This window comes from Camelina sativa, chromosome 19 (genome assembly GCF_030686135.1).
Source record: "Camelina sativa cultivar CO46 ecotype springtype chromosome 19, ASM3068613v1".
Taxonomy (NCBI): Eukaryota; Viridiplantae; Streptophyta; class Magnoliopsida; order Brassicales; family Brassicaceae; genus Camelina; species Camelina sativa.
In genome coordinates, this window is record NC_141898.1 from 22780411 (window position 1) to 22921483 (window position 141073).

The 141073-nt window shown below is 36.2% G+C and overlaps 14 protein-coding genes, 2 long non-coding RNA genes and 2 pseudogenes across 33 annotated transcripts; 11 read left to right on the plus strand and 7 right to left on the minus strand.

The window, feature by feature from the left end:
* The first annotated feature begins 6602 nt into the window (after positions 1-6602).
* LOC104767003 (uncharacterized) lies at positions 6603-31959 on the plus strand (annotated as a pseudogene). The gene is made up of 12 exons (XR_015591522.1): positions 6603-6814; positions 6963-7051; positions 7571-7580; positions 9388-9513; positions 9609-9731; positions 10063-10486; positions 10578-10662; positions 10797-10825; positions 11074-11127; positions 11205-11246; positions 31535-31613; positions 31783-31959. The product of XR_015591522.1 is annotated as an uncharacterized LOC104767003 (transcript).
* On the plus strand, positions 14715-16594 carry LOC147920864 (uncharacterized). The gene is made up of 2 exons (XM_087502886.1): positions 14715-15505; positions 15576-16594. Exons 1-2 carry the CDS (start codon positions 14975-14977, stop codon positions 16398-16400), a joined length of 1356 nt encoding a protein of 451 aa, XP_087359012.1. The 5' UTR covers positions 14715-14974; the 3' UTR covers positions 16401-16594.
* Positions 31960-40252: 8293 nt separating the features above from the next.
* LOC147920865 (uncharacterized) lies at positions 40253-45530 on the plus strand. Of its 6 annotated transcripts, none has more exons than XM_010491011.3 (14): positions 40253-40534; positions 41120-41231; positions 42774-42886; positions 42980-43102; positions 43232-43476; positions 43588-43663; positions 43759-43845; positions 43943-44023; positions 44137-44169; positions 44294-44347; positions 44424-44465; positions 44869-44947; positions 45073-45143; positions 45236-45530. In XM_010491011.3, exons 1-14 carry the CDS (start codon positions 40286-40288, stop codon positions 45320-45322), a joined length of 1452 nt encoding a protein of 483 aa, XP_010489313.1. In that variant the 5' UTR covers positions 40253-40285; the 3' UTR covers positions 45323-45530. The 6 variants fall into 6 exon arrangements, 3 of the variants coding, with proteins under 3 accessions (XP_010489313.1, XP_087356526.1, XP_087356525.1); XR_015590419.1 differs by having other exon boundaries at positions 40256-40534; positions 43920-44023; XR_015590420.1 differs by having other exon boundaries at positions 40256-40534; positions 43920-44023; positions 44141-44169.
* Positions 45531-45756: 226 nt separating this feature from the next.
* Positions 45757-46523, minus strand: LOC147920866 (uncharacterized). The gene is made up of 2 exons (XR_015590421.1): positions 46142-46523; positions 45757-46063 (listed from the first exon to the last, which is right to left on the minus strand). It is a non-coding gene; the product is annotated as an uncharacterized LOC147920866 (long non-coding RNA).
* Positions 46524-52994: 6471 nt separating this feature from the next.
* Positions 52995-53430, plus strand: LOC109130758 (uncharacterized; annotated as a pseudogene).
* A 5291-nt stretch (positions 53431-58721) lies between these two features.
* Positions 58722-65274, plus strand: LOC104767002 (uncharacterized). 4 transcript variants are annotated; one of them, XM_087502048.1, is made up of 14 exons: positions 58722-59033; positions 59451-59571; positions 62720-62832; positions 62939-63070; positions 63207-63442; positions 63527-63602; positions 63714-63800; positions 63943-64023; positions 64139-64171; positions 64255-64311; positions 64585-64626; positions 64722-64800; positions 64887-64957; positions 65041-65223. In XM_087502048.1, the coding sequence occupies exons 1-14, from the start codon at positions 58863-58865 to the stop codon at positions 65131-65133; spliced, it is 1392 nt and encodes a 463-aa protein (XP_087358174.1). In that variant the 5' UTR covers positions 58722-58862; the 3' UTR covers positions 65134-65223. The 4 variants fall into 4 exon arrangements, 3 of the variants coding, with proteins under 3 accessions (XP_087358174.1, XP_087358172.1, XP_087358173.1); XR_015591108.1 differs by lacking the exon at positions 59451-59571 and having other exon boundaries at positions 58726-59033; positions 63932-64023; positions 65041-65274; XM_087502046.1 differs by lacking the exon at positions 59451-59571 and having other exon boundaries at positions 58726-59033; positions 65041-65274.
* Positions 65275-65571: 297 nt separating this feature from the next.
* Positions 65572-69578, minus strand: LOC109131033 (uncharacterized). 2 transcript variants are annotated; one of them, XR_015590505.1, is made up of 14 exons: positions 69350-69578; positions 69081-69256; positions 68668-68956; positions 68472-68591; positions 68277-68330; positions 68011-68168; positions 67856-67917; positions 67486-67743; positions 67053-67173; positions 66931-66948; positions 66720-66805; positions 66406-66504; positions 66012-66192; positions 65572-65788 (listed from the first exon to the last, which is right to left on the minus strand). It is a non-coding gene; the product is annotated as an uncharacterized LOC109131033 (long non-coding RNA). The 2 variants fall into 2 exon arrangements; XR_015590506.1 differs by having other exon boundaries at positions 67639-67743; positions 69350-69564.
* Positions 69579-71197: 1619 nt separating this feature from the next.
* Positions 71198-73202, plus strand: LOC147920867 (uncharacterized). The gene is made up of 5 exons (XM_087501266.1): positions 71198-71444; positions 71505-71986; positions 72090-72227; positions 72409-72625; positions 72877-73202. Exons 1-5 carry the CDS (start codon positions 71198-71200, stop codon positions 73200-73202), a joined length of 1410 nt encoding a protein of 469 aa, XP_087357392.1.
* Positions 73203-78670: 5468 nt separating this feature from the next.
* LOC104768128 (uncharacterized) lies at positions 78671-83690 on the plus strand. Of its 5 annotated transcripts, none has more exons than XM_087502053.1 (16): positions 78690-78913; positions 78993-79117; positions 79356-79552; positions 80124-80235; positions 81102-81214; positions 81307-81452; positions 81590-81825; positions 81910-81985; positions 82079-82165; positions 82272-82352; positions 82456-82488; positions 82572-82628; positions 82886-82927; positions 83021-83099; positions 83191-83261; positions 83354-83690. In XM_087502053.1, the coding sequence occupies exons 3-16, from the start codon at positions 79513-79515 to the stop codon at positions 83444-83446; spliced, it is 1266 nt and encodes a 421-aa protein (XP_087358179.1). In that variant the 5' UTR covers positions 78690-78913; positions 78993-79117; positions 79356-79512; the 3' UTR covers positions 83447-83690. The 5 variants fall into 5 exon arrangements, with proteins under 5 accessions (XP_087358178.1, XP_087358179.1, XP_087358176.1 ...); XM_087502050.1 differs by having other exon boundaries at positions 81321-81452; XM_087502052.1 differs by lacking the exon at positions 78993-79117 and having other exon boundaries at positions 78671-78828; positions 81321-81452.
* On the minus strand, positions 83471-86751 carry LOC104768129 (mechanosensitive ion channel protein 7-like). Its single transcript, XM_010492060.2, has 5 exons — positions 85036-86751; positions 84827-84950; positions 84455-84748; positions 84180-84382; positions 83471-84102 (listed from the first exon to the last, which is right to left on the minus strand). The coding sequence occupies exons 1-5, from the start codon at positions 86655-86657 to the stop codon at positions 83808-83810; spliced, it is 2538 nt and encodes an 845-aa protein (XP_010490362.1). The 5' UTR covers positions 86658-86751; the 3' UTR covers positions 83471-83807.
* Positions 86752-87390: 639 nt separating this feature from the next.
* Positions 87391-90642, minus strand: LOC104767004 (mechanosensitive ion channel protein 8). Of its 2 annotated transcripts, XM_019241160.2 has the most exons (5): positions 88780-90642; positions 88571-88694; positions 88188-88481; positions 87904-88106; positions 87391-87813 (listed from the first exon to the last, which is right to left on the minus strand). In XM_019241160.2, exons 1-5 carry the CDS (start codon positions 90618-90620, stop codon positions 87522-87524), a joined length of 2754 nt encoding a protein of 917 aa, XP_019096705.2. In that variant the 5' UTR covers positions 90621-90642; the 3' UTR covers positions 87391-87521. The 2 variants fall into 2 exon arrangements, with proteins under 2 accessions (XP_019096705.2, XP_019096704.2); XM_019241159.2 differs by lacking the exons at positions 87391-87813; positions 87904-88106 and having other exon boundaries at positions 88266-88467; positions 88780-90632.
* Positions 90643-90876: 234 nt separating this feature from the next.
* Positions 90877-93615, minus strand: LOC104767006 (F-box/LRR-repeat protein 10). Its single transcript, XM_010491013.3, has 4 exons — positions 93222-93615; positions 92834-93039; positions 92643-92736; positions 90877-92533 (listed from the first exon to the last, which is right to left on the minus strand). The coding sequence occupies exons 1-4, from the start codon at positions 93432-93434 to the stop codon at positions 91079-91081; spliced, it is 1968 nt and encodes a 655-aa protein (XP_010489315.1). The 5' UTR covers positions 93435-93615; the 3' UTR covers positions 90877-91078.
* A 3827-nt stretch (positions 93616-97442) lies between these two features.
* LOC104767007 (F-box protein SKIP23) lies at positions 97443-99158 on the plus strand. 2 transcript variants are annotated; one of them, XM_087502950.1, is made up of 2 exons: positions 97443-98679; positions 98778-99158. In XM_087502950.1, exons 1-2 carry the CDS (start codon positions 97498-97500, stop codon positions 98850-98852), a joined length of 1257 nt encoding a protein of 418 aa, XP_087359076.1. In that variant the 5' UTR covers positions 97443-97497; the 3' UTR covers positions 98853-99158. The 2 variants fall into 2 exon arrangements, with proteins under 2 accessions (XP_087359076.1, XP_010489317.2); XM_010491015.3 differs by having other exon boundaries at positions 98870-99158.
* Positions 99159-99172: 14 nt separating this feature from the next.
* LOC104767008 (pentatricopeptide repeat-containing protein At2g17033-like) lies at positions 99173-101403 on the plus strand. Of its 2 annotated transcripts, none has more exons than XM_010491016.3 (2): positions 99173-99448; positions 99710-101403. In XM_010491016.3, exons 1-2 carry the CDS (start codon positions 99418-99420, stop codon positions 101170-101172), a joined length of 1494 nt encoding a protein of 497 aa, XP_010489318.2. In that variant the 5' UTR covers positions 99173-99417; the 3' UTR covers positions 101173-101403. The 2 variants fall into 2 exon arrangements, with proteins under 2 accessions (XP_010489318.2, XP_010489320.2); XM_010491018.3 differs by having other exon boundaries at positions 99333-99445.
* A 3091-nt stretch (positions 101404-104494) lies between these two features.
* LOC104767009 (NAC domain-containing protein 6) lies at positions 104495-106002 on the plus strand. The gene is made up of 3 exons (XM_010491019.3): positions 104495-104945; positions 105028-105299; positions 105385-106002. The coding sequence occupies exons 1-3, from the start codon at positions 104789-104791 to the stop codon at positions 105802-105804; spliced, it is 849 nt and encodes a 282-aa protein (XP_010489321.2). The 5' UTR covers positions 104495-104788; the 3' UTR covers positions 105805-106002.
* Positions 106003-107530: 1528 nt separating this feature from the next.
* On the plus strand, positions 107531-108547 carry LOC104767010 (uncharacterized). Its single transcript, XM_087500911.1, has one exon. It carries the CDS (start codon positions 107967-107969, stop codon positions 108486-108488), a length of 522 nt encoding a protein of 173 aa, XP_087357037.1. The 5' UTR covers positions 107531-107966; the 3' UTR covers positions 108489-108547.
* Positions 108548-109433: 886 nt separating this feature from the next.
* LOC147920868 (uncharacterized) lies at positions 109434-114409 on the minus strand. Its single transcript, XM_087501267.1, has 6 exons — positions 113916-114409; positions 112028-112512; positions 111596-111902; positions 109767-109909; positions 109584-109668; positions 109434-109503 (listed from the first exon to the last, which is right to left on the minus strand). The coding sequence occupies exons 1-6, from the start codon at positions 114407-114409 to the stop codon at positions 109434-109436; spliced, it is 1584 nt and encodes a 527-aa protein (XP_087357393.1).
* A 4111-nt stretch (positions 114410-118520) lies between these two features.
* On the minus strand, positions 118521-121188 carry LOC109130900 (uncharacterized). The gene is made up of 8 exons (XM_087501268.1): positions 121060-121188; positions 120458-120569; positions 120131-120232; positions 119527-119630; positions 119253-119434; positions 119039-119162; positions 118800-118958; positions 118521-118706 (listed from the first exon to the last, which is right to left on the minus strand). Exons 1-8 carry the CDS (start codon positions 121186-121188, stop codon positions 118521-118523), a joined length of 1098 nt encoding a protein of 365 aa, XP_087357394.1.
* Between the last annotated feature and the right edge of the window lie 19885 nt (positions 121189-141073).

Consider the following 141073-nt stretch of genomic DNA (forward strand, 5'->3'; position numbering starts at 1 on the left):
TAGAAAGTGCTTAATCTTCGGTAGAACCGGAAGGCGCCAAATCTTTGTTTTTAGTTCCGTTGAACCATGCGGAGCCGGAGGTCTTTGAAAAAAATTAGAAGGATCATGTGTGAAGAACCAATACCCTGATCGAATTGTATAAACACCGTCTGGTGTATAATGTCATATTAGTTTGTCTTCCAAATTTCTAATCGGCAAATGGATTGAGTATAGGAATTCATGGTCTCGAGGATGAATTAAATCCTAAATTCGGTCGTTGTTCCAATATCTATGAGAGCCATTCCTTGAAATTAGGGTGTTAAGTTTCGTATCAGTAACTACCTCCGAGGTGCTCAGTTCCAAAGGTCGTGGTGGATGGGATCCAATCACATTATCTTTTGTTATGTTTATAGATTCCCCATTTCCTACCAAATATTGTGACCCCTTCTTTAAAACATTGATGCCAACTAGCAGAGATGACCATCCATAAGATTGATTTTTCTTCTGTTTAGCGTCTAATATGTTGTCTTCTTTGAAATAGCGAGCTTTCATAAGTCTAGCAAACAGGGTATTTGGATGTTGTATTAAGCGCCATGCTTGTTTTGCCAAGAGTGCATCGTTAAATTTTTCAAGGTCACGAAAACCAAGTCCCCCTTCTTTTTTTGTGTATTGTAATCTTTTCCATACCACCCAACGAATACCTCGTTTTTTTGGTCCTTTCTCCCACCAAAAATTCATTAATATGGAGTCAATCTCATCAATGACACTCATAGGCAGTTGGAAGCAAGACATTGCATAAACAGGCATAGCCAGAGCCACATATTTCAACATGATCTCCTTGCCTGCAGGTGTTAACCGCTTAGCGCTCCAGTTTGATGTACGAGCCTTTACTCTTTCGATAATGTATTGAAACATTTCGGCTTTTTTTCGCCCAAACTGTTCAGGTAAGCCTAAATATTTGCCTCCTCCTCCATGATTAGGAATCATTAGAATAGTCTTTAGTCTATTCAGTGTCGAACCATAAACTCTCAAACCGAAGGTTATCATTGACTTGGTCATATTGATTTGTTGTCCAGAATAGTATTCATACACATCGAAGACATCCTTGAGAGCTTGACAGTTTCGAACGTTAGCTTGGCAGAAAAACAGAAAATCATCAGTGAACTGAAGATGTGTGATAGCAGGAACCTCATTGCCAATCTTAATACCGCGAATATCTCCATCTATTACTCGAGATCTTATTAGATGACTAAGTATATCCACACATAGGATAAAGAGGTATGGGGATAAAGGGTCACCCTGTCGTATCCCTCGCTGTGGTGTTATTAATCCATGTGGTGAGCCATTTATCAACACCGAGTAATGCACAGACTTTACTGCGCCCATAATCCATTGAACCCATTTGTCACAAAATCCAAAAAGTCTCATTGTTGTTTCAAGAAAGTTCCACTCGACTCGATCATATGCCTTACTAACATCCGTCTTGACTGCCATATAGGATTTAGAAACTCTCTTCTGTACTTTCAAGGAGTGCATGAGTTCATGTGCAATCATCACATTGTCATTGATCTCCCTCCCTGGGCTAAAAGACGCTTGAGAATCCGATACAATACCATCTAGATGACATTTCAATCGATTTACTAATCACTTCGAAATGATCTTGTAAAGGACGTTGCATAATGCAATCAGTCGATAATCTAATAATGTTTCTAGACTTGTCACATTTGGTATCATACATATGTTTGTGTGGTTTAACGAGGGATTCATGCATGTTGTTTCGAAATAGAGCTTGACCTCTTTAACAATATCCGGACCTACTATGTCCCAACAATGCTTGTAGAATCTTGCTTTAAATCCATCTGGTCATGGGGCCTTGTCATCACCTATCTGGCTCTGAGCTTTATATATCTCATCGTCACCAAAGTATCTTGTGAGATCATCATTAATTTCATTAGTCACCGTAGCTTTGTAATCTGCAAAGTCTGAGACAGAGACCACACGGTTGTTACTTGTATAGACCTCCTTAAAAAAAATTTGAGCATGGTTTCCTATCTCTGTATCCCCACTGTAGCTTAGTCCATCTTTATCACTGATTTGAGTTATTCCATTTTTCGCAAATCTAGTTTTGGTACTAGCATGGAAGAAAGAAGTGTTACGGTCCCCTGTAGTCATCCATTGGTTGCGGCTCTTTTGTTTCCAATATGTTTCTTCGTCATTATATGCTTTGGTGAGATCTCTCTGTAGTTGTGGTATGTGACGTCTCTCTATAGAATTCGTACTCGCCATGCCTTTATTGAGAAGAGCTTGGTACAGTTTGATGGCGCAATTCAGAGTTCATAGATGTGGTATGGCGTAATTTAGCAAGGGCTTGTCTACTTGTTGTAACTTGATCCGTGATTGAAATATTCAACAAATGCGAATGGAGGTTCCATCCCTCTCGAACTACCTCTTTAAAATTTTGAATATCTAGGAGCCGTTTATCAAAACGGAATGATTTGCTCCGTGTTGGTGGTGTATTGTCTAGCACCACCAAAAGTGGTTTATGGTCCGAACCTGTGAACTCCATAAATTCTCCCTCAGATTTTGGGAAGGTTGTTGTCCACATTGAGTTTATTAGAGCTCTATCCAAACAGCATGTAACTGTATGTGTATACCGTTTTCCCACCCATGAGAAACGATCCCCTTTCGTCTTGATATCCTTTAAAAGACAATTAGCAAACATGTTTCTGAAGTTTGTGAAAGTCCAAGCATCCCGTGGAGGCCCTCCAATCTTTTCATCGTTTGATAAGATTTCATTGAAATCGCCTATAAGCATCCAAGTCCTTGTACATGTATGAGAGATGGTAGTCAAATGATCCCACAGTTTGTATCTCTCACCCTGTTTTGGGTGACCGTACACACAAGACAAATAATAACTAGTATCCTTATAAGTCATATGTACATCGATAAGGCGTTCGTCCTGAAAAAGAGTGGACAAACTCACATTATCCTTCCACATCAAGGCCAAACCACCGCTTCGGCCTTGTGGGGGCTGCATTATTACGTTTTTAAAACCTAGGTTACAAGCCTTATTTAGAGTTTCTATAAGAAAAAGAACAGAACACTTAGTTATACGGCATAAACGAGAAAGGCGGGATTTGAGTCAGTGGCGCACCAAGGCCCTGACAGTTCCAGGAGACGATCTTCATATTGTATATGGGGGTACCGGACCCCCCGCGCCTCCGTAAAGAGCATTTGTTGCGGAACAGGAACCTTCAGACTCTTGAATCTTGCCCTTATTTCGGAGTTTGCTCAGGACTGCCCACTCCTCCGCTGCTTCTGCTTTGTTAAAATCTGTTTCAAACCTCACCCGCTTTCTCTTTAGGAACATGAACTCCGTTTGTGCATTACCAGACTTTGCTTCCAATATGTTAGTATCACTGAAGACATTCTGCGCCTTTGATATGTCTATATTTTGCATCTCCTTAGCATGCATTTTTCATACATTTAGCTAGGATAACTAGTCGTTTGCATCATTTTAGAACCTTTTTTTATACACTTTGCATGTTTAGGAAGTTTTTGCATCATCCTTGCATACATTGTGCATTTCGGAGTATTTCAGGTGTCTAGGAGACGTCGGAAACGCAGACTCTCAGACACGCAATCGAGCCACTCTTAGCCACTCAATCGAGCCACTCTCAAGTACCCATTCGGGAACACTCAATCGAGCCATTCTCAGGTCACCAGTCAGGAACGCATCACACGAGCCATTCTCAGGTCACCAGTCGGGAGCGCATCATCCAAACCATTCTCAGGTCACCATTCGGGAATGCATCACCCGAGCCATTCTCAGGTCACCAGTCGGGAATGCATCACCCGAGCCACTCCCAGGTCACCAGTCGGGAACGCATCACCCGAGTCATTCTCATGTCACCAGTCGGGAACACATCACTCAAACCATTCTCGAATCACCAATCGAGCCACTGGTTGCACATCGACCAAATCGTGCATGTCAGGAAGGTGCTCCATCTTACACGCTTCAGGAGATTCCCAAACTAACGTTCTATCTTGTCGTTTTAAGTTTTAGGGATTCACACGTTTTTTTAACTATTAATACATTTTGTTAAGTCTTTGTCCCGGGGGACATCTTATCTTTTATCCCGTATTGTTTCTTTTCCTTAAGGTTAACCTAGCCACCGAAAAACGTTCTGAGACTTGTAATCCGAGACCTTTGAGTTTATTCAGTATTTTCATTTGATTTCTTCAACAAGTTGTTCATCTTATTTTTATCTACCTAATAATGCTTGTTTCAATGTTTTCTATGTTTGCATCCTTGATGATGATTTTCGGATCTGAGTAGTGTAGTAGTTCTTGAGGATGGGATAAATTAGGTGGAAGATCTTAGGATGTAGAGTGTTTAAGCTTTGATTTGTATGATTCCTTTCTGGACTAGAGTTAGAAATACTTGTTTCTCTTTGATCAATTGGAACTAGGTTTTAGACATTTCCGCACCCAAAAGGTGTTCGATGAAATGTCTGACCAACTAGTGCCAGAGACTTACGTTCCTAGACTAAGAGATTAGTTGTCTAGGATGTTTGTTGACGTGAATGAACTTGTTTGTCATGCCTGCTCGACCATGTTTCTCTAGCGAGAGCTAGGTATGGAAGTGGTTGAGTCTGAGTAGCTTTTGCCAAGAGATTGGATTAGCTAAGTCGTGATGTTCATTGTCTAGGGATAGTTTGCTTGTGGCATGTTAAACACTCTGTAGACTAGGAGACTTCACCGACATCAATTACTCCCATCCTTAGGACCTCTTTCTTTCTGATTTTTATTACATTTCTGAGACTGTTTCGTTTCTTGCCTTTTTAGTTCATGCTTAGACTCGTTTATGTTTTTATACATTTTTGCTTCTTGTCATGCATTTTCGTTTCTAGTTCTGTGATTCAATTTCCGTTTTGTATCTTTCCCATTCTAGGATTGTTAGAAAAAAAACACTCTTTTTGAATTGGCTTAACTTGTGACTTCTTGATTGCATCTTGAGTGATAGTAAAGATTCTCAACTGGATTGACACCTTAAGTATTACAACTGCATAAGGTTAATTGAACCTGTTAGGATAGACATACAAAAATCCTAGTATCAGCCTTCCCTACATGTTTGGCGTGAAGGTATCTGATTCTTTCTGTTGTGAGTTCAGTGTCTTCAAACACGCTAGGAAGACTTTTATTGGTCGTTGTACCCTGAGGCTGTGTTGGTGGTGTGTTTGATGTTTGTCGCTGGAGTCCTGGTATCAAGGTTGCAGGGTCCACTGATGGGAGAGAGACATCATCATGTTCATGTTAAGATTGTCCCCATCATTTCCTTCATCATCAGAAGAGTCTGGATCTCCATTATCAAAGTTCAAGCCGCGCATTCCTTTGCATCATGCTTCAATGAACCACAATTGGTACAAAAATTGCGGAGTCGCTCATAGCGGAATTTAACAATAGAGTTCTCTCCAGCCACAAACTGATATGCTCGTTGAAACCTTAAAGGATTATCTAAATTCTAGTTGATCCGTACCCTAACAGCCCCAACTTGATTAACATTCTCATCGTAATCAACTTCAACCACATGTCCTAAACGGTTACCTACACCCCGAACCATAGCATTAGTCAAATAAAGTATGGGGATACCTTGAATTTGGACCCAAAAAGGGATGAATTTCATTTCAGCCTCACTGATATTTGGGTACCATCGGTGAGTTGAAATCATCCAGTCATTAAAAGACCAGGGGCCTCGTCGGAGGACCAAGTTCATCGATTCTTCATTCTGGAAACGAAATTGGGCTTTACCTCCTTCTAATATTCGCCCCACACACGAATCTGCCATTCCCCAGACTCATGGCATTTGACGAATTAAAGCCCTTAAATTCTGCTTTCTAGGATTTGCAGTAGTCACCACAATGGATAAGCGATTAATCGACGCTGCCTGGGAACAGAACTCCGGTGGTATCATTACTGGAACATCATCGATTCCAAGATCGAGGTCTTGCACAGATTTGCGAAGGAAATCACTCATCGTAACTTCTTCTTATGAGGCTGTAGGGAGGGTGGTGTAGAAGTAGAGAAGATGAGTACCAAAATCAGATTTATATATCCCTAGCCATGGCGGTTTTGCAAGATGGTTAACTCCCGAAAGACAGGGAAACAAATAACTGTCAATTAAAATTGACAGACAAAAACCGTCAACAGTCCATGGGGGAAAAAAATCCATGTCTACCGATCGGAAACACATTCCAAAATGGAGAAATTAACGGAGAAATTGGCCGGAAAAACGAAACTGTGTGAAAGACCAAAATCGCCATCATCGTCGCTCAACGAGAGAGCCATACCAACTTCTCTATTTATACCGATGGAGATGGTCTTAAAGCGCATAACTTTCTTTGTCTCTCCTTGCTTAAAAGAATCCGTCTTTTGGTTATTAATTAATTTAGGCGTTTATAATATGAAAAAGACATGCATCTACCAACTTGTACCGACGGCCTAATTATAAATCTAATCATATCAAGGATTATTATATGATCCTTTTTTTGTTAAAGATTATTATATGAAATATTGCCACGAGGATATTTGTATAATATATACATTTCTGGAATACATTGTATAGTTAAGAATTTGAAGTGAGGGTTAATAGAAGAGAGATATGGAAGAATATAGACTTGGAGAGCTGAGACACATCCTGACGACGGTTTTCCTGTCGGGATTCGCCGAGTTCTTGCTAAGGCCTGTGATAACTGACTTTACGGTCGCCGCGGTTTGCTCCGGCCAAAAGGATTCATGTTCTCTCGCCGTCTACCTCACCGGAGTACAACAAGTGGTATCCACCTCTACTTATATCTACTGATCTACACATACATATCTCTGGTTTTTTTGTTGTTATGAGTCTTATGACGAAACACTTCCAAAAACACTTCAATATTTTTAAATTTGCAATCCGAGAATGACATGTGAAAATGGTGAAAAAGGCGGTAGGACTCGGGACAATGGTCATGATGCCAGTGATTGGGAATTTTGCTGACAGATATGGAATCAAAATAATACTCACTCTTCCCATGTTCCTTTTTTTTTTCTTAACAATTTTTTTTTTCACTTTTTTCTTAACAATTTTTTTGTTTTCAGTTCTAATAAAATAAAATAATTTCATGCAAAAACCAATCATTAGTTGTATATACCAATAATTAAAAATAATATTTGCATTCTAACACACTTTTCTATTAAAAAAATTGTATTCTAACACACTTTTGAACCACTACACACATTTCTTCTAGTGTTTTACTTTCTTACCCTCTAACTCTCTCTCTCCAAACACATTACTTCTCAACACACATCTTTTTTTTATTTTTTATATTTTTACTCTATTTTCTTTCATTTATCTTTCTTTCTCACCCTCTCTAACTCTTTCTCTATTTCCAAATAATTTTTATTTTATTTGTTTATCTTACCCCCTTTCTTTGATATATGTGTTTGAATAATCTTGAATAGTGGATAACAATATATATATTCCTTAGCCACATTTATATCTTTTTAAAATTTTGTATTTTGATATATTTATCATCTACAAAATCAAATTCAGATGCTTATATGTTTATGATTATTTAGTTTCATGTTCAATATATATAATATCATCCATCAAATCTTTTCCATATGTTATTGATCATCATTTTTATGTTTTCTAGTAAAAAATCGTCAGATTTGGCTACATTTGTTACAATTACTATGAAATTAAATTTATGATTATGGTTTATGATCTAAAATTTAGGATTTAGGGTTTAGGGTTTAGAGTTTTAGGGTTTAGGGCTTAGAGATTTAGGGTTTAGAGTTTAGTATAGGATATAATGAACGGTTTCATGCTTAGGTTTTTAGGGGATATGATGAAGTTAAAATTGTTTGCTAGTTAACGATGACTAATTCACCAAAAAACAAGTAGTTTTTAGTGGACGTGTATAATTTAACGTCCATGTGGACTTGATTTTATGGACACGAAAGATTAAAATCGTTTGATAGTTTTCCATGACTACTTTACTAAACCACAAGTTGTTTAACTAGTTAGGTATTCATATGTTTTTTTTCTCTGGTCATCCAGAATAAGTATCCATCTATGCATGTTAACCATCCAAATAATAGCGAACAACATCAATGAATTTGGAAATTTATAAAGAATGTAATGCAAGAAGTCAAAAATTTGGCCTAATTTAAGGTTCAGGGTTTACAGGTTGGGATAGGTCAATTTCATGTTTTAAAGTAAAAGATCTTCATATTTGACTACATTTGTTACAATTTCTATGAAATTAAATTTAGGATTATGGTTTATGATCTAAGATTAAGGTGTTAGGGTTTAGGCTTTAGGGTTTAGGGTTTAGAGGTATAGGGTTTAGGGTTTAGGGTTTAGAGATATAGGGTTTAGGGTTTAGGATATGATATAATGAATGGTCACATGTTTAGTTTTTTATACAATAGCACACTTTATCTAAAGTTTAGGGTTTTACATTTGTTAAAATTGCTATGAAATTAAATTTATGATTATGGTTATGATCTAAAGTTTATGATATAGAGAATAATAAAAAAAAACATGCAATGAAAAAGAGAGAAGAAAAATAAGAAAAAAAAAAGAAATGAAGAGAGAGAAGAATGAGAAAGGAGACAAAAATATTTGTATTTTTTGTTATTTTTAGTAAGAATATAATAATTATAAATTTAATGAATACTAAAAAATATGATGCAAAAAATATTCTAATAGCAAAAAATGTGTCAAGTAAAAGAAGTTTTAGATAAAGTGTACTATCGTGTAAATCTCCCTAATTAAAAAAGCTAAACATCTTAAAAAAATAGCTTACTAATCACGTGTGCCAAACTACTACAACAAAAGATATTTTGATTTATTTATTTATTTATTTTATCTGATTGTGGACACCTCACGATTCCATTACATGGTTCCCCTTTAATGTTTTGACGGTTTCTCATTTATTTTTCTCCTTTTTTTAACGACTTCTTTAATGTTATTGGTGTTGGCTGTTGGGCAATAAACTCAATTAAATAAAAAAATAATATATATAATTAAAGAAAGCTTCGAGACACTTTAAAACAAGGATAACCGAATAAACTAAAAATTACAATAACTAGTCACAAAGATCAAATGTTGTGATGGTTCAGTGTTGATGGTTCAATTGAAATGTTGCAACAATAGATTTATTTAAGTATATTTTAGTATTTAAAAAAAGAAAAGATAAAGAGTTAAACTGAGAAATGCTACCGTAAAAAATATTTAGAGTATAGTATTCCCAGAATTATTGTGTATAAGTTATTTTGATCAATATAACAATTTTTACAGCAATAAATAATAGTATAGTATTCCCAGAATTGAAATGTGTGTTCAATTATGCTAAAATGTAGTAAATGTTCGCAGCGATATTAGGGTATAGAAGGGATACCAGTTTCTTCTATGCATATTATATAATCAAGATTCTATTCGATATGGTCTGCGAAGGCACCGTTGACTGTCTTGCCCATGCTTATGTGGTAAAGTTTGTTCTCATTTTACCATATGATCATATTATATGATGTTTTGGTCTTCTGAAACACTCTCATAGTTTACATTTCTTCGATTATATTAGGCCAAAAATGTTCATGGCAGAGAAAGAATATCAATGTTTGTAGTTTTAGCCGGTGTCAGATCGATTTCCGGAGTTTGTGCAACATTCTCAGCTCGTTTCTTACCCATTGCTTCGACTTTTCGGGTATCTGATTATCATCATATATATAATACACACTTCCCAAAAATGACGAGATTAAGAGATAATCTCAAAAGAAGATTCAATCACACAATCAGTTTCTTAAGTTTACCACAAAAAAAAAAAAAAAATCTTAAGATTTGTTTCTACAAGTTTTTATATTGGTTATTTAACAAAATATACAGTAGGAATTTCAATTGAAAATTCACCAAACGTTTGAGAAAAAATAGTATGCCCTTAAGATTCGTCCTTTTTCTAACTTAGATTAAATTTTTATTTAGCATATATCCTTATCTCGCCTATATGAGAGAGTACAACAAAATTTGCAATATATTAGGTTTCAGCTATGTCACTATTCGTTGGCCTAGTGTACATGAGAATTTTCCTAAAAGAGAGATTACACAATAATGATGACTATAACTATGAGGAAGAGGATAGTCATGGTGGTGGTAGAAATGATCAAGAGGTTCATGATGGTGGTGATCTAAAGATGTTGGCGGAGCCGATTCTAAGAGACGCACCAACTAAGACACATGTCTTCAACACTAATTATTCCTCTCTCAAAGATATGGTCAGCTTGATAAAGAATAGGTACGTTTCATATATGGTGTCCTCTAAGTAAATATATGTGACTTATATATAACCAAATGATGGATATGGGCTTAATAATACAGTATTTTCTGAAAGCCCGTTTTGGGTTCAACAAAAATGACTTTGCTGAGCTCTTGCTGTTGGTTAACATAATTGGCTCCATCTCCCAGGTAAAATATTGTAAAATGCATGTAATAGTTATCGGTTACAATTACAGAAATATTGTTCATTAATACCTGCTACTAAATTTATTGTTTTCAGCTGTTTATATTGCCGATATTGGTTTCTGCCATTGGGGAACGTAAGGTGTTATCAACAGGGCTTCTTATGGAATTTTTCAACGTAAACATTCGAAACTATTTATTTTTTTCTTCATTTTTCCCCACCTATTCTGTGACATCCTAAATATATAAATTGATGTCCTTAATCATGATATATATAGACCAACTAAATTTGGTTATGTGTTTGTGATGCACGCAGCTTGTCTTAGTGTTGCGTGGTCAGCATGGGTGAGTTCACTGACTCTTAACAAAAAAAAAATATATATATTTTTAAAAATCATTTTTATTATATTATACAATTAAGATCCATAATTTGAAAGTTAAACATGACCCATAATATTTTCAAGTATAGTTGAGCTTGCCATGGTTGTTCCTTCTATATACCGAGATCTTTGGTCCAAGAGAGTTCAAGCTGATTAAACCAGCAAAATATTACAAATTAAACAGGATTGTTTGTTTTACTCGATCGCATATAGGTTCCTTATGCCACGACCCTACTTGTACCCGGAGCCATGTTCGTGATGCCATCTGTAAGATTTGATGGCTTCATGGTCCATATAATAGTTGAAATTTTTACTTAGTGTGCTTAAACACATCTTGGTTGTAGGTTTGTGGTATTGCCTCAAGACAAGTTGGATCCAGTGAACAGGTACAACAGTAAAATTTATTTGCTTCTCCCAACTTTTCAATTTTTTTAACGTCTTCCAAAGAGGATATAAGAAGGTATCATGTCCACTCTAGCAACTCTATTAAGTTGCTCAAATATAAACTAACCATATAATTAATACTAAACTAATTAAAACAATCCACTTAGAACTTAAACCAAATTATCCTTCCACTAAAGGATTCTAAAAAAGGTTGCTCAATCATTTAAATATTAAATTTTGAACAATTATTTATTAATTATCAAAATTTTAATAATTAATCAAAAATGACAAAACAATAAAAATTAAATTATTTATATTACATGAAATAGAAAACAATAAAATTGTACAAAATTCAGAATATTAAACAGAATATTCCTAAAAAAACAATATGTATGGTTAAACTATATACTACACACAAACCTCTTTCTTGTTGTGTCATCCATTAAAGAGACATATGGTTTTTTGTATCCAGCAATCTTGCATATCAGTGAATACTCTAAAATGAAGCAAAGTTAGAGTTGTTACCACATAAACAAGAAACATACATCATGGAGGGTAATCAAGTATGGTGTAAATCCGACAAAAGCCTTGTTCTCTAAAGAGTGTTACCACATAGTTTAACTTTATCAAACTAATAGACTAAAATAGCACAAACATACCTCTATCAATATCATATCTGACAATTGATTCTTGGTTGTAATCTGCTTCACATCACCACCTGCAGATAAACTAAGACCATGGTTACAAACATTCTATCCAGTTTGAATTTAGCTAAAGGGAACACCTTTGAAAGCAAACTACAGCACACAAAAAAACCAAGACTCAATCACTTAGCTTTTGTTTTCTATAAGATGCATTTATACTTGCCACACATTTTAGCCTACAATCTTAGAAACCAGAATCCACATATCAACACAACAACAAAAGAAGTTTATTTTTTTACCAGCACAAAAGGCCAGATTCCCACTCATCAAGCAAGCTCTTGTACTTTAAATCCATTTCTGCAAAAATTTCGTTTCTTTAATGACTGAACTTACTCATTTCATAAAAAAAGCTTAATTCTTTCTTAAAAACGGACCTAGATTCATGGCGTTGAAAGCTTTAGGTCGATCAAGAGTGATTAAAGCAACGCCATCAGAACACAACGAAGACTCCAAAATCAAACCGCATCATCTTGATCAATCCACCAAGGAGAACCTACACTCTATTATAAAAGCCCTATTTTTGGCAGAGAGCGAGGAATTACCATCACTTGAGAGAAGAATCAAGCACTTAGTGAGCAAGGATCCATCTAATGACTCCCGGAATTCACAACTTCCCATAGTTGGAAGTGTTAATTTCAACCTGCAAAGAGAGAGAAAGCTCTGTTAGATAACATGCATTCACTCAAGATAACAGAGCTATGAATCCCCCAAAACGAAAAACAGAGAAGTCTACGGTCAAAAGCTGCCTTATTTTTTGAATTTAAGAGATCAAATCTACTAACAAAATCCAGCTAAATCAAAGCAGCAGAAGTTTGCATTTTTAATGAGTATACAAACACTTACAGCCTATGATTAATTACACTCACCCTCAATACATTGTTCAACCAGTCAAAAAAACTCAAAGCTCAATAAAGATAGCAAACTCCCAAGACTCAAAAGACCAAAACCTTTCAAGTTCTTCAACATTTCAAGCTTAAGACCAGATACTTAACCCAACCAACACATTTTCTTCCATTCAAACTAGCTCAACCTAACCCCAACACTCAAAAAGATCAAAAGCTTCAAACTTCTCCAAGATAATCTTCACAACCAAACCCACAAAATTGTTGATGTCCAAATAGGTAACAATTAAGATATTTAGTTCGGTAAAAGAGGGTCGAAGTTCTCTTATTAAACTTGGTGCCGGGGCACAAAAAGAGGTCAGACTACAAAGTATTTGTCGAGCTAACAAGCGACCAGTTCAAAATGACGAGCTACGAGCTCGTCAAAGTTTTACAAGTTATGAATGAGATCGTCTCGTCTTCCCTTTTTTCTCTTCTATACGGACACTGTACGTCTGTATTTATAGGTAACTGTGTCGGTTCGTCTCCAGAAAGACCGTAATACCTCCCTTGAGGTTGTTATTCTTAGGCCTTCTCCCAGATTGGGCCTGTTGTGGGGGTCCAGATCCACCCCAACAGTATTCCCCCCCCCCCCCCGCTTCCAGTTCGTAGTTTGCGCGAAGAACTGAAAGTCGTTAGATTGGTTCGTCGGTTGTCAGGCGAGCCTCGCCTTATTATATATCTTGATCTGATTTAGGTTGACGAGCCAGATTGGGAACAGACAAATGACGGAAATACGAAAGGTCTTTGGCGGACAAAGTTCTGGGAAGTGGAGGGTCGCGCGTGAGTTGTTCCATCCTTCGAGGAAAGCTGTCAAATCACGTCGCATCAGACCCACGGCGCGTGAGATCTGGAATTTGAAGAGTCGCGAATCATCTAAATAGCAATGTTAGTGCTTCGAAAACCCCCTTCATTTCCTATAAATACCCACTGCTCTCTCCATATTTTTCACTTTCATCCGGAGCCTGCTGTTTTCTTTCCTGTCTATCCGCTCAGGTATTCTTCTCTCTCCCTTTCTCTTCTCGCCCGCACACTTTATTTTTCCTTTAGATCTCCATTATGGTTCTTCTGATTCTGTCAAGCGACCTCTTCTGATTCTGGTGTCTCGGCTAAGTTGGCTCGTCGCAGGGTCAAACCAACGGTGCCGAGCCCGGTTTCATCCGATCCGTCTTCTAGTCCTGATTCGTCTGACCTAGCTGAACATCAACTTCGCGTATCCTCTAGTGCGGCCACCCCCAGTTCGTCTGGTCTCCCTTGCTCGGTTCCTTCCCTCATTGACGAGGATCTTGGGGATCCGGATGTCCCGGAGGATCGTGTCGTCAGACGTGGATCTCTGCCGGTAATTGTCGACCTGACAGTGGGTATAGGGCACGTTCTCTCCTATGTTCCCAAATCCTCTTGTAAACTTGACTCGGCGCTGAAGGCAGTTCGGCTCGGCGAATTATCTGCCCAGCCTGCCATCATTATCCCAGAATGGAACCATTGCCCTTTGGACGTTCCGGACGGTTTTATCTGCCTTTCGGAGAAGATCTTCACCGAGTGTGGAATCACGTTTCCCCTTTCTTCGTTCATTATGCTATATTTTGCCAATCGTAAGGCTTCGATATCTCAGTTTGCTCTGGCGACATTTCGGAACGCCGTTGGGCTCTCAATTTTAGCGGAGAAAGCGGGCGTTCAGCTTTGAGTCGACCATTTTGAGGAGCTCACTCGTTTAACCGCGTTTGACAGAAAGAAGAAGCCCGATACCCATTACGTTATCTCGCGAAAACCTCTTCTCGTCGAGGGGGCAAAGGGAAACACCCATAATTGGGAAGGGTCTTATTTTTCCTTGAAATAGGTTTCGGGGGTTGTAGAGGATCCTACGATCCCTTTATATTCTGGGTGGAACCTTTCATCTTGTAGTTCTCCTTACTTAACGACTCGTCTTTATATGTTGAGCGTCGTCATTGACTTTATTTCGTGTTTTTCGCAGCTGCCACTCCAAGGTGCCTTCTCCCATATCCTCCTGCCTTTCAAGCCGAAGTTGACGCAATCCGAGCCGTGAGTCCTTACGTTTGGCCAGGGACAAAGCTGAGGAAAGGCAAAGCTTCTGTAGGTAACAAGACGAATCCTCGTTCGACGAGCAAGAACCCTGTGCGCAAAGAAATGGGAAGGCTAAATTTGGAAATTCCTGACGTATCCGCTCGCTACCGCCAGTCGTCTGGCACCCCACCTACTCCGCAATTGGGTCAATCTCACACTCGCTCTGAATCGAGCGCTTGTCCTTCGGGGATGGATTTGTCCAAAAAAGCTCCACCACCTCCCCCTGACGCCCGGCTCGTGGATGCTCGCGCCGGTAAGAAAGTTGTGTTGCCCTCCTCCTCGCCTTCCAGCCGACCAACCGGGTCAGCGGGGGCACCTTCGCAAGGAAAGAGTAGTTCTTCGTTAGTCGCTCACACTACTGCGAAAAGGAAGGATGGTGGGAGTTCGTCATGCCCCGTCCCGACGAAAAAGCAGAAGACGGTGGATTACCGTTGGGACTTTAGCCACACGTCCGCGGCTCGGGCTTTACCGACCGACACCCTTGCCTGTGGTGAAATGTTCCGTAAGATTTATTACGGCAAATATCGACTCCCTACGGTCGAGCACCTGAAGGAAAAGGAGGCGATGTCTGATATTGCGAGGGCTTCTTATGAGGTTCGTCTTTTCCTTCTCTTCTCTTGATTATAACTGGCCAAGGCTGATCCTTGTTTTCGTGTTTGACTAGCTTGTGGCGCTAATAAACCGAGCATCCTCCCGCTATGAGTATCGCATATGGGAGCTGGAGGCTTCTCAGCCGACTTCCTCTGCTCCTAATCCCTCTTCTGATCGTGTCACGCAACTCGAGGAGCAGCTAGAAGAGGCTCGTCGTGCGAACAAGAAACTTGCTGATGAGGCCACCGAGTTTAAACGCGATCACAACGAACTCCTCTCTGAGAGGGACACCCTTCAATCTAAATTGGAGTCGGTCGAGTCTTCATGCGCCGAGCTGAAGCTTACGCTTGAATCCGAGACGAGGAGGCTGAGGGCGCGACGCGACGAATACGGGTATTTCTGCAAAATCAAGGCGTATCGCATGCTCTCAACTCGTGCGCAGAAGATTCTGAGGAGACATCGGGAGTATACCAAGGCGTACGAGGCATCACGTCCGAAATACTTGGCGTACAACCAAGCCGTGGGGAATGTTCGTATGCTCGAGACACTGGCTGCTGATGGTCAGATCGCATACTTGGTTGATGGTGTTGTTGATAATGTTATGCGTGTGGTCAGCCAACTCAGGGACTTCAGCATCGCCACGTGCTTCAATGAGCCTTATCCGGTAGTAGAATGGGTTGAGTCTCCAGGTGGAGAGACAGTCGAGAAGTTTGGGGAAGACCCTGATGAAGAGGAAGACGACGAGCAGGAAGATACCACGATGGTTGACCGGGTCGCCGAGACGGAGGATAAGGTCGAAGAGCAGGGAGAGACCGCAGCAAGCAAGAAGCAGGTTATGCAGGTTGAAGCCGAGGCTACTGAACTGAGCTCTCCGGTTGCTGGTCTCGTCCAGGAATGATTTGCTGGTCGTTGTATGAATCGGTGTGTGTTTTATGTGACGTATTGGCGTCGGCTCCCTTTACTTGTCTTGTGCCGTATTGGGTTCGGCTCCCTTTACTTGTCTTGTGCCGTATTGGGGTCGGCTTCCATAAGACTTTTGCCGTATTGAGGTCGGCTCCCATTTTAATCCGCGAAGCCTTTTGCCTTTCTCGATGCTCATTATTGACAGACGGTTATGAGTGTGACTCCCCTCTATAAATTATTCTTTAGAACTTCATATTTTCTGTTCTTTTCCTTTGTTTGCTCTCTAGAGATAGCTAGTTGTAAAGTAGGTGAAACTGCTCTAATGCCTGTGACAATGAGGTCAGCTTGGCTGAGGAGGGCGAGGGAAAGGCTTGCCGTAAATCCTGACGACGTGATCCGTTCTGAAACCGAGTACTACCATGCCTGGATTCAAAGGCTAAGGAATTACATCTTAGATACGCGTCGCATGTTTGATCACCATTTCCAGTTTTGTCGTGTGGATGGGACCGTGGAACACCTCAAACTGCTGATCAGCGATGGTCTGCTTGTTCCGAAGTGGAGATGGGATCGGCTGCTTGAGGAGCGCTCCCGCTGTGAGGCGTTATTGGCCGAGGCAACGGTTCCTGAACCTTAGGAAGGCGACCTGGAGCCCATCGGTAGGAGACCCTTTGAGGATCATGCTGAGCTGGATGCTTGCCGAACTCGGGTCGACGTACTCCGCCGGTACATTAATTAGTTGGAGAGCACAGATCATTACTTCTGCGAGAGCAGTCGCGTCGTAGGAGCCAGCTCTTATCTCGAGAAGATGGTCTCCAGGGATGCGGCCGTTGTGATGGATAGGCTGAAAGAGCTGCAGGACTCGTACCGTTTTTGGTAGACGACCATCGCCGGGTTGGAGTTTCATGAGCCCTTTGATGCCGATCTGGGAATTTAGAGGGCGACCTCTTCATGTGTAGAGTTCGATCGTCGAACCTTTATTATTTTCTTTTGATGGGAATGTGCCGTTATGGGGTCGGCTCCCATTGTTGAACTATTTTGGTTGGGTGTTGGCACCCTTTTTTATTAATTATTATTCTCTTTTTTATTACGCTCAGGTATTCTATTTGAGACGTCGGGTCATTAACGACCAGACAAGTTGCTCGTTTAAATCAGGTGCGACTCGTGATGATCAGCTTATTCCTGACTTGCGAGTTGCAACTCGGCTTTGGTAAAATCTCGGGAGGACGAGTCATTAATGACTCGGTAAGTTCCCTCTTTAAAGTCAGGTTCGACTCGTGAAGATCGGCTTACCTCTGACTTGCGAGTTGCGACTCGGGTTTGGTAAAATGTCGGGACGACGAGTCATTAAGTTCCCTCTTTAAAGTCAGTTGCGACTCGTGAAGATCGGCTTACCCCTGATTTGCGAGTTGCGACTCGACTTTGGTAAAATGTCGGGACGACAAGTCATTAACGACTCGGTAAATTTTCTCTTTAAAGTCAGGTGCAACTCGTGAAGATCAGCTTACCCCTCACTTGCGAGTTGTGACTTGGCTTTGGTAAAATGTCGGGACGACGATTCATTAACGACTCAGTAAGTTCTCTCTTTAAAGTTAGGTGCGACTCGTGAAGATCGGATTACCCCTTACTTGCGAGTTGCGACTCTGCTTTGGTAAGAAGTCGGGACAACGAGTCGCTATCGGGGCAGGATAACAATATGTATATCTCGCAAATACTCCGAAAGTTTTGATAACCAAAATAAAATTTATATTACTGGCAGCTGCATCCCGTGAACGGGACTGCCTACGTACTCTCCGATCAGGAAGGATCAAGCCGCTCGTAGTTCACATTCCATAGATAACAAAAACCTATAAGGCGGGCTATGCATAGCCGGACTGCCCTTTTTTTTTCTTTTTTTTTTTTTTAATAATAGTAGCGGTTTAAGTGCATTTGGCTCGGCTTGATATGATATGAACCCTCCCAATTAGCCCCCATTTTCCCGGCATTTGGCTCGGCAGTATTTTCGAAGACTTTTCGCAGGATGAGATCTCCTTCGTCGAAGTGTCGATTGTGTACCTTCTTGTTGTAGTATTTTGCTGCGGCGAGCTGATAGTTTTGAATTCGCAAGAGTGCTTTATCACGTTCTTCTTCGAGTTCGTCGAGCCGATCCATTAGCATGTGGTTATTGAGGTTGGTGTCGTGGACGAGCATCATTCTTCAGAGGCTGGAACTGCTGACTTCGGCAGGGGCCATTGCTTCCATCCCGTAAGCTATAGAGAATGGGGTTTGTCCTATTGCTTGTCGTGGGGTCGTCCGGTAGGACCATAGCACCCCGTCAAGCTCGTCGGCCCAGGCACCCTTCTTGGCATCCATTCGTTTTTTGAGGCCATCAAGTGTAGTTTTTTTTTGTTGCTTTGGCCTGACCATTGTCTTGGGGGTACCTCGGGGTTGATGTTCGTAGCTTGATCCGCCACTTAGCACAGAAATCCTCGAATTGGAGGAAGAGAACTGCGAGCAGTTATCGGTGACTATCTCTTACGGTAGCCCATGTCGGCAGATGATGAACTTTCATACAAACAACTGGACGTCCTTAGCTTTAATGTTGGCGTATGACTCGGCTTCCACCCACTTTGTGAAGTAGTAGGTCAGGACGAGGATGTAACGTTTCTGTCTTGACATGGGCAAAGGGCCGATTATGTCCATCGCCCATCGCATGAATGGGTATGGGGCTACACCGGTTTGGAGAAGCTCGGTTGGTTGATGGATAATGGGTGCATGGTGTTGGCACTTCTCACATTTGGCGACGAACTTCTCGCAATCAGAGATCATGGTCGGCCAATAATGACCGTGTTTCTTAATATGCAGTGCCAAGGCTCGGCCGTCTGAATGGTTTCCTCCAGCTCCCTCGTGTGTGTCCATCATGACTCGCTCGATATATTTGCAGGGTAGACAAATGAGTAAGGATCCTGATGCGGTCCACCGGAGTAGATGTTCCTTCATTAGAGTATAGTGGACAGCCTTTGTTTTCAATCATCGTTTTGCCCATTTATCCGTTGGCACATCGCCGTCCGCCAGATAAGCACGAATTTCGACTCGCCAGTCCGTCTTGTCGTTCTCGGATGGAGGCTTGAAGTCCCGTCTTGATGTTGCGGCCTTCCATGTGGTTCTGATTTCGTTCGGCTGATGAAGTGCGAGGCAGGTCGCCGATTGAGCGTTTTTAATACTTGGCGAGTCAATACTTTCGACTAGGATGACACGTCGGAGATCGGGGTCAGAGGTCGAGGCGAGTGCTGCCAGGGCATCGGCTGGGGCATTATCTCTCCTTAGAATTTTGATTAGCTCAATCTCGCTGAAGAGGTTGGAGAGAATTTGAAAGACGTCAAGGTACGCCACCAGTCGCTTTTGGCATCGTACTCGCCGTTGAACTGGTTGGAGACGAGCTGAGAGTCGCAGAAAGCACGAATTCGCTTGATTCCCATTCTGTCGGCAAGCTTTAGGCCGGCAATTAATGCTTCGTATTTGGCGACATTGTTTGTTGCCTGGAATCGAAGTCGGAATGACTGTTCCAGGATTTATCCTGTTGGGGACGTTAGATGGATCCCGACCCCTGAACCGAGATGCGAAGAGGCTCCATCGACGTGTAAAGTCCATCTCTCCGTCGAAGGGTCGGTGTGGTACAGCTCATCATTACCGATAGAAAGTTCGATCAAGAAGTCTGCTAAGACCTGGGACTTGGCGGCTAGGCGGGTGCGTTATTCGATATCATATTCGCTGAGCTCTATTGCCACTTGGTCAGTCGTCCGGATTGGTTCGGGCTATGCAGGACCGTTCGTAGGGGCTGTTTGATCAGTACAGCAATGGTGTGCGACTGGAAATACGGGCAAAGTTTTCTTGCGGAGGTGACGACCGCCAAGGCGATTTTTTCGATGGTTGGTTATCGTGTCTCGGCATCGTCACGCGACTTGCTGATATAGAAAATAGGTCGTTCTTCTCCTCGATCGTCTTTGACTAGGACGCCTCTGACAGCAGATACCGATACGGCGATATAAAGAAATAAGGTCTCGCCATTCTCTGGTTTGGCTAGAACTGGTGAGGTTGACAGATACTCTTTCAGTTTGGCAAAAGCCGCGTGGCAAGCCTCATTCCACTCGAATTTCCCTTTAGTCTTGAGGATCTGGTAGAATGGGAGACATTTGTCGATCGACCTGGATATAAAATGATTCAAGGCGGCTATCCGAGCGGTTAGTCGCTGTACCTCCTTTGCGTTTCATGGTGCGTGTAAGTCGATTATTGCTTTAATCTGTTTTGGGTTTACCTCGATAGCTCGTCGAGTCACCAGGTAGCCAAGAAATTGGCCGGACTTAACTGCGAAGGTGCACTTCGCCGGGTTCAACTTCATGCCGTACTTGTGCAGAGTGTCAAAACATTGTCGGAGATGAGTGATGTGCTCGCTGGCTTTCCTTGATTTTACAAGCATGTCGTCGATGTACACTTCCATGGTTCTGCCAAGCTGTTTGGCAAACATCTTGTGGACTAGTCTTTGGTAGGTCGCTCCAGCGTTCTTCAAACCGAAGGGCATCACTTTGTAACAATAGATTCCCCGATCCGTAATAAATGAAGTTTTTTCTCGATCTTCCTTATGCATGAAGATCCGGTTGTACCCCGAGAATGCGTCCATAAAGGCCAAGAGTTCGTTGCCGGCGGTGGCTTCGACGAGCTGATCGATTCTTGGTAGTGGAAAACTGTCCTTCAGACAAGGTTTGTTCAGATCGGTGAAGTTGACGCAAATCCACCACTTGCCATTTTTCTTTTTTTTGACCACTTGATTAGCCAGCCATTCCGGGTATTTTACCTCGATAATCGAACCGGCTCCGAGTAACTTTTTCACTTCGTCATTGACCGCCTGCGATCGCTCTGGTCCTAACTTTCATGTCCTCCATTGACCACGCGAACGTTGCCGTGTTAGTTCGTAGAAAGAGGATAAGCTCATTGCGCATCTCCGAAGTCAACTCTGTTACGATGATCACGCGCCTCTTCGCGTCGGATTCGTCGATGATCACTTCCTCTGTTGCGGTAACGCCTTGTTGTATCGGGATCGGCTTTCCATCTGTTGGCGACGAGCTGTCATCGCCGATCCGTTGCTTTGATTGCTATAATTTTTTTGCCGTACACATTTTGTGTTCAATCAAGAAGCACGCCCTCGCACTCTGTTGGTTACCATGTAATGTGTATACGCCCTTCGGGGTTGGGAATTTGACGCATTGATGATATGTTGATGGAACTGCGCGCATCTTGTGGAGCCACGAGGTTCCCAGGATGACGTTGTAGATAGTAGGCTTGTCAAGGACAGCGAACCGAAAATACCCAGCTGTTCCCCCAACGAAGTTTGGCAGATCTATGTTGCCGACTGACATAAGGGAATCCCCATCAAATCCTGTTAGCGAATGGCACTCCGGCATGATGTCGCTTTCGCTTATTTCCATTTGAGCTAGGACATTTCTGAAGATCACATTCACTGAACTTCCGGTATCGATCAATATTTTTGTGACTTGGCTTTCACTTATGAGAAGCTCGACAACCAATGGGTCGTTGTGTGGTAGGTCTAACCCTTCTAGGTCGCTATTGTCGAAGGATATCAGCGTGTCTGGGGAATCGATTCTCGATGGCCAGGACTTCTTCATCTTGGCTTTCTTGGTGTAGTCCCTAATTGACCTAACCGAGTCGTTGCACCCTGTCAATCCTCCCATAATCGTATTTATCCTTCGGTTGGGTTGTGGTGGGTTTTGGTCAAGCCGACGATCTGCACGAGGTTGCTTCTCGTGGGCGACGTCGTCCGTCATCTCCAGTTCATCCCCACTTTGGTCGTCGAGAATCTTGGAATCTTTGCTTTCGAACTTTCGGGCAATAGTTTCTCCTCGGTTAGAATTGCTTCTCCCGGGTCGAGACGTCTTGCTCTGGTCAGACTCGACTACTATTGCGCCCTTTTTGTATCGTTCCATCAAGATCTTTTGGAGATAGCGGCACTCTTCGGTTGCATGAGTGCAGTTTTGTTGCTAATCGCAATACTGAGTCGTGCTGCTTTCTCCTCCTTCTCTTCGGATGTAGACGTTCCATGGTTGTTTCTGTTGTGCCTCGTCGCCGATCGCGAAGGTCCGGCGGGTCCGATCTTGTTTCCTAGTGAAATGCTGTCGAGGCTCAGCGTGCTCGTCTTTTTGAGGTATGACCGTTGGCTCTTTGGTCGTGGTGCTTTTTGTCGCTGCATGCTTCTTAGCATTGACGACCTTTTCCTCTTCGAGCTCAATATGCTTTGCTGCTCGGAGCAATGCGTCGTCTAAAGTTTCCACGTGTGTCAAGGATAGTTCTTCCTTGAAGTGAGACTCATACCACAAGGCATTCTTGAGTGCGACCATCGCCGCAGCATCTGGGATTGAAACGTTGACGACGATTTCCTTGAACCGTCCTATGAATGACCAAAGCGACTCCTGACGATCTTGCGTCAGGGCATAGAGGTCGGCATGAGAATTTTTGTTCTCCATTAAAACCGAGAATTGCTTCAGGAATTCATCATTAGTCATCGATGGGCTCATTAGGTTTGTAGCTATGATGAATTCACCGGGACTGTTCGTAGGTTCTTGGAGCGTCTGGCATAGGGAGTGCTGTATTCCCTGCTTGGTCCGTTGATGGGGTGATCGTTCCTCCTGACGATCCTTCTCCTTGACGTTCGTTTCTGGTGTTTCCTGTCATCTCGTCTATTCTCTGTAGGTCCGTCTTCTAAGTTCTTAAAGAAAGTTTCGACTTGGCTCCCCCTACCTGGCGCGCCAAATTGTGTTAGAATTTGGAGAGAGTGAGCTGCAAGATACACTCTACTCCAATATTAACTCAGAAGAACACTTAAAGGGGAATTTGTGTGTTCATGTGTAAAGCCTTTAAGATACAACTCAATGAGAGTGTTCTTAAGGTAAAGAAGGAGTTATACACGCCAATATAAGCTGTGTATACTCAAGAATAAGTATGAGAGGCAATAGAACTCTCACACCAAAGATAACCCAAATAACCCTTTAGAATAGTTTAGAGAATAGTGAAGAGTATAAAATGAAAGAAAGATAGAGACCAAGCATTGCCAAAGCTTGGTCCTTCCATGAGATTATAGAGACTAGAATCTACCCATTTGAATGTATAAGAAACGATTTTTGGTAAGGGGAAAACCCCCCATTGGAGAGCTTAATTTATTAGTGATATATGTTACATATTTATACAAGGAGAGAATGGGTTATGTGTCTCCCTTCTAACCCTAATTACAACGGCCACATATACATACACATATACACATTTGGGTGTGTAGAAAGTGACATGAAGAGAGAGGAGAGCTGGTCCCAAGCATGTAGATAGTGACAGCTCCAAAGTGACCTCTTAAGCCAATATGTGACTCTCCCACTTGCTCCTTCTTTCTCTAATAGCAACTTGTGATATTTGAATGTTGTTGGACGCCCAAGAGAGATAGGGACACCTTATAAACGGATCTTTAGGTCACATGTGACTCCTTGCAACTTGCATTGACTCCAAACTCACATGGGACCACGTTTTGCCGCCCAAACTCTATTTGAATCCTAGGGCCTTCTTCACTCCATTCATTAGCCCTAGGTTTGTACATATTTATCAACATATCTTGACCCTACATTTGCACAACTTCATCTTCAATACTGATCCGAGGTTTGCACATTCTTCTTTGGTAGTTTAACCTCAGTTTAGCACATGTTGGTCTTGGTAACTTATGACCCGGATTATACACACGCTGTGGTCTTGATAACTCAACACGGACTTTGCACATTTGTTTCTTGATGGAGAGTGGCGAGTGAACTCCTGGGTGTGTGACTTCTTCATCCGGTTCAATAAATTGTTGATGTCCAAATAGGTAACAAATATTTAGTTTGGTAAAAGAGGGTCGAAGTTCTCTTATTAAACTTGGTGTCGGGGCACAAAAAGGGGTCGGACTACAAAGGATTAGTCGAGCTAACAAGCGACCAGTTCAAAATGATGAGCTACGAGCTCGTCAAAGTTTTACAAGTTATGAATGAGATCGTCTCGTCTTCCCTTTTTTCTCTTCTATACGGACACTGTACATCCGTATTTATAGGTAACTATGTCGGTTCGTCTCCGGAAAGACTGTAATACCCTCCCTTGAGATTGTTATTCTTGGGCCTTCTCCCGGATTGGGCCTTTTGTGGGGGTGCAGATCCACCCCCAACAAAAATTCTTAGTCGTATATATTCACAACAAAACAATCCCTTCTCTACCACAAGACATCATGCATTCACTCAAGATCTGTGTTCTATACAACAATCAACTCATCTGCCTTAGAAATCCCAAAACAAAAAGCTTACTCGACTTGTCTACATGCAACAATCATCTGTTCTCTACCATTACTGAAGTCTCTGCTGAAGGAACACCAAATCCCTAAGTTCATAAGTAACAGAGATCTAAGAAAAGTAACAAAACCCCCCCTAGAAATCTTCCAAATCAACGAACATGGAGATTGTGAAGCTTAACATACTCCCAAACCTTTTTCACGGCGGTACCACGAGTGAGTTGGCTTTCTCCGTGAAGCTAGCCAACGGCTGAGAGACTGTAAACACCTTGAACACCCCTTTTCTTTCTTTACCATCAGCTCCAGCGACAATAACGGCCTCAACAGTCACCACCTTCGCCATAATTGTCTTGAACCCTCCAAAAACCCTAGAAATTGCCGCCATTTTTTTCTGAGCTTCGGTGTCCTCATTTTCGTTAGCTCCTGCATCTACCTCGTCTCTATACTCGTGCCCGAAAAAAGCATTCGATTGAAATCAATTAAAACTGAAGAGAATCTGGATTCACCGTCAAGAGAGGAAAGAGATAGATATTCGGGAAAAGAAAAAAGAAAATGTGGAAAAAATTGTGTTTTATATTTAATCAACATCCAATCAAATATTGCCACGTACCGTTTCTTTAGAATTGTTTCCGGTTCTCCTCAAAGCAACAATTTTCAATTCAATAGGTGTTGTGAAAGTAGAGATACTCGAAGGATGTATCCTCTTGTATTATTAATGATTCAATCGAATAGTACATTATATAGTAAATGATAAAGCCCTAAGTACAATAGGATTCCTAAACCGACTTAGAATAAGAGAAGAGGGCCAATGGGCCTTGTTGACTTGGACATGTGAATGGGCTGGTTATGGAGATCCACTCCAAGTGATTTACAACACTCCCCCTTGGATGACATAACCGTGCAAATGCTAAGAGATCACCGTAATACGCTTGGGGACGCTGCCTCATTAAAACCTTACAAGGAAAACCTAGTGGGACAAAACCATGGTGAAGGAAAAAGAGTACAACACGCATTACTCCCCCTGTTCCAAGCATCACTAAAAGTAAGTTTCCGCATTCCAATCTGGTGCGTGAGCTTCTTGAATGTCGATGTGGGTAATGATTTGGTGAAGAGATCGGCTGAATTATCGCATGATGGAACTTGTACCACTTGAACTGCTCTGGCCTTTTGTAGTTCATGTGTGAAGAAGAACTTAGGTAATATGTGCTTCGTCCGATCTCCCTTAATGTACCCTTCCTTGAGCTGTGCGATGCAAGCGGTATTGTCTTCATATATGATAGTCGCTTCCTTGTCATCGGCCATGCCACAATCCGACCTGATATGTTGAGTCATTGATCTCAACCACACACACTCACGGCTGGCTTCATGCATAGCCAAAATTTCTGCATAATTAGATGATGTGGCCGCTATGGTTTGCTTCATCGAACGCCACGAAATTGATGTACCACCGTGCGTAAACACATAGCCGGTTTGAGACCTTGCATTATGTGGATCGGATAGATAACCTGCATCAGCAAAACCAACTAAACCTTCTTTGTTATAGTTAGTATAAAATAAACTCAAATCCAACATTCCTTGTAGGTAACACAATATATGTTTGATACCGTTCCAGTGCCTTTGGGTCGGACAAGAACTAAATCTTGCTAGGAGGTTCACGGCAAAACAAATATCTGGTCTAGTGTGGCTAGCCAAAAACATTAATGCTCCTATAACACTGAGGTATGACACTTCTGGACCGAGAATCTCTTCATCGTCCTTCTTTGGACTGAATGGATCACTGTCCAAATTTAGGCTTATCACAACCATGGGCTAGGAAATGGGTGAGCTTGGTCCATATTAAACCTCTTGAGTACCTTTTCAGTATATGCCATTTGATGCACAAGGATTCCATCATTTATGTACTCAAGTTGCAATCCCAAACAGAATTTAGTTTTACCTAGGTCTTTCATTTCAAACTCTTTCTTGAGATATTCAACTGTTTGGGCGGTTTCCCTAGAGGTTCCTAGGATATTCAAATCATCCACATATACTGCTATGATTACAAAACCTTTGTTTGCAAGCTTCTTTATAAAAATACATGGACTGATGGGATCATTCTTATAGCCCTCTTTGGCTAGGTACTCACTCAATCTATTGTACCACATACGTCCACTTTGTTTCAGTCCATAAAGGGATTTGTTTAGCCATATGCAGTATTGTTCTCGAGAACCATTCTTATCTTTGAGCTCAATACCCTCTGTTAATCTCATATAAATTTCATTATCCAATAGACCATATAAATATGCGGTCACTACATTCATTAGCCGCAAATCAAGTTTTTCTCTTATAGCCAGACTTATTAAAAATCTAATAGTCGTTGCATCCATCACATAGGAGTATGTCTCCTCATAATCTATTTCTGGTCTTTGAGAGAATCCTTGTGCTATAAGCCGTGCCTTATATCTCACAATTTCATTATTCTCATTTCTCTTTCTTACAAAGACCCATTTGTGTCCAACTGGCTTTATATCGAATGGTGTCCTTAAGATCAGACCAAACATGTTCCTTTTCTTTAATGAATTTAACTCCACGTCAATGGCTTCTTTCCATTTTAACCATTCTGAACTTTGAGTGCACTCTAATATGGACATGGGTTCATGATCCTCATTTATTTCAAGTGCTACCTTGTATGCAAATATTTCATCAATGTCGACATCTTTTCGGTTCCATTTAATTTCAGACATGATATAATTTATTGAGATCCCATTATTATAATTACCTTCAGGACCTTGAGGTTCAACGTCCCAAACCTCATTCGGTACCTTAGGATTTGCCGCGGCCATGTCTATATTTTCCTTAACCTCGGTTTGATTTGCACCTTTCTCAGATTTCCGAGGGTTCTTATCTTTGGAACCTATTGGTCTACCACGTTTCAAACGTGCCTTAGACTCTATAGCAACTTGATTGTGGTCCTTTTGAACATCAATATGTACCGGTGCATTACAAGCTGGTATGTACGATTTCATAACTCTCTTTGGGTCAGCAAAGGAATCTGGCAATTGATTAGCTAGCTTTTGTAAATGTATAATCTTTTGGACCTCTGCCTTACATGCTAGAGTCCGAGGATCTTGCCAATTTAAGGATGTTGGATTCCATGATATTTCTTTGACCAGCTTGTTCGTCTCTCCACCCAAAATAGGAAATTCAGATTCAGCAAACTGACAATCCGCGTATCTAGCCTTAAATAAATCACCCGTAGTTGGCTCTAGATACTTAATAATGGTGGGAGAATCATATCCAACATATATTCCCATCCTCTTTTGAGTAACCATCTTTGTTCTCTGTGATGGAGCAATCGGTACATAAACGGCACACCCGAATATTTTTAGATGGGATATGTCTGGCTCATGACCCGTTAATAATTGGGATGGCGAATATTTATGTTCACTAGATGGCCTGATGCGTATAAGCTCTGCTGCATGTAATACTGTGTGTCCCCAAGCCGACACAGGAAGCTTCGACCTCATGAGTAATGGTCGAACAATTAATTGAATACGTTTAATAAAGGATTCAACTAATCCATTATGTGTATGTACATGTGTCATAGGATGTTCCACACTTACCCCCATGGACATATAATAATCATTAAACGCTTGGGATGTAAATTGACCATTATTTTCTAGACGTATAGTCTTAAGTGGAAAATCTAGAAAGTGGGCTCGCAGACGTATGAACTGGGCCAGCAATCTAGCAAACGCAAGGTTTCTAGTTGATGATAGACAAACATGCGACCATCTGGTCGATGCATCAATAAGGACCATAAAATATCTAAATGTCCCACAAGGTGGGTGTATTGGTCCACATATATCTCCTTGTATCCTTTCCAAAAAATTTAAAGTCTTTTCAGTGACTTTCACTGGTGATGGCCTTATAATGAGTTTCCCTTGTGCACATGCTACACACGTGAGATTTTTAGGGATAACTCGTCTCTCTTTAAGAGTGTGCCCATTGAATTCATAATTAGCTTACGCATCATGTTAAAACCCAGATGGTCAAGCCGGTCATGCCATAAAGTGAATTGTTCATTGAACATCTTGTTCATTGCCATATTAGCCTCAATCATATTAATCTTAGCATGGTAAAGACCAGTGGATAATGTGGGTATAGTCTCTAGGATTTTTTTAGATCCTTGGGTGATTTCAGTAATATGTAGGAACTCTTCGTTTCCTTCACCCTTAGTTTCAACATGGAAACCATTCAAACGAATATCTTTGAAACTCAATAAGCTCCTCTTTGAGCTGGGTGAATATAAAACATCACTTATTTCAATATGTGTGTCATTAGACTTGCTATACCTGCTATTAAGCTAATATTGGCATTTTTCAAATTGAGATTTTGCAAAATATCTCTTATCATTTAAAATTGTGTGGTTTAATCCACTATCCACCACAATTATATTCTTGTCCTCAGTCATTTCTCAATATGGACAAGAATTATGTTTTAGACATAAAAGAATAAAACAAACAAAAATATATTGAAGGAAATAAAATAATTGAATTTAAACCAAAATCATAATCCAATAAAATTCAAAGCATAAAACATGGAAATTAAATCAAGACAATATTTTAAATTTAATTATCCTCTCCTAGACAATCCGAAGTCTCATAATCCAATTGGTCATCATTCTCATGGTCGAAATCTTCTTCACCATCGAGATGAACCAGATTAGCTTCTGGATTCTTTTTTCAAATTCTCTTGATAGAGATCAACAAGATGATTAGGTGTTCTGTATGTCTTTACCCAATGATTCTCCATACCACATCTATGGCAAATGGATTTGGTCTTATGTTGCGGTTTGAAAATTCCGCGGCCTCTACCTCGACCACGACCAAAGTCTAATCGATTCCCACGGCCATGACCATCATAATTATTTCCATGGTAATTTCCACAACCACCACGTCCTCTTTCACCACGGCCACGGTCGTGATACTTGCTTCTATAGACGTAGTTAGTCTCTTTAGGCTCTTTCTTGGTCATATCAACCTTGTGGGCTTCTGGTAATGGGGCAGAACCAGGAGGTCTCATTGCACTGTTCATTACTAATAACTCATTGTTATGCTCAGCAAGTAGCAAACAAGAGATTAGACTTGCATATGTCTTAAAGCCCTTTTCACGTTATTGTTGCTGAAGCAGTATTTTATTGGTGTGAAAGGTTGAGAATGTTTTCTCTAGCAAGTCTTCCTCAATAACCTTCTTACCACATAACTTCAAGATCGAGACTATCTTAAATAGCTCTGAATTATACCCATCCACGGATTTAAAATCCTGGATCCTTAGGTTTTTCCAATCGAATTGAGCCTTTGGTAGGAGCACCGTCTTTTGGTGTCCATATCTGTTTTTCAACTCTGTCCAAAGGTCAAGAGGATTCTCAATGGTAAGGTACTGGTTCTTGAGACTCTCAGCAAGATGATGGCGTATTAGCAAAATTGTCGTGTACCTACTCTTTTCAGTACAATCATTGGACATCTACTCAATGCACTCACATAGGTCCTTTGATTTCAGGGTAATTTTAGTGTCCAATGCCCATTGTAAATAATTGTCTCCAGAGACATTAAGTGCAGCATATAGGAGATTGTCGATCTTGGACATCTATAAAATACAAAACATGCACCCGATTATTTTCATGCGGTATTTAAGACCGAAACATGCAATCGCTTTAGTCTAGGCCATGCGGTATTTAAGACCGAACCATGCCAATTGTTTTGGATTATGCCATGCGGTATTTAAGACCGAACCATGGAATTAATTTTGTCTAGGCCATGCGGTATTTAAGACCGAACCATGCCAATTTTAGTAAATAATTTCTTGTCTTTTAATATATAGTTTTTGTCTTTTAAAATATAGTTAATATATGCATGAAACAATCCTAGACAAAAATATAATCTAGTATGGACAAGGAAATATGCAAATAATTTTAAGTTTTAAATTTTTCCTTTTCTCTAGATAATATTATTTCCTTTTTAGTTAGTAAATTTTCCTATTCTGAATAGAATTAGGACAAGAGGTTTTAAGAAAAACTTTTCTCTAGGGTTTCGATTTTAAGTTCTTAGTTTTAGGGTTTCATGCAAGACAAAATTCCGATTTTAAGTTTCAATTTATGCAAGACATAGAATCAATCAAAAACAATAACAATCAATCTTATCCTAAGCAATTCTAAACCTCAAGCAATCCGAATTTTAAAGTTTTAGGGTTTAGGGTTTCAAAACTTAGGGTTTTGATTTGTTGATTGTGTGATTGTATATTTTAGGGTTCCAATATAATTAAGAGATCAGGTTCGATATATTTGAAGGCTTACCGTACTTAACAAGTATTAGAGTTTGAACACACGTTAACACAACTGAACCGAATTTGATTCTACCCTAGTACGGTTTGAGAAACCCATAACTGGACTGGCTGATCAGACCCTAAATCCTTCCCATAATGAGGTTTTGTTAAGATATATAGTTAGAAGAACGTTAGAATTCTCACATTTGAAGTAAGAGATCTTGAGTAATATACAAGAATATGACCAATCCACTCTCGGCTTGGCTTCAAGTTCCACAAAGTTTAACGATTAAATGGTACGGCTTTTAAGATATGTAACGATCATATCCACAAATCAACAGTCTATTTTGGTTAAAAATTAACATACAAAAGAAGACTAACAAGATTAATTACCATAATTCATATTTTTAAATTTATTACCATCACAGTTATAGTTTCAATAACATAATGATGTCTTTCTTTTCGTTTTTTCCATCTCGTTCTAGGGCAAGGTCCAAGGATGCATATCCGGAGTAAAAGCTTTTGCTGGAGTTGTGGCTCCATTTGTATTTAGTCCATTGACAGGTACATATGTAAACACATAAAATTGAACAATGAACACAGTTCATTAGTCATTATCCATTGAAAAACACACCATTCATTTCTTACTTTAGAGAGTTAATTAATTAGTCATCATCGAGAAAAAAATTTCTATTGTGTTTAACAAAAAATTAAATTTGGTGTGATATTATAGCGTTGTTTCTCTCCGAAAATGCACCGTTCTATTTTCCTGGATTCAGCCTTCTATGCGTTGCCTTCGCTTTGGTATTCTTTACATCGACCTGCGACCATATGACAACTATGTTGATTAATTATAAATATATTTCTAATATTGACTGACATAATGACATTGCTTCACATGCACAGATGATCGGATTCCTTCAGAGTCTTCTGATAAAAGAGCATCCACCTTTGCTATTAATCAACATAACAATCAACAACCCTTCAGAAGTAGAAGCTTGACAAGAGATATATCATGAAGCATATGTATCTTGAATGTAGTACAAATTTGCTTCAAAAGTTCATTTGCAACAAATACAGAGCTAGTTGTTAACAATAACTTCGTTTTCTTACAAAAATCATTATGACAGATGTTTATTGTTCTTCGGTACGACTTAGATGGACATATAACTGGTGTCATGATGTTAAAAAAACTAAAGTCTAGTGATGTTAATTAAATGAGACATGTTGTTTGTTTAATTTTTCTTATAGATGGACATATAACTGGTGTTAGATTGCAATTGTTATAGTAGGAAATAAAAGGTCCAGATCTGTTAAAATGATATTCAAAAGTGACTGCTGGATTGGGAAGATTAGAAAGGTGTCGTGTTGCTGTGATGAGACGCCGATATTATAGAGAGAATATGTTTATAGTATGGTGCAGAAATTTTCTACTTATTAATAGGGTTTTGTGAAGTAAAGGGGTGAAACAATAGGTTAAAAGTTGTAAAACAACATATTTGTGGATAGGTATGAAGATGCAGTCACTGGAACAGGATTCCGCGTCAGACCACAGACGTATGAGATTCGACAAGGAAGCAAAGCTGACGTGTCATAGTTGGACTGGCTAAGATGATGTGTCATTAGAGTGCTATGATTTGGACAAAGATAAAGCCGAATCGGGAGTGAAGATATGGAGAATATCCATCTCGACGTTTAAGGAATGACAAGGCTTGGAGTACAAGCGATTACCATAAGGAGAATACTCGAAGATATTTTTGTTGGGATTTAGTGAGGCTTAGTATAAAAAGCTTAGGACGAGCCGCAAAATAGGGTTAACACTTCTAGAATTATTGTGTGAGATTGTGAAACTTCAATGCTAGCAAAAAAAACTAAGAAGGTGAGTGTTGGGTTTCTTCTCTTATATCTACACTAGTTTGTGTTTAGAAATAGGAGAAAAGAGTGCTTAGATTCAGTCTTGTATTCAATAACCTTGTTTAATAAGATTGAGTAAAAAAGTGTTTGTTTGGCGTGTTTCCAAACAGAACTCTGAGTTGTAACCTCTATACCCCTTTCAAGGTAGAATTTCTAAACGAAGATGAATGGGAAATGTCGAAGGAGGTTGGTTAATATATCCTGATTGAATTCGTGGTTGTTTTGTATTTATTTACTGCATAAATTAGATGAATGGGAAATGTCGAAAGAGGTTGGTTAATATATCTTGATCGAATTCGTGGTTGTTTTGTATTTATTTCCTGCATAAATTATATAATTTTAACTAGGTATCCATGAAAAATAAGTGTATGGTGATTTTCGGGGAATAGCATTGCCCGACCAACAAAGAGTAGGAGTTTGAGACAAATAAACAAAAAAATTTAACGATCGTTCTAGTCCACCTAGGGATTAATTTTAGCAACAGTTAAGGACATTGTTATGCTAGAATTCAGAATTAAGCCACATAAAGAGTCATATGTTATGTGGGAGAAAACTCACACCTCTAAGTTAAACAGGAAAGATAGGATGGACGAGAAACAAAAAGCAGATTTCTTTTATTGCAAGAACAACTATAACGTCTATAAACCAGTTTATGGTTGAGGATGTCAATCGACAACATTAAACTGGTTAGTTGCAGTTTAATTTCTAATTATTCGGTTTAGTACGATTTAGTTGGAAAGCCTAAAATTCATTTTTAAAGCGAAATCTAGATGCTTTAGTGTTTAGTTAACCTTTTTTGTTTCCGGAGAAAGAGATAAAGAAAAAAACGAAGTTTATGTGAATTTCTTATTTTTGCTTTTTTCACCTATCACATACATTTTGCATCATCAATGTTGAACCATCACACATATTTTCTCTAGTTAAACTATCACACACATTTTGGACCATCAATTTTCGGACCATCTCTCAATTCAATTGCGAACTCTACGATGGAAATACCTTGAAACTATAAGGGCATCTCCATAGGTGGATGAAGATGAGGGTCTATTAAATAAAAAAATAGAAAACAAATAAAAAGTTGAAGAAAGAGAAAGAGCTAGAGACGTGTCTGTCCTGAGTTATTATTATTTTTTTTTTGACAACAAATGAGAAAATTAGCTGAAGCGAGCCAATTGGGAACGAAATCATTTACATAAGTGATAGCCTGCTGTTGGGTACGAACACTTTGTGCCAAACGATCCGCAAGCACATTATTCTTTCTTGGAATCAAGTTCAAAGAGAACGTTGAAAAGTTTGTCATGTCCGTCTTGATGTCGTCGAGGTATGCTGAGAAGGCTGGCCAGTTGGAGGGAGAAGACACCATCTTCATCGATTCTGAACAGTCTGTAAGGAAAGTCACATCATTGAAATCGTGACCTATCATGCAGCGCATAACCCAAACAAAAGCTTCGACCTCAGCATGCAGTGGGGATAAACTACGACGGTAACTTGAGGCACCCATAAGCGGAGGGATCCCCTGAGACGACCCATAAACCCATCCTGCACCAGCAAACTTATCCGAATCCTTCCACGAGCCATCAACAAAACACCGGAAACCTGTGAAGACAAAGGAGAGCGGTGCCCCTCCCACCCCCGGCCGAGGAAGACGTCGTGGAGCAATTGGGAGACACTCCTCCTCCTCACTTTGAGGCTCATCCCAAGCCTTTACCACACTTGCCGCTAGCCTCACCACTTTATTCCGTCGCTCTACCACATTCTCAAAAACTCTTGCATTTTGAGCTTTTCAAATATACCATAAAATCCAAGGAAAGGCTGGGACCTGAGAACCTGGATTTTTCCCCCGTAAAAAATGTTCCATATTTGCATACACCGAAGGTGTGGGAAATGCCAGGGTACCTGTGGGAACAATATATAGGGCCCACGTCTGTCGTGCTGGCGGACACTCAAATAAAGCATGATTTATAGTCTCCCCTTCAGCCCCACACCGAGAACATACCAAGTCACAAGAAATACCTCGTTGTTTTAAATTAACTGTCACCGAAAGACACCCAGAGAGAACTTGCCACATAAAATATTGTAATTTTATTGGACAACGGATCTGCCAAACACAAGCCTTAAGAGGCGTAATATCGAGACCATAGACAACCACTTGGGTATCCTGGGAGACAACCATACGTGCCGTATGATAGCCTGACTTAACCGTATACTTTCCTGATTTTGAGAAATGCCAACCTAGAGAGTATGGTTGCTGAGTAATACTCAAAGGGATAGCTCCAATCAAATCAACATCAGCCGGAGTAAAATGGTCAGCTAGCCGATCCATACGCCATGTTTTATTTGCACGATCAATAAGATCATTAATTTGAAGCAAAGGATCCTTGAACGAATCCTTGCTATGTACTGGTCTCATGCATTGAGCTGGAACCCAGGGATCTGTCCTTATCGAAATAGAATCCCTAGAGCCAACCCTTCTAATCAGCCCTTTGCTTACCAGAGATCGAGCAGAAAAAATACTACACCAACCATAAGATGGAGAATAAGATTTCAGAGGTACCATTGGATTAGAATGCCGGTAGTACCTACTTTTAAAAACCCGTGCAAACAGTGAATATGGTGCCTAAATTAAGCGCCATAATTGCTTTTTCAACAAAGTTGTGTTAAAATCATCCACATTCCGAAAATACAAGCTCCCCAATTGCTTACTAGAACAAAGCTTCTCCCAAGGGATCCAATGCATTCCCCCGGGCTGACCATTGCTATTCCACCAAAAGTTTGCCACTGCACTGGTAAGTTTTGACGTAATTGTTTTCGGAATATGAAAGCAAAACATCACAAAAGTCGGGACAGCAATGGCCACAGACTTTATCATAACCTCTTCCCCCCCCCCCCCCGTTTTGGAAAGCAGTTTCGCCGTCCAGCCTGTAGTACGGCTCTGAAGGCGATCCTGAACAAAAGAGAAAACCTTAGTTTTTGAACCCCCCAAACTCTCCGGTAACCCCAAATACGACCCCATACCACCAAGGTTTGTAATACCAAGAGTCGACTGTAATTCCAATCTTAGTGGCTCAGGCACCTTATGACCAAAGTAAAGGGATGATTTTGAAAAATTTATTTGTTGCCCCGAGACAGCTCTTCAGAACATCTAAGATGGCCCCACATTCCTTCTGAGAGGCCTTACAAAAAAAACAGACTATGATCAGCAAACAAAATATGAGTTATCTGCGGACATTTGTTGGCCACCTTAATGCCTATAATCCGCTTATCCCTTTCCGCTTTCTGAATATTCGCGATAAGCACTTCCATACACAGAATAAACAGGTACGACGATAACGGATCCGCCTGCCTTAACCCCCGCTCTGGTTTAATAAGCCCATTTGGTTGCCCATTTAATAAAAACTTATACTCCACCGAGGAAACAAAAAAAATTATTTGGGTAATCCATTTTTCTGAAAACCCATTATACGTCAGACCGTTCAATAAAAAGCCACTCCACCCTATCATACGTCTTGCTCATGTCTGTCTAAATAGCCATGTACTTCGTTTTACACGAGTTATTCGTGCGGAGTCCATGGAACATCTCCTGAGCGATCAAAATATTATCCGAGATCAAACGGCCTGGTACAAACGCCGATTGGGTTTCCAAAATAAGGCTCGGAAGCACCTGTTTTAACCGTTGACATAAAATTTTAGAAATACTTTTATACCCCTCATTACACAAACTAATGGGATGTAATTCCGCCTTCCGAGTAGGCTTTGCCACCTTTGGGATTAAACAAATATGCGTTGAATTCAAATCCTTATCAAAGAAACCTTGGTGGAAAAAAGAGTTCACCATAGAAAGCAAATCCTGTTTAACCACACTCCATGCCTTCTGGAAAAACAATGCTTTCATCCCATCCGGTCCCAGAGCCTTATCCGGATGGATCATGAACAACGCTGTTCTAATCTCCCGCTCTGTTGTGGGTCCTGTCAGACGGTCATTTATCTCATCCGTAATCATACTATGAACTTCCCCAAAACCTCCTCAAAATAATCCGGATTAATCAAAGTAAATAACTCCTCAAATTACGACACTGCAGTATTACAAATAGCAGAATCATCGGTGGACCAGACATTATTCTTATCAAAAAGTCCATCTATCTTATTCCGAGCCCTCCGTTGTTTTGTTAGGGCATGAAAATATTTAGAATTCTGATCCCCACCCGCATCCAGCGGTTCCGACTTTTCTGGTACGAATATATCTCCTCATCCCAATAAGCTACCCATAGCTTTGCACTCAACTCCGAGACTTCTTCCCGAGTCGTCACGTCATTTGCCTGAGCCATAGAAAATTGACGTTTAAGCTCTTCAATTAAATCTCGACCAACCGGTATATGTGCTTTCCACCACCTGGAAATCGAACGCCTGCAATTAGCTATCTTACCAACAAATATCCCATGTCTATAGCTGTGATCCCCATTCCAGCCCGTGGATATAGCCTCCATCAAACCCTCCTTCCCCAAGCCACCGCTTATCAAACTTGAAATTTCGCGTCCTCGTGCATATTTTGCGCCAACGACAGACAGTAAAAGTTTATGGTCAGACCAAACCATGGGTAGATATTCCGTCACTGTATCCGGGAAAATTTATTGCCAATTCTCATTCCCTAAGGCCCTATCCAAACGACACCGTATCGTTTTTTTGTCCCTCCAACCGCGCCAAGACAAAAAATCCCCAATGTATGGAAAGTCCAAAAAACCAGAATCATGAATCATACCATTAAAAGAACGGAAAGACGACGCGGGACAGAGCTTTCCTCCTCTCTTCTCATGATTACCTGTTAACTCATTAAAATCACCTATAATAAACCAAGGTGTAATACGCTGTACCCCAATCCGGGTTAGACATTCCCTAACCAAATCCTGTTTCTTGGGGACCGGATCCCCATAAACAAATGTTAAATGAAAAGTGTTGCCTTTATAGACCACCTCAATATAATCAAAAGATCAAACTCAAATCCAATAGAAACATTAAAATCATCTTCATCATCAAAGAGAGCCAATCCCCCACTACATCCAATAGGATCAACTGTTAATAAATTTAGAAAAGCCAAAATGGCCTACAAACTGTTGTAGAAAATTAAAATACTGTTTTGATTCGGATAAAAACAAGAAGTTGGGACGATGCTGAAACCAAAGATCTCTTAAATATCCAATTGTTGCCTTGTTACCAAGACCTTGGCAATTCCAGCTTAGAATCTTCATTAATCAAGCAGTTGGTTTTGGTGGTTTACCACCCATCGCACCCTTCTCCGTTTCTTGGTTCTTCGGGTTAGGACCATCCCCTATCTGGTCAGACCGAGGTGCAGGCCTCTTCTTAGGAGTCGCACGGAGATACACATTAAGCTTCCGAGAACCACTCCCCTTCAGCAGACCAGCACCCTTTGGCTTGAGTACCTTCTCCACCTTCAGAATACCCCCCTCCTTTGGCACTCCTTGAACATCCTCCAACATCGAATCTGTACCATCCATACCATCCCCTTCTACACCCGTATCAACTCCATTGGTGACTCAGTAGGCAGCGATAAAGTAGTGACATTCCCTTGGTTCCCAATCTCCTCCTTTGCCTCTCCACCTGTGGGTTGGTCCTGTACACTCGATTCATCAGTAAGAACACCCCCTACAGCCGCAGTAACATCACCATGTGTAGCCTCGGACACCATAACACCTACCACTATCCCGTTACCAGCTTCCGACAAAACCGGATCCTGATCTCCTTTATTAGTAGCAAGACGCCCTCCCTCAGCAGAAATCTCCTAAGAACCCAAAACAACCTCCTGCAGACCGGAAGCAGCTCCCTCCATAGGCAAACACACCTTTTCCACGACCTGCTCTCCTCCCAAATCTTGAACCCCGATACCCACATGAGTAGGAAGCACGAACGTTTCCGAATCCTTCCCATTCTCATCATCAACCTCCTCGAACAGCGTCTTATGTACCTGTTTCTGCCTCTGGACTACAGCGTGACTCCCCAATGAACCACCCCCTACACCCTGTACCACCTGTTCCACATCCCTTGGAATGACTTGTTGAGCTCCACAAGGGACAAAAGCAGGAGTAAGACCCCAAAAACAAGAAGCATTGTCCCGCTGTTCCCGACGTGGACGGAACCGAGTACCACCCTGCACTTGACCACCAACATGTCGCTGAGACCCACTCCGCGAGTCCTCACCAGGACCCCTTGTACGTCCAGTCACACCAGAAGAACACCCTTGTCCACCCTGCCGTCTCCGATCATATCCCAGAGCTCCCCTATAGCTTTGACCCCCATGCCTCCTTTCCCCATTCTCCTCCTCTACCCGAGCAGTAGAGCTAAACGTCAGAGCAGCTGCACCCACCCCACATAATGACTCCTCATGACACAAACTAAAACACTTAGCACATAACCCATACAACCTCTCGTATCCCAGAGCAACATTGATCTGCTCCCCATTACCAAACTCTATTTCGGTTTCGAAGCACAAGGGCTTAAAACCATCAATCAAAACTTGAACACGTCCCCCATCAATATCCACCGCTTTCACTGTCCCAAGATCAGCACCAATACTCCTGAAGGTAGGATCAGCCCAGAATTGAAGTGGAACACCCAACGCCCTGATCTAGAAAGTAATAGACGACGGATAGGACGGGTCAACCGTCGGTGTCCACCGCACCAGAGCTACCATCCAGTGGTCGAAATGGAACGGCTCCATTGTAAGTACCTCAGCAATATCCTTTTCCGGATCAAAATCAAACTGGAACTTGCCTAAACCCAAGTCCGCACCCACAACCTTCCCTTCAAGCTGCCATATACAGGGAAGCATAAGGAGAAGGGACTTCATATCTTGCACCCTAGGGTTAAAGCAACGCCCTATGATAGTCTTCGCATACCCCTCAATCAAAGCAGACTATGACTCTTTTAGAACCTTTCAGACCCTCTCATATCTACTTATCATAATTTGATAGGTTTATTTTTTAAAAATAAAATAAAATTTAATTAGATTATATGTTTATATTAAAATACTAATAAATAAAATCTGAGAACTCAACTGAATATTACCGATGCAAATGCTCTAATAGTGATAAAATATAAAAAGCATCAGTTACCCTATTTTATTTATTAAAGTTTTATTTTGCAGAGACAATGCCCACGGGCCTAGACAGGCATCCCACTATGTAGTATAATTATATGATTTAACAAAAACTAATATTATATATGAATTTTGTCGCGTGTATAATCTAATATTTAGTAATTTACATAACATATGCATTATTGCATTATATAAACTAATATTTACATAACATATGCATTATTGCATTATTGCTGCAAGAGAATTAAAGGTGATCTTGGGTGAAGAGAGAGGAGGAAGGGGCGGAGAGATGGCGGAATATAGACTTGGAGAGCTTAGACACATGCTGATGACGGTGTTCCTGTCGGGATTCGCTGGTTACTTGGTGAGGCCGGTGATGACTGACGTCACTGTCGCCGCCGTTTGCTCCGGCATAAACGATTCATGTTCTCTCGCCGTTTATCTCACCGGAGTACAACAAGTGGTAATAAACTCTACTTATATAGTATTATAGTATATAACAATTGGGGTCTTTTTGGTTTGGTTAATGACTGTTTAGTCTTTTGGTAAGTACAAATTCTTCCAGAAATTTTCTGTGTCTTCAAAATTTATAGTTTAGCCTTCAAAATTCAGGAATGGACATGTTATCGCATTTGCTGTCTATTATTAAACTGGAGTTAATTTGAGATTTTACTACAATACATTTAGTTGTAATTACTAATTTGAGGTTGACATCATTTGATTATTTTTGGGACATGATATATATTGTACCCAAAAAATGAAACAAAAGCTTAGAAATGTTCTTGCGATGAAATATGATAAATATTTGCATAATTTGTAGTAGTCCATATATATTGAATTTCAAGTAGTTTTTTCTCATTTTAATATAAACTGATAAACTCACTGAATTTTCTAATAAAATAATTATTTGTGAACTTATTTAACTTTTTTTCCCAAATATATTTTCAAGTTGTTTTTGCTTCTTAATTGTGAGTATCTTAAATTAGTTAAACTAGTTATGTAAACTCTTTTTTCCTGTCGATGATTATGGTAACAACAACCAAAAAAGACTGTAGGAATAGGGACAATGGTCATGATGCCAGTGATCGGAAATCTATCCGACAGATATGGAATCAAAGCATTGCTCACTCTTCCCATGTGCCTCTCTATTCTTCCTCCAGGTTCCTCTCTTTTTTGTTCCTTTCTCACAAAATCAAAACGGATTATAAATTTGTGTCCAAACTATACGATAGAACCAAAAACCAAATGATATACCCAAAAATCCGAAATAGAACTATATATCCAAAAATAATAGTTATATTTAATAATAATTATCTGACAAAAAAAATACCAAAAACAATTAAAATATCAAAATAACCAAAACCATTAGTTATATTTATCAATATTATACATTTTTTTTGCAAAATTTAACCAAAAATTATTAAAATTGAACAATCTTTTAGTTTCTTTAATTTCTGAAAACTGTTCCGAACACCTACTCAAACCGATAATTATAAAATCCAAACGGATAATAAAAATTCCCACCCCCAACTTATTTGAATTTGAAAATATCCAAACTGAATTTGATCCCAAATCTAAATTCACATGGTTAATTTTCTTTGACAATTTTATTGTAAATTTTATAAGTTGTAATATTCTATTTTTTTCTTGGATATTAAAAACCTAAAATAAAATATTTCTTGTGAAGCCAAACATAAGTTCTATATATATATGTACTCATATTATAAAGCTAAAGTTTCCAAAACTAGTCATGTAAAACCACTTATAAGGCCTCGGGATAAAAAACCCAAAACCCGAATAATCAGGTTCCAAAACCGAACCAAATAGTTATAAAACCCGAACGGATAAAGAATTTACCTACCCAAATTACCCAAACTAATAAACCCCAATCTAATCGAAAATCAAAGAACATATCCGGAAAACCCAAAATAAAATTATATATCAGAAAACATTATTTATATTTAATTAATTTTGTACCCAAAAATACCAAATACCAGAAAAAAAACTGAAATAACCTAAAATATCAGAAATTTATATATTTACTTATATCTGCTCAAAATATACAATTTTTTGAAAGTTTTATTAAAATTGAACAAAAATAAAATTCTTCTCAAAATAGATTTGAAACTGATCTAAACAGTAAACCCAAAACCTATTCGAATCCGAATGAATAAAAAAAATTTTACACAAATTATCCAAATCCGAAAAATCCTAATCCAGTCAGTAATTCGAATGTCCCATGTCTATGTCTTAGACCAATGATAGAAAAAGATGCCTAAAATTGTTCATTTGTTTATTTGATCGCGATATCTCACAAAGTCCACAAAGAATAGTGCCAACGTAGAAAATGATTAGTCGCTTCCCACGGATATCTCGTTTTATTTGTCTATCTTTTTCTTAAATTAATCTTGAAAATTCCGGATCTTTTATCTATAATATCAGTATCCGAAATTATTTAGATACTTCTATCTTATTCCTAAAAAGATTGAATCTGGAACACAAAAGCACCATCCTATTATTATACTACCAGTCTACTACTAAGCCACGATCTTTTTAGTTATTATTATTATTGATTATACTGATTCAGTGATTCTTATCGTTATTATTGACGTTCAAAGTTACTGCACATAATGAGCGAAACAAAACTAGTGGCAATTTGTCTCTATTATTAGCTACTGAATGTACGTAGTAACCTTTTGCAGCGATATTAGGGTATAGAAGGGATAGAAACTTTTTCTACGCATTTTATATTACCAAGACTCTATTTGATATGGTCTGCCGAGGCACTGTTGACTGTCTCGCTCAAGCCTATGTGGTACTCTTTCTCACCATGATCTAGTTATATGATATTTTGGTCTTATAATAATAAATTTACAACATTTTACGAGGTCATTTGTTTATTTATCAGGCCAAAAATGTTCATGGAAAAAGGAGAATATCAATGTTTGGAGTTTTTGCTGGTGTCAAAACAATATCCGGGGTTTTTGCAACATTCTCAGCTCGTTTTTTACCTATAGCTTCGACTTTTCAGGTGTCGTATCATCATACATGAATCATTATACATACCAACAAACAAAAAGAAGATATTGCGAGACGAACTCAAAGATGTGCATATAAAAAAACCTCAAAAGATGATCAAAACATATTTATAATTGATTAGGTTTCAGCTATATCATTATTCGTTGGTTTGGTGTACATGAGAGTTTTCCTCAAAGAGAGGTTACACGACGAAGATAACGAGAATTCTGATGATGGTGGTGGTAGTAATAATCAACAAAAAGTTCATGATGATGGTGATCTAAGGATGTTAGCAGAGCCGATTCTAAAAGACGCACCAAGTAAAACACATGTATTCAACGTTAAGTATTCTTCTTTGAAAGATATGGCCAGCTTTATAAAAAAAAGGTATGTTCCATATATACTCAATTTACAAAGTATCCATAGTTTAATCTGCGTATATATATGTAACTAGTTATATATAACCGTAAATGGTTGATATGGGTTTTTATAAAACAGCCCCATACTCGTTCAAACATTGGTGGTTACATTCTTTGCTACCTTATCACAAAGTGGAATGCAGTCTGCTTTCATGGTTTCTCTCATCTCCACAGTTTTACATTCGTATATTTGTTTCTGAAAGAAGCTATTGATTAACATAAAAATGTATTGACTGATTTTAAATAACAGTATTTTATGAAAGCTCGTTTTGGGTTCAACAAAAATGACTTTGCTGAGCTCTTTCTACTGGATAACATCATTGGCTCCACCTCCCAGGTATATTTATAAAATATATGTAGTTATCGTTTATAATTATTAGTTAAATAAATCTTTTTCAATGATATGTGCAGTGCTGCTAACTTTATTTTCTTAGCTGTTTATATTGCCGATATTGGTTTCTGCCATTGGAGAACGTTGGGTATTATCAACGGGGCTTCTTATGGATTTTTTAAACGTAAACATTTGAGAAATTAATTAATTCATTTCACTCCAACTAATCTCTGGCATCAATGGATGTCCGTTTGATATATGAATACTAAGAAATTTGGTTATGTGCTTGTCATTCAGGCAGCTATTCTCAGTGTTGCGTGGTCAGCATGGGTGAGTTCGTTGAGAATTCATAACAAAGAAATCTATATTAAATATAGCCCTTATAATTAAAATATGTTAAACCTGTAAACGACTACGAATTTAATAAGATTGCTTTTTTCTTCGAACGATATAGATTCCTTATGCCACGACCCTGCTTGTACCCGGAGCCATGTTCGTGATGCCATCGGTATGACTTTATCGCGTCATGGTCTTGGAGCTTTTTTACGTACTATTGCTTAAACATATTTTGAATTTGGTTATAGGTTTATGGTATTGCCTCAAGACAAGTTGGATCCGGTGAACAGGTAAAACTATAAAACTGTAAAACTGTTTAAAAGAAGTGTTAGAAAATAAATGGGGGTTTAGAGTATGAGTCCATGTATGGTATTGAATTCCAAACATATGCTGAATCCAAGTATCCAACCCCAAATTATTATGGTTAACCCGACCGAGAACTATAGTGTGGCCAATCAAATCCCAAACGAGATATTGGCGAGATAAACTGTTAGAACAAACCATTATCACTGGAAGGAACGTTAGAAATCTCATATATGTACCCTTTTTCTTTTAACGATTAACATACTCAATAGAAACAAGATTAATTACTATAGATTCATCATTTTTTCTTTTTTTTTAGTATGTACTGATCAAATTTTCAATTAAAGAGGGATGATTTTGTTTTGGTATTTGACTGACATCTCAATGCAGGGGAAGGTCCAAGGATGCATAGCCGGGGTAAAGTCCCTGGCTGGAGTTTTAGCTCCATGTGTATTTAGTCCATTAACAGGTAGGTGCATTACCCATTAAAATGAACTATGAACTTCATTCATTACTATCTTTATAATGTTAATTATTATTGAGATTGTAAAAAAACCTATAGCTTAGCAGATAATTAATTTTGGTTCGATGTAGCATTGTTTCTCTCCGAAAATGCACCGTTCTATTTCCCTGGATTCAGCCTTCTATGTATCGCCTTCTCATTGGTATTTTCTTTACATCTACGACTATAACAATTATAACAACTACAATATGTTGATTGTTCGTAATAATGATTAACATTGCTTTACTTTCACAGATGATTGGATTCTTTCAGAGTCTTCTGTTAAAAGATCTTCCTTCTCCATTAGTGAATAAACCAATCAGCAAGGTAGCAACAAATTAAAAGGGAAAGATTCACAAGAGATAACTCAAGATGAAAATGCAACTTGAATCTTGAACAAATTTACTTCAAAATTTCACTTGTAACGAACTCGGAGCTAGACATTGTTAAAAACCACTTGGTTTTCTTAAACTGGTGGTTCAAAATTTACTAGAGTCAAACAAACAATGTTTGATCGATGTCGATAATTGGAGCGCCTCATTTTTGTCAATGCAAATGTGGGCAAATGGAACTAGTTTGCCACTTGCATGCGGCTAGAAGTAACAAAACTGAGGCTCCATACCTATTTCATCACGCTTGCTACTAATTTCTAGGAAAATAGAGGACATATTTTACAGGATTTCTCATTCATATACACCAAAACATATCTTGATGATAGGGTCGTAGAAATAATGACCTAGGGGTCATTTACCGTTGGACAGGAGGTGGAGCTAGAGTTAAGCCAGATTAAAATTTAACTTTGATACGTCTGAACTTAAGGCAATTTTAGGTGTTATCTTTATCCATTCGCAGAATTAAGTTGGTAATAAAATGCTCTCATCTCTCATTGTTGGTTGTTCCTAGTCCTCTAGAGTGGTTTAGTTGTTGGTCATTTTGAACCTTAGGAGGAATGGCTTGCGTGCTCCCGTTCTTCTTTTGGATGAAGAGTTCCTTCTCGTCTTTTTCCTTAGTTTTAAGGCCTATGTTCTGAGCTTGGCCTTCGGCTGTGTCGGCGTTCTCCAGGAACCCTGATTCTCTCCATAACTACTAGTGAAACATATTCAAAACCTGGATCACAAAAGTAAAGAACAACAACAAATTTAAAAAGCAAATTCGACTTACAGATCTGTTGAGTAGTACAAGACCGACCATCATCTTGCTCTCTCGTCACCATTAGAACGCTCGCGGGTGGGGAGATGGGTTCAATCAGAGGATTCTACTCCAATTAGGGTATCGGGAGGTAACATTAGGTTTGGGTTTGGGTGAGATGGGTTTAGGGTCTGGGAATAGATCTGAGATAGAGACAGAGGGAGAGAAGGGGTGGAGATAGACCACACTTCAGCCATAGCGGTGGGGACGGTGGAGGAAAATAGATCCGAGACAGCAAGGTTTGTGAGATGAGATGAGGCCATGAGGGTCTCGAGGGATATGTTTGGGAGATCTTTTTTAGGGTGAATTTTCGTACTAGCCAAAATGGCAAATACAATGAAGAATATAGCCATATAATGGGTGAAATTAGGTGAGTAACCAAATGATATTGTGAGATTACCATATTACATCCAAGTAACCAAATAAAATTGCTTGTTTGTGTTTCAAAAAAGAAACCTTTGCTCTCTATTTCGTGAGTGTGTCCCAATTCTTGAGTGTTCTAAGAAGTATCAATAGACTTTCACATCTATTGTGGTTCTTGTCAATCCACCATTCATCTCCACCTTATTCGGGTTAGTTAGAGAGGTCCTTAGACCAACTAACAACTCATTCTTGTTTTGATTCAAGATCATTTTGTAGCCAAAGCTCATATCATTTTGGTATCAGAGCTAAAAGCTCATATCTCTTATTGTTTCATTTTAGCTTTATTTGAAAAAAAAATATATATTTACTTCGTTTAAGAAAAATTATACAAAAAAAAATTCATTTTGATTTGCTGCATTTCTGTTTAAATTGAAAAAAAAAAGAAAAAAAATCATTTTTGTTTTATTTAAATCGTTTAAAAAATAGTACAAAAAAAAATCTTTTTATTTGCTGAATTTCAGTTTTATTTGAAAAAAAAAAACAAAAATTTTTCTTTGTTTTAATTTCATTCTACTTTTTCAATATAAAAAAAAAAATGCAAACTTTGGTTTTAGTTTTGAGGACAAAACCTTTTCAAGAAGGAGAGAGTGATGCAATCCTAGAAATATCAACTCATCAAGAATTGGTTCAAGGAAAATCAAGATCAAATTATAAAGAAGTTTCTAGAAGACAATCAATTCATGGCTACATCAAGAAAGTGTCTAGATACAAAGAACCAATCTTCATCAATGATGATTGATAAAATCTCTCAAATTTATTCTTGATTTATTTATGTAACTAATTTGATTTATTTTGTATTTATGTTATTGATTTGTAAATTGAGCCTATATAAGCTCATGTTTCCCTTCATTGTAAATATAGAATATTTTTGGAAAAATAAAAGAGAGAGTTTTCTCACTTTGAAGCTTAGGCTGTTGTTTTACTTGTCTTTTCTATTGTGTGTGATTCCTTTAGAAAAAAAGTTGTATCTTTATCTTTGTGTGTGATTCACTACGATATTGATTTGTGTTCTTATCACAAAGTCATTCTGCAACTTTGTGTGACGAACTTCGATCCATCATTCATCTCCATCCTATCCGTATTAGTTAGAGAGGTCCTTTAGACCAGCTATCGACTCACCCCTATTTTGGCTCACATCAGGTGATGGTGGTGATGATGGCCGGAATTGTGGCCAGCGAAGGTGGTTGTCGGAGTCGTCGCCGGAATAGTGGCCGGCGGAAGTGATCGCCGGATGATGGTCGGAGGTGGTCGCCGGAGTGATGGCCGGAGTAGTGTCCGGCGAAGATGGTCATCGAAATGTGGGAGTGGTGGCCGGAGGTGATCACCGGAATGTGATTGTCGGAATGTGGTCGGAGGTGATCGCCGGAATGTGGTCAGAGGTGGTCGAAGGTGGTCGCCGATGGTCGGAAGTGGTGGTGGACTGGAGGTGGTTATGGTGGTAGGAAAGGGTGTAAAAGGTTAATTATGTAATTAATATATATAATATATCGTATATAAAGTTTTGATACTTAGTATAGTTAGTAGGTGAATTATAATTTTTTTTTGTGTTATACACTGCAATTTGCCTTTTTTTTTAAAGTTATGTTTTATGTTTAGGTTAATTTGTGTGATAACCAAAAATACAAACAAAATTAAGAGTATAGCACTATATTCAAAAGAATTAGGAGAATGGGAGGAGGGTAGTGTATAATTACTATTTTAGTGTTTTGGTGGCAATGGAGAGCTGGTGGCCGGAGATAATCAGCGGTGGTGGTTAGCGGAGGTGGCCGGAGGTTTCCGGCGACTTTCGGCGAATTTTCCGGCGGATGTTTCCGACGGAGATTTCCGGCAGAGTTTCCTGGTGGATTTGGCCGGCGGAGGTTTCCGGCGATGGTGTCTGGCGGAAGTGGCTGGCAGTGGTGGGCGGAGGTGGTTGGAGGTGGTGGTAAAGGGGTAGATAGGGGTGGTGGAAGGGTAAAATTGTATATATTGTAGTTTATATGAACTATATCATAGTTATATGGTTAGAGTAGTTAGGAATTTAAATTTAGTTTTTTTCTTAGTTAGTTTTGCCAATTCCCCTTTATGTTTTGTAGTACAGAAAATAAGGTTTTTGGCACTTTAAAATTTTTGGGTCTGAAACATGGTGCTTAAATCTATTTTTTCTCTAATATTTGGTAGAATATGTGATTTTAGCTTTTCTTTGAGTAATTTTCTATTTTAGTATTATTTTAGTGCTATTGTATAGTAACTAACATAAAAATTTATCAACAGTTACAGAAAATAAGCTATTTTTTGTGCTATGAATGTGGATATTTCTTGTAGTGAGCTTGTCTACAACACTTCACAGTCAGTAATTTTGATGAAAATGCTATATCATATACCTTATATTTGTTATTGTAATTGCTTCTTTTATTTTATTGTAATTGCTTCTCTCACATAGACTTGGTCGCCACAAATGCGGTGAAAGTGCAAAAAATACGACAAAAGTCACTATTTCAGATATGAAAACACACAAGATAAAACGAAATTTTGGTTGTGTGTATAATACCTTTGAATCAGTTTACAAGCTTTTACAAATTTACTAGTACCTATTACAGTTAGTGGCAGATCCAGGGAGAAAAATAATATGGGGCACAAAAATATATTTATCTAAAAGTTTTTTTTTAGCAATGAAAAAGCATTAAAAAGTATAAAAAAATTAAGCTTTTAAAGCATCCTAATGGATTCGAACCCTTTACCACTTGGGTAGTATGGGGCACTCTAACTAAATGGCCTAAGAAACTAACATTGTTAGCTCATTACTAAAACAGTTTTATTAAGGTGTATGGGGCACGTGCTCCACCTATTATACATGTAGATCCGCCCCTGATTACAGTAGTAACAAAACAACGTTCTAAAAGTTATACTTTTATAATAATGTTCTTATAATATTTACATGATAATGTTCGATCTTGTGTATATATAACAAAGAACAAAATCACATAGTGTATAAATTGTCTCTAGAGAAACCTTCCCTCATAAATATCTTGTTTTCACAAAGATCTTTGTGATTTGTTCGGCTTCGAACGAATTTTAATTTTAAATCTTGATTTCTTTCGTAAATTTTCAGTTATCTACATATATTTTTTTACAACTAAATCATATAATAGATCTAAACATATTTCCAGTACTTTAGAGGAAGACTACAATAGATCTATATATATATATATATATATATATATATTAATTTTTTAATAAAGCTGAACTAATGAAAATTGTTTAGGGCCTACAAACAGTAGAAAAAACGTTTTTACGACAAAAATTGTTTACGGCCTACAAAGTAGGAAAAACGTTTCTACGACAAGCAATTTCAGAAGCGATTCTCTTTCTAGTAGGCCAACTTTTGAACTTTGTGATTAAAATTTGGCTCACAAAAAATATAAGCAACCCAATAAGTACTTCCACTGGAGTTGATCTTATATTCCTTGCTTTTCAGATGCATCTATGATGTCTTTGAAGTCTCCTGTTAAGAACCATGGTTGTAAGCTATCCCCAGATAGTTTTCACTACAAGAAAAATCCACATTGATAACAGTAAAAAATAGATCATTTTACTGAAATGTTATAAAAGATGAATGTTTTATTTTGATTTCTATATGATAGCACTAAAACAATGCTATGACAAAAATTCAGTAAGTGGGAAAACAAAATCCCTTATTCCGCTAAAATTTGGGGAAAATTTTCAGATCTTACATAAAAAAAACTCTAAGTGACAAAGCAAAAAAAAAAACCTTTCAACGGAGAAATAAAATCTTTGACTCGTCTCCTGTATAGCCTCTCGTCTTTATTGATTTGTTATCCGTCTCTTCAAAAAAAAAAATATCCAACCGACACTGACTGTGAAACTTTCTCTCACCATCATCGAATCGAATTCAGAGCACACATTCAGAGCTTTCAAGCTCATGCATCTTCCAAACACACAACCGCAACTCACAGTGATTTAAGCAGAGATTTGATTATTTTGGCTTCACCACACCGCGGATCTGAAAGCACTTCGCTTTCCTCTTAGCCAACTCCGGAGAACACTTCTCTTCTTCCTCCTCTTGATCGGAAAATCTCTTGGTTTCCTCTCAAAGATCACTCAAAAATTTGAGAGAATTTGGGAGTGATTTATTTGGTGTTAGGTCGCAAATGAAGCCCCCAAAGGTGTATTTATAGGCGAATGGCTTCTCTTGGGGTGAGGGACACGTGGTGGCATTCTCCAACATTTGGCATTTAGAGTGGCGCATGCAGCAACACGTGTTGGTTGGGAAGCTAATCACGCGCGCGTGTTTCCCACTCTCGCGAGTGTAATCCACGCTCGCGCCCAATACCTTTGGCATTTCCTCTCTTATAAATTTATTCTGGCTAATCAGATTTAAGAAAAAAGCAACGCGTGATTTATTTCCCAACTCCTGCCTGTGTGATGTACTTGGCTCGGTTCCTGGTACGTCCCTCTTGCACCGTAGAGTACTTACGACGATCCCCTGGTACATGGCTCTAGTACCGCGAGTTCCCTTTGATGGTCCCTCGGTCCATTGCTCTCGTACAACTAGTTCCCTTATCAGACTAGTTTCCTTCTTTACTTCTCCCTTATGACAAGACGTACATGATACGTACCATGGATCCCTCATGTCGGTCCCTTGGTACGCTGGCTGGTCAGCTGGTATGCGGTCGTTCGTTCTTCGTCTTTTCTTGCTTCTACCTCGGTTGTTCCTCCTTTTAGTGATTTTTAAGACTTCCCGTCTATGATTCCCCTTAGACCATCGATCATTCTCTTCGCTGGTCTGATAGTACTCCTCCGATCGTTTACCATTGGCCGTTTCACGTCTTAGAGATTTTCCTCCGAAATTTTCCTGGTCGTTCTCCATTATCTTTCCTTCTCCTTCTTTCCAAGTTCTTTCCGGTCTTTTCAGCGAAATTTTTATTCGGGTTCGTATCCTTTAATGCGGGTCACTACAAAACCTCTACCTTTGTGTAATCATAACTATGATTGAGTAGTCTTATAGAGTCTTTGGGTTTTGGTAGATTAGGATGATTTAGGAGTTGGGTTATGGATTTTATGGTTATATTGCTTTAGATCCTTGCTTATTGGTTGCTAATAAAGCTAGATCAGCCTTGATCATGTTGATTCTAGACTTTAGGAATTTCATGCCCAGAAGGTGTTTGATGAATTTCTTGAAGCAAAAATTTTAAGTGCTTTACATTCCTTACCTTTGGAAATTATTGAATAGGGTAATTAGTGGCTAGATAGACTTGATTGTAATGCTTATTGATCATTTAATTGCCTTTGGAAGAAGTTGATAATTGATTGATTAGTAAAGGGATTGATTAATGTCATGGAAATGTGTTAGTCTTGCTTAGTGTTCTATGGCCTAAGGATCTTGCTTAGTTAAAGTTGTTTGATACTCCATAATCCATCTTTTATCTCACTCCTAATCAATTACCTTAACACTGAGATTCTCCTTTAGTTATTATTGACTTGATTTTGTATTTCTTACTTGGTTTATTTGTTGAGCTTTTACAATTTGTTTGTCTTGCTTAGTTAAGTTTGTTACATAAATCAAATTTTTGTTTAAGATTAGATTAAGCTTTATTGTGTATTCTTTGTGTGTGAATCTTTGCAAATTTGTGGATTGATATTAATTGATTAGAGAATCATACTACATCAATACTCACAGATACAATTACATTTGATCCAATAGAGTTCCAGGTTAAGTTTTCAGATCCAGTTTTTTGGCTCAGTCCTAAATCTGAGTATCACATCACCTGCATAATTTTAATCGGATGTTGATCAAACTCCAACTGATCATAAAGTTCAAAAATACAAACTCGGTATCTTAAGAAGTCTCTTAACTGGAATGTTAGAAATTCTAATTGATATTGCTATTTTCTTTTTTTTTTGGTTAAATGATTTTATTATTTTTACAAAAATAGTGTATCTAATGGAAATGACCATAGTTTATAGGAAAATGATAATTCTACCCATTACACTAGAAATCAAGTCTGGCTTCCTACAAATACAGAGATTTGGCTGATGGGTTGGTATGTTATGTTGTAATAAAAAAATGGGAAAAATCCAAAAAATATCCCATCTATTTTTTATTTGGAAGTTTAATACCTAATATTTTTTGTTGGAACTTTATTATCTGGTTTAATATTTGTTTTCATAAAAAGCTTCGTTTATTTTTGTGTTAGTTGATTAGCACATTGCAGTTAACAGTCGTTAATGGTTCTGACGAAATCACTAACTCGGGTTAATATTTAACCCCACATGGTTAATTAAACCAAACGAAAGACATTGTTGCCCTTCACTTTTAGTTTTCCCCAAGTTGCAGAACCCCTAAATCGAGAACCCTAACTCGTTTTGTTCTTCCTCTTCTCTTCCTGGGTTAATCGTGAGAATGATGAGCCAAAGTTCATGGTCTAACGCAAATTCAAATCGGATTTCGGGTCCTCTTTACAAATGTGGTAGAGCTACGACGCATGCAAAATCATGGACAAATGAGAATCCGGGTAGAAGATTCTTTAAGTATGTTGTTCATGGTTTTTTTTAGGTGGGCAGATGAAGACAAGCCATACGGTTGGCAGAAGGTGAGTTTACTGGAGGCTAGAGATGAAGTTAAGGTACTTAAATAATTTCTTAAGGCAATGAATGTGAGTGGTTCCAACACTACCTCCCATGATTTAGTGAACAAACACGAGGAAGAGAAGGAGAAGCTTGAAAATGAAGTGATGACAGCTAATGAGAAGGAAAAAATGCTTAGCCAATTTATCTTACTGTCTTGGGAAGGTTACATTGTTGTCATTGTTATGATCCTTGTAATGGGAAAGAAGTAAGTTATATTTGGGGTGGTTTCATTGTTGTTTAGATTTTGTTTTTAATTGTGTTGTGTTGTGAAATGAACTTCTATGTTGTAAGTGGCAACTGTATGTTTGAAATCAAATTATCCTAATCTCATTTATCCGAAAGAGTCATGTAGACATAAAGATCCAACATCCCCAAAAGCAAAAAAGGATCCGACCATAACAAAGGGGCCAAAACAAATCAACATCCTACATTGATCCTAGATAGCAAACAAAAGACATACAAATCTTCTTCTACTTCTTCTTAGGTTGCCAAACATCAAACACCTTATCATTCCAAGGAGACATAGGCGGTTTAGGAGGTTCATCGGACCTTTTACCATGTCCCTTGCCACAACTCTTGCTTGTTCCATATAGCAAACAAAAGACATACAAATCTTCTTCTACTTCTTCTTAGGTTGCCAAACATCAAACACCTTATCATTCCAAGGAGACATAGGCGGTTTAGGAGGTTCATCGGACCCTTCACCACGTCCCTTGCCACAACTCTTGCTTGTTCCATTTTTACGGTCAGGAGGACGTTCACGAGCACGTCCTTTTGCAGTTACGTTGTGTTACGTGGACCACTTGTGTTAGCTGGAGCACTTGAATGTTGTGGAACTTGTGGTTGTTGTGTTGATTGGCTTTGAGGAACATATGGTGTTGATTGGATTTGAGAAACATGTGGTGTTGATTGGCTTTGAGCTCTCTTCCACCTCTTTGGTGCATTGTGGATGCTCCATGGATCATCATTTACCTATAACAACTCTGATGTTATAACCTTAGTTTTTCAAATCATATTAAAAACACAAGGCTAGATTACTTACCAAACTTTTCCTTGGTCTCCCTCTCTTGCGTGGAGGAGCTAACTGTGCAGCTTGATTTTTGCATGTGCCCTTATTGTGACCCATTTGATTACAATTGCTACAAGTCATAGATTTACCTTCACGAGTAAGCTTTGTTAGATTAGTCGATGATTCACCTGGCTCCTTTATCCTATTAAACTTCTTTGGACGCCCTCGTTTCTTCCTCTTATCAGGGATATTCAATTAGCCCTTTACATGTTCTCCTCCATAACCTTTCTCCATTACAGGATCTATGTTGTCTTTGTACGTATTTTGCCACGGAGAAATCTCACCCTGCCAACAGCTGCCAGAATCTCACCCTTCAATTCCCATTTCAAAAAAGCCCCATCCAATCCAATAATAGGTCGAGAACAATTCCTCCATGTTCTCCTTAACTTCTCAAAACAGATGTAGAACTTATCAAATTTTTGCTTACCATTAGCTTTAGAAATGGTAACAATCTCAGTGTGGGTCTCCGCATTAGACCTTTGCAGCTCACCCTCATAATCCCATAAATTTGCAAATTGTTGTCTTTGTGTTTCTATCACCAGATTAAATGCAATTCTTCTTGCTTTTTGACATATCAACTAAGACACAGAAATCGTGTACCTCATCATAATGTCATCCTTAATGTCTGTCTATCTCAAAGACGGCCTTCTTTTTGCTTCATCTCTGAATAATATTTCAATCATACCCTGCTTCAACATCTTAGCTTTCCCACTAACAACATGATTATGAGTGTCAAAATATGTTTTGACTACCCATTTGTGTATCTGCTTCTCCACAGAACAATGTATCTTCTAACGACAGTTCTCATGACTGCATATATCCGCCAGTTGTGTAGTACCCAACTTACACAACTTCACATCATAGTTCATCTTCAAGACATATCTTAATAGCTAATCCCTGAAATTGTCACCATTATGAAATGTTTTTATTATCCACAAGTAAGGTGGTTTGTCCTTGGAGTAGTTAGCTCTCGATATTTCTCTTTCAAAGCGTCCAAAGGTATCCCATTCTTCGTATGTATCCTTTGCAGAATCAGGACGCTCAGAATCCATGCATTGCCTCTCAAATTCTTCATCCTCTTCAGCTTCATGGAAAATGTTCTCTATAGCTTCACGTTCAGCTTGGCGTGTAGCTTCTTCACCCGTTTGGTTAGTATTTTGACCCTCACCTTCAGATTCTCTATTAATATCCTCATAAAAAGCACGAAAAGAGGATCAGCAGGAACAACTTCCTCTATCGGATCCTCTCCTTGATTTTCTACTCTCTTTTCTTCTACAGCCTCGACAGTTGTATCCCTTTCAATATCTTCATCAGATTCCTCCGCATCCTCAACGTCACACTGCTCAATATATTTAGACAGAGGGCATGGTGCAGATTCAGACTTAGCTTGCTGGATGTATATATCGACTTCCCCACCAATCATAGCTTCACTACACAACTGTCTGATCCCACAATATTTGTCTTCTTCAATAACTCTAGTTGAAGCTATGTTTTTTTGTGGAAGCTTGTTCCATACTTGTTCCATTTCATCCGATACTCCATTCTCTGCGTATAACTCCTCGAAGATTGACCATGTCATCAGATTAAGAACAATCAACATATCTTTCGCTTGATTCCTCCAATGTAGGCGAACAATCCATCCTTCAACATGACTTCTCCTCTGAAATGGATATTGAGTTTCAATTCCTAGAAACCACTGCACAATGACATATTAAAGAGATTAGCCATAAGACTATTCTAAAACATGTTCGATATTGACATAAGTCCAACCTAGAAAAACTCGCGAACCCTAAAATTAAATCTACGAGAACATACCTCATCTCTCCGGTTACAATCTAGCTACAAAACCACCAATCCACAAGTAATCAAACGCCTAGAACCATCAACTCGTTAGATTTCAAATATATATAGTGAAGAAGATGAAGAGAAGAAGAAGAAAAATCGACTTAGGGTTCAACTTGGGCGAAATGGGATTTAGGGTTCTTCTTTCCCAAATCGATTTGGAAAACAATAGTGAGGAAGATGAAGAGAAGAAGAAGAATAATCGACTTAGGGTTTGATTTGAGAGAAATGAGATTTAGGGTTTTTCTTTCCCAAATTGATTTGGGGGAAATGTGATTTAGGGTTCTTCTCCCCTTTCAAAATCGATTTGGAAAACTAAGAGTGAAGGACAATAGTGTCTTTCGTTTGGTTTAATTAACCACGTGGGGTTAAATTTTAACCCACATTAGAGATTATGTTAGAGCGATTAATGGTTGTTAACTGCGAGGTGCTAATAAACCAACAAAAAATAAACAAAGCTTTTTTATGACAACAAAGATTAAACATGTATTAAAGTTCCAACCAAAAAAGACTAGGTATTAAACTTCCAAATATAAAATAGATGTGGTGATTTTCGGCTTTTTCCCATAAAAAAATAAGTGTACCTAACATGTGACTGATATCAAGATAGTACTTTATTCTTTGAAGTGCCAAGAAATGGTGATATCATGTACTTTTGTGTGTTTTTAGAGCCTGGTTTTCTCCTGTTTTATGCATATTCATTGACATTTAGGTTGTTTAGGTTGCATTTTGCATCAAGTTGTTGTTCTCAGGCACTGGAATGGAGATGTGCAAGAAAGTGAAGGATTTAGAGAGCTTTGGAGCAAAAAGAGGATGAAGAAGGTGAATCAAGCTTTGGAGTCACAAAATAATCAAGAAAAATGGTGAAGGAGTAAAAAGAGAAGGAAGAGAAGACACATCGACCATTTGCATCGACGTTGGCTCCCCGATGTGGATTTTCCTGAAGACACCAATTTATCTGCAAATACATCGGGCATTTGCATCGACGTTGCTAACTTGATGTGGATTGTCCTAAAGACACCAATATATCCGTAAATATATCATGCATTTGCATTGACGTTGTTATCCTGATGTGAGATGCTTTCCTCCAAGATCCATGTTTCTTGACCGGATCCGACCGGTTCCTTTTTAACTCTCTCTATAAGTACATTAAACCTATTCTAGAGATCTTATCTTTGTTTATGCAATTTTTAGGGTTCTTAAGTTTGTTGGATCCTTTGTTTATTTTGAAGTTCTGAATAGTGATTTCTTTTTATTTTCTCTAATCTACAGTCTCTAACTATGATTTCACAAAGATCAAACCTCTACCTTTGTGTGATCATAACCATGAGTGAGTAGATCTCTTAGAGCTTTGGGCTTGGTAGATTAGGGAGATAGATGATTGATCTTTGATGTTTAAGGCTTTATTTGCATGATTCCTTTCTTGTTCAGTGATTATAATGCTAGATAGCCATGATCAAGGTTGAATCTAGATATTAGGATTTCCATGTCCAGAAGGTCTTTGATGAAATTCCTGAACCAAACTTTTCAAGAGCTTTACATTCCTAACCAATGGAAATTGATGATTAGGGTGTTTAGTGGTAATTAGACTTGATTATAATGCATGCTCATCTAATGATAGCCTTTGAAAATTGTTGATTATTACTTGGTTTGAATAGAGACTTTATCATGGAAATGAATTAATTTACTTAAGTGTTCTAAGCCTAATGATTGTTATTGATTGTTTGCTTGAACATCGATGATTGATTAGCTATCTCTCAAGTCCATAACTTTTCTCAAGGTTTGCTTGTTAGTATTGAATTTAAACCATTAAAGTTTGTGTTTCTTTGCTTTGAGTTTGTTTTTCTTTTGTTTTGATTTAAGTTTCATGATTAGGTAAGTTTGTTACTAAAAATCAATCTCCTCTTTAAGTTTAGATTAAGCTTATTTGTGTATTCTTAGTGTGTTATTTCATTGCAAGCTTGTGGTTTGATAAAGTAATTGAAAAAAAAGATACTACATCAAAAGGCAAAAGCATGTTAAGATGGACTTTAATTTGTACAACTGAAAAGGAAAAAAATAAAATAAAATAAGGTGGTGTCTCTAAATAATTGGCTTTCATTTTTTCTTTCTAGCAACAAGGACAGCAAGAGCAAGCTTTCCCATGGACCAGCTGGCTAGAGAGAAAGAGGAAGGTACCAAGAAAGATCCGAACACTGGTCCCAAGTTTTATGTTATATCTAAGCGTTAGACTCGAACCACTTGGACTAGATCAGACTTGGTCATTGGCTTTCATTTAGGGTGATTTTTGATTTCGGATATGCAGAACCCTTTTTCACATTTGCTTTAATTTTTTGTAGATAATATGCAGCAATCGAATTAGATACTACTTTATATGTTCCATTTAATTCTATAAGAAAATAAGTTGACAAATCTATAGACAGCTTTTGTGTTGAGAATCACATATTACCGCGTTGTCAGATTGCGACGATACGAATTTAATCATAGATGGTTTCGTAGTGGACAAACCTTTCGAAGGTTTTGTAGTTTTACAAAAAAAAATTGTAACGCGGACAAATTTCAATATATAAGTGACAGTGACTAGTAATTATGTGTGATAAGCATTTTTCTTTTTTTCTTTAGTGTGGTAGAAAATCAAAATCCAAACAAAATTCTAAACACTTTGTGTTGTTGTGTTTTTTTGTTCTCTCTCTCTCACTCGAGAAGTCGGCAAACATAAGGTATTAGGTGATGGAGAATGAAATTGGAGGGCTGAGGCACATATTGATGACGGTCTTCCTTTCTGGCTTCGCCGAGTTCATGGCAATACCTGTGGTTACCGACGTTGCCGTCGCTGCCGTGTGCTCCGGTCCAGGCGACTCATGTTCTCTGGCCGTTTACCTCACTGGTTTCCAACAAGTGGTACCAAGCTTTACATCATACACATTTATACTTCCATTAGTCTCTCTCCTTTGATCTTCATTTTCTCGATTGTTAAATTGAAATTGAGAACGTATAATATAATTCAGATGCATCGGCTTTGAGTGTTTTTTCATCCTAAATATTTTTAAAGAGTATATTCTCTTTCATATTTCAAACTAAATCTTAGTTACTTGTAATAAAGTAGTTTTTTTTTTTCTAAATTGACTTTTACTCAGCATTCTTCCATGTTTTCACATATCATAATTAAAATTTTGAAAAAGAGTAAATATAATGATTTTTGTGGTAATAACGATTCTTCTATCTTTAACTAAGTTGTTTATACAAAAAGTAACACCATGTTATTCAAATTAAGAATCATTGTATGTAATTAATATGATTTTTTTTTCTAAACTGAAGACAATAGGGATTGGAACAATGATAATGATGCCGGTAATTGGGAATCTATCAGACAGATATGGGATTAAAACAATCCTCACAGTTCCTATGTGTCTCTCCATTATTCCTCCTGATCCGTTTTGTTTTCTTTTGTCTCTATTTTCTTTTTGTTTTTGTTACATATCATTTGTGCGGAGTGACTAACTGACTGACGCAAAGAAAATAACGCACTAAATATATTAACTCATTAAAACCAACACCAAAAGAATAAGATACGTGTACGTCAATGTATTATATATTCTTTAACTATATGGACAATATTATGTGGACGTAAAGAAGCTTTACCCCACTTCAATACATGTACATGCCCATGTATCGTCGTTTTCCCTACCACTACTAATGTTCACCTCACAAATACAACTAGTTTAAATGGCAACACACAAAAAAACAAATCGATCTCAGAAATTTTATCTAGAGAGAATTGCATTTACACCTACTATTGGTGTAAATGTTTGCAAGTAGACCTACATTGAGTGCAAGGTATACTTTTTTGATATTTTTTGTACGGAGAAACTCATTTTCGGACAGTTTTGCTCCTGACATAGGTGATAAGTGTGTAACTGTAGAGATAAAATATATTGTTGCTTGACCATTGGATTTAAGCTCAGTAATTATAATCCTATGGGTTACAGCTGAGAAAGATTGTGTGATAAACACAATTCTTTTTGTCCTTTTCATCTTTTGTTTTTTTTTTTTTGGTTTTTTTTTTGTTTTACTCTACTTTATTTTTTGGTTTTCTATATCTCTTTTTGTTTTTTTCTTTGTTATAACACTTTAGCTAGTTATTATCAAAAAATTATATGTTCATTTTTATACAATCTATTATGATTATATTTTTCTACATCTAAGATGTATATTGCTATATTTTTTTCATTTAGTATATTATACACTATCCATTTTTAGTTGAACATTTGTTCACTAATAAGTGGATGACCATTTATAGTAAGTTGTGTTTAATTTAATTGGTCATCTACTTATTAGTGAACAAATGTTTAATTTTTTAGTTGAACTGTTATATTTTTAGTTGAACTTTTTTTGATGAAATAATGACAAGAAATACTTAAACAATATCACTCAATGAATTTTACTATTATTTGCATTAAAACATTTTTTTAATATATATTTTTATGAACATACAAACATATCCACCAACTTATGACCACATGGATATATATGATCGAGGTGTTCAAGTTAAAAGGAAATTATTGGGCTATGGACTCGGAGATGCAACACATTGATCATATATATATCTATGTGGTCATAGTTTGGTTGATATGTTAGGATGTTCATAAAAAAAATGTTTTGATGCAAACAATAATAAAATTTATTAAGTGGTATTGTTCAGATATTTCTACATTTTGTAGTGGACAAAACTTATTTCATCGAAAAAAAATTCAACTAAAAATATGACAATTCAACTAAAAATGTGACAATTCAACTAAAAAGTTGAACATTTGTTCACTAATAAGTAGATGACCAGTTGCATTAAACATAATTTAGTGTAACAAATGTTCCACTAAAAATGGATAGTGTATAATATACTAATTCAAAAAAATATAGCAATATACATTTTAAAATATATATAAAATATAATTATAATATATTGTATAAAAATGAACATCTAATTTTTTGATAATAACTAATTAAAGTGTTACAACAAAAAAAATAAAGTAGAGGAAAACAAAATATAACAAAAGAGAGAGAGAAAGCTGAGATGTGTTTGGTTTGGTAAGAGAGTAATATGTAATTTTGAAGGGGAAAAATATAGGAGTAGCACAAAGTATGTGTATTTGTCATTAAAGTGGAAGAAAATAGGTATAGATGCAAATATCTCTTTTATGATCTATCGATATTAACTAAATTTTTTTTTTTTCAGTCTTAGAACTGAAAATAAATTAACTACCAAAAGGTTTTGAATCGCAGTTACAAACAAGGCTTAATCATTTTACACGAAAACAGTTTCGTGGATTTTTTTCGTACGTTCATTCTTCAGAGCATATGCATTGGTGAGAGATCAATTGAGCTTTTCATTATAAAATATTGATTTTTTTAATGCATAAAATTTTGAGAACTCTTTATAAATATTGTGTGTGCATTGGTGAGAAACTTGAGTTTCTCATCAAAATAATATTTTATTATAACTTAATATTTTTATATAATTTTTTTAATATTTATTTTGTTAACTTATTTTTCATTTTATCATAAATTATAAAAAATTATTAATAATTTTTAAATATATTAAATTATTTATTAAATATATTTAATTTTATTAATTAATTATATTTTATACTATTTATCATATTACCAATAATCAAATTATAAATACTAATATAGTTAGTAAAAGTTTCACAATACTACTTTTTTTTCAACTCTCATAATTTATTTAATCATACAAATATTTTTATTGTATCAACTTATATTAATTTTAAACAATATAAATATATAATATAAAATTATGCATAATGGAACTTGTTAGAAAACTAATTTTATTTTATGATTTATAAAAAATATAAAACTAAAAAATAACAAAAAAATAAACTATTAATTTAAGCTTTTAAGTTTTGCAGATTTAGTTTATTAGAATAAAATATAGAAATTAAGATAATGACTTGTGTCACCATACGAGAGGATATCATTGATTTCTCAAGGTTTGTCATATCGATTCTCCCATTTTTCAATAAAATAATATTATTATTTTCTTTTTTTATTTATTTTAATTACGAAAAATTATATGAAAAACTACCAATGGTCATGGTCTTACACACTCACAAGTCACATAAGCTGAATTCCTGGACATGCTTTTTGTTCCAATGGTCGCATAATTATCAATTAAACTTTAAAATTAAAAAATTGAAAATAAATAAAGGGCAACAAGTGATGCGATTTAGTAAGTACATTTATTTTTTCTAAAACTTATTATCTGCCTACATAACACCAAACAATTTTAAAATTGTATTTTACCTTGTATCTTCCTCTGTCATGTATACAAAAAACTTGTAGTATTATCTTGCCTGCAATCTTTCGCAGCTGAGCCATAAATTAAAGATAAGAGAATTATAATTATCTTGCCAAATAAATTAACTATGCCAAATATTAACCAAAAAGAAATTAACTATTCCAAATAGTTGACAAAAAAAAAATTAACTATTCCATTGTTTGATTCTTACTTTATAGAATAATAATGTCTCATATTATCAAAAGAAAATAATTTTATTATTTGATTTTGGCAGTAATTTTAGGGTACAGAAGGGATACAAATTTCTTCTATGTGTATTATATAAGCAAGATTGTAACCTCTATGGTATGCCAAGGCACCGTCGCCGTCCTCGCTTATGCTTATGTGGTACATTTTAATAAATTATCGTAGTTTTATAATAAAATACTGTTATCTAATTTTTTTATCAGGTTACTTCAAATAAAATTCATTTTGAGGAAATTTTTTTGTTCAGGCAGAAAATATTAACGGCAGTATAGGCAGTGCAAGAACATCAGCATTTGGTATTTTAACTGGTATCCAAACAATCGCAGGACTTTTCGGAGAACTAGTTGCTCGTTTTCTACCCATCTCTTTGAATTTTCAGGTACTTTTATCATCACTATACTTTTTTTGTTTTGATTTTTTTGTTGGTTTATATCACTATACATTAATTCATTAGAAAGTTAAATTTTCATGTGATCCAAAGTCTAACGTGTTTTCTTTTTTTTGGAAGTAATAAGGTTTCTGCTATAACATTTCTCGTTAGTCTGGTGTACATGAGACTTTTCCTAAAGGAAAGGCTAAACGATAATGAAAATGATGATCATCATGATGGTGCATATCATGATGATGATCATGATAGTAACAATGTCGGAATGTTAGGAGAGCCGATTCTGAACGACACACCCATTAAAACACGTGTCTTTCACAGGAAGTATTCTTCATTGAAAGATATGATCAGCTTAATGAAGACTAGGTATATTTTATACATATTTATGTACTTCATGCATGTATATTATTATTGTAAATGATTGGATATGGTTTTTATTAATGCATGCAGCACCATATTTGTACAAGCATTGGTTATTACATTCTTCAGCAGTTTCTCAGAGAGTGGACTGGAGTCTGCTTATTTGGTTTATCTCATATATATATATTATATATTTACTCCTTATTTTACATATTTAGTTTTTTTTTTTTAATGAACTAATATGTATGATTTTTTTTTTTTTTAACTATATATGCAGTACTTTTTGAAAGCACGTTTTGGATTTGACAAGAAACAGTTTGCTGAACTCGTATTGTTGCTTAACATCGTTGGATCTTTCACTCAAGTAAATAGATTAAGATTGATTATATCATGAACATAGTATATATAATTATTATTCAAAAAAAAAGAACATAGTATTTATAACTATAATTAAATATATTGTAATAACTTCTAAGTTAATTTGATATGTATTAGTGTTTTCTCAGCTGTTTGTACTACCAAGATTTGCATCTGCCATTGGAGAACGCAAGCTTTTATCAACAGGACTTTTTATGCAATTCTTGAACGTAAGCATATTTATTTCTTAGTTCTTACTTACGTTTCTATTGATACCTTAAATAATTAATTGATCTTGTCACATAGAAGTATTGAAATGGGTCATATTGGGGGTTTGTGATGCAGATGGCCATTGTCAGCATTTCTTGGGCACCATGGGTGAGTCAATCAAAACTAGGGATATGATTCAAAGTTCCATCTCAATTTGATTTTGCTTTTTTTTTTTTTTTTCGATTTCGCAGGTTCCTTATTTCACCACGATCTTTGTACTTCCTGGAGCCTTGTTTGTGATTCCGTCGGTGAGACATTTTTATTTTTAATCAGTCATTTATAATACTCTAAATCTTGCCTGATACTTAACAAAATTTGTGAGTAATCTTGCATCGGAAATGAAATAAGACCTAGAGTAATATATAATGAATAATATCTCACATAGAGAATTAGGCAGAATTCTTAAGTTATATTGGCAATCAGAGTGGCCTATCTATAAACATGGACCAATACATTCATCGTCAAAATGGTTTTAAATTCGGATTCTATAAAATTTAAAGTTTGAACATTTTGGGATGCAGGTTTGTGGTATTGCCTCAAGACAGGTCGGAACTGGTGAACAGGTAAGAGCTAGTAAAGATTGAATACTGGGTTTCTGTGGTATCAGTATTTCAAACAAAAACAAAAGAGCACAAGAATATTGTTTGAATTTCTGTAGGGAAAGGTGCAAGGATGCATATCTGGAGTGAGATCCTTTGGCGCAGTCGTGGGACCATTTGCATTGAGTCCATTGACAGGTTTGTAAGGCCGTAAGAACACAAAAGACTACTAAATTCTATTCATGTCTTTTGACACATTTAAACTTTTGGTTTCATGTATATAGCATTGTTTCTTTCTGATAATGCACCGTTCTATTTCCCTGGATTCTGCCTTCTTTGCGTCTCCTTGTCCTCGGTACGTGTGGCTATCTCATCCATCTACAATATTTTTTATTTGATTAAAATATTATGATGGACCAAGATGCTTTGCATGCGCAGTTGATTGGGTTTTTTCAAAGTCTATTTATTAAAGATGTTCCTACTCCACCATTGAACAAAGCAAGTAACAAGACCTCAAGGGACGAAGTGTGATTACAAGTACTCACCAAGTATATTAGAGAAGAATGTATATAGCTTTGTAGTATGTGATAATTTATATATATGGTAACTTTGTGTGACACCTTTCTCACCCCCCCCCCACCTTTTTCTTATAATAAAGTTGTTCAAATCCAACTAATCGGATAAAACAAATTAGTAGAAAAATAATGGAACATATAGGGAAACTATAAAATTTAGAGTTTAGTTATAAAATTAAAATATATTAAAAACAATGATAAAATCTTAGTACGAGTGTCTTACCAAATGCTTTAAATTAGAACTGTTGGAATCAAGTCTTTGATTAATCCACAAAATTGTTGAAACAGAATCAAGAGCGTAAAGAGAAGAAAATGGAGAAGAATTCATTGGTTATAAGTTAGAACGAAGAAGAATGTGAAGAAGCGTTGGAGACTGAAAAAGAAGACAAGTAAATGAGTATTGGGCCTTTGTGTTATGTAAGCCCATAAACTTGTTTAGTGGGTATTGTTTAGCTTTCACAAAACTATAGTAAAATCTAAGTAAGTCCATATATAAGTGTAAGGATGTATAATGAAATGGATAAGAGAGTTTAAAGCAAAAAGAGGCTAAACCTAAAGTTGAACATGGTATCAGAGCTTCCAGTTCTTGGTGATCTTCAAGCTTGAAATTCCTGGGCAAAAGAAACATGGACACAAGTATGAATCAGGTGATTAAAGAGAGAGAGTATTGTAGTATATGAAAGAAGCATAACCACAATGAAGAAAAATGTTATCTCAAATGTCGATACGAAACCCAATTTTCATTCAAGCAATTCAGGCCGAGAAGAAAACACGGGCATTTTGAAAAAAGACTGTCGAAGCAAAAAGCATCAAGATAGAAAAACACAGAATTACCGGGAAGAAGAAACAAGGCTGTTTAGTGCACCATATGTTGTAGAGCAAACACGCAGTGATGAAGTGTGGCTGATTGACAGTGGAGCAACTAATCACATGACTCGTGAAGAAAAGCTCGTCACCACCATAGACAGGTCAGTTCAAGTTCCCATTAGAATTGGAAATGGTGCTACATTAATGACTGCAGGAAAAGGAAACATTGAAGTAGTAACTAAGAAGAGAACAAGAGTTATTAAGGATGTGTTTTTGGTTCCAGAGATAGACAAAAAAATTTTTGAGTGTGCCTTAGATGACTAGAAATGGTTATCAAGTGTTGTTTGTTGGGAACAAATGCATTATTCACAACCAAAATGGGGATAAGATTGTTGAAGTGGAAATGGCAAGGAATGCTTACTTATTGAGAATGGAAATTGCAGAGGAGAGTGTGCAAATGGCCAAAGAAGAGAGTATGTCTGAGCTGTGGCACAAAAGATTGGGTCATTCAGGACTAAACCTGCAAAATCTCCAAACAAATGAAATGGTTAAAGGATTGCCATTTTTCAAAGTGATCAAGAATGTATGTGAGGCATGTGTAAAAGGGAAATAGTGCAGAGAATAATTTCCTAAGATAGCAGAGACCAAGAGTGAAAGAATTCTAGAACTAATCCATACAGATGTATGCGGACCAATGCAGACACCATCATGTAATGGAAGTGTATACATACTTACTTTTACGGATGATTACTCATACATGCTATGGGTGTACTTCCTGAAGTCAGTCAAAGACATTTGCCGCTTTCAAGAAGTTCAAGAATCTGGTTGAAACACAAACAAACAAACAAGAAGATAAAGAAAATCAGGTCAGATAGAGGAGGAGAGTTCAAGTCAGAAATTTTGTAAGAAAATGGAATTGAAAGGCAATTTACAGTAGCTTACTCACCTCAACAAAATGGGGTTGCTGAACGTAGAAACAGAACGTTGATGGACATGGCAAGAAGCATGTTAAAAGACAAGGAAATGCCAAATGAATTTTGGGCTGAAACAACATTTATAACAGCTTACCTTCAAAACAGACTTCCCACTAAGGCTTTGAATCAGAAAACTCCACTTGAAGCTTGGAGTGGCCATAGACCTTATGTTTACCACCTTAGAGTATTTGGATGTATTTGTCATGTGTGGATCCCTGCAGTAAAGAGAAAAAATTTAGATGATAGAACGGAGAAAGTTGTGTTCATGGGATACAGTAGTGTAAGTAAAGGGTATAGAGTGTATGTCATGAGTACAAGGAGGATAGAAATATCAAGGGATGTTGTTTTTGAAGAAAATAAAAGCTGGAACTGGAAAACTCAAGAGGAAGTTAAGGAACAACCTGAGGTGTCTCCTAGTGCTGAAAAAAACACCTCTTAAGACAAATGCCGGTGTACAAAGGAAAATGATACAAGTCTAGCAAACAAATCAACTACAAGTGATGTGAGACAGGAAATCAGTCCCATACCTTTTCAACTGAGTGGAGGAGTGTCAGAAATTGGTAGCTCATCGAGACAGGTTCATAAAGTCAAAAAGCTAAGTGATATTTATCATGAAGAAGAACAACAAGACAATGAAGCTGACCAAGTTGAGGAGGCATGCTACTTATCCTGGCAGGAGCCTACCTTTTTCGAAGAAGCTGTCAATGATGTAAACTAGAGAGGTGCAACGGGTGAGGAAATTTGCAACATCAATAAAAATGATACTTGGGATTTGGTGGAGAGACCTACAGATAAGAAAATAATCTCTATCGAATGGATATACAAGATAAAGACAGATGAGGTTGGTAAAATCCAAAAGTTGAAAGCAAGACTAGTGGCTAGGGGATTTACTCAAACCTATGGAGAAACGTTTGCCCCTGTATCTAGACATGATACAATTAAAGCCCTAATAGCACTTGCTGCACAAAGAAAGTGGAATTTACATCAGATGGATGTTAAATCAGCTTTCTTAAATGGAGAAATCACCAAAGAAGTGTATGTAGAGCAACCACCTGGCTTTGAGATAGAGGGAGCAGAGAATATGGTTTACAAATTGAAGAAGGCTTTGTATGGTCTAAAGCAGGCTCCAAGGGCTTGGTACAACAAGATTGACTCATACTTCATGTCACAAGGATGCAAGAGAAGCGACTGTGATGCATCAATGTACACACTAGAATGTGAAGGTGAAATCATGATTATAAGTCTACGTAGATGATCTTATTATCACAGGTAGCAATGAGGATATGATTAATCAATTTAAGGAGAAGTTGAAAAATACCTTTGAGATGACTGATTTGGGAAAGCTTAAATACTTCCTTGGATTTGAGATCACCTACACAGATGGAGGAATATTTCTAAGTCAAAAGAAATACGCATAACAACTGTTGGAAAAATTTGACATGAAACATTGCAAGAGTGTAGGGACACCACTGGTACCAAATCAAAAGGATCAAGGAGAAGGAGCAGAACTCACCAACCCAAATCTCTATCGAAGCATGATAGGAGGATTGTTGTATCTTGCTGCAACTAGACCAGACCTTGCATTTATTGCCTCTTATCTGTCCAGGAGCCTATCACAACCAAGAGAGAAAAACTTGCAAGAGGCAAAGAGATTGTTAAGGTAGATACAAGGAACAATTGACTACGGGTTAAACTTTCAGGAGACAAACCAAATAGAGTTAGTTGGCTTCTCAGATTAAGATAGGGCTGGTTGCAAAGAAGATATGCGAAGCACCACAGGAATGTGTTTCACACTTGGGAGTGCAATGTTCACATGGCAAACTCAAAAACAAGATACAATTGCCCAATCCACAGCAGAGGCGGAGTATATGGTGCTGAGTGCAGCCACAAACCATGCAGTGTGGTTGAAACGTTTAATGGGGGAATTAAAAGTCAATACTACAGAGAGTGTCCAAATCTATTGCGACAATACATCGGCAATAGCAATTGGAAAAAATCCTGTCCAACACAAGAGAAAAATAAACATTCAAATTTGTTATCATGTTGTTCGAGAAGCAGAAAGAGATGGAGTAATTAGTCTACGGTATTGCAATGGGGAAGAACAAACTGCAGACATTCTTACCAAACCACTTGGGACAAAGCGATTTGAAGATCTCCGACTCAGACTTGGAGTAATGAAAAACCCAATTGGAAGAAGAACGATTCAAAGAGGTATCACACAAGATCCCCCAGTGGAAGCAAACATGCATAAACGAGAGAAGATCCAGGTAAATGAAACCAAAGAGAAACAAGAGAAACCTGAGATCAAAGAAAATCAGGAGAAGGTGATGAAATCAATGACAACGGGAAATCAATTGAGGAATAAGGTGATGAGGGAGAAAGAAAACGTACCAGTAAGTTATGCAAACATCGTGAAGAGATGTTGTCCAATGGAAGAAGGAATCAAACTGAAAACTCAAGGGAATGTGGAGGTCAAAACCCTAACATCAAATTTGGGGATTAATCAAAAGAATTGAGAGGGAGTGTTGGAATAAAGTCTTTGATTAGTCCACAAAATTGTTGAAACAGAATCAAGAGCTTGAAGAGAAGAAAATGGAGAAGAGTTCATCGGTTAGAAGTTAGAATGAAGAAGAAGGTGAAGAAGCGTTGGAGACTGAAGAAGAAGACAATTAAATGAGTATTGGGCCTTTGTGTTATGTAAGCCCATAAACTTGTTTAGTGGGTATTGTTTAGCTTTCACAAAACTATATAGTAAAACCTCAGTAAGTCCATATATAAGTGTAAGGATGTATAATGAAATGGATAAGAGAGTTTAAGGCAAGAAGAGGTTAAACCTAAAGTTGAACATGGTATCAGAGCTTCCAGTTCTTGGTGATTTTCAAGCTTGAAATTCCTGCGCAAAAGAAACATAGACACAATTATGAATCAGGTGATTAAAGAGGGAGAGTATTGTAGTATACGCAAGAAGCATAACCATAGTGAAGAAAAATGTTATCTCAAATTTCGTTGTTGAAGCTTGATTATGACGGTGTTGTAGAAGCTTGGTTAATCTCGCCGTTAAAATTCGATAATAGGTTGCGCCTTCTTACACGTACGGTCTGTGTTCCAGTGTTCATGCCATCCAGATCCTGTCAGAGGAGATACGAATGGCCTGTGTTCCTTCACACATGCCATTCTCGACCCGAATCAGGCCTCTGACGCTTGTTGTTGTAGTGATTTGGAGGACTGTTAGGGTTTTTGGATATGATCTGTGAACTGTCATGTCTGATAGCCCCAACATTTCCCAAAGTCAAACAAATCTCTGATAAATTTATTACCTTCCAACAAAAATTAAACTCACTATCTCCCCTAAATAGGAAAAAAAATGTCAATTTCGATCTTAGCATTACACACTATAAATTGTCAACTGTGATTTGGAATATTATTTTACATGCAGTCGATTTATGATGGTGTATATATACCCGGCCTTACAAATTTTTTTTTAAGTTTAATAAACTTTAAAATGTAGTGGAAATCAAAAACTTCATTAGTACAGCTATTAATCTTGAATCAATTACATGATAAGCTTTTTGTTTGGGTTTAGTAGGTCCAATTTTGGTTTAGGGTATATCTTTTGTTATTAAGTATGTATTTTATGAGAAAAAAAATCCAAATCTTTAGTTTTTTTAAACGACAAAAATGACAAATTTCAAATATTTTAGTAAAAATGGCAAATTTGAGAAATGGTTAGCCAAAAATGGCATTTTGAACAAGAATCCCGTTAATCTTTGGGAAATTTTCAAAATACTTATTTTAATTTTTTTAGCAAAATGTCTCTAAAAATTTGTAATCTACTCAAATACGTGTGTAACTTTATAAAAGCATACACAAACTATTTTCTATGTGTATAAAATATTATAAATATCATATAAATAGCTTACAAATACCTAATAAAACCTTTAAAAATATCTTGTATAATCTAATAAATACTTTGTTAAACCTTATAACAAATACTTGGATCGAATCTCCGAGTAGTAGTTACCATCCAGAAATACCATATATACTTTATAAAGTTTATATCTTAAAAACATTGTATTAGAGCCTCTTCAAACTCGTAATGAAGAGGAGGAAGAGCAGGTCTTAGAAGAAATGGCGACTGCGAAAGTGGGAGATCAGGATGCGACGATGGCAGATGTAGGTGAGAAGGTCAGGCCGCCTGGGGATCCACCTGATTCATCGAGGGTATGAGTGGAGAAACCGATGGGTAGTTCAAGTGGTGGTATTCCAAAGCCGGAGAGTGTTGTGGATGATGTGTTTGTGGAGGAAAGACTGAGGTTGGAGTTCCCAACTGGTGAGGATGGGGAGTCAGTGCTTAAGATTGGGAATGAGGCTTTGGAGGCTATGAATGGGTTCTGGAAGAGATGTATGATAGTTAAACTGCTAGGAAGGCAGATCCCAATAATTGTCCTTACTCAGAAGCTTTGGGAGTTGTGGAAGCCGCGATGTGGTATGTTTATTATGGATCTACCTAAATAATTCTTTATGGTTTGTTTTGATTTGGAGGAAGAGTATTTGGCGGCACTCACGGGAGAGCCGTGGATGGTGTTTGGCAATTACCTTATGGTACAGGATTGGTCGCTGAAGTTTGATCCACTACGTGATGATATAGTCACGACTCTAGTGTGGGTACGTGTATCGAACAGTCCGATCAACTACTACCATCAGGCAATTCTTATGGGGTTAGCATGTGGTTTAGGGGAGCCTTTAAGGGTGGATATGACAACATTAAACTTTGAGAGATCACGTTTGGCTCAAGTTTGTGTGGCGGTCAATCTGTCTAAGCCATTGAAGGGGACTGTGATGATCAATGGAGAAAGGTTCTTTGTGACGTATGAAGGCTTAGCTAATATTTTCTCTTTGTGTGGGATCTATGGACATCTAGTGCATGTGTGTCCCAAAAAAGTTGTAGAGAGGAGTGTTGTGTTCGCTGAACCGGGTCTAGCGACAGAGGTGTCGGGGCCGGTGCACCAGGAGGATGGATTCACGGAGGTTAGAGACCTAGGAGGTGGCCAATTCTAATGGTGCAGGCGCTGTGTTTGCTGCGGGTTCATCGGCAGATAAATCGGGTGTTAGATCATAAAGGAATATTCAGGGGATCCCGAGAAGTACGGTTTTGGAACATCAAAGGTTGGAAGATATTGTGGTATCCCAGGAAAGTACGAAAGTTGCTAGTACGGTAGAAATGAATAAGGAAAACGTATCTCCTAAAGATCAAGGCAGATTGTGCAGAGTAAGCCGCAAGGAAAGGAAGTGAGTATGGCTTGGAATTTGAATAATGGAAATGGGGGAGTTATGCTGGGCCGAAGGGTAAGAAGACTGGAAAGAATAAAACTGCAGAGCTCATTGGGCCGCATCAAAAGCAACGCTTTTTAAAAAATTCATCCCGGGGCCTAGTTTTTGGACCCATTAAGGGGGAAGACTTGTTGCTCGTGAATGGTAAGAGACTGTGTGTAGAGCCGGTGAATTTGGGGAGAACCGGCGGAGGGTTCATGAATAATGGCGGAGACCGGATGACGGAGCGGCATCCAATTTCAGTATCCATGAGTATCGAGGATGGATCTCAACCACAGGAGGAGGAGATGCCAGGGGATGTCGGGAACTTGCAGACAGCTTGTCCTACCGGCAGAAGTGAGTTGGGGTTGCACTAATGGTACGCCCCAGTTGTTTGGAATATTTTCATTTGTATATCAATGAATTGCATATTAATGAACTGTCGGGGGCGAATAAACCCAATTTCAGAAGAGCTATTCGATACCTATTGAAGAAATTCAAGACAGACATCTGCATTATTTGAAACACACGCCGGAGGAGTTAAAGCAGACCGAATCTGTCACAGCTTAGGCTTCGATAATTCGTTTCGGGTGGATGTTGTTGGGCAGACTGGTGGTATGGGATTGGCGAGATCGCTATTGTGGAATCGTCTGATCAGTTTATTGTGGCTAAGGTAGAAACAGACACAGAGGTGTTGAATCTTGTTGTTGTCTACGCTGCCCCCTCAGTGAGTAGACGAACTGGGCTTTGGGATAAGCTGAGTGGTGTTATCCTTGCATTGGAGGGACCTATGCTGGTTGGTGGACACTTTAATACAATTGTGAGGACTGACGAACAATCCGGTGGAAATAGGAGGCTGTCACCAGATTCTTCTGGCCTTTGGGGATTGGATAAATGGTCTATCCTTGATAGACTTGGGATTCAGGGAAAATGAGTTCTTATGGCGCCGAGGTAGAGTTGAGCAGACATGTGTAGCTAAAAGGTTGGATAGAGTATTGTGTTGCGCCCATGCGAGACTTAAGTGATAGGATGCGAGTGTTACTCACCTTCCTTTTTTGGCTTCTGACCACGCACTGCTGTATGTACAACTATCCCAAGAGGTTACACGATGTCCTGGTAAAAGGCTTTTTAGGTTTGAAGCGGCATGGTTGTGTCATCCCAGTTTCAAAGAAGTGTTAACAACGTCGTGGAATGGACAGTTAACTACACCTGATGCATTAAACGAGTTAAGGCTAAAGCTTAATAAGTGGAATAGGGATGTGTTTAGGGATGTTCAAAAATGAAAAGAGGAGCTGATGGGGAGAATAAAAGATGTTCAAGATGCACTGGACATAACGCAACTTGATACATTGCTAAAGGAGGAAGAGGACCTGTTGAAGGAATTTGAAGTGGTTCTGGAGCAAGAGAAAATTCTGTGGTTCCAGAAATCAAGAGATAAATGAATAGTGCATGGTGATCGGAATACTAAATACTTCCACATGTCCACCATCATACGTCGAAGGAGGAACCGTGTGGAGATGTTGAATAATGATGAGAATATTTGGGTACAGGATGCTCAAGAGCTGGAACACATAGTTGTGGATTACTATTGACTTTTGTACTCTATGGAGGACATAGCAGAAGTTGTGGAGGTTTTACCAAGTGTTGGGTTTGTCAATCGCTCAAGGGATGAGAAATCTGCACTAAATAAACCCTTTGTTAAGGCGGAGGTGAAGGCAGCTGTATGTAGTACGGGGGGATTCAAAGCTCCTGGACCAAATGGCTATCAGCCTATCTTCTATTAACAAACTTAGGAGATTGTTGGAGCATCGGTGATCAAGTTTGTGATGGATTTTTTCAGTTCGGGTTTTTTACAACCGGTTATAAATGATGTTTTCCTAGTTTTGAACGCAAAAGTAGCCAAACCGGAGAGGATGAACCAGTTTAGGCCTATAATCTAGTGTAACGTGTTGTTTAAAATCATTACAAAGATCATGGTGCTACGACTTAAGAACGTGATTGGGAAACTGATTGGTCCAGCACAGTCTAGCTTCATCCCGGGGAGATTGAGCACAGATAACATCGTGAATTCGTGATAGTGCAAGAGGCAATTCATTCGATGCGTAAGAAAACAGGGCGTAAGGGTTGGATGTTCCTCAAATTGGATTTGGAGAAAGCTTATGATCGAATCAGGTGAAATTTTTTGGAAGACACTTTACATGTTACTGGTTTGGAGGAGGGGTTGGTGAGTAGGATCCTCCAGTGTGTAAAACAACCTTCAATGTCCATACTCTGGAATGGTGAGCAAACATAGCCCTTCACACCGTCTTGGGGGCTTCGACAAGGAGATCCTTTATCCCTGTATTTATTTGTTTCGTGCTTGGAGTGTCTCTGTCACTTAATAGAGAACGCAATCATCAAAGCTGACTGGAAGCCAATTAGCTTGTCGCGTGGTGGCCCCAAGTTATCTCATATCTGCTTTACGAATGACTTAATACTCTTTGTAGAAGCTTCAGTGTCTCAAATAAGAGTGATCAGACATGTGTTGGAGAGGTTTTGTGTCGCATCGGATCAGAAGGTGAGTTTGGAGAAGTCGAAGATATTCTTCTCAGGAAATGTGTCGTGGGAGTTGGGGAAGTTAAGTACTGATGAAAGCGGGATTAAGTCAACCATGGATCTGGGGAAGTATCTAGGTATGCATGTACTGCAAAAGAGAATTAACAAAGACACATTTGGTGAGGTGCTTCAAAGAGTTACATCGCATCTAGCAGGTTGGAAAGGGAAGTGTCTAAGCATGGCAGGAAGATTAACTTTAACAAAATCCGTCTTATTGTCGATACCAGTTCATACAATGAGCACTATCCTGTTACCAAAAACAATTTTGGAGGCCCTGGATAAAGTAGCATGGGATTTCCTATGGGGTAGCTCTCCGGAAAAGAGGAAGCACCATTTGATTGTGTGGGATAGGATCAACTTGCCTAAAACAGAAGGGGGTTTGTGAATTAGGAATTCACAAGACATGAATAAAGCCCTTCTGGCTAAAGTTGGCTGGCGTTTGCTGGGAGATCAGAGTAGTTTGTGGGCACGGATACTGCGTAATAAGTATAAGGTAAAGGGTATTTGAGAGCATGCTTGAGTGGGAGCAAGAAAATTGAGATCATCAACTTGGCGGAGTGTGAAAGTTGGGTTATGTGATGTGATCGTCTGTGGTCAGCGATGGATTGTGGGAAATGGTCGGGATATTCTTTTTTGGGAGGATAAATGGTTATCAGACAGAGATCTGCTGGAGAGTGTGAGTAGTGATTTACCGAGTGAGCTTAAGGAGCTCCATGTTAAAGACTTTTGGAATGATGAGTCCGGTTGGTCGATGGCAAGACTGTTGCCATTTTTACCCCAACATATTCAACTGGAGTTGGCAGCAATAGTGGTTGATAATGTCTCTGGTGAGCAAGATAGATTGACCTGGGGGGGACGGCTGATGGGAAGTTCATAGTGACGTCGGCATATTCTTTATTAGTGGAGAATCGTTGTCCTAAACTGAATATGTCTGTTTTCTATGATCGTTTCTGGAAAGTTATTGATTTTGAGAGAGTCAAAAATTTTCTTTGGTTGGTGTCCCATCAAGCTATTATGACGAATGCAGAGACGCATCGCCGACATTTAAGTGACACTAATATTTGTCAAGTATGTAAGGGAGGAGTGGAAACAATTATACATGTGCTAGGGATTGCCCGTCTATTGCTGGTCGATGGAGGCGTGTTGTACCAATACATTTGCGACAGAGACTTTTTAATAGTTCGTTGTTGGAATGGCTATCAGATAATTTGCGGATGGGTGAGGTAGTAGCGGGCTGTGTTTGGTCGACCTTCTTTGCTATGGGGTTGTGGTGGAGCTGTAAATGGCGATGTGGAAGTGTCTTTGGTGAGTATAGTCGGTGCCGGGATAAGATTTACTTTGTTAAGGGTTTGGCGCAGGCGGTGAGTAATGCTTACTCACTTACTAGCGAGGGACAAGGAAGAGTGGTGTGGATGGAGAGGTTGTTAGCTTGGAAACGTCTGGGACATGATTGGGTGAAGCTCAATACAGATGGGGCTTCCAATGGCAATCTGGGATTGGTCACAGCTGGCGGGTACTGCGTGATGATGTCGGAGCGTGGTGCGGAGGCTTTGCTTTAAAGATTGGGATATGTTCAGCTCCCTTTGCAGAGCTTTGGGGTGTTTACCATGGTCTCTATTTAGCATGGGGGAAGAATATTCGGAGACTGGAGCTGGAGATCGACTCCGAGTTAGTAGTCGGTTTTTTATTGACAGGGATTAGTGACTCACACCCTTTGTCCTTCTTGGTGTGTATGTGACATGGTTTTTTATCAAGAGACTGGATATTCCGGATTTCGCATGTGTATAGGGAAGTCAGTCATCTAGCCGATGGTTTGGTCAACTATGCTTTTACTTTACCGTTTGGTTTGCATTTATTAGACTCTGTTCCGCTAGATAGAGTTTCGATTGTAGAGGATGATGTTTGAGGAACCGCATTTCCAAGACACACCCGTTTGTAGTTTGCTTTTTTCCTTTTAATAATACTTGTCTCCCCCTCCCTTACCAAAAAAAAAAAAACTCTATTTTCTATATTTAGTTTTTCATTTAAAGAGTAATTAATTTTACTCTTCAAACTCCATTGTTTTGCTATTTATTTATTTTCTATTAAAAGGAAAATTAACAAATTTTTAAGTAAAATTATATGATAATGTGTCAATTTTTAGAGAAAGCCCTTCGTTTTCTATATCTAGAATTATTTTAATTTATTAATGAAAGAAATGAAAGTATGTAATGTATTAATAATGAGCATACATATAATAGAAATTTTAATAGGATTTTTATATGTGTAACACATTTTTAAATTAACGATATTTTTATTAAAATGGAGAGAGTATTTCAGAAGGATCTAACTCAGGGCAAGATTCGGGTAGACCAGACCGTGTTCAGGTAGACCAGACCGTGTTCGGGTAGACCCGACCGTGTTTGGGTAGACCCGACCTTGTTCGGGTAGATCCGACCAGGTTCGGATAGACCCGACCGGGTTTGGGTTTAAGGGATTTATGAATTTATCAAACATTCGATTTGGTTTTGGTCACGTCAGGTTTGGTAGGTTCGAACGACAAAATTAATAATCCTACTAAGTTTTCACCCGCGGTACACCACATGACTAAATTATAAATTAATGTATTTTAAATAATAATTTTTAATTTATTTAGTTTTCAAATTTCCAATTAATTAAATTTTATGTAATTAATTTATAATTTTGTTTAAAATGTTTTTTCTTCTTCTTACGTTTTATATAGTTTATAACCTAATTACATTAAATTTGTTATTAGATAGAATATAAAATTTTAAAACACTTAGTTTTGTTTTCTATAATTAAATAAAGGTTGATGCCTATATGGTATGTTAGTGTATATTTTTATGTGTATACAATTTTATTTTATTTTTTGGAATATTAAGAATGTGTTGTAGTATGTGTAATATTTTGTAGTTCATATACTATAAATAATTTATAAATTAATTTTCTAAACTATGACTACAAATCTATAGTATATGAAATAAACTAATAGTTTTAGTGTTGGTTTTATAGTCCAACCCCGCCATGCTAGGCGGATCACACAACATGTTCAAAGATTTTTAATATCCAAAAACTCATTATACAAAACCCGTGAAAGTAAAATATATAGTATTTGAGGCTAAAAGTCACTTTTTATCAAATCAGTTTTTCAAAATTTTAAAGAATAATACCTCTTCACTCACCTTCTTATAAAATAAGGAAATAAAATCTGTATATATTTATAATTATGTTTGTTACCTTTTAAAACAATTAGTTTCTATAAAAAAATCAAATATTAGTAGAATTAATTTGTTTATTAAATTAATTATTCCAATGGCATATCTGTAAATAAGTACCAACTTCAGGATTTATTTTATAAATGTCTCCAAAAATGTATATATAGATAAATACCTGAAATAACGAAAACCCAAAAAAAAATAAACCCTTAAAATTGGTTAAATTTAAATAAAATTGGTTAAATTTAAATAAAATTGGTTTTATTTGAATAAACTTGGCTAAATCGAACAAAACAAAAAATATATATTGCCTATTTTTGGTATTTCGGTATAAAATTAATTGATTTTCAGATTTATAATTATAATTTTGGTCAATTGGATATCAAAATTATATATCATTAATGTTTTGGATATCTAATTATATAGTCAGGTATTTAGGTAATTGTTTGGGTATCAGGTCGGTTTTGGTTACGATCTAATGTTAGAGAAAAAAAATAATGGATCGCTCTGTTACGAGCTAATGTTAGAGAAAAAAAAATAGGTGTACCTAATATGTGACCGATATCAAGATAGTACTTTATTGTTTTGAAGTGCCAGGAAATGGCAAAAGCATGTCAAGATTGACAATAGAAAAAAAAAAAAAAAAAAAAAAAAAAAAGATCTCTAAATAATTGACTTTTATTGTTTTTTCTCTCTAGCAACAAGAACAGAGAGAGCAAGCTTTTCCATGGTCACTTCCATTAGAGGAAGGTACCAAGAAAGATCCGAACCCTGGTCCCAAGTTTATGTTGTATCTAAGCGTTAGACTCGAACCACTTGGACTAGATCAGACTTGGTAATTAGCTTTCATTTAGGGTGACTTTTTATTTCGGATATGCAGAACCCTTTTTAACATTTGCTTTAATTTTGTGTAGGTAGCTAATAATATGCAGCAATCGAATTACATACTACTTTATATGTTCCATATTTAACAAGTTGACAAATCTATAGACAGGTTTTGTGTTGAGAATCACATATTACTGCGTTGTCAGATTGCGACGTACGGTACAAGAATTTAATCATAGACTTTCGAGGTTTTGTAGTTTTACAAAAAAATCGTAACGCGGACAAATTTCAATTATATAAGTGACAGTGACTAGTATTTAAGTGTGATGGATACTCAATTCATATAAGCATTTTTCTTTTTTTCTTTAGTGTGGTAGAAAATCAAAATCCAAACAAAATTCTAAACACTTTGTGTTGTTGTGTTTTTTTTTCTCTCTCTCTCAATCGATAAGTCGGCAAACATAAGGTATATTAGGTGATGGAGAATGAAATTGGAGGGCTGAGGCACATGTTGATGACGGTCTTCCTTACTAGCTTCGCCGAGTTCATGGTAATACCTGTGATTACCGACGTCACCGTCGCTGCCGTGTGCTCCGGTCCAGGCGACTCATGTTCTCTGGCCGTTTACCTCACTGGTTTCCAACAAGTGGTACCAACCTTTACATACACATTTATACTTCCTTTAATCTCTCCCTTTTGATCTTCATTTCTTGATTGTTAAACTGTAATTGAGAACCGACAATATAATTCAGAGTTTTTTCCATCCTAAATATTTTTAAAGAATATATTCTCTTTCATATTATAAACTAAAGCTTATAACAAAGTCATTTTTCTTTCTCAATTGAGTTTAACTCTGCGTTCTTCCAAGTTTCACATATCATAATATATAAATAAAATGGAAAAAGAGTAAAAATAATGATTTTTGTGGTGATAAAGAACTATGAAGGGAAAAAAATTTCCTCTATTTTTTTTTAAACGATTTTTATTTTATTTTGACTCTTCTATCTTTAATTAATTTGTTTATATCAAAAACAACACACGTTATTCAAATTAATAAATATATCATTATATGTATTTAATATGATTTTTAATAATAAAAAACTATTTCATAAAGAAATTAATCTTTTTTTTTAACTAATTATATGATTTTTTTTTAACTAAATTATATGTTATATAACCTTCATGACCTTGCTAATGATGAGAACTACTATTAAATGAAGGCAATAGGGATTGGGACGATGATAATGATGCCGGTAATTGGGAATCTATCAGACAGATATGGGATCAAAACAATCCTCACACTTCCTATGTGTCTCTCCATTGTTCCCCCTGGTTCGTTTTTTCTTTTCTTTTGTCTCTTTTATTTTCGTTTTTGTAACTTTTCATTCGTGTGGGAGTCAGTAACTGACTGACGCAAAGAAAAGATCTCACCAACACCAACTATATTCTCTCGATAAAACCAACGCCAAAAGAATAATATAGGTGTACGTCAATGTATTATTCTTTATTTGGATGTAAAGAAGCTTTCAACCACTTCAATACACGCACACCCCCATCTATCGTCGTTTTCCCCACCACTACTAGTGTCCACCTCACAAACTCCACTATTTTAAATGGCAACACAACTAAGCAAATCATTCTTTAGAAATGTAATCTATCGATTTTTAACTGAATTCGAAATGTGTTTTTCAATCTTACAACTTAAAGTAAACTACCAGAACTTAATAGGTTTTAAATCGCAGTTACAAGCAAGGCTTAATCATTTTACACGAAAACAGTTTAGTGGATTTGCGTCTTTCCCACGTTCAATTCTCACACACTTACTAGTCACATAATTTGAATTCTTGAACATGCTTTTTGTTTCAATGGTCACACAATTATCAACTAAAGCTTATAATCAAAAAAATTAAAAATAAATAAAGGGCAACAAGTGATGAGACTTAGGAAGTTCATTATTTTTTTTTTCTAAAACTTATTACCTTGCCTACATAACAAATTTTATTTTCTCTTTCATATAAAAAAAAACTTATAGTATTATCTTGCCTGCAATCTTTCACAGCTCAGCCATAAATTAAATACAAGAAACTTGTAATTATCTTGCCTATAAACTAACTATTCCTTTGTTTGATTCTTACTTTCTAGAATATTGATGTCTCATAATGTCCAAAGAAAATAATTCTATTGTTTGATTTTGGCAGTAATTTTAGGGTACAGAAGGGATACAAATTTCTTCTATGCGTATTATATAAGCAAGATTCTAACCTCTATCGTATGCCATGGCACCGTCGCCCTCCTCGCTTATGCTTATGTGGTACAATTTAATAGATTATCGTCGTTTTATAATAAAATACTGTATCTAATTTTTTTGATTAGGTTACTTCAGATTAATTCATTTAGAGGTAGTTTTTTTTGTTCAGGCAGAAAATATTAACGGCAGTAATGGCAGTGCAAGAACATCAGCATTTGGTATTTTAACTGGGATCCAAGCAATCGCAGGACTTTTCGGAGCACTAGTTGCTCGTTTTCTACCTATAGCTTTGAATTTTCAGGTACTTCTTTTATCATCACTATACTTTTTTTTGTTTTTTTTTTCGGTATATATCACTATACATTAATTCATTCATTAGAATATTAAATTCTCATGTGATCCAAAGTCTAAGATGTTTTTTTTTTTTGGAATAATTAGGTTTCTGCTATAACATTTCTCGCTGGTCTGGTGTACATGAGAGTTTTCCTAAAGGAAAGGCTAAACGATAATGAAGATGATGGTTATCATCATGGTACGTATCAACACGATGATCATGATAGTAACAATGTCGGAATGTTAGGAGAGCCGATCCTGAACGACGCACCCATTAAAACACCTGTCTTTCACAAGAAGTATTCTTCATCGAAAGATATGGTCAGCTTGATGAAGACTAGGTATAATTTATACATATTTATGTACTTCATGCATGTACTATTATTATTGTCAGTGATGGTTATGGGTTTTATTAATGCATGCAGCACCATATTCGTACAAGCATTGGTTGTTACATTCTTCAGCAGTTTCTCAGAGAGTGGACTGGAGTCTGCTTTCTTGGTTTAGCTCATTATTTACTCCTTATTTTACATATTGAGTTTTTCTGTATATTAATGAACTAATACGTATGATTATTATTTTTAAACTGTGCAGTACTTTTTGAAAGCACGTTTTGGATTTGACAAGAAACAGTTTGCTGATCTCGTATTGTTGCTTAACATCGTTGGATCTATCATTCAAGTAAATAGATTACGAGTGATTATATATATCATGAACATAGTATTTATTACTAAATATATTGTAATACTTTCTCTAAGTTAATTGATATGTATTAATGTTTTCTCAGTTGTTTGTACTACCAAGATTTGCATCTGCCATGGGAGAACGCAAGCTTTTATCAACAGGGCTTTTTATGCAATTCTTGAACGTAAGCATATTTATTTTTTATTTATGTTTCTATTGATAACTTAAATAATTTATTGATCTTGTAACATAGAAGTATTGAAATGGTTCGGGGGTTTGTGATGCAGATGGCCATTGTCAGCATTTCTTGGGCACCATGGGTGAGTCAATCGAAACTAGGGATCTGATTCAAAGTTCCATCCCAATTTGATTTTGCTTTTGTTTTTGGTTTTTGATTTCGCAGGTTCCTTATTTCACCACTATCTTTCTACTTCCTGGAGCCTTGTTTGTGATTCCGTCGGTAAGAAATTTTTATTTCATTAGTCATTTAACGATCTAGATTTTGCCTGATACTTAATAACATTTGTGAGTATAATCTTACATCGGAATGAAATAAGACCAAGAGTAATATCTCACAATAGAAATTAGGCAGAACTCTTAAGTTATATTGGCAATCAGAGTGGCCTATGTAATAAACATGGACCTATACATTCATCACCAAAATGGTTTTTAATTCGGGTTCTATTGTATTTAAATTTTGAACATTTTGGGATGCAGGTTTGTGGTATTGCCTCAAGACAGGTCGGAACTGGTGAACAGGTAAAGCTAGTAAAGATTGAACACTGGGTTTATGTGGTATCAGTATTCCAAACAAAAACAAAAGAGCACAAACTATTGTTTGAATTGATGTAGGGAAAGGTGCAAGGATGCTTATCTGGAATGAGGTCCTTTGGCAGAGTCGTGGGACCATTTGCATTGAGTCCATTGACAGGTTTGTAAGGCCGTAAGAACATAAAATACTACTATTTGAGTTCCATCGATGTCTTTTTGACACATTTAAAATATTGGTTTCATGTGTATAGCTTTGTTTCTTTCTGATAATGCACCGTTCTATTTCCCTGGATTTTGCCTTCTTTGCGTATCCTTGTCCTCGGTACGTATGGCTATCTCATCCATCAAAAATAACTTTAATTTCGATTAAATGTATATGAATATTATGATGGACCATATGTTTTGCATGCGCAGTTGATCGGGTTCTTTCAAAGTCTATTTATTAAAGATGTATCTACTCCACCATTGAACAAAGCAATCAACAAGACCTCAAGGGACGAAGTGTGATTACAAGACCACACCAAGTATATAAGAGAAGACTGGATATAACATTGTAGTATGTGATAAAAATGTATGATACATAAAGTAATGATATTATGATCAATATCATTCAAAAAAAAAAAAAAAAAAGACGCAAGTGATTGATAGTCAGAGAGTCATTTCTCTCCTCTGCCACGAAAATCACTCTCACTACTAAAATATATAATTAGTTTCTATTTCATAAAGTTTCTATAAGACAAGTTTATGATCCCTTCTTTGCTTTCACCATAATATATACAACACATTCATTACTAAAAACACAATTTGCTGTCTCACATGCACCTTTAAATTGTTTTATCCACTAAAACAAAAAGCAGGCACGTCTCTATTAACCTGAATCAGGGATTTGAGACAAGCCAGGTGGAACTCTGCTCGAACCAACAGTGGGCATTGTTTTGACATTGATGTCAAGTGGATGAAACCGGTATTGAATGTCGAGTTCGAGGAGGATTTTGATTACTTCCTCGACCAATAAGGCTCTTCTTGTGAATCTCTCTTCCATGTTTTGGTGGTTAATTTTATGACACGGCCATATTGCTAACCTCACAATGTTCAAATCTTCCACATCTTTTACAATGATGTCAGCTTTTGGGTACCAATACTCTGGCTTGCTGTCGATGTAACTGCGGTTTTAGCGGAAAAAATATCATCATCGTCGCCCCTTCATAATATATAAACTTAAGACATTAGGACAAGTTACCTAGATATTCTTTGTTTCATTGCAATAATCTTTTCAGGAGGAGTAGTAATGTGGACACAGCATGTGACTTCATCTCCCATGTCCGGACTACGGTGGTAATTGTGGATTGCTTTCTGCCATAGAAGAATATTCGGATACACAATCTTCAGATTGTCAGCTTTCAAGAACACTGTTGTGAGAATATTCATTTCCTCCACCACCATCTGCAATTTTGATCTTATTATCATTCACTATTATAGACTCACACACACACATATATTTTAGCTTTTCAGTACCTCTACAGTGTCGATGACAACCCGATCACCAACATCGTATGGGTGAATGATAAAGAGGAAGATGATTGACTCGAAGACGGTCTTAAGAGAGTTCCCAAACATGAAGGCCAAGAGTACAACTTGTGAAGTTAAAAATAAAAGGTACTTGGACGTGGCGATTTCAAGAAGGATCAGCCATATAACTACAATGACAATGGCAGTGAGGAAACTAATCATGTGATGGAGTTTGTTCACTGCTGTCTTGGTGTCATTGAGTGTTAAAGCAAGTGCTCTTCGCTCTCTAAAAGCATTCACCTAATTAAGCAGAATCAACAACACAATTAGTGACATATGTACAAAATCACAAGAACAAAAACTCTTTATCAATTTTACCAGCCAGTTCTTCAAGGCTGATTTTGTAATCTTTTTGGTCACTAATGCTCCTTCAAAGAGGCTCATTGTCTTCATCGCCTCATCTACTGGCAAAAATCTCATCAAATCCTCCAGGTAGATGTGCCTTTTTTGTCATTCATGTTAATTAGGTTGTAAGAAAGATAGTTTTGTTTAAGAAAGAAGAGAAATTGTAGAGTGATAAGACTCACTTTGTGCCAGGTTGAGCTACGTTCTTGAAAATCTTCCTTGCGGCTGCCTTAGCTTCTTTCTCACTCCTTATCTGTCTGGTGGATTCATCGTCAGATGTGTTTTGTAGCGCTTGCTCGTCCAACGTAGTCAGCGAAACATTTCTCACAATCTTCATCAGTCTCTTCATGTTCCAAGCTGAAACGTTCTTCTGATTCATCTTGTGCAAATCATCCATTGTGATTCCGTTATCAATTCCTGTCTTTGGGATGATTGGAGATGGAGATAACTTCGTGTTCACTGTACTCCCGCTTTTTTCCTGAGGAAACGCAGCGGAACAAAGCTCGGGTGATAAACCAGCTCCTCCTTTTTGCATCTTGAAGATCTCTTCTTGCGTTCGCTCTTCCTCTTCCTCAATCCTGCTCAGCTCAAGCATTGGAGGTCCAGATAACGTCTCGATCAAGTAATGATGAAACAGAGCTTCTTGAATCCGATCAAAGTATGTACTAACGTGGAACGAAGAGGCCAGAACTTTAACCACTAGTGTCTTGATCAGCCACAAGACGGTGCTTAACAAGAAACACACCAAGATTTTGGACACGAGAAGAAGAACAACATCGCTTTGTGTTTCCCTTTCTACTTTCTTGTCGAACAAGAAATGCCAAGCGAGTAGGACTAAGCCAAGCCAGAGACAGTTCTGGACAGCCGTCTTCACACCGTACACAAAATAGAGGACCCGTTTCCTCAATAAGAAGTTTCTTTCGATAAAAAAGACGATGATTCGGATTCCGCATCCCGAAACTAGCCTCCCACAGATGAGAACAAGCAAGACCACTTCCCATTTCCACAAATGAAGGCTCCAAAGAGTTGCTTTTCTCCACGTATGAAACGTTAGACTTAACACTAACGCAACTACGAGTGTTATCAAGCTCAGCCACTGAAGCAACGTTATTGCATCCATTTTCAACCTTCGATATTCCTCAGGAACATCTTCCTCAGCCAATGAGTCGTCTTCTTCCTCAGTATCATCTGACTGTCTACCAAGTAAACCGGATCTTAACTGTTCCGATGCCCCCATCCAACTCGAGTACTGTTGTTCCTCTTCTTGCGGCGGATCTATAAGCCTTGATCTCGCCTTCGCTCTCGAAACAAGTTCTGATTTCCTCATCGATGAACATCTTACAACTACCTCTCCTTCATCCTCTTGCTGCTCTAAATTCATCCTCATCGTAGCCGAAGAAAAAGAAGTCGAAGACGTACAAGAACGTACCGAACCGCACATGTCTTTGGTTCCTGAACTGTTCATTTTGAAAGAGACTCTCATTTCTTTCGAACCGAACATATTGTTGCTGTTGCTGATCCTACTATCCTCTGTTTCGTCGTTCACATCGAGTGCGATCTCCTCACGGCATTGCGAAAAATCAAAACTCCCACTCTTAACGTGATCATCTGTTACAATGTCTTGCCATAACTTGTAGCTGGAACCACGTTCCACCGCTGCTTTGTGGACGCTGAAGCTAGAACCAGAATCATCGTCGAGAACTTCTTGGTGTTTCTTCTTCTTCTTCGTCTTCTCGGTTTGATCTCCGGTGCTTATAATCTGTTTATACGAGCTATGAGATTTAAAGGGTTTTCGGAAATCCATCGCAAAATCAAAAACAAAAACGTAAGAAAGAAAAAAAAATACACAAAACTTTAGAATCTTTAGAAAAGGAAACAGAAACTGTGAAGATGATGATGATGATGCATTAGCAAACAAATGTTACGTTATATTTTAGGATAAAAGCGTTACGAGTTTAGGTGTATGTAATATTTTGTTTTGTTCTCTCTGTTACTTAACTTACTAACAATTGTAATTGGTTTAGGAGTTTTTTAGATCACCATGAGTTGGATAAAGACTTAATATAGCAATTAATTCGTCATTTGATAAAACGATCACTAAATTTAATGAATGTGGTTTTAATACATCTCACGTTCTAAGTTTGGTCTTTGATAATTTTCGTTAAAGGGTAGGCATTTATTAACATTAACAACACCCAACACAACTAATTATCTTAGTCATTTCGTCGAGCACCTTGCGTGCTTGCCTTATTGTTCTTGTTTCTCTGGTCCCTATCATCATCATTAACAAGGTTAGTTAAGATCATTAATTTCTGATCTTAAGTCTCTGTTTAATAGGCAAGAACTAACTTGGTTATTGAATAATGATTCAGTGGGTAGATGAGATTAGGCTTAAGTTTGAATAAGGTATGATTAGTTTAGAGGTAATTATAGTTCTCCTTAATCCTAATTAAGCACATGTAATGTAAGAGTAGAGTTCATAGATGCTTGTTTGGTATAGAACTCTTGAATGATAAACAATTGATGAATCTTTAATCTTTAAAAGGTCAAAATTGTGGTTATAGGGACTAATTAATTAGATTAATGTTTGTTTGGTTACAAAATTGTGTGACTCGTTTGAGACAAGAAAGAAATAAACATCAACCTTGTTTGGCTGTTGTTAAAATATTCAGGCAGGTGGGTTTTGTGACCAGCCAGGTGGAGTTCTGCTAGAGACAATGGTAGGCATTGTCCGGACATTGATATCGAGTGGGTAAAACCGGTGTTGAATGTCGAGTTCGAGGAGGATCTTAATCACTTCTTCGACTAAGACAGCTCTTCTTGTCCATCTTTCAGCCATGTCTTGGTGATTTATCCTGTGACATGGCCATATTGCTAGCCTTACTATGTGCAAATCTTCCACATCTTTTACTATGATTTTGGCTTGTGGGTACCAATACTCTGGCTTGTTGTCTATGTAACTACATTGTGATTCAATAGTTAGAGAGAATAAAAGATCAGCAAAACACGGTATGAGAAGGCGCATAAAGCATTAAAGGGTTTAGTCTTACTTTGATATTCTCTGCTTGATCACGGTGATCTTTTCGAGTGGAGTAGTAATGTGGACACAGAACTCGATTGCATCTCCCATGTCCGGACTTCGGTAGTAATTGTTGATTGATTTCTGCCACAAAAGACTATTCGGATACATAATCTTGAGATTATCATATCTCAAGAACACGGTAGTGAGTATGTTCATCTCCTCCACCACCAACTGGATTTAATATAATTAACCTTTTATTAGCCAATTAAGAAGATTATTGAAGGTTACATTGCAAAAGGCGTAGGCACATACCTGTACATTGTCAATCTCACAGCGATCACCAACATCGTAAGGGTGCACGATGAACAAGAAGATGATGGACTCGAAGACGGTCTTGACAGTGTTCCCAAAGATGAAGGCCAAGAGTACAACTTGTGAACTTACAAAGAGAAGGACCTTGGAGGATGCAATTTCAAGAAGGACAAGCCATATAACTACAATGACAATGGCAGTGACTATATTAATCATGTGATGGAGCTTGTTCACTGCTGTCTTGGTGTCGTTGAGTGTCAGGGCAAGAGCTCTTCGCTCTCTGAAAGCATTGACCTAATCAAAGTCAACAACGGAGTGATATATATACACAGCAGCAATTAATCTTTTTTCTAATAAGGTCTATGCAGAATATTAACAATTACCAGCCAGTTCTTCAAGGCTGATTTGCTAATCCTTTTGTTCTCTGGTGCACCTTCGAAGAGTCCCATGGTCTTCATCGCCTCGTCTTCCCGCAAAAATCTCATCAAATCCTCCAGGTATATGTACCTATTTGTTTGTGATTCAGATATGAGCTTATTAGCGGAAACAGTATTGGTGCTAATAAAGGAGGAAATTACAAATGTTGGCTCACTTTGAGCCACGTTGAGATATGTTCTTGAAAATCTTCCTTGCAGCTGCTTTAGCTTCTTTTTCACTCCTTATCTGTCGAGTGGATTCGTCTTCGTATGTGCTTTCAAGCATTTGTTCGTCTAATGTGGTGAGAGAAACATTTCTCACAATCTTCATTAGCCTCTTCATGTTCCAAGCTGAGATGTTCTTGTGATTCATCCTGTGAAGGTGTTCCATGCTGATTCCATTATCAGTTGTTGTTTTCGGGATGATTGGTGAGAGCTTCGGATTCATCACTCTCCCACTCTTTCCCGGTGGAAACGCAGCCGCGCATAGATCAGGTGGTAAATTAGCACCAGCGTTCTGCATCTTGAAGATCTCATCTTGCGCCCGCTCTTCCTCTTCCTCAATCCTACTCATCTCAATCATAGGAGGACCGGACAAGGTCTCGATCACGTACTGATTAAACAAGGCTTCTTGAATCCGATCAAAGTAAGTACTGACGTGGAACGAAGAGGCGAGAACTTTAACCACTAGTGTCTTGATCAACCACAAGATAGTGCTCAACAAGAAACACACCAAGATCTTCGTTACGTAAGGAAGAAACCTACTCTTTGTCTCTCGCTGTACTTTCTTGTCGAACAAGAAATGCCAAGCGAGAAGGACTAAGCCAAGCCAGAGACAGTTCTGAACAGCTCTACGCACACCATACACAAAGTAAAGAACCCGCTTTCGCAAAAGGAAATTTCTTTCGATAAAAAAAACAACGAACCGGATTCCCCAACCCGAAACCAACCTCCCACATATAAGAACCAGTAAAAACACTTCCCATTTCCAAAGATGAAGGTTCCGAACTCTCACTTTCTTCCAAGACTTAATCGACAAACTACACGCCAATGCAGCTATAATAGCGACTAAACTAAGCCACTCTAGCAACGTTATGGCGTCAAGCTTCCCTCTTTTATACTCATCTGGTACGTCTTCGTCAGCCAACGGATCATCGTCTTCATCAATATCACCAAGTAACCCTGATTTCAACTGACCCGATCTCCAACCTGAGTAAGGCGTATCCTCCTCTCGTGGCGGATCTTGTAGCCTAGATCTTGTCTTCACTCTAGATATAAGCTCTGATTTCCTCTGAAACGACATGTTCGATGTAGATCTCACAACCTCATCCTCCTGCTGCTGAGGCTGATCTTGATTCGTCCGCATTGTCGCCGACGAAGAAGTAGTACTCGAATGAGAAGACGAAGAAGGAACCGAGCCAGCGATATAGGTACCACCGGCTCTACGAACGTTAAAAGAGACTCTCAATTCTCTGGACGCGTCAATCGAGTTCCGAGCCGTTGATGCAGGCGTAGGCATTGTTTGGTTACTTACATCATCGTTATCTTGATCCACATCAAGTGTGATCTCTTCATTTCTCACTCTCCATTGTCGATTCACAGGCTCTCCTCCTCCGGCCACCATCTTCGTTGGAGACTCTTCTATTACTGGCTTCCCTCCTCCGCATTGCGTGAAATCAAAACTACCGCTTAATCTATTGCTTTTTCTATTAAGAGCGATCGGATCTTTAACACTGGTTCGAGGTGCCGTATGATCCGAGGAAGTTGATGCTGTGTTGTCTTGCCAGAACTTGTAGCTTGCGTCACGTTCCACCGGTGCGTCACGCCCGTCGTCGTCGAGGCTAGAACGAGTGCTCTCTGGTTTGGGGTTGTCTACCATGCCGGAATGATCGTGATGGTGATAGTGATCGTGATCGTGGAGGATCGGAAGATTTTCAGGGCTTGCCTCGCTTTGATCTCCGGGGCTTTTAATTTGCTTGTATGAGCTATGGGATTTGAAGGAGTTTCTAAAATCCATTTCAACATAACACTAATTATGAATTCTACAAGAAAAATTTTGCGTAACAAATTACGAATTTTTAGAAAAAAAAAAAAAAAGCAAAACAAAAACTTCGCCGAGTGTTGTGTTGCATGGCACAACAGCTAATTACGTTAATTAGTAATAAGCGTTTACGTGTAATCGCATGGGATCATAAGCAAAACTATTACATTATTTACGAGTAATATATTCTTTTTTTTTTCTTTTGTTTACTATGATTAATATTGGTATGAGAGATTCAAATTTTTATTGTATATCAATTAAAATTGGGAAAAGTTGCAAATTTCACTAGATACATCATACATATATCTTTATTCAAATAATTAAGACAAAAAGTTCAAAAAGCATGAGATGATTAGAACAACAACAAACAACAATTCAGAAGAAAAAATAATATTGGTGTTACACTTACATATATACCTTCAGTATTTATTTAATCAGTCTTCTTCACTTGCGTCTTCTTCACTCTCTTCTTCTGCATCTTCCATTTCAACATCACCTTCTCCTAGGATCCATTGTTCAAGCTCGTCTTCTTGTGCTTCTATGTGTTGGTGTATGTCAGCAGAGTCCCAGTCGTCTTCCCCATCATTTCCAAGCTCTTCTCCGCGGCAAGAGACCTGCAATTGTGGTCGTCTCCTTGCCAAAGCATCTACGATATCTCTGTTCACACTTCCTGTAATTCCTAACCATTTAAGCCTCGGGAAAAACGGTTTCTTTAGCCATTTGAATGAGAGTTGCGTGATGCTGCCACAGTCATAAAGATCCAACAGGGACAAGCTACTTCCAGGACATTCGTCTTCGTGAACACGTGTGGATGCAAGAGCCATAACCGAGGGATCACCTATAAGTCTGCACTCTCTTAGTTGCAGTTTTGTGATTGGGGCTCCAGATTTCGCTAGTGCAAAAATGGCACCATCCGTTAGATTAGGAAGATTAGACAAGTCGAGTTCACGCAACGCCATTTTTGAAGATCCATCAAATAAGGTAGACATGAATTTATCTGTTAGGTTTCTGCAACCTCTAACAGATAAAGAAACTAGGGACGCCAAAACTCCTCCTTTCAGATACGAAAGCCCTGTGTCGCTTATATCAGTGCCATCAAGAAGTAAAACCTTCAGTTTTGGCAGATGAGATACGGCTTTTAAGGTTTCATCCCTCAGGTTTCTGCACCCTCTTAGGTCAAGATTCTCCAGCTTGAGACTTGACGCTAGCTTTTGAATAGCGTGGTCCGTAAGAAGATGACACCTTCTTAAGCTAACATGACTAAGTGATAGAGTAGTTGCTAAGATGTCATGGAAGACAAGATCCGTCAGTTTAGGTCCATGATATATGCTAAACTTAGAGAGGCTAGCACAAGAGTGCAGAATAGTCTTGAAACCAGCATCAGTCACCCGACAAAAGCCACCAAGGCAAATGCTTTCCATGCCCAAGCATTTGTCCGCAAGAAAAAGCATTCCTTGATCACTAACTCGCCGGAAATAAGTAGGGTGAAACTCCTGGCTACGGATAAGAGAGAGGTGCTTCAGCTTACCGTTTTGATTAATCTCATGAAGCCCAAAATCCGTAAGGTCTGACAATTGCCTTGGATCTTCAAGGGGCGCATCTCTTATGTCCAAATCTATCAAAGACGTAAGAGATTTCGATATTGCCTTAACTACAGCATCAGTAATACAATCCACTGAGAGACGCAACTGCTGGACATTTTGTAGCACAGTAGATGTAACTCGGTTGCTGTCTTGCCCCGACATTTCAGTTGGAGTGAGTAGTTGAGTCATCATCCTTGATGAGATTTGTCCTAGCTCCAGATGGGTGAGTTTATCAGAAACCAACCCAAAAATGCGACCATCACCAGGACGCAGATACAATGAGAGGTCAAACATGAGTGCTAAAACCTACCAAAACAACATATATGACATGGATCCGTTACGCAGACAAACCAAAGCACGAAATGATACATTTATACCATCAAAAGAAGCAAAAGGTTGAGTAAGGAGGTCAAACCTCTAAATGGGAGCAGCCATTAAGTAAATCTTCCAAAGCACAACGGCTAATACTTCTACCAACTTTCTCTGCTACTGAGCCCAAACAGAGAAGCCTGAAGTTTCAAGAACGATGAAAAATCCGTCAAACACAACAGTGGCAAGATTCAGATTCATCAAACAAAACTTCAAACAAACTTCACACATAAATACCTTAGATCCTTGCATTTCCTACCGATTTCAGAGATGAGATCGCCGCTAAAATCCCTACAGTTGTGAAGAGAAATCTCTCGTAGAGAAGGACGTGCCAATATGTCAATAGCTGAGTTACCAAGTCTTCCACAATCAAGCTTGAGGCTTGAAAGTTGTTGATTCGGATACAACAATGGTCTAACAGTTTCCATTGACAATGAAACATTCTGAAACCCTCAGCAACAGAGATCAAAAAGACAAAACTTTTAATACAATCCAAAAACCAAAGCAACAGAGATTAACAAAAAACAAAACTTTATATACAAGTTCAGTCAAAAATTCAAATCCAAATCAAACCCTTAAAGCAATTCACTAACTTTAACTATGTTTACTCATGTGAGAGACTTACGAAGACGTGGAAGTTGGGAGTGAAGGTGAGGACACGAGTGACACAGCTCTGAAGTGTTTTGCAAGTAGAAGCCAACGAGCAGAGAGATGCAACATCGAGTTTCGTCATGATAGTCTCCAAGAGAGCCGCCGGTAACAGATCCAGGGTTCGTCTCTCGACATCGGAACCTTCAACATCGCCGCACACGACGATGGTGGTGGTGGTGGTAGCCATAAACGGAGGCTCTCTTCTCCTCTGATCTATATCAATTGCGGAAATTGTGGCGATCTCGTTGTGTCTCTCATTATTATTTATCTGAAATTTTTAAAGATTCCAAATGCTTTCCTCTATGATGGCTCGATCCATTTTTCAAGGACGACAATAAAAATATTGATATATTGATACAAAACTCAACGTTTTATATTGGTATGCACATTCAATTTATTTTTGTCGGTTTAATGTTCGGTTTGTTTTCAGGTTGTGAGAAAGAAGTTCCAAATTAAAACCGAACCTTAATTTCGGTTTATTGAGTTTGGTTTGGTTTATTTTATTTGATTTAAATTTGGTTCCGGTTTCGACTCGGTTTCGTTAAAAATTTGTAGTAGAAAACAAAGAAAATAAAAATAAATTAACTCTAGGTTTGTTAAACAAATATACCAAATAATACTTGTTATCATGTCTATACATGTATTCCTAACTTTCTACTAGATTTTAATTCACGGTACACCGCGTGCATATAATTTTTATTATTATTTATATTTTATATTGTAATTGTTTGTTAATTATTGAATGTTTTCAAAATAGAGAAATAACTAAATTTCTTAGCTGTTTGTGCAGCTAAATGTTTATATTAATTTTTTAACCAGCAATATACTTCATGACTATTTGTTTATTATATTTAGTTTGTTTTATTTAGTGTTTGAGATTCTATTTTGATTTTTAATTATTATAACAAAATATAAGGGATCTAAAGACATAGTAAGTCATTTATACGCTATGATTAAGTCATATTTTTCCTAATGATTTAATTATTTTACACAATCTTAGTTATATTTCAAATATTCTAATATTAATAGTATGACTATTGACAAATAATAAAATGAGGATTTAACCCGTGTTAACACAAATTTAATGATATTTTCTTAATTTCAACATGTTTTCTTTATTACCCATTACTATATAACCATATTATATAGTATTGTCAATTTTTTTAATTTTACATATTTGTAATATTTTAAAATTTTATTAAGTTTATATATATTATTATAATATTTAAATAAATGTGAATCAAAGTTCTTCTTACATTAAGAATCAAAGCTCACAGGTACTGGTTTTGGAAAACAAAATATGAATCAAATTGTTGTTTTCTTTGTTTGCAAAAGATTCAAAGATAGAATATCTTCAATACACAATAGACAGTATAGTTAAATATATCATAGTTTCTGTTTCCATATTGATTTTGCTGTATTTTTTTTAGTTGGAATGGTATGTAAAATATTTAAGAAACAAAATATGAAGTAATGCTATTTTTGAAAAAAAATTTAGAGATTAAATTTATAAATAAGTTTTTAAATAAGTACAAATAAAAGGGTAGAACCCAAAATATACTTCAAAAATGTATATATAGATTACAAGAACTAATATGTAACAACTACTAATTTTCGTAATAAAGAAGTCGTTAAAAAATAATAATAATATTAATTCTAGGTTTGTTTAATATATTATCTTAACTTTATAGATGATGATACCAAATACTAGAGAAAATACATAGGCGTATTACAAATTTACAATAATGATAAGCAAATACATCTATACACACAAGCAAAGAAATAACTAGTTATAATTAAAAAATGATAAAAATTAAATATATGTCTAGTAAAAAGTCTTAACTTATGTGTTTGCTCTTTTTTTTATTTATATAATAGTTAGTGATTTTTATGGTATGTTGGACAATTTGTGGTGTAATATGTCCCACAGTCATTTGGAGTTAGTTTAGGATCTGATGGTAATAATTTAAATAAGTTAATTTTTAGGATTAAAGATTTATCTTGTTATTGGTAAACTTTTTTTTTTCCTTTCTGTTAAGATTTTACGTTGAATTTATATGAACAAATGTTATTGATTCCCTGAACTAAATTATTTTCACTTGATTGAATGATGAAACTAATCATTGGTAAAATCTCAGATTTATGAACACATGCATGTTTAGATCCGATTGTTTAACTAACATCTATTACACCATGTTTGTATATCCATTCTAATTACTTTTGTTTTAGGACATCCGAGGAGTAGATAATATTTCTGAATATAAATTTCTGTATGTATATGAGTCAATAAGATTAATGTATAATTTGTAGGGATCCAAGTGGTTTAACATAGTAATTTTTCTTTTAAAATATTTTTTTAGATATTTGTCATCCTAGTGATTTTATCTAAGATACTAGATGTTATGGTGCTTTTTTGCTTTTGTTATGGTTTACTTTATAATAATATAAATATTTCTTTTATTTATGAACTTCCAATATGGATGATGAATGATTATGAGAATTGCAAAAATTAAATCTACACTGTTTGCTAGAAATCGTATGAGTGAGCAAAAGATGTGCATTATCATCATCAACATTAGTCATCAATACCATCTTTTTGTCATTATCATCACTATCATCACTAGTAGTATGAGGGCTTGTTTGTTCATGGTTTTTTTTAGTATGAATTGATTTATATAAAATATGGGAAAATTCCTAAAAGAAATCTCAACTTATTTTTATTTGGACGTTTAATACCCAACAATTTTTGGTTGGAATAAAAATACCCGATATATTAAATTATTATCAAATAAAACTTTATTTTTAAAATGTTAGTAGATTTCAACCTGAGACTTAGGGTGGAGGATCTTGAACCCAGGTTCGGTTTGTTACAAAACACACACATTACCACTAGGCCATAATGACATATTTTGTAAACCGATTGAATATATACGTTTAAAAACGACTGACTGAATTTTAACGCCAATTAACAATTCTGTAACGGTAATTTAACGCTGTTAAGTCCCGAGTTGAAATCTACTAATGAATTAAAGAGAAGATTTTATTTGACAATAATTTAATACATCAAGTACTTTTATTCCAACCAAAAACTATTGGGTATTAAACGTCCAAATAAAAATAAGTTAAGGTTTTTTTTTAGGAATTTTCCCTATAAAATATTAAATTAAAAGAGATTAAACTTAGGATTACACATTATTATTTTAGAAATATTAATCTTTTTATTCTCCAGTGAACAATTTATTTTTCCTTATCAAATCTAAGATATATTGCTATTTCCCAAATCTTTTACATATAAATTTCTTTTGTTAATTATTTAGAAGATACGAAAATAATAATTATAAACAAAACAATTCGTAAATATATATTTTCTGTTGGATTCCATAAACCTGCATGCTGTTTTCTTTATTTTTTTTTAATCTCTCACTTTTTATTGGTTTAATTAAAATAATATTTGTATTCAAATTTTTTTTTTAAATCTAAGACTTCATTTCCATACTACTCACACACTTTGTAACAACTTGAATAAAAAATAATCTTTGTAATTATTTAAAGGTGAAAGTGTTTCTCTATATCAGCAAAAACAAACAAAGATATTGGGAGTGATCAAAATGACAATTTTTGCAGAAGATACCATAGCTCAGTTATAAATTTATGATCTAAGTTCGTATCATTTTTTTTAATATAAGTTCATAATGAATCTATAATAAACAAGGTGTATTTATTTATTTTTTATTTTTGTAAATAACGATTTTAATAAAAGATATTTGATTTTTTTTTAAATACATATCTAAACAATATCTGCATATTAAAATAATTTTAAAAATATTTAAAATAAAATAAAAAATCTATTAGAGGATTTTCAAAAATACCTTTTTCTATATCACTTTTGTATTATTAAAAAAAATATATATTCTATTAGTATTGTCATTTATGAATGATACTAAAATTTGAAATTATTTACAAAAACTGACACGACTAATTAAAATCAATTATTATAACCGATTTAAATATTAGCTATCGGTTTAAAATAAACCACTGACAAGAAAGAGGATCTTTGGTATGTTTTGATTATTTAAATTACCAGTGGTAATTTTGCCAACCTCATGTGGACCCGACGGGTTAGTCAACCTGTTGTAACATATTCGGGTCGGGTCAAAATCTCAACGTGGATAAACTGGTGTCTGATATCATCTAAGTTCCAATTTTTTTTTTCTTTTCTTTCTTTCTCAGAGGCATTTCTAAGCTTATCAATGGTGGATTGGTCTACACTCCCCAAGGATCTCTTAGACCTAATCTCAAAATCTCTAGAATCTTCCTTTGATCTCATCCACTTCCGTTCCGTATGTTCTTCATGGCGATCCGCCGCCGAGCCGAAACGTCCCCTCCCTACACATCACCTCCCGATCCTCCCCGATAACGGTGGCAGCCTCTTCCCCGATTCCGCCGTAGGTTTCCGTCTCTCCCACCGGAGCATCTTACTCATCAAGCCTCATGAACCGCACATGGAGTCTGATTCCTTTGGTTGGCTGATCAAAGTCGAGGAAGACCATAGCACTCCTCGAAAGGTGACTCTTTTAGATCCGTTGAGTGATGTTAGAAACTCAATTCCTGAGCATTTCCCTCGTGTGCTCGATATGTCCAAGTTTAAGGTTCGAGAATTGGGTTCTGAATGCAAGCTTCATTATTTCAATACCGTTGGTGATATTGTAGACAGTTTATTCTTGGAGAAAGCTGTTGTCAAGTACTTAGATTGTGATGTGGAGTATAAGTTTGTTTTGCTTACGATTCATGTCTCTGGGAAGTTAGCTGTGTATAGGTCTTGGGATCGGGCTTGGACTGTGATTGATGACATGCCTTCTCCTTATGATGATGTGTTTTTCTTCGATGGGCGTTTCTTTGCTGTTGATAACAATGGGAGAGCTGTGGTTGTGGATTACACTTCTTTGAAACTCACCTTTGTTGCAAGTCCTGTGTTTGGTGGTGATAAGAAGTATTTGATTGAATCTTGTGGTGAAATGTTGCTTGTCGATATGTATTTGAGTTTAGAGGCAGTTGATGGGGATCCTGGCTTCGCAGAGGAGATCTTGGAGCATCCTGCGTTTTACATGAATGAGAGAACGGTTAAGTTTAAAGTCTTTAAGTTTGTGGAAAGAGAGAAGAGTTGGGCTGATGTTTACGATCTTGAAGATAAGATGTTGTTCCTTGGTGATGATTCCACCTTTTCTGCTTCAACGTCTGATATTTTGCCTCTCTGTGGGGGAAGCTCTGTGTTCTTCAATGGTAATGTGTACAATGGGGAAGACTTGGGAGCGATGCAAGATCGAGATTTGGGAGTGTTTGATTTCAGTAGTGGGAAAATTGAGCTGGCGCAAAAGATACCTGAATATGCCATGCTGTTTTGGCCTCCACCTCCTTGGGTTACTTCTCATGAGGTCAGTCAGTAGTTTTGAATCTCTTAACACCTGAAGTGCCCTTTGTCTAGGGTCGTTTGCTTATTGTGTATACACTATCCGACATTTTCACCTTGTAGCCATGGAAACACTGTGACATTATCCTTGTATCACTCCACATCTTGTTCAAATATTTGTTCATTGCGAACATGTAAAACGTTGAATGTCTCAGCGTGTTGAATATCATACTGGGGAGACATCATCCAGGTCTTGAATTACAAAATCCGGAGTTTAGGACCTTGGAGATGCTATGGTTACACAGAGGTTAATCTTTCTGAATACTTGTCAGACTGAGAGAACCCATAGAGACAACAACTAAAATTGTTTTATGTTTTCCCAAGCTTTTCACTAGCTTGGCGTACATAAAGAACCTTTTTTGTAATCTTTCATATTTTTCTCCAAAACAATTTGTTACAGGACAGACTTACTTGGTAAATTCACATATCCTGTTTCTAAGTAAATTATCTAATCATTTATGTGAAAGTCAGTAACACCCGAATTCTAAAACTTGAATTGGATGATGATGATGTAACGACAGAGCTAAACCAAAAAAATGGGAATTAACCGGTACCAATTTTCTAAACCGAAATCCGGTATTTGGCGATGTGGTGTGTTCAGTGTTCACTGTTCACGCTACAAAAAAACGTATGGGGACAGTGAGTGATGTTGGAAAAGGATTTACGGCAAAACAGAGGCAGCAACCTCGTTACCAGTTGAAAAATGGCGGCTTTGATCCAGACCGTACATGGTGGTAAGCCCAACTCTTGTAAACTCTCATTGATTCTTTCGATTTTCATAGCTAGGGTTTGAAAGTTTTTCCCTTTTCTGATTACCAGTTGTGTATTAACGAGTTCCTCTGTTGTAGCATTAGTTTCTGTAACTAATTGGTACTGAATTGGGCATAGTAGCTTTACATGTATGTAATTTGGGAATTGAATCTCAGTTTCTGATTCAAATCATCTATATATGGTTGATTTCTTGGTTACTCATTTATGAGTACAATACTATGCAGGTCTGGTTGTTACCAGAACCTTTATGTCCAGACATATACCTCAGAACCAGGTGATAAGCAGCAAGAACAGACTGTTCCTTTTCACTTCGCCTCAGAGGCTAAGCCAAGGGATATGTTACTCGGGAGAAGAGCTTAGCAATATGTCATGGACTTACAGAACGAAAATGATAGTTCGTTGCAAGGCTGGAGCAGTGCCTTTGATGAAGCAAGGCCACAGGTTTCTCTCATCCCTGTCATCCCCATCTTTAGCTGGAGACCCGTCAGCGACAAACCGACACATCAAGAAGTTTGTAGCTGCTTTTCCTAAATCAGTGGCTCTCAATGTCCTCTCTCATCTCCTCTCGGATCACACTTCCCATCCCCATCTCTCCTTCTTTGCTCCTCAGTTGTATTCTGAAATCACTGAAGCGTCGTGGTTTGATTGGAACCCTAAACTCATAGCTGATCTTGTCGCTCTTCTCAATAAACAAGAAAGATTTCAAGAATCGGAAACACTACTTTCTACTGCGGTTTCAAGGCTGGAGTCGAGTGAACGAGACTTTGCTCTCTTTTTATGCAATTTGGTTGAATCAAATTCTAAACAAGGGTCTATACAAGGATTCAACGAAGCCTGCTTTCGTTTGAGAGAGATCATTCAAAGATCTTCATCAGTTTATGTTAAAACTCAAGCTTACAAGTCTATGGTTTCTGGATTATGCAACATGGACCAATATCATGTTGCAGAAAGAGTTATCGAAGAGATGAGAATGGATAAGATAAACCCGGGGTTGTTTGAATATGAGTCTGTTCTATACAGCTATGGAAGATTGGGATTGTTTGATGACATGAACAGGATAGTACAGAGAATGGAAACAGAAGGTCACAGAATCGACACAGTTTGTTCAAATATGGTTCTTTCTTCATATGGTGCTCATGATGCTCTTCCCCAAATGGGTTCTTGGTTACAGAAATTGAAGGGTTGTAATGTTCCTTTGTCAATAAGGACGTATAACACGGTCTTGAATTCTTGTCCTACAGTCATGTCACTGTTGAAAGACTTGGATAACTGTCCGGTTTCTCTTTCCGAGCTGCTTACTATTCTGAATGAGGACGAAGCGCTTCTGGTCCGCGAATTGACTCAGTCATTAGTTCTAGATGAAGCAATTCAGTGGAATGCGGCGGTAGAGTGTAAGTTGGATTTGCATGGTATGCACTTGAGCGCGTCGTACTTGATAATGCTACAATGGATGGATGAGATTAGACTTAGGTTTAGTGAAGAGAAGTGTGTGGTTCCTGCTGAGATTGTAGTTGTGTCTGGATCCGGAAAGCACAGCAACGTAAGAGGAGAGTCACCGGTTAAAGCACTGGTTAAAAAGATTATGGTCCGGACTAGTAGCCCGATGAGAATTGACCGGAAGAACGTTGGTAGTTTTATTGCCAAGGGAAAAACTGTAAAAGAATGGCTATGCAAAATGAAGTTATGACTGTTAATTTAACCGTAGGATTCACAAGTTGTGTTTGTCCAAAAAAAAAGGATTCACAAGTTGTTAGTTCTGCTTGATTGAATACCAATTACCACATTCATGAATCGCAAAAGAACACAAGAATGTGATAGTGCATATGATGTTTTAACAGTTTTAATAACTCAGTAGGTTAAACAATTTTGTATGGGAAAACCGAAAACCAGTGAAATAAAGTTTTTACATTATTTTGTATTTGGTCATTTCCTTTTGAATATTAGTCAAATCACTTTAATGGTTAAAAAAAAAAAAAAAAAAATCCTGATTACAGTTTTACTAGTTTGGTTTATAAAGTGTAATAATAGATGCTTCTAAATTGGGAAGTTTCGTTGATATTTTGTTATGTTCTGTTTATTGAATAATGTTGGGCATTTGAAGACAAAAACTCTATAGTAAAAGTTGCTATCCTGCAGTTTCCGAGAAACTTTCATTTGTTTGTCATATAGTATATGTTTATGTATATTTCCAAGACCCACTAGTCGAACTCACTATAGTGTTGTTTGGTCTGTTGGTAACAAGGAAAACGATTTAGGCTTTGAATGGGGAGTGGGAAAATGAGTGAGCCCAAGTGGTATTTCCACTTATGTGTTCCCATTCAGCAACTGCAAAAAAAAAAAAAAAAAAAAAAAGTAAAGGGAACACATGTAGATAAGAAACTCTTATGTTTTAGTAAAAAAAGTGAATGATCTACTTTTATGTAGATATAAAGATGTTTTAAGTGAATGAACCACTTTTAATATTGATGTAGTTAGTTTTATTTTAGTAAATGAAAAGTTTCATACCTTTATGCTTTTGACTAAATTAGTTATAATTTTAATTAATCATAATGTTGGGATGTTTTTAGTTGTTAATTAATAAGGAAATCAATAGAATTAAAAACTTTTATACATGGCTCATAACCTGTAGTTTATATATATTTTAAAAGTATCTCTATATATGTAAACGTAAATTTAAATTTTTATAATAATCTATAGTAATGCTGTTGTAGCTAATTTTTTTTACTTATGTGAAAGAAATGCTAGTAAATTTTTTTATTATATATATCATGTTTTCTAATTATGTTTTTATTTTATAACATAGAGATTTAACAGGTTTGTAATTATGTTTTTCTTTTATAAAATAGAGATCTAAGTATGTTAATAAGACAATATTATGAATAAAAATTTAATAGCAAATAAGGTTTGTAAACTTTTAGTGAGGAAAAGTTATAATTGTATATGTATAATATTTTTATGTTTTTGACTATGGTTTATAATTGTATATGTATAATATTATAATGTTTATACCATCGACATATATTATATATATACACAATTATATAAGATTTATGATTCATGTCTACACACTAATGTAATACAAAATTATAAAAAAACTCAAATTTAGTATGTAAAAATAATTAATATTCATATAATACAATATTAATTAGAATCTACTTATAAAAAATTAAATACTAATTTAAAATTGAAATATATTATTTTAAATTTGTACAGTACTTTGAACCACTTTTACCATTCAAACATAAATTTTAAACCGCTTAATCCACTATAGATCCACACTTGTTTCACTAGATCCGCTAGATCCACTTTTTTCCGCTAGATCCGCTAGATCTGCTACGCCTGATACACTATCTCCATTCGGAGCCTTAATTTTTTTATAAATTTGATATCTACAAAGATCTACTGATGTAGGTTTATTGGACATACCAGAAATATTCGAGATTTTTTTAATTATCTTTGACATTTCTACCATGGAATTGATGTTTGAGTCGTGTTGAGTCTTTATAAATGCAGCCACAGGTGCTTAATAGGCTATCAAAAAGATAGTAAAAAACATATTCTAAAGAGTTTATTAATTATTTAAACGTTAAGATTATTTTTATGGTTGAAAACCATGTGATATGCTGTTAAGATTTTATGACTTAACTATGATCCAAGATAAATAAAGATTATAACAATTCATAATGTTACGAGGAATTAAAATTGGTTCATACTTCCTAATATGCATTCTCCATCGTATTATTAGACGGATTTAAAAAACAAGATTTTGTAAATTGATTTAGAATATAAATGGAATTGCATAATGTAGTTTCAATGACTTAATTAAGATTACAACACTAACAACACCATATAAGAAGTTGGTGTTTGTACCGAAGATTGCACAACACTAAGTAAATAAAGATTTTTGGGGAAAGAGTGAAGCTGGTTCTTTTATTAACGATAAAAACATGAGGTTGTCACTAACACGAGTCAAGATTGAGCTCGTCAGTTCACAGGAGAACTAATAAGCTAATAATGACGAGCTCGGAAGCTAAAATGAATTATACAAAAGACAATAACAATTTTCGATGCAAAATATTGCTCTCTAGGTATTGTCCGGGGGTGAGGATGGTGATCCCAATAAATGTTGTTGCCTTTTATAGCGGACTGTTGACCTAGGGTTTCTTAGGGTTCCCAGTGTGAATTGTCGAGATTGCCCTCTACGGAAAGTGAATGACTTTCTCCCAGTTTTATCGGCATGAAATCACAACTAATGAGTCTTGTTGGGCCGAGTGGCATATTGGATGCATCACATATCTAACAGTTGGCAAAATATCTAAACACCAAACTATTGGTACTATGCCTAAAATTTTCTATCAAAAAAAATATGCCTAAGATAAATTACACATAATTTGCTTAGAAGATTAATCAATGGCTTCTTATTAAGAAAAGCTAAAATGATATGTTTATATGATTTTAAAGCCTGAATAATTTTGTCCAATCACATTTTTGATGAAATAAGAAATAATGTTGTTACAATTTATTTAATTACCACATCAGTCTTTTTTTATTTCTTAGTTTTGATTAAAATTTAATTATTTTTATCCGAAATTTTGTTAATAGTTTTATGTAAGAAAAGTTCAATAATATTTTATAACTTTTGTTTAAAATTAATTAATTATGGCTAGTAAGAAAACAAAATTAAAAAAGAGCAAATAGTTTCGAGGCTATGTCTGTCCCACAAAGACAAAAGTCTTCAAGTCTTTGGAGGAGACTTCCCAAGTCAATCCGAAGATTAAACAAAATGGTGGAAGTCCCACGATCAAAAAGTTTTTATTCTTGTTCACAATAATTGAAAAAAAAAAAAAAAAAAAGATATGAAAACAGTGCAAAAAGAAACAGAAGAACCAAAGTCCATATGACCATTTCTCAATTCTCATATAAAAGCGCGTGGGCTCCATCCACTTTGATCAAGACCCTTCTTCTCCTTCTTCTTCCAAGTAAAACATCACAAACCTCTAAAATAGAGTATGGTAGAATATATATAATCAAATTAGAAAAAAAAAACTTTTTCAAATTCAATATGTTAAATCATTCTTCATCCACCTATTTTTTTCCTCTCTTGACTTAGTCTACTCCATCAAAGTGATGCCCCATCACACAAAGAAAATCTCTCACATAACACATTGGGTCCTAGTTGTATATAAATGTTCATTGCATCACCTAAGTGTTTAACCACCAACAACATTTTACACTTAACACACAGATTTTAAAAGAACCAAACTCACACAACAAGTGTTCTTTTTAGGGACAGTGAGAGAGATATGGGAAAAGAAACTGAGCTCCCGGGTTTTAGGTTCCATCCAACCGAGGAAGAGCTTCTTGATTTCTACCTCAAGAACATGGTTTACGGGAAAAGATCGAATGTAGAAGTCATTGGTTTCCTCAACATCTATCGTCATGATCCATGGGACTTACCTGGTAAGTGTACATGGCTTCTCCAGTACCCTAAAACACTTTTTGTCTCTAGGTTTTGTATTAAAAGTCTTATTTATTATCACAGGGTTATCGAGAATCCTCGGAGAGAGAGAATGGTACTTCTTTGTGCCAAGGGAAAGAAAGCATGGGAACGGAGGGAGGCCAAGCAGGACAACTGAGAAAGGATATTGGAAGGCAACTGGATCCGATCGTAAAATCATAAGCTTGTCTGAGCCAAAACGTGTGATTGGGCTCAAAAAGACGCTTGTGTTCTATGAAGGAAGAGCACCAGGAGGAAGCAAGACTGATTGGGTCATGAACGAGTTTCGGATGCCTGATAATTGCACCTTACCAAAAGTACCTTAAGAAAGTCTTAAAACAATTATATGAACCAGGGAAAAAAAAGACTTTGTTGCTCATCTTGTGATCAATTTGTGCGCAGGACGTTGTGCTGTGTAAGATATATAGAAAAGCCACTTCATTGAAAGTATTGGAGCAAAGAGCAGAGATGGAAGCTAAAATGAATCAAACATGTCCTAACTCTCCTCTCCCGTCTTCTGAGACGATCTCATTCGTTGGAAAAGAAGAAAGCTCGATGATGATGACTTCGTTCCGTGTTCCTCATGAATCAGCCATGGAGGAAGCAAACAAGATCCTAACGCTTCAAGAAAACGCGAAAAACGAAGAGAAGCAAAGAGAAGCAGAGAACAGAGAAACTTCTTCATCACTGAAGCTGCCTTTTGGAAGCTTACCAGAGCTACAATTACCTAAACAAGGAGTAGAATGGGGACCAGACCAGTTGCTGAGTATAAGCCCGTGGCTACAGAATCTTACACCAATAGTTAACTTATTAAATTGGTAATATATGTCAAAAAAATAAACGTATTAACTATTCTTCAATGTTACTTTGTAAAAGAAACAGAGCTTGTAGCAAATAGTACTATTTACTCAACTTTAATGTATCTTTTGTAAGTTTGTAACATAAGAAAATTCCATGTAACACTATTGAGTCTTTTTTTGACTACACCATTAAAAAAAAAATCCCTAAACTTTGAATCAAGTGAATCAAATGCATGTTATTATCTATGGAGTTTCCAAGAAGAAAGAAAACTACTAAACTAAAATAAAATCATTACATGTGGAATCAATGGACGTAATTAAGCATGAAAACGGTGTCGTATTACGGTCCACATAGTCACATAGATAAGGAAACTGTGAAGGAGAAAAGGTAAAGATGGGTTTCGCCGATTAGAATGTAATTTTTTTTTAATTGTATCTCTCTACTCTCTAGTTAGATTTGCAAATGGTGTAGCAACTAGCAAGAAACCTATTTTGGAATTTTATGTGTTGTCTTCATTTCAAGATTCTCGATGGTTTGAGATTGATGCTGGAAAAATGTTCTCAACTAGCTTATATATTTTGTCTTCGTGTAGTTGTTTATATTATCCACTTGAGGACAGACAAATAATCTAGTACAAGTTTCGGTCCCAAATTTGTCTGAGTCGTTAGAGCAATCTCTTGTTGGAGGTTATGAATTCATTATTCTATTAGAAGGATCTTAGGCCAGAAAAAAGTATACATGTATACTTCCAATACCATAGGTCTTAGATAGACTCAATTGAACAGAGACCTTGCAGACTAGTCTCCTAGTTATGACTTCTGCATACATGGCTTACAAAGGAACTTACTTTGGCAGGACTTGATAAGAAAATTTAAAGAAATGTAGCCAATTGTCAGCTGCATTAATTAAAGCTAATGAACAAGACGAAAGTTACATGTGAAGACAAGGGATATATTACCCCGAATTCCAATCCGAGAAGACCGTGAAGATGGAGGATGTTCTGATCCTAGAGTCACGCACTAGAAGATTTTGAAGGTGGACTTAAATTACTTCCAAAGTCATTGATCAAATATTGTCTCAGTTCTTAACATCTTAGGCCCTTAAGTCAACACATTTTGTGGATAAAAGTAATATACTTGTAAGAAGGAACATTGAAATAAATGACTGCAAGATTGTTATTAATTTCTTCTTTCAAGAATGATCATCAAAAAACCAAAACAGTTTCTAGATTTCCAGAAACTTGATACAATTATTTTAATCTTTGGCAGTGAGAACATTTTCTTTTATGAGATAGACATATCATGTGGAGGTTCAGTTTCTAGATTTCCAGAAACTTGATACAATTATTTTAATCTTTGGCAGTGAGAACATTTTCTTTTATGAGATAGACATATCATGTGGCATCTCTGAACCTCCACACGGTTATATGAATTAAAAAAGGATATCCTTAGAATACGTGTTAACCGTTAATTAATCCTTTGTGGTTTTGTTAAGTGTTAACATGCCATGATCTACGGATTCGGATCTTGCCGCTACTTCATCCAAACCACCATTATAACATTTGTCTTAATAGGCTTTCTTTTTTATATATATCTAATCATAATTCAAACGTGTAAGGTGTAAGCTACTGTAAGGTGTAATCATAATGCAAACGTGTAAGGTGTAATCTGAAACTTCACAGAGAAAAATATTATACAATTCCTTAAAGATAGGCATGAGATTTACACGATTGTGGCATTGCCTTCAATAAGAGACAAACCATCTTTGAAGATATCTCATTGCAATATTCTTTAACTACCAAGAGATTCTTTCTGCCTATCTTGCATGTGGTGTATATAAGTATTAGGCGTTGAGAAGGCAGAACAAACATCTTAAGCTCTCTCAACATCTTTTCTTTCACCAAGAAACAAAGAGCTTAAGATACACAATAATGGCAGTCTCTTTTCACGTTCGCTCTAACAGTTTCCCTTCTAGACTTCACCCACAAGCTGATCATGTCGATGAGCAGTTGGCCCGATTAAGATCTTCCGAGGAAGCCTCAACATCTTCCATCTCATCTATCTGCCAAAAACTTGACAACATTCAGGATCTACATGAGTCTCTTGACAAACTTATTCGTCTACCTGCCACACAACATGCATTAGCTCAAGAGCAGAACAAGAAAGCCGTCGACCAGCTTCTTGATGGATTTGTGCAACATTTCCAAGGACGCTTTGTCACAGATGAAAGAGGGCCTCATGGAGGTCCAATCAATTCTTCGAAGAAAGCGCGGAGATCTATCTGGAGAGGTCAAGAAATACATAGCCTCAAGAAGATCCCTAAAGAATTCATTCCAAAAGGTCCTCAAGAGTTTGAAGGTTAAACAAGATCAGGAGTGCAACGACATATCCTTGGCAGTGTTTGGAGAAGCAGAAGCTGTCACAATTTCTCTGTTTGATTCTCTGTTTTGCTTCATGTCTGGATCAAAGACTTGTAGCAAATGGTCAGTCGTCTCAAAGCTTATGAACAAGAAGAAAGTTACATGTGAAGCACAAGAAAACGAATTCACAAGGGTTGACTCCGAATTCCAATCTACAAAGACTTTGAAGATGGAAGATGTTCAGATACTAGAGTCATGCATTCAAGATCTTGAAGATGGACTTGAGTCTCTCTCTAAGTCTTTGATCAAATACAGCGTCTCAATACTTAACATCTTAGGCCACTAACGCCTACAAAATTTTGTACAAAAAGGAACTATTAATAGAAATATACTCAATTCTAAGCATCGATCTTATTTCTCTTATCTGTGAATGTTTAATCATCAAAGAATAAGTTCATCCTAGAAACAAGAAAGCAGAAAATTCTCAATATATATATATATATATATATATATATATATATATATATATAACTCTTCATTAAACATTTTAAAATTCATGGGAAAAAACAAATTTACGGTAATAGATTCATATCCACATAATTTGAATTGTCACACGTACTCTACCATAGTTACTCTATTTATGCTTTGTAGGGTGAAGAAAAATTGAAATGATTCAATAAAATATGCTGTTTTCTTTAAAATCACACATTTTTTACAGTAGATACATATATATATATATATATTAGAAGAGTTATCCGCACACTTGTGCGGATAGGAATTTAATAAAAAATAAATTCAATTTTATTTTCTAAATTACTAAATCAGGTTTTTTTTTTAATGTTTAATTTTTTTCAATTCCATTTTTTAAAAATGGAAACAAATAAGAGTACTTAATAAGATGTTTACTATAGTATTCTACATATGTAATATCTTTATTAAGATTTTAAAGCCCATTTTAAAATTTTCAAGTATTTAATAAGCCCAATACATTCGTTATGATTAATTTTAATTAGAATAAGATAGGAAAGGAGATCACTCTAATCTCTGAAATCAATGAACTAATGTACTTTTGTCTATTTTTTGGTCTATAACTATATGAACTAATGATATTTGGTTAATTCTTTCGTCTATAAATATATGAACTAATGTTCTAATTGACTTCCTTCGTTTAGACCATTGAGATAATATAGAAAGCAACTCATATAAGGGTTTCTAGTAATTGGTCATACAAACATTCAAAATATTATCAAGTTTGCATTACAAAAAATTTTAAAACTAATGTGCCTTCAGCTTACGTCCCTGTAGTTTCTCCTTCATGCTCTATTACATGATTTATGTAATAACGTCCAGCAAATTCCAAGCTGAAGATATAGAAAATACATTCATAAGTTAAACCCTAGCATGATACACTACTTGATATTAATGAACATTCAAAACTTACATAGCCTTGTGATGCTCAAGTCCTTCAAACTCCGGTTTTATAAATATCTTGGAGGAGGCCAATGTGTTTACAATACACGGTGTACCTAAGGATGTTTTAAGTGTTATATAAGTTTGGTAAATGATTATACCACATAGTGTTTAGCATTTGTTCAATCAAGCGAGTGTTATTAATAGTACATACCTTCGTACTCTCCAACCCTCCAGAAACGCAGTACACTAAATACCGGTTCAGTCTGATATGTGAGATGGCATCGAGGTGACTCCCATGTAGACATAAAACGGGTAGCATAGTCGCTTACTGCACGACACTTGATAGTTTCATTCCTACAAATGTAGATAGTCAAAACATTTTATGAAAGAGTCAAACTTATAAATCTTAGTAACATGATAGGTGGAATAAATGTATTTTACCTGCCATTTAATAGCGTGAAGACAACTTCATTATAATGATCTCTCTCTGTTGTCCTTCACAGCTACTACACATCCGCAAACATCTATTGTGGCAAAAATCATTTTTTTCCCCAATGAGATGAATGAATATTCCCAAAATCTATCATCTACATATAACTATTTTGGTAAAAAGTTATTTTTGTACTTTTCTATGGGAGGGACCAATACACAAAGTTCCAAAATTCCTAAAAAGTCTCAAGATTTTTCAACACAAAGATAGCAATTATCTATATTCACAGGGTTTAACTAAAAGTATTTAAAACTATTTTAAATAAACGTACCGAAAGAGATGGGATGAAGGATTCTTGAACGATAAATATCGTCCAAATCTTCGAATCGGAAGTAATTTTCCGAATTTATTGATTCGAGCAGAGTCATGGTTGAATCATCCGTAAACTTGATCTGGAACGGATGATGAGTATTCCTCTCCCTGAGGGTTGGATTGATGACTTTGAAACTCCTAATATCATACCATTCACCCTCATAAATATACTTCCGGAGCTTTTTAAGTGTAGTTGGCACAAAGGCCACCTCAATTGTGTCACCCTTCAAAGTTTGTTAATCATTGTGTGAGTAATCTAATATATAAGAGCTGTTAAAAAATGAATATAAGTAAAATTCTCGTTCTTTTAACTACTCTAACCTTTTCGTCCACAAGAAGAAGAACCCGTTTTGTGAAAAATTCGGTGACATACCAAGAATTCAAGACCTTGGCGTAGATACACCATCTCGTCCTTCCGGGATGAAGTTGAGAAATATAATCGTTTCTCATAATTTCCTCAATTTAAGATTTTCCTGCTTCTTCTCTGCTATCGAAAACGAAAGAGGATTTCGATTTGTAAGAATACAAACAGTCACTATTAAACGTTGTGTCTTAAACGTTTTAGTGTCTCAGTTTTTTTTGACTATTATATATTATTATTATAAATATAATAACAGATCAAAGACAAAGTTTGTAGTTAATAGATATGATGCAAAAATAGAATTTAAATGTGTTTGAGAATTTATAGTTAATATATAGACTTTATGATACAACTAACAATTATATATTTTCAAACAACATTGTTAATACTAATAACAAAAATGGTTTACTTCAATATAAAATCTATATCCTAATTACATAGCAATCTTATCATTTGAGATATGTTACAGCAAATTATAACGAGACTTATGGCAAAATATTGAATTATAAATATCTTAAAAACTTCTTTATTTAAAGATAGAAAATAAAGTTCAGGTCTAAAGATCCAAAACAATCATCCAACTACAAACGATAATTAAACAGTCTCAAATACCTCTTTGAAAACAACATTAAGTGTTTTATTCTGACATTTCCCATCTTTATCTGTAATTAACACCTTCAATCCTTTTCTGGTTGTGACTCGAGAGAAGGCAACATAAAGCTGTCCATGTGTGAAAACCGGTTTCGGTAGAAACAATCCAACATGTTCTACCGTCTGACATTGACTCTTGTTTATAGTAATTGCAAACGCCATGGTAACAGGAAACTGTCGTCGCTTCATACGAAAGGGAAACTTTGCATCAGGTGGACTAACATACATCCTATGGATAAGTACCCTATCACCAACCTTTTTTCCTGTCACAATTCTTGCTTCGATTACATGATTGGCTATCTGAGTGATAATTAGTCTCGTACCGTTACACAAACCTCCTTTTGGATCTATATTCCTTAACAACATGACATGTGCTCCTAATTTCAACGTCAAAACATGGCTTGGCAATCCTGAAACTTGTATACTGTTTAAGAATTCCTGAGTGTAGATCATATCATCATGTACGCTTGTGTCAGACGTTTCAATACTATCAGAGGTAAGATATCGTCTCTCTTCACTTGTGATCAACAAAACTAAAGAATTTTAGGTATGTTTTAATAGACATTTTTAAATAAAAACTTTTTCTTCAAAATCCATATTTTTAGATAAAAACTTTTTCTCCAATATCCATATTCCATATTCTATTTAATTTGCATACCTGGGAGCTTAGTAAGCATAAACTGATTTATCTTATCAACATCGTCGTTCCTTGGACTTAGAATAGCTCTTTCACTAAAGAATTTTGGATCAGTCCTCGTTGCAAAACGTTCTCCGTAAATCTCTTCAACTATTGCTTCAATAGGATTCCCACTTGTATTAATTAATAAATCATCAGGAATTTCAATCTCCACATCCCCACTATTTGACTCGTTGATTTTCCCATCCCCGATATCAAGAAGCCACTTTGAGAAAATAGCGAGAGCACCCGCGTCCATACTATTACTTGCCTTGCGAAGTCTCAAATTTTCGGTAAGCTTAAGAACTTTACAACTATTCCAAAGAACAGATGAGTTTATAGATGCTAAAACTGTCGCCACTTTTCCTCCTTCGGTAATAACAGGTAGTATTTGTCTAAAATCACGTCCTAACACTACTACTTTACCTCCAAATATCTGGTCACACTTCATGATATCTCGCAAACTCCTATCCAAAGTTTCATAACAAAGCTTGTTCATCATTGGAGCCTCGTCCCATACTATGAGCTTTGCTTCTCTAATTAAATCAGCAAGATCAGATTCGACATCGATCGAACACACAGAATATTCATTAAGATTGTTTGGAATACCAAATCTTGAATGAGCAGTTCTACCACCTTCCAAAAGCAATGCAGCTATACCACTTGAAGCAATATTTAGAACAATATTACCTTTAGCTCTTATATCAGCATCATGAATAGTCCACATGAAATTTTTTCCAGTACCACCAAAACCATGGACAAAAAACATTCCACCTTTGTCGTGATTCACAAAGTGAATGATATCTTCATAAACACGTCTTTGCTCATCATTTAGCATTGGTAACAACTTATCGTAGAACTCCTTTTGTTTATGAGGCTTATATATTTTTTCATCTGCGATAAGCATATTTACTCATGTGTTCATGATAATATCATCTGGTTTAGGCATTTTCTCGAAGGCTGTAAGAGACGTCCCATTCGATCGCAACATAAGTTCTATTTCAGTTAAACATATATTTTCTGTCTGAGCCCGTGTCAACATTAGACCTACCACAATAAGTTAAACACTTATTTATAATCTTGTCTTGCGGAAAAAAATAAATATTTTCGATTAAAATAAAATCATTTTTATATACCTGAATCATTTCTGCGTCTCCTTTCTTTAAACAAAATATCCTCACACAAGATGTCCTTTGTTTTATTCCAAACTTCAAGAGGAACAGTTAAACTCTTTGTATGCAGTAGGATCACAAATAATTTTCTTAAAAATTCCCCAAAACACCATTCACCTGCTTCATTTATAGCCGCAATGTATTCCTTATCGTCGTCTAGTAATCCCAATGCATAACAAGCTTCCTGAAAATCCTTATAAAGAACACCGTTGACTGTTTTTAAATAGTCAAAGCTTGTTGGTCCTGGAATCTTATTAAGCAAAACTCTCAAGTAATAGGCTTGTCCTACAGATGGCGGTACGTATGTAATCCTGCCTATTGCAAAAAATTTCTGCTTCTCCGACCCTGGCTTCCAAAATTTTTCTTTCTTATTCCACACAAATTTAGATGGTAATTCAGCATACGTGAGTTCTCTAGCTTGGTGATATATTTTGTTGCATTCCATCCAGCCCAAAAATTTAGAAGTTCTGTTCGTTGTACGGTGCAAGACATCTTCTATTGGATCATCCTCGTTGTAAATAGCCAATTCTTGTGCTGGAAGATGAAACAGGAGCTTTTCTACAGGTGTAGTACGATAACAAATTGGGAAAGCAAATATTCGCCAAGAGGCCTCACATGCAGATACGTATCTAAAAAGGCTTGAATTAGTTGGATAAAAAATATGCGAATCTTTGACAATTTGTATAAACAGTTATTACCTGCAATTGAAATACTTTTTTATTTCATTTTCTTGATCTTCTCCTCCTACGTTGGCTCTAACATAATCCGGACCTTTAGTGATATACTTGAACAAATACTTGACTAAACGTGTCTGATTGCACCACTCAACATTTATATGAGCACGAAAACGGAGAGACAAATCACGATTATAGGGAATAACATAACTATTATCGTATTGAAAACCCCTTTTTTCCACAACCCTCCCATCGTTTCGTCGTCTATATATTGGATAACCAGCATCGTCGACAATAGTATTATCCATGTATGGCTTTGGGAAGAATTTAGTGCATTTTACATTATTCATGCAAACACTATTTCTATTCATAGAACCACAAGGACCATGAATCATCACATCAGAAACAATTTCGTATAAGTACTTATCCACTTCTTTATCAGGAATTTCAGCGCTTATGAATTTATCAATGTCGTCTGTTGTACGCATCTTATTGTCTGGATGTAAAAACAGAATCATGTGCGCATGAGGCAGACCCCTTTTCTGAAATTCTATTGTATACATGGCTGGACAATATTAAATAAAAAAACAATAATATATTTACACTTTTCGGAAGACTATTTGAAATTATAATAAATATTATGAAACATACCAGAATTTACGATACCAAACGTTTTTTCCTTTGTCACTTGGTCCAATAATCTATCAAGTTTCATCTTGAAAACTCGGCTGCATATATCAGGTTTATCTTCTTTACTAAGACGATGCCTTTATAGATAACGATCTATTTCAGGCCATCTTGGGTTGCACGTAAAGGTTATGAAAAGGTCAGGAAATCCATAATACTTGCAAGTAGCCATCGCGTCCAGATAATGTTGCATCATATATCTCTTTCCACCTGTAAACGATGACGGAATACAAATTGTCTTTCCATGTTGTGCAAGATCTCCATGTCCTTTTTCAGCAGCTTCAATTATCTTATCAACTCTTTCAGTTCGGAGTTTGCTTTGGTTCATCCAAATGTAGTTCAACCTGTTTGATTCTATAGTAGTGAATGCATCGACTAAAAACTGCTGGAATAATTTGCCTGCCATAACAATAATCGAAGATTCTTAATATATTTCAAATACTCTATATGCATAAAATTCTCTCATGGTGACCGTTTTCCTTTTACGTCCACGGGTATCCACAAACCCTATATCGATGCCTAATTTGTAACCATCTTCACCATAGTGGAACAACAATGGGTATTGTAAAGGCAAGTACGTGGGATGAAGTTCACTTATCCGTTGTAAATTTCCCGAACGACTTTTTATAACAATGTCACGTTTATTTACACCAGCCGTAAAGTCTCCGGGAATTAGAGCAACAACCTCTTTGCTGGTAGGAAGATTATGAGTCCTTGCATCAGTGGTCCTTTCCGAAGGTAATATCAATCGCAAACCTTCGCTACCGTCCTCCATATTTAATCTTTCACGTGCCGATCTAAACGCCTTAACATGCGGGTTATGACTATCAAGCATCTTTTTTAAAAGCTCAACAATCTCACGTCTTAAATCTCCCGCAGATCCAGATGTCCTATATTAATGCCAATTTAAAAAAATATAATAATTATGATTAGTATAATATAACAAATACTAAAGATATTTTACATACTTATAAAATATGACAAATATTTATATACATATTTAACATTATTAATAATTACCTAAATGCAGAAATTCTATTAGATACTTCGTTATATACATCATGTATATATAATTGTAAAAACATTGGTTCCTTGCCAGGTTCTGGTAAAATATCACCAATACGATGATAGTTTTCCCCGCACATCTGAAATAGATAAGGACCTCTACCATTATTTATGGAATGGTTAATTTTACCACATAAAGATGTGAACGAAAACATCATGTTGTATGCTCGTATGTTATCACAGAAGTTTTTACTCCGGTCGTCGTGATTATAAAACAACGATAGTAACGTTTTAGGTGCAGTCTTCAACGTAGGAAGTATTACTTTGCCACGATGGCAACACAATGAAAAATCCGGCTTTGCCTTTTTAGTCTGTTTATTCACCTGTTCTCCATACCACATATATGCTCCACAATTTTCACATAAAAAATAAGGATCTCCATCATCATAATAACCTATAAAAAACATTTGTTAATATTTTAAATATATATTAGTTAAATAAATACATAATTACAAACTATCATATAACTATTCACATATGCATCGAGATATACCATTTTTTAGTAACTCAGCTTTTATTGGTGGAAACCCAAGAAACATGTCAGATGCCATATTGTTTTCATTTATCTCACATGAATTCTCATCAGTAGAGCTTTCAGAATCGCTTTCATCGTTCGTATCCGAGTCAGTTGCGACGTAACATGCGAAATCTTCGTGTAGTCCTGGAAGAAGTAAATTTTCTGCAGAAATAACGATTAAATTAGTTACTTAGCATTTATTTATTTACATAAATACTAATTAATTCCATTCCGGACATATGACCTCTTTTCTTTCTTTTCGCCCTTTTAGACTTCAATATTTGCATTCTTTTCAACCTTGCCATCTTATGTTGATCAGGATACTGAATATTCAATGCATTCGTAAAAGCAGGAAGATTCATCGTAGAACTAACACCTGAATTTCATTGTCATTGCGTATGATATCTTAGATTTGAATATAACATATCTCTTAATGTTAAAAATTGAAAATGTCGTTACGTTTTCTAGATACAGCATGTGTCGATACATTCTTCCTTCGGTATGGAATCTTCGAAGGTCTCATTATGTGACGCCAAGAATTGCGATCTGCAAAAAATAAACGAAACTACGATCAAGAATTCATATAATCGACTAATTATGATCCTTCTTGTTTATACCTTAATTTTCTTAGTCATTTAGTGAATATCGCTGTTAGGTCTGTTTATATAAGAAGATGGTACGTATATATTTTCTAGACTAAAAATGTACTAATTATTGATATATACGAATATTAACTTATGTTTCTATATATCCTCTTAACTTTTTTTTTTGGAAAAATCATTTGTTATTTATCTTTCTAATTACGTATACGGATCTTTGATACATTTTTTTAAGTTTTACTTTCTTGAAGTTTATCAATATTTTATTTAATTATATTTCCATATTCATACATATCAATATCAGATCTAAATTTAAGCATTATTTTATTTATATACTATTGGTCTGATTAATATAACATATATATAGTTACAAATAAATTATAAACCTATTAAATTTAATTATTTATTAGCAACATTTTATTATTAATATAGGTTTGGTTGTATTAACTTATAGTAATCATTATTAAAAAGCTATTTCAATGTGTTATCGAAACAAAATATTGAGAAACTAATGAAAACGATAAAATCTCTTATAAAAATTCAATAACGGATTATAGTAACATCATGATCATACCTACTAAATTAAATAAAGTAGGTATTATTAAAAAATTAAAATATTTAATTATAAAATGATCTTTGAAAGTTAATCCTTTGTCGTGTTAGATCTTTGCATCCATAACTTATTCTTCTCACACCATTTATATCCAGAGGCACCATTATCATATGCGTTAATTGTCTCGTTGATAGACATCATATTGTTTTCCATCCAGGTATCAAATTTTGATTTCTCATTCTTTGATTTCAATATAATATCTTCACCGTCAACAAAGGAACTTTGACGTTAAGATGCGCCAATGAGTGATCTTCGGAAGATCTTGATTCTTTCATGGTTTTTCTACTTTTTTTTTCTCTGGTTCTGGAATGCTATCCTCACAAAAGAAAAACAATTGTTCTGGTTGAATTTGCGTACGAAGCGCATATTCATCAGCTCTTGAACTTTTCTTGGTATATCGTCGAACTCGGGTTGAACGTTTCATTATGATTCTTCAAATATGCATTTAAAACTTGTGAGAATGAAATTACAACGATTCAAAATATTGTAATAAGCTTTAATTTTGCGTTACCTCTTACGTCAAGCAGCTATAACTCTAGAGAAGGATTTTTTTTTGTTCCGAGTTGTCATGGTCCAATATATAACATGTAGAAGATAAGTTTCTAAATCCGAGAATATTGTGTTTCCTCAAACTTTGTATTGAATTTTGTCAATATTCAAGTTTAACATTAAGTTATTAATTTAAAAATACTTATTAAGATAAATGCGAATGATTATTTTCCTCAATTTAGTAATGAATATTCAGGCTTCATAATGAATATTCAGGCTAATAAATTTTCCATTTATTTTAACGTATTAACGTTCTTTTGAACCCTTTAAAAAAAAAAGTTATACTTTTGGGTCATTCTTGTCTTTAATTATATTAATAGTTACTTAATTATACTAACTATCAATATTTCCAAAACTATTATATACCATGATTATTTTATTTATGTCAAATTATATATATAAATCTTTGTTTATTTATAACATTATACTAGTAGATGACTAAATAATTTCAAATCAGTATTAGAATGATAACATGTTTTAAAGTGACTGAAATGGTTTGAAATTTTTTAAATTCCTCTAAAAACATAATCCCATTGAAAGTATAAATAAATAAAAAGAAATAACAGAACGGCAAAATATTCTGAAGTGATGGAAATTGTTCAGTCTTTAGATTCAGTTTTGATCTTTTTCCTTGTCTTAATGCTATGACCCCCGGCCGACAAAACATCGGTTTCTGTATGATCTCTCTTAGATGAAGCCAACCTCGATTCAGCTGGGACGATTTGCAACTTATGATCATTCGTATCCGAATTAGTATTTGAAAGTTCATTCCTTCCATAGAGTTCCTACAATTAAATTTTATACATTGAGATTAAAAAACATTTATATGATATAATATTCATAATGGTATTATGGGTTTTTGTTTTTTTCTTTAGTACCTTGCGGAATTGAACAACCATCTCATCTTTTTCCCAAAACTTTTCAACAACATAAGCAGACTTGTCGCTCTTTAAATTATCGATTGTAATCGAAATTTTAAACAACATAGTCTTTCCTACTAAGACCGAAAGAGATTCGGGAATAGCTGCAATATCCTCCTGACCATAGGTAGACACTTGATTTAATATTTGTTTATATATTTTTAAAACTAAAGAGAGGTCAAATGTTATATACTTACTTTTGAATTTTCCAAAGCCAGTTCTTCGGCTTTTTTTCTAATAAATAGTTGAGCAAGACCGTCAAAGAAAAGCAGTTTAATCTTTTGTGAACTTCCATAACCGACATGAAGTATGAGTTTATACCTTTCAAGCAGTTTAGCATAACTTAAAATGTATAAATAGTTCCAAATAACAAATCTTAAGAAACATTTTAACAATTCATGAGACACTTACTTGTAATCAACATCCGTAACATCAGCATCACAAACCCCACAACTATAAAGTAGTTCTTTTCCAGATTGAGATTCTAGTGGGTACGGCTGCACCTTCTTATTGCAAACTTTACAGGCAATATAATACCATTTAGGCAATACTTCAACATAAAAAATTGTGGCGATTGTCACACATGTTCGCGTCTATAATGAACAAACCAAACGTTTATTAACTTTAACAATTTTTCAAAACAATTCAAATAAGATGATATCAATTAAATCTTTACAAACATTACCTCAAGTGCATAAACGATTTGGTCCATAGTAGACTTCTCGTTAATAATAAAAAAGTCCTCATATAATGTCACCTTTGAGTTTTGGGGACTTGGTTCATCTTCAAGTTGTACTAAATCTATAGCATTAGTGGGCAACCTATAAAGTTATGATAATAATAAGAACATATAATTGTTTATAGCATGTATCGCCGAGTAATATAGAAGGGATATATATATATATATATATTTACTTTTTTCGGAACGCTTCCACTTCAGGCATATCTGGATTTATCATAATATTTGTAGAGTTGAACGCATTGGAAATACTATAGTTCCCTGAAATTTTGATTTAATTGGCAATGTTAGATTTAATAATCATAAGTTCGAAGATTATAAGATAGTCAGAAATTACCTTTCCATTCCTTCAAGCATGCAAATCGTACTACACAAACGACAACAGTATCTTGATGTTCTTTTATCTGTGTATCAAAGGCCTTTGCAAGATCACCCTACACAGTGCAATTCAACCGGGTTCCACTATATTACGAATGCATGAATTAAGAATACCTAATTAGACATTATATTCCAAACTAATTTTAACTATAAAGGGTATCTATTAAGGAATCATACGTCAAATCTTGCAGATCGAAACTTAATTTGATGTTATCCTTCCCTTTTGTTTTGACGCTGTCAAGATTTCCTACACCAACGATCTGAGCGATAACATCTACCAAAAATACATATGAATTAATATTTTCCTTCAAACAAAATTTAAAATATGAAATTAACAACTCACCGAACAATACATTCTTGTCTAATTCTCCAGCCAATATAGAAGGAAAATTCTTAAAATATTTTTCTGGTACATGAACTGGGAATTCATCACATGGTTTCACTATGGTGGTTCTATAAAAGACGATTTTAAATCCCAAATAGCTTGTCTTATAACTACTATTATAATCTACTAAGTTGAATGTGTCAACTATCTTAGACTCGCCGACTGCAAGTTGATTCTGAAATCTGCTGACCAAACCATCTTCAATAGATGCATGTATCCTTGTACCCTATATATAACTTTTAGAAGTTAGAAAGCTTTTATCGAGATTTACTTAAATATGATTGTGACAACCCGTCCTGCGGACCCTACTAGCCCCCCGCTAGCTGCCCCAACGGACCGTCCGTGGACCCTGCTAGCCCCCGCTAGCCGTCCCAACGGATCCCAAGCTGGCCCTGAAGGGCATCGATCCTAACCCATCACTGTGGATATCCAAATCCACCAGTACATTATTGGTGCGCCAGGCATTCCTCGAACCCTGGTCCCCACCCTTTAACAACCTTCCCACAGGACAAGCTGTCACCAATTGACCTGCATAGTGATGGGTTATGATCGATGCCCTGCAGGGCCAGCTTGGGGTCCGTTGGGACGGCTGACGGAGGGCTAGCAGGGTCCACGGACAGTCCGTTAGGGCAGCTAGTGGGGTCCGCAGGACGGGTTGTCATAATGATATAGATACTAATTAAACTCTACATATAAATTATCTTATTAAATCTTACATCACTGTCAACGAAGGCCATCTGTAGAGACTTGAATGACTTCCAAAGTCTTATGATACGGACTCTAATTTTGTAATGATCGAGAGCAGGGTTGAGATCGTCTAGCTGAACAAAAGGACGAACATTCATCTTTTTAGAAGTCATATTGAGTTGTGGATAACACTTTTTTAACACATTGGCGTATCAATATATATAGAGATGTTTTACAACCGACTTGATTTTTTTATAGAATATTTACTTTATTTTTTAAAAAGACGATAATGATGAAGAATGTAAATATATCATATATGAATAGTCTAAATAGGTTTACTAAAGTAAAAAGTAAATTTTACATATTTATACTTCCATAATTTTAATGAAATATATAAAGTACTTATAAATTACTATATGTTGACATTCCAAATAAATTTTTTTTTTTGTAAATTATAATAATTGACTCTATTTAAAATCATTTCGCAAATCGCTACATAAAAAAACGTCTAAAGGTCCGAATCATACGTTAAATTAGTTTGGACTGTATTTTAAAATAATTTATAAATTGAAATAATGTTATTCAAATTTAATATAACCCAGTATCTTTTAAAATCAAACATTAACCAAATATGTTTATCATTTAAAGAATTAAATACTCATAAAAGAATTTGATGCTTCTCAAAAGAATCCTCAACAGCAAGATGAATATAAGAGTCAAGTGCATCACTGTAATTTGGATGAGAAATAATTTTAATCACAGGATGATGCCGGGATGGTAGCATGTGCGAAGGAAATAATATAATAAAAGTTTTTGATTTTTGTAGTATCTACTAAATCAAATAATATTATATCAAATTAAAATCCAAATCCAAGATCACAATGTTTTAACGTATCATATATTAATATTAAATTTTTTAAAACCATACAATTTTAAATCGAAAATTAAATTTCTATATCAACAAAGGCATCTAACATCTGTGTGACTTGAGGACATGGAGGATTGATCATGACACTCGTACAATTGTGCACCGTGGTTGCCATCCATGTATCTAGATTTAGAAAATTTTAATAATTAAATAACGTTTTCAAAAATAAATTCATCATAATAGTATCAACAAAAATTAATTCGAACCTTTATTACTCTCAAGCTTGGCAAAGCGTATCACGCATAAGATATCACTGACCCGATTTATCCAATGATCATAGAATTCGTTCGCGTAGTCCTTTGGCAAACGACAGGATAAACGATCACCCCTACAATTTTTGTTTTGAGTATTTTTAAAATTAATGTGAATTTAAAACGTAAATCTTATAACATTAGAACAACTTACTCAATATTTTCTAGAACAACAAACAATTCATTCCATTCTTTGTATGGTGGGCCTTGTTCAAAACTATTTCCAACACTAAACACTCTTCCGATAAGGTCTGCAAATATTTCTCAATAGATTAAAGTAATCAACCACTTCACACTTATCTTACAATAAAACAATAAATTGATTCCCTTACCTACACAATAAGCGGAATCTAAATATCCACTTTTAATATCATTGAATGATACGAAAGAGTAAAATTGATCTGAAGACAAAGGAGGAATTTTCTTAAACCATGTCACCTCTCTCCAATGTATTATAAAGCGATGATAAGTTGGCCTAAAAGCGCCATCAACATTGCTTAATGAGAAACTTGATAACATCCATTCACCTTCTTCTAAATCGTTTATAAAGATGTCACGATAAGGAGAACCCATCAATACATGAATTTTTGTACCCTACGTAAACGTTATACATAAGTACGTAAAGATTAAAATAAATTTGAATGAACATAATATAATTTAAATTATACCTTCTCATCAACTACAATCAAGTCTGTTGATATGAAAAGAGGATGACAACACTCAAACTTCCTCAGTATTTTTACGTTGATTTTCCACTCATGAACGAAGAGGTTTAGGTCGTCCACATCGAAATAATAGTCTCTCTTCCCGATCCTATTTTTTATAGCATTGGATAGAAGGTTAGCCATATTTTTTCTTTGAAAGACCTAGACTTAAACGAAACTTACGATTCTGACTTTTAAACGTATTTATATATACATAATACATAATATATGTTTTTGTGAAAATTTACATTTTATGATATTTCCAAACTTCAAATATTTATCATCAGCAAAACTTAAATGGTAATTCTACAATTATCATCAAGTACAAATATATTATATATATTTCCAGATCTTTTAGTAAATTCCATATTATATAAGTATTCAATATTTTATTAATTATTTACATTATAAATGATAGTATCACCAGAAACATTTAGGGATAATCGAATAATTAAATAGTATTTTTTTCTTTTCTTGAATTCGATTTAAAACATTTTTTTTTTTAAAGATTATATTTCATTTTAAAATTTTATATTATATTCATAACTAATTTTGTAATTACCATACTTAGTTAGTTTGTATATATTTGTACTATAATATAAATAAATATTTAAATCATACTATAATAAAATTCATGATTAGTTATTTAGTATAGTTTCGGAAATTGTTAGTTTTACTTTCAAACAATCTTAAAATTAATCAATCTATTAATAATAATATCTATGAGAATTTCTTTAAAAATAAGAATCATGTAAGATAATCACCAAATTTATCATTTATTCAAATATAAATATATAAAATTAAAATCCAAGATCAATATCATAACGATTTAAAATTTAGCAAACTACACTTTAAAATCTTATAATTCAGTTCTCCATTTCGGCAAAGGAATCAAACATCTGCGTGACTTGAGGACACTTAGGATTGATCATGACCATTGTACAATTATCCACTGGTGTTGCCATCCATGTATCTACAATAACAATATATAATTAATTAACATATTTAATAATCTAAGCAATAATGTTTTTTTTGAAACGTGAACGAATAATACGAAACTTTTTGAGTCTCAAGTTTGGCAAATATAACACACATATGATATCACAAACACAATGAATCCAATCATTGAAAAAGGCGTTCGCGTAGTCTTTTGATAAACGACATGACAATCGATCACCACTGAAATTTATCATCTTTTAGAATTAAAACATTAATAAGTATGATAATATTTAAATTTAAAATTTTTAAAATAGAATGACTTACTCAATATTTTCCAAAACAACAAACAACTCATTCCAATCTTGATATCGTGGACCTTCTTCAAAACGATTTCCAACAGTGTACACTCTTCCAATAATGTCTGATCATAAAATTTTCCTCAGAAGATAACTTATTAGATATAATTCAATTTTATAATATAGTTTTTTTATCTCACCTACACAATAATCAGGGTCTAAAAAACCACTTTTGATATCATTAAATGATACAAAAGAATAAAACTGCTTGAAAGACAAAGGATGAATTTTTCTAAACCATGTTTCGTCTCCCCAATGTATCATAAAACGATGATCAGTTACTCTCAAAATCCTATCAACAATGGTTAGTGAGAATCTTGATAACGTTATCCATTCACCTTCTTAAAGATCGTTTATAAAGATATCATGATAAGGAAAACGCATCATCACATGAATTTTTTTGCCCTACATATCCAAAAATTTGTAAGCACCATAAGTTTAAACAAAATTTATTAAAAACGCGATGTATTCTGCAAATATACCTTATCATCAACAACAATCAAGTCTGTTGATCTGAAAAAAGGATGACGGCACTCAAACTTCCTCAGTATTTTGACGTTAATTTTCCACTCATGAATGAAGGGGTTTAGGTCATCCACATTGTAAAAATAGTCTCTCTTCGGGTATTTTTTTTTGATAGCATTGGAAAGAAGGTTTGCCATGTTCTCAAAAGGCGAAACCTACGATCTTGACTTCTAAATTATATAAACGTAAATATATATAATATAATATAGTTATTTTTTGGAATTTTTTCATTTTACGATATCGTCAAAACTCCAAATTTCTTTATCATTGGATAAACTTAAATGGTATATATACATTTTTCACTTATCACAAAATATATTATTAGTTTTCGTATTACTTTTTTCATTCAATGAATATAGAAACTATATCACATGAATACTTCTATAAAATATTTAAGTCCAATGCTATTTATGTTTATTTCCGAATTTTAATTCAAAAATTTTATATAATTATAATTAGATTTTGTAGATAGGTCAATATCTATATTTTATATTATTGCTTAACGAATTCTTAGGTTTATAGGATAATAAAATAAATACCCGTTAAATCTCGACAGAAAATTAAAAGTTTTATTAAAGAACTAATGAACGTCTAAGTTTATATTTCTAACATAGTTAACCACTAAAAGGAACACGAAGTGTTTCCCAATCAATATTAGGAACAACACATTCTTTGACATCTTGCTCAATAACAACCCTAACATCTTCTAGCCTGTTACGCTCTGCAACCAAGTCGATTTGCCCCTCCAAGATATCATTCATTAGCGAGATTTGAGCATCGACTGTTTCAAGTTGACAGATTAGTCCAATAGATTCTTTCTTTTTCTTGATATAATCTTTCAACATATCAAGTATCGCAGTGAAACGTCTCGTCGTTTCCTTTAGTACCACATCTCTCGATTTTTGAAACGCTTGTTTAATCGTCTCGATTGCTCCATCTTCCCATTCGGTATCTGACATGAGCCCTTTGCGGTTTCTAGCACTTCCACCTTCCATCACAATTTCTGGAAAAAATATTTATGAAAAGTTTTAAACTTCCAAACCAAGAATTCAAGATACGAAAAAATTTAGTAAATATCGATTGAGATCTTACCACAAGGATATGGATGATAATATACCTTTTTTTTCCTTTGTTGAGAGGGGATTACAAAAGCTGGAAAGTCACAAAATTATTAGAGAGACGTAGAATACTTAAATATTTGTTTTAATAGCCGCGAAGGCTTTCATATTGGCGTAAATTAAGGCCAGGCCCATCTAAGTTAACCAAGAATAATTGAACCGTCGATTCTCTTTGTCGAAATTAAGAGTAAAGTTTTATTAAGTTAAACTCAAACTTTTAACATATATATATATATTAGTAAAATAATGATATTAGATTAAACTTGTAGTAAAAAAATAATAGTCATTCCAAACATATCTAAACACGAATATTTCATGTTCAAATTTTAACAAAATATTATTTAAAAGTCTAAAACAACAGTAGCAAAGTGAACATAATAAGAAACATTGAGAAGTGTAACTATAGCCAACTACTCGAACCACAGACTCAATCTTCATCTTCATTGTCTTCATCACTGGAATCGACGGCTAGCCAGCGCCTGTAAAAATTGAAAAATTCAAGTTTAAAATTCCCGCATAATTCTGTTCATACTAATTTTTTTCAATTTATTGGATTAACAACATTACAGCATATCGCCAGTATTAAAGCCATCAATTTCATCTTCAAGAATGACCTTTGAACATTGTAACTGAGACATCAGACATTGGATACCTAGCAAAGTAGAATTTTAGTAAAAAAAAATGATAGTTCGAGTGGTATATAAGCCTATTTAACAGTATCTTCGTAAACAGAGATCCTCCAAAACAGAAGAGTACACAGTATTGGTTGATTAGCAAAGGTAGGGGAAGAAATATTTTTTTTCCGTTTCTCGAGAAATTCAGTACAAACCGAACCAACAGCAACACATTCAATCTCTAGGCCACTTTAAAAAAAAAATGATTGTATATAAGTTAAACAACCAGAAAATAGATTATATTTTTAAGAATATCGAAAGTTTTGAATATTATCTTACTTGTGTTCAAGGATAGTGAATCTAACAACTTCATTATCTGAAATGTAGCCATTTTGATGTTCAAGGAAAACAATCGTCTGAGGCTCGTTTACGTGTGACAGCATTCCCATGACATCTAACATAAATTAAAATTCCAACGAAAAAACAACAATATAAAAAACAAAAGAAGTCATCATCTTTAAAATATAATATCATCACATAAAAACGGATTTATTAAGTTTAGTTGAATATAAATACTTACATACACATCGGTTCTTCTCGTCAGGCGTCGAATTATTCATTCTCAATGCATCATAACAAAGGATAAAATTGTCAGTACTTCGCGGACATGTTGGGATCATTTTTGTTTTATCATGGATCAGGATCTGAAACGGATGGTTTGAGTTCCTGAATGATTGTTGACCTTCAATCACTAAAAATCCAGTAATCTCGTACCAGTCTCCTTCCTTGATTTTTCCAAAGTATCTTGATACATAAAGATCCGCATCTATCTTGGCATCAATCCTATTTCCCTATAATAGAAACACAAATTAGCATTTAATTGTTTTACTTTTGTTGTACATCTCATTTGGTATTTGAAAATAATTACGGCAATTTGGGAAGAGGAAGAAGAATTACCCTCTCGTCTACCAAAATCAAACTTTGATAAAAAGGCTGTCCTTGAATAAAATGAGGTGGCCATTCTCTTAGAATTTTCATAGCAACTTCCGGGTTACGTAAGGTCGGATTCAGCTCTTTTATGTACAGCACCATCCTGTTTGGGATTTTTTTTTCGAGTATTTAGAAGCAAGAAGAAGTTTCAGAGAGAAGTTCAAATATTACAGTAACTTATTTGTAGTCCATATATTCGTAAACTAAAGAAGATAAGGATTATAAGAATCAGATTTCTAGATTTGTGTGGATTGTATACAAACCCGTGGTCTACACAGGGAAAGCTGCATGTGTCTCTGTTCGATAAGAATGATCAATGTTTTATTATTAATATAAAATACTTTTTTTTTAGAAATTTAACTGAACAGTTGAAACTCTAAATTTCAATTTGCATGACTATCTTTGCATTATTCAACTTGCATGCTGACATTTTTTTTATCATCATGCATTGGCCTTTCGCATATTTGTTACGTTTTTTGCTGAAAATTTATTGGAAACTTCAAAGTCTTTGTCTTTACATTTTTTTCAAAGTATTTAATATGTCGATATTTTTATCAAAATAATGATAAAAGAAAAATCTTATGGTTAATTTAACCATAAATCGATTTATGTAAATAAATTTAAACTGTCAATTATTTAAAATCAAAAATTAGAATCCATATATCATTTGAATATAAAATAATTAAAACCCCCTAAAATCCATAATAAGCAAAAACAAAATAAGAAGTCGTCAGTCTTCTATTTGCGAGTCCTCTTCCTTGGTCTCCTATAATTTAATTAATAAATACATGTAAAAGATTATAAACGAATATCTAGAATGTTTACATCTAATATATAACATGAACAGAGATGATAATCTTACAATTGCATCATTTTCGACTCATCTGGAATTTGCGGAATGAGTATTATTTGCGTACAAACTGTAAAAGATATACATCTTTTTCCTGCAAAGTTAGAACATAATTTTTTTTATAATATTTGATCAAAAAAACTGAGCAATAAATATCATCAAATTGAATATATACCTTGGAAAACTTCAATAACACCCCATCGAATAACACAAATTAAACGATCACCCCGGTAAGATTTATAAGTATCGTAGAATTTTGCAGCCGATCTTTCGAATGACTCACACCTTATTAGGGTTGCACTAAATGTCAAGAATTAAAACTTTATGCTACAATGTAATTCAAGATCATAATTATGTATAATATATATATATATATATATATATTATAAGAGTATTATAATTCACCTGAAATCACGCAGATCAAAAGATATTTTGTGGTTAATAGAGTTATCTTCTGCTTTACTATTTATTGCGAGATTTTCTTCAGAAATTCGCATCTCATCGTTATCTTCATCCTCCTCTAAATCTTGGATATAGTTATCCTCATTATGATCATCGTTATCACTATTATCTGATTGGTATTCGACCTCATCATTAGTTTCTTCATCAATATCATCACATTCTTCATCCATTACATCATAAGAAACATCATCTTCTTCATCACTTCCTTCTTGTATATAATCAGAATCGTCCTGATCTCCAACATTACTGTCGTCATCAGATTCTTCAAAGACCGTACAATCTGTTTATGAGTGATCATGGTAAGAAGCGTTTTTATTTTTTTCTGAACCAAATCGAGTACAATACTTAAACAACATACGAATATTTTCCCTTTGTGTTGCGTCATCAGATTTTTCATGATTTTTAGACTTATTGTTCTCGTCTTTTTTTTTGTAATTTCCTGAAATTACATCTGAATTCCCCAACATTGACAACCTCACCGATGACATCTGTATAAAAATAAAGTTAGTTCAAATACAAAGATTTACTAATAACAATTGAAATTAATTTTATAATAACGAAAACAATTACTCACCCACTAAGTAATCTTCACATTGGGTACCATCATTAATGAGTTTTAAATCGACGAAATCTTCCCCTCCAACAATTGAATTCTCTTTGATCGTGGTATTATACAAAATAACTATTTTGTAACGATGTGTGGTAGCTAAACATGAACCATACTGCTCAACAACCTTAAAGTCTTCGAAATCGAGCCAATCACCAACGTTGAACTTGGAGACAAAACGATCATAAACTTCTCCACGAAAGGAACATTGGACCTTTACACCCTAATAAAACATAGTATTAATAATTGTCACATAATATGATTTTATATGTCAAAATAATATGCTCAACGCTTGCAAATTAAAACTTTCACGTATAACTGCATATACGCTTTATTTTTGGAATACATAATGAGCTAATTATTAGAATAAAGTAAATACCTTAATATCAGATAAAACCATCTCCAAACATGGACCTTTTTCTTCCCACAAACACAATACTTTCACACGAATTTTCATTCATATTTCGATGAACTCAAACGCGAAACATCATCGAAAAGGCTATACCTAATCATAGTTTTCTGTTTTTTGCTTTCTTCTTTGTTTTAGGTTGAATGTCAAAAGAGTCGAATAGACGTATATATATATGTAATTTAATATATATTAGATATATACATTTTTTTGATAAGTGATATTTAAGAATATATGTTTACCAATTTTTTAAAATAATTTCTATAGATTTCCAGACATAAATATCTTTATTACATTTCCCTTTATTTTAGAGATAATAGTAATATTCTTAATGTTTATCATTACGACTTTTAATGCGTATTTATATTTTCCATTTTTACATTAATCGTGATAATACACTTTATTCTATTATGTTTTGAATATGGAATATTTCTTAAGTTTATCCACCCTGCTTGACATAATGTAAAATTAATAAATTTAATATTTCATCAAAAAATAATAATTATTACATTTTTTAAAATGCAGCCTGAAAAAGTTATATATAAACAATTTTCATATACTTAATACGGGTTCTTGATTCGTTTAATTCTATCATTCATATATACATTTTCGGAATTTTAAATATACAATCTCACGACATATTGAAATTTACATGATGTTGCAAGAACTTAAACTTTTGGTCGTTTGTATTGCTACTAATGGAATTTCGGTACGCACATTTTTCATTGTTGACACGTCTCATCTCATTTACTTATAGAACAAAATTTAAAGCACTGTAAAATTTTAATTAAAAAATTAAACTTTATAGGAATATTATTATTTCATAAAATATTCATCCATATAAAACAATATCCAGAAAACAGCAATTATAAGATCTCAGAACATTCATCATATTATTCTCTAAAATATGTTCTTCTACTCGCTTCACGCCAGAATATTTGCTACGACACCAAATATTTTTTCTTCCATATGCAGTCTATTTTAAAATAACAAAATATGTTAGATTAGATATAATAAAATCTATAAGAATATATTTCGGTAATTACCATGTATCTTAAATAGAAAGGAAACGACTTAGATTCTTTGCGATAAATACATCCTCTGTAGATAATATCAAAAAATATGGCTAGAGTCAAAGATTTACGAATAAACGCTAGTATCATGTTTCTATAAAAGAATTAATATCAGGGTGACCTTTAAACACAAATTGTTACCGTGATAATACCAAACTAAGCAATTTTAACAAATGTTATAACATTATTTTATCAAAGAATTAGGGTTAAGACTGCTGTTTTAACATAAACAACTATCGAGCAATAGCCGTCATACAGTCGTTTTGCTGACCCTGCATCTTTCACCTGCTGATTAATAATAAATCAATCTAAATTATGTTATATCCAAAAAAATAAGAATAAGTAATTTTGAACATTAACATACACTTTAATTAAGATTATACCATAGATATTGGGATATTATTAGCACCAAACATAGCCTTTCTACAAAAAAAAAAAACAGTAACTACAAAATATTAGTATGATTTCTGAATCAAAATTATAATATTAATAATCTTTCTTATTATAAAATTTTAAACAATACATGAGTGTCACCATACAAACATTGGTGGATTCATCTAAATAATGTTTTAATTTAGATCATTAGAAAATATTTATAATAATATTAACCAAAGAGTTTTTAATTTAGCAACATACCTCTTAGTAACGATGAGGAAGCATAAATAAAATAAAAACATTCGATAGACTTTGCCACCTCTACCTATAGATTTATATTTATTTATTAGAGCCAGAAACACATGAATAAATGTCAATAAAGATGATAGAATAGTTTACTATTACAATTACCAAACATCTTTCATTAATTCTAGCATCTTCCGAAGTGTTCCTGTAACTATAAACATGAGACTTTTAATTTAGCAACATCAAGATATAAAGGAACTAAGTTTAAGTATACAAAAAAATAAAATACCTAATTTTCTTGTGTGGGCACATAGAACTAAGTTCACGACCATCGACTAACTCAACTGAAACATAAGAATTAGTATTATTTGATTTACAAATCTTTATTTAATTCAAGAAAATATAAAATATAATTAAATGAGTAATGAAACCATACACAAAGTTTTGGTGATGCGTGAACTTGCGTTCCAAACAAATACTACAGAAAAAGGATATGAATAATTAGAACACGAAAACAAATACGAAGATCCATATAAAAGATCATCAAGACTATAATACAAATATAAATTCGAGAACATGAGAGTAATTTAGGGTTTTTCTTTTTTTTTAAGATTTCCAATTATGGAGAATGGTTAGAGGTGTACATATTTATATTAACGAATAACCTATATTTTTAGGGTTTCGAATAAGTCGGTATATTTTGGTTGAGTTTTCTATTAAGCCCATTATTTCAGGTTTTAGGGTTTCCTAACTTTTAGAAATCACGTTTTTGACGATTATATATATTAGATAATTAAGAAAATTAATCTTTTAAATCTTTTTAGTTAATCTAAAGGGTATAAAGGTCCACTTTTGAATCTCATTAATGTCAAATTAGTAATTTTAAGTCTGAGGATGAATGTCGTGCGTTTCAACAACTTAAATAAAGAATAAAAGCTTGTCCGATTTTTTTAAGGGCAATTTCATTAAGGGTAAACGACATCAATTTTTGTGAGAATGGCTGTGAGCCCTTTCGACTTCTCCTTTAATATATTAGATACTAGGTAACAATCTGCATTATGTACGGGATAAATCTATTTTTTTAAAATTATTATAAGTAAAATTATTATCTAGAACCAATATCTGTCTATGTCAAATATAAATACATAATATGTAATTAAAGTTTTTTATTTATTTATTCAAAACTGCATTTTTCGTGTAAAAAATATGTTTCACCGTGAAATCTTTTGAATGTGTAACAGGTTTTCTGGTAGGGAAAATATTGATAAAATGCTACTATTTATTGCAACATTTCTTTTGTGTAGTTTAAAAATCAAATTCATATCTTCTTACGTTTTATTTTGTAATCATAACAATTTTGGATATTTATTATGTAACCATAACAACAAATACTAAATTACTCAGTAGTTTAATTATTTGATTTTATTATATGTTAGTAACATTCAGATTCTAAACTAAATTTTCTGAAGATAATTCTAATTTATTGATTTAAGTTTTTTGATTAGGCTATTTAAATATTTTGAGTTAGTCGGTTTGTTCTATAAATGACCGATTATTACCCAAAACAACTATTATGGAAAAATTAATGAAATTCCAGAATCAACGTATTCGTGTAAGAATACATTTCACCCATGAAATATGTGAACGTGGTAAAAAAATATTTGTAAAATATTACCATTTATGGCAATATATAGTTTTGTGTGTTTTAAAAATCAAATTTATATTTATGGTTTATCGAGTAACTATAACAATTTTGCATAATCTAATAGTCACTCATTTTAAATATATTATGATTTTTTTTTGGGTACTAAGTTTATTTATAATGATAAGGTTATTGTTCATTTTTTTTTAATAGCACATAGATGAATATAAAATTATAACGTATATTCCTATTCAGTTATCAATATTCTCATTTTTTTAATGAATAACGACACTAAATGTTGAGATTAATTAGTTTACATACTTAGATATATATAAATAATCACACATCATGATATCCCCTAATTTGTTGTCATTTTTATATTTATTTATGAATATATATATATATATATATATATATATATATATATATATATCTATTTATTGGGAATTAAGTTTCTTTTAATAAGTTAGAGATAATTCAGAGGTAATATACTTATTTCTATAATCAATTATAATAACTATTGAAAACTTGTTATTTAAATTATTAAAGTAATAATACTAACATAAAAAATAACATTTCGTTTTTATGATTATGTTAATAAGTTATATGTTCTTTATTTTTATTAAATTTATATTAATTGATATGTTTTTATAGCCGTTTTAGAATGTTTCTTATATTGATTTTAAGAAATCAATATAACTTTGACTTGTATAATTGTAAGTAATTTTAGTGAAATTTTGCATTAAAATAGTATGTAATTATTTAATTAGTTTAATATGTGATATTTAAATTTATGTGAAAAATGAGGACATATCTAATTATTATTCAGTTAATTATTTTTTAATATAATGGCATGTTAATATAGTTAAATAAAAAAATTTAAAGGCATTTTGCTAAAAAGTGAACAGATTTTTCTAATGGCAAACATCAACTTTTTTAAAAATGTGTTTTTTTATTAATATATAAGAAATATATATAGTGGGAAACAATATTAATGGTACAACAAGAAATTTAGGATGAACCTTTAAAGTCTCCGTGTGCATTCACGTGTCATTATCGATGAATAAGGATCTTGTCTGAATTCTAATTTTGAATTGGTCGTGGATTTTCTATATTTGATCATACAGTTAGTAACGGTGTGATATATGGGAAAACACATAGATAAATGTTGAATTTTTTTAAAAGGGTGATAGCACTAAATAATTACTTATATTTCTACTCTCTCTCTCTTTTTCCAAAATAAATGTAATGAAATATATGAGTCAACTCATTTGGATTTTCCGTTTTATGATTTTCCAACCATAAATCATGACGATTTTGTTTTTCCCGAAATAATGATTATCTTTCAAAATTCAGCCTTTGAATATCCACAGCCTTCCCCGTCTCATATTTTATTTTGTTCTAAGAAATATACATAATTTCATAGCTAGTCAGTTTTTTGTTTTTTTTGTTAAATTATGTAACAACCAAAACTATGTTTTAGGGATAGGTGATGATCGACACCAAGGGTAGTGTCGATCGACACCATTAATGTCTGGTTCGACCAGTTCGATTTAATTATCGATTTGGATAGGTTTGGTTTAGGAAAAACTATTGAACCGAGATATTTAAGTGTTTTGTCGACAGAAAAAGGTTTTGGAAAGGTTGTATTGTCGCCGCTTAGAGTTTTTTTAGAGAAAAAGAGAGAAAGAAGAGTTCTTGAGTTTTTGGGAGAGATAGGTGAGATTCTTGGCTGTTCTTGAGAGATCTGGAGCTAGGTACGTGTTAGAAGCTTGCTAGGAAGGTTGGATTCGTCGTGGTTGGTCAGAAACTTCCTGCAAGAGGTGAGTGCATGACCATGCCTTATCTAAGTCTGAAATTTCCTTTGTCTTGCTTGTTTGGTGTTGTTTGTGGTGTTTTTCTTGCTTGTTAAGGTTGCTATAGGGTTCCTACGGATTCATATGGCTTTGGGAATGAGTATTAGATGGATTGGAGGAGAGGGGAAGCGAGATTCGACTCTCGGCTTCGAGCGGTTTGCGATTGCAGAGTCAGCGTCGATCGACACCAGGAGGGTGTCGGTCAACACCAGGAGGGTGTCGGTCAACACTAGTGAGCAGCATCGGTCGACACTGTGGGTAGTGTCGGTCGACACCAAGTGCCAGTGTCGGTCAACACTTGGTTGGTGTCGGTCGACACCTCCCTTCCAGCGAGACTATGTTTGCTTCCTGGTTTGTTGATTGTTTTGGACATTGGTATCTCAGTTGCTTGTGTGTATAGCCCAGTAGATGGGAGGATTGCCTCACTGAGTGTTTATTAAATACTCATGCATCTCAATTTGTGTTTGTGGTGCAGGTAAAGGCAAAGTGTGATCGTGGAATCAAGGCGATGAAGAGGAGGATGTTCTAGGGACTAGATTGGTTGTTGTTTGGCTTGCTATGCTCCTAGAGTTGAGTCATTAGAATGTGGTTTAGGTTGCTGGTTCTATGATTCATGTTGTTTGGAATATTGGATATTTTATTGGTTTATTGATACTGGTTATGTTATCTGCTGTTGTGTGTTTGTAGTTAGGCGGCTAGTGGGTATGGGACCACTAGTTCAGATTATTATTAGTATTATATTTATTATTTATTATTTATTATAAAAAAACTGGTCGGGTTGTTTAAATTTGGTATCAGAACCCTTACGGTTCTAGGTTTTGTGTTGTAGATGTTTGGGATTTGCATGCTTTGATTGATTATGTGAGTTAGTCAATTGTGTGTGGCATGGAGTCCTAGAACATCCTCTTCGAGCCTACTATGTGATTCCACGGTGAGTTATGTTTTTGTCTACTATATAATTGCTTGTTAGCCTCTGTTCTTGGAAGTGCAGTGGTTAAAGGTGTTTGAGTTGTTGGCCGTGGACAGGGATGTGGTCCAGAGTTTCACGAGGAGGCACGTCAGAGGGTCGAGATGATTGCTTGGCGGATTTGTTGGAGTGTTGTTAGAGTAGTTACCGAGAGGGGGTACCAGTGCAGGCTCCAGTTGTGCCGCATGTGGTGGGGTGCAGCCGAGGGCTGCAGATGTTGAGGAGTTTCCATCATATGTTAGGAGGATGGAGCAGTTGTAGATGATCAGTACGAGATTCTTCTCGAGAGGTATCAAGCCGAAAGAGGCGGTTAGGTGGACTTATGCAGTTGGAGCAGATATTTCTCTGTTAGATGGGTAATTCAGTTGGAAATTAGAAGTTGAGTGGGCAGGTGTAAAATTGTAATGTTTTACTCAGACCACAGGAGGTACTTTTGGTCGGGAGATGTTTATAATCGTTAAGGATTGTTGCTACTGAGGGGTGGTGTCCCTGAATACTGATAGCTCGAGGGGCTAGGGGCTCCGAGAGTGGTAAAGGAGACGATGTTTTCCTAAGGGGATGAGTAGTTCTTCTGATACCGAGATCTTTAGGATTGTGGTCCAAAGGTGAGACGGTATAACTTGAAGACGCTGGTCTGAGAGTGAGATCGATATGGCCTGAAGGTTGCGACCTAAGGGTGGAGGAGTTGGGAGCAAACAATGCCTAGGACGTGAGTATAAACATAACAACGGAATGTAGACCTCGAGAGTTGATGGTGGTTTAATCTTGGATTTTAGTTCTGTGGCCGATGTGCTTACTGGTGTTACTGGAGGTCCAGCGGGTGTGTGTGGTGACAGTTTTGGTCAGACCGAGATGACCGTATTGTAGATTTTCTGACAATGTTGTTGGAGAAGATTGAATAAGATGATTAGTTCTTATGAAATCTTGATGTGGAATGGGTTAAGGGATAATGTGATGTGGTCACAGATGAGATGATCAGTTCTCAAGGATTTTTGATTGGTGATATTCAGGTGGCGGCGAGTTGATGTTTGCTTACTTGATTATTAGTTTAGTAGAGCTGGGGAAGTAACAAGAGGATTTGTTGAGCAAGGGATTCTTTCGGCCTATCACTTCCCCGTGGGGAGCGCCGGTGTTGTTTGTTAAGAAGAAGGACGGAAGTCTATGCTTGTGTTTAGATTAACGGGGTTTGAACCGGGTCACTGTGAAGACCAAGTACCCTGTTCCCAGGATCAATGAGTTGTTGGATCAGTTGAGAGGTGCTACTTGGTTCTCATAGCTAGATCTGGCGTCGGGTTATCATCAGATACTGATAGGTGAGGCAGATGTTAGGAAGACTGCATTCAGGACGAGGTATGCACACTATGAGTTTGTGGTGATGTCGTTTGGTTTGACTAACGTGCCAGCAACGTTTATGAGATTGATAAACAGCGTGTTTCAAGGGTTTTGGGATGTGTCTGTCATCATTTTCATCGACGATATCCTGGTTTATTCCAAGAGTTGTGAGAAGCATGCAATGCATTTGAGAGCAGTTCTGGAGAAGCTGCCGGAGTAGAAGTTGTTTGCTAAGTTGAGCAAGTGTAGTTTCTGGCATCATGAGATGGGTTTTCTGGTTCATATTGTTTTTGCAGATAGGGTTTCTGTAGATCCGGAGAAGATTCAGGCTATTAGAGATTCGCCCAGACCGCATAATGCCACAGAAATCAAGAGTTTCCTTGGTTTTGCAGGTTACTACAGGAGATTTGTGCAGGGTTTTGCAAGCAAGGCACATCCGATGACTAAGTTGACAGGGAAGGATGTTCCTTTTGTTTGGTCACATGAGTGTGAGGAGGGCTTTGCAAGCGTAAAGGAGATGTTGACTACTATGCCGCCAATATTGGCTTTGCCTGAGCAGGGAGAACCCTATTTGGTTTATACTGATGCATCCAGAGTTGGTTTGGGGTGTGTGTTGATGGAGCATGGGAAGGTGATTGCTTACGCTTCGCGAAAGTTGCGGAAACATGAGGACAACTATCCTACTCATGATTTGGAGATGGCTGCTGTAGTTTTTGCCCTGAAGATTTGGAGATCTTATCTTTATGGTGAAACAGTGCAGGTGTTTACAGATCATAAGAGCCTGAAGTATATATTAACTCAGCCTCAGCTGAATTTGAGGCAGAGGCGGTGGATGGAGTTGGTGGCGGATTATGATTTGGAGATAGTCTATCACCCTGGTAAGGCTAACTTGGTTGCAGATGCTCTGAGTCGGAAGAGGTCAGCTTCGGCTCAGGAGCAGGTTATGGAGTCTCTGATAGGAGAGATCAGTGCGTTGAGTTTGTGTGCGGTTTCAAAGAAGCCGTTGGGTTTGGAGGCGGCTGATAGAGTAGATCTTCTTAGCAGAGTGCGGTTGGCTCAGAAGAAGGATTTGGGGCTGGTGGATGCCTTAAAGGATGTTGATTCTGAGTATCAGTTTTCGGCTAACGGTACTATTTTGGTGCATGGGCGGATTTGTGTGCCCAAGGATGAGGAGCTGAGACATGAGATCTTGAGGGAGGCTCATGCGAGCAAGTTTTCTATTCATCCAGGAGCGACTAAGATGTACCGTGATCTCAAGAGGTACTATCACTAGGTCAGGATGAAGAAGGATGTAGCTAGTTGGGTCGTGAGGTGCCATGTTTGCCAGCTAGTGAAGGCTGAGCATCAGGTTCCAGGCGGGTTACTGAAGAGTCTACCTATTCCCGAGTGGAAGTGGGATATGATTATTATGGATTTTGTGGTAGGATTTTCAGTGTCTCAGACCTTTGATGCTATTTGGGTCATTGTGGACCGGTTGACTAAGTCGGCACATTTTCTGGTCATTAAGAAGACAGATGGAGCAGCGGTCTTGGCTAAGAAATATGTGAGGGAGATAGTTAGGTTTCATGGGGTGCCAGCGAGTATTGTGTCTGATAGGGATTCTAAGTTCACTTCAGTGTTCTGGAGGGCATTTCAGGCATAGATGGGCACTAAGGTGCATATGAGTACAACTTATCATCCCCAGACAGATGGAGAGTCAGAGAGGACGATCCAGACGTTGGAGGATTTGCTGAGGATGTGTGTGTTGGATTGGGGTGGCCATTGGGCAGATCACCTAAACCTGGTAGAGTTTGCTTACAACAACAGTTATCAGGCGAGTATTGGGATGACTCCTTATGAGGCTTTGTATGGGAGGCCACGTCGTACACCGTTATGCTGGACTCAGGTGGGGGAGAGAAGCATGTATGGTGCTAGTTTTGTTCAGGAGACCTTAGAGAAGATTCAGGTTCTCAAGTTGAACATGAAAGAAGCTTAGGATCGGCAGAGGAGTTATCCCGATAGGAGGGAAGAGACAGAGTGTACCTCAAGATGGCCATGTTGCGGGGTCCAAACAGGTCATTGTCAGAGATTAAGTTGAGTCCAAAGTATATGGGTACGTTCAGAGTGATTGAGCGGGTGGGACCGGTAGCATATAGGTTGGAATTGCCTGAGGTTATGCGTGCGTTCCACAAGGTTTTCCATGTGTCTGTGTTGCGGAAGTGTCTCCGTGAGGATGATCAGTTGTTGGCTAATATTCCTGAGGACCTTAGTCCAACATGACTTTGGAGGCGAGACCAGTGAGGGTTCTCGAGAGGAGGATCAAGGAACTTCGGAAGAAGAAGATTCCTTTGATGAGAATCTTTTAGGACCGTGATGGTGTTGAGGAGCAGACTTGGGAGCCATAGGCGAGGATGAAGGCAAGGTTCAAGAAGTGGTATGAGAAGCAAGCCGCAACTTGAGCTTGTCTAGCGTGGTCCCAGCTGTAGTCCGTGGCTAGAGCGGGAATGGAGTATTCCAGCCCATCTCTCTTGTTTACTTGGTCACTTAGGGTGGTTGGTTGTGCAACTAAGTAACAAGATGAGGTGGTGTTCAGAGTACGAAGTTTCCGTGAGGTGTGGTTAAAGAGGGAAAGTTTCGTGAAAGAGAATTTTCTAAAAGAAGAAAGTTTCCAAAAGTGGAAAGTTCTAAAAATGGAAAATTTTATGTGAGTTAGAATTTGTCCATTTTTAGTGGTTATGAGCCTTGTGTGGCATTCGTGGCGGACTTTTGAGTCATTGTGCTTGTGTGTAGCGGTCTTTTGAGATATTGCGTGGCCTTTGTGGCGGGCTGTTTAGCCAATTGTGTGGCCTTTGTGGGGCTGTTTAGCCAATGTGCATGTTTAGGTGGTCTTTCAGGATGTGTATTCTTCGTGACGGTCTTTCGGGACGTGTGGCCTATTGAGGCAATCCTTCGGGATGAGTGGTCTTTGTGACGGTCCTTCGGGATGTATGGTATTCGTGACGGTCCTTAGGGACAAGTGGTCTTCGTGACGGTCCTTCTGGACGAGTAGTCTTCGTGACGGTCCTTCGGGACAAGTGGTCTTTGTGATGGTCCGGTTGAGGATATTTGTTTGGCGTTTGTAGCGGTTGTGGCGATCCTGTTTAGGACATTTGTTTGGCCTTTGTGGCGGCCCTTGTGGCATGTATATGATCCTTGTGTGGTCATGGGATATTCCAGTGAGGGGATATGTGGTTGGTAGGACATTGTGATGTTTTATGCGAGCCACGGGAAGGAAACCTGGTTAGGGATAGGACTCAGAAGTGTTCAGAATTGTTTGCTCGCGACTCTTGGGGGACTTAAGTTCTCCTAGTACTGCCATATTCTCAGACTTTGTGGCTTGAGAGTATGGTTGGTATTTCAACTTCGACTGACGATCCGGGGGCGCGCTGTAGGAGGGTGTCGGTCGACACCAGTGAGCAGCATCGGTCGACACTGTGGGGTAGTGTCGGTCGACACCAAGTGCCAGTGTCGGTCGACACTTGGATGGTGTCGGTCGACACTTCCCTTCCAGCAAGACTATGTTTGCTTCCTGGTTTGTATGCTTTGTTTGTTGATTGTTTTGGACATTGGTATCTCAGTTGTTTGTGTGTATAGCTCAGTAGATGGGAGGATTGCCTCAATGAGTGTTTATTAAATACTCATGCATCTCAATTTGTGTTTGTGGTGCAGGTAAAGGCAAAGTGTGATCGTGGAATCAAGGCGATGAAGGGGAGGATGTTCGAGGGAATCGATTGGTTATTGTCTGGCTTGCTAGGTTCCTAGAGTTGAGTCATTAGAATGT

Excerpts from the sequence above, each read along its gene's own strand:
- LOC147920864 (XM_087502886.1), top strand. The coding sequence starts at position 14,975 with ATGGGAAGGCTAAATTTGGAAATTCCTGACGTATCCGCTCGCTACCGC. Across the intron at positions 15,506-15,575 it reads TTGCGAGGGCTTCTTATGAG|CTTGTGGCGCTAATAAACCG; the intron begins GTTCGTCTTTTC and ends GTGTTTGACTAG.
- LOC147920865 (XM_010491011.3), top strand. The coding sequence starts at position 40,286 with ATGCATTATTGCATTATTGCTGCAAGAGAATTAAAGGTGATCTTGGGT. Across the intron at positions 40,535-41,119 it reads TCACCGGAGTACAACAAGTG|ACTGTAGGAATAGGGACAAT; the intron begins GTAATAAACTCT and ends CAACCAAAAAAG. Across the intron at positions 43,103-43,231 it reads CTATAGCTTCGACTTTTCAG|GTTTCAGCTATATCATTATT; the intron begins GTGTCGTATCAT and ends ATAATTGATTAG.
- LOC104767002 (XM_087502048.1), top strand. The coding sequence starts at position 58,863 with ATGGAGAATGAAATTGGAGGGCTGAGGCACATATTGATGACGGTCTTC. Across the intron at positions 63,443-63,526 it reads ATCAGCTTAATGAAGACTAG|CACCATATTTGTACAAGCAT; the intron begins GTATATTTTATA and ends TAATGCATGCAG. Across the intron at positions 64,627-64,721 it reads AGGTCGGAACTGGTGAACAG|GGAAAGGTGCAAGGATGCAT; the intron begins GTAAGAGCTAGT and ends GAATTTCTGTAG.
- LOC147920867 (XM_087501266.1), top strand. The coding sequence starts at position 71,198 with ATGGGTAGTTCAAGTGGTGGTATTCCAAAGCCGGAGAGTGTTGTGGAT. Across the intron at positions 71,445-71,504 it reads GTTGTGGAAGCCGCGATGTG|AGTATTTGGCGGCACTCACG; the intron begins GTATGTTTATTA and ends ATTTGGAGGAAG. Across the intron at positions 72,626-72,876 it reads AGCTTGTCCTACCGGCAGAA|ACTGGTGGTATGGGATTGGC; the intron begins GTGAGTTGGGGT and ends GTTGTTGGGCAG.
- LOC104768128 (XM_087502052.1), top strand. The coding sequence starts at position 79,382 with ATGGAGAATGAAATTGGAGGGCTGAGGCACATGTTGATGACGGTCTTC. Across the intron at positions 81,215-81,320 it reads TCCTCGCTTATGCTTATGTG|GCAGAAAATATTAACGGCAG; the intron begins GTACAATTTAAT and ends TTTTTTGTTCAG. Across the intron at positions 83,100-83,190 it reads TGCATTGAGTCCATTGACAG|CTTTGTTTCTTTCTGATAAT; the intron begins GTTTGTAAGGCC and ends TCATGTGTATAG.
- LOC104768129 (XM_010492060.2), bottom strand. The coding sequence starts at position 86,657 with ATGGATTTCCGAAAACCCTTTAAATCTCATAGCTCGTATAAACAGATT. Across the intron at positions 84,749-84,826 it reads CAGCCTTGAAGAACTGGCTG|GTGAATGCTTTTAGAGAGCG; the intron begins GTAAAATTGATA and ends CTGCTTAATTAG. Across the intron at positions 84,383-84,454 it reads TTGTCATCGACACTGTAGAG|ATGGTGGTGGAGGAAATGAA; the intron begins GTACTGAAAAGC and ends TCAAAATTGCAG.
- LOC104767004 (XM_019241160.2), bottom strand. The coding sequence starts at position 90,620 with ATGGATTTTAGAAACTCCTTCAAATCCCATAGCTCATACAAGCAAATT. Across the intron at positions 88,482-88,570 it reads CAGCCTTGAAGAACTGGCTG|GTCAATGCTTTCAGAGAGCG; the intron begins GTAATTGTTAAT and ends GACTTTGATTAG. Across the intron at positions 87,814-87,903 it reads ATCAAGCAGAGAATATCAAA|TTACATAGACAACAAGCCAG; the intron begins GTAAGACTAAAC and ends ATCACAATGTAG.
- LOC104767006 (XM_010491013.3), bottom strand. The coding sequence starts at position 93,434 with ATGGCTACCACCACCACCACCATCGTCGTGTGCGGCGATGTTGAAGGT. Across the intron at positions 93,040-93,221 it reads CTCCCAACTTCCACGTCTTC|AATGTTTCATTGTCAATGGA; the intron begins GTAAGTCTCTCA and ends TGAGGGTTTCAG. Across the intron at positions 92,737-92,833 it reads AGGAAATGCAAGGATCTAAG|GCTTCTCTGTTTGGGCTCAG; the intron begins GTATTTATGTGT and ends TTGAAACTTCAG.
- LOC104767007 (XM_087502950.1), top strand. The coding sequence starts at position 97,498 with ATGGTGGATTGGTCTACACTCCCCAAGGATCTCTTAGACCTAATCTCA. Across the intron at positions 98,680-98,777 it reads CTTGGGTTACTTCTCATGAG|CCATGGAAACACTGTGACAT; the intron begins GTCAGTCAGTAG and ends TTCACCTTGTAG.
- LOC104767008 (XM_010491016.3), top strand. The coding sequence starts at position 99,418 with ATGGCGGCTTTGATCCAGACCGTACATGGTG. Across the intron at positions 99,449-99,709 it reads GATCCAGACCGTACATGGTG|GTCTGGTTGTTACCAGAACC; the intron begins GTAAGCCCAACT and ends AATACTATGCAG.
- LOC104767009 (XM_010491019.3), top strand. The coding sequence starts at position 104,789 with ATGGGAAAAGAAACTGAGCTCCCGGGTTTTAGGTTCCATCCAACCGAG. Across the intron at positions 104,946-105,027 it reads TGATCCATGGGACTTACCTG|GGTTATCGAGAATCCTCGGA; the intron begins GTAAGTGTACAT and ends TTATTATCACAG. Across the intron at positions 105,300-105,384 it reads ATAATTGCACCTTACCAAAA|GACGTTGTGCTGTGTAAGAT; the intron begins GTACCTTAAGAA and ends ATTTGTGCGCAG.
- LOC104767010 (XM_087500911.1), top strand. The coding sequence starts at position 107,967 with ATGGATTTGTGCAACATTTCCAAGGACGCTTTGTCACAGATGAAAGAG.
- LOC147920868 (XM_087501267.1), bottom strand. The coding sequence starts at position 114,409 with ATGATTCTGTTTTTACATCCAGACAATAAGATGCGTACAACAGACGAC. Across the intron at positions 111,903-112,027 it reads TATGCTTACTAAGCTCCCAG|TTTTGTTGATCACAAGTGAA; the intron begins GTATGCAAATTA and ends AAAATTCTTTAG. Across the intron at positions 109,910-111,595 it reads AGGGTACTTATCCATAGGAT|GAATGAAACTATCAAGTGTC; the intron begins GTATGTTAGTCC and ends CTACATTTGTAG.
- LOC109130900 (XM_087501268.1), bottom strand. The coding sequence starts at position 121,188 with ATGAATGTTCGTCCTTTTGTTCAGCTAGACGATCTCAACCCTGCTCTC. Across the intron at positions 120,570-121,059 it reads TGGCCTTCGTTGACAGTGAT|GGTACAAGGATACATGCATC; the intron begins GTAAGATTTAAT and ends AGTTATATATAG. Across the intron at positions 119,163-119,252 it reads GTTACGGATGTTGATTACAA|GTATAAACTCATACTTCATG; the intron begins GTAAGTGTCTCA and ends ACTGCTTGAAAG.